Below are 144,179 nucleotides of genomic sequence, written 5' to 3' on the forward strand. Positions count from 1 at the left end.
CTATGGGCAAGTGAAAAGAAGATGAGTTGTGGACAAGCTCTTTGCAAATATGGTAGTACTTGATGACAACATCTTCCTAAATTGCTAGAATCACGATTAGTCAAGGTGACGATCATAATGTTGGTCTTGCCGTGATATTTTGTCACAAACTCGAGAAGGAACATGCAAACACATCTCTAATGTGTATAGGTGCTACATGTATGTTTAGTTAGTTCAACAAGGGGAAGACGGATGACACTTGAAAATCCCTTATGCTGATGTATGTTCACCTAAACATACTACCTTGCATAAGAGGGGGAGAGAGGAATAGAATGAAACCATGCAAGGGGGGTCGATTCAGAGAATAGCATTTAGCTAACCCTAATGTGGGTTACTCCCCTATGTGAGGCCATTAGGGGCTCACTCCACCACCACTTGGGTCACCCAAGTGGAGATTCACAAGCTAGGTAAAGAGCAAAGAAGAAGGGAGGTATGGAAAGCTCTACCTACACTCAATGCCAATGTGCATGCAAGAGGGATCTTGATAGAAAGACAAGAGAAGGGAGAGGAGAAGAGAAGCTAGATTAACACCATCCCCTCCATGTATACACAACAATCAAGCAAGCAAGCATTCACAACACTAGCATACAACCATAATTGAGAGAGAGAGAGAGAGAGAGAGAGAGAGAGAGAGAGAGAGAGAGAGACTCTATTGAGACAAATGGGATTGTCCCTTTTCATATTGCACAAAATGACCTATATACATGAGCTCACTTTTTACAATGGTCGGTCGCCCATTTACAATTGGGGGCCCAAAATTTGCTTTCTAATTCTATGTACATCTAGCTCATTCCTACGACCGGCATTACACAAGCCGTAAGCTCGGTCATCCCATATATCTTTTATCAATAAGTGCTTTGTGCGATTACAAAAGGATAAGTTACAAGAAGTGTGACCACGCTTCAAAAATAGGGGATAGGAAGTGCAAGCTCAATAATTTTTTTTGCAAGAGTTTGGTTAGGTTGAGAGTAAAAAGTGAGGAAAAGGGAGTGGTAGGCACATATTTATAGCTTTTCAAAAGGACACAACCGTGGTAAAATTTGGTAAGGGCATGGCAACTTGAGGGTACGGATGTACGCTTTTGTTTGGTATGGGTGTATGTTTTAAATGGTATGGGTGTGGCATTGGCAATAGAGGTTGGTACGGTTGTGGCTTCTATTTCATACGGCCGTGGCAATTGAGGTAGAGGTTGAAACAGTCATGGCTTCGAGTTAGTACGCACATGGCTTCTTTGTGGTATGACCATGGTAACTCTAGGGTACGGGCGTACACTTTTTTTTGGTATGGCTGTGGAAAAGTTGAGGTGCAGAATGGTACGGTCGTGGCAAAGTTGGATGAGAATGGTACTGTCGTGGCTTCTTTGTGGTACGGTCAACTCCAAGGTATGGGCATACACTTCTGTTTGGTATGGCCATGACAAAGTTGAGGTGCAGAATGGTACGACCATGCAAAAGTTGGATGAGAATGGTACGAACGTGGCTTCTTTTGGTTACGACCGTTGGTAAGTTTTTTTTTTTGGCACCCTACAGACAGGTTTTGTACCCCTGGGCTATGTAGCTAGCACTCAATTACAAGTTTTGTATTGACTCCGTGCCCAGTTTGCCAAATGGAGAAGATGGTTCCAATTGGGTGATGGCGAGGTTGGTATCTCCCTAGGGAGTTTAGAGGCTTATAATGAGGGAGTAGTTGAGAATGGAGAGGTTAAGGAATGAGTGGGAGTACTTCGAGGTAGCCTGATAATGACAGGTGGGGGAGTAGCTAAAGTCGAGGGTATATCATTGTTATGGACCGTGGACTTCTGTTGAGGGTATATCATTGTTATGGACCGTGGGCTTATGTTGGGGGGACAAGGGGTTGTCGTGAAGTTTTTGCTTTCTCCTGTGTGCAGTATTAGTGCTGGAGGTCACTTTGGGCTTTCATTTGAGGGTTGGTAATTACATAATGACAAGAGTAGGGAGTTTGTGCCTTGGTGATTTGGGGACCCAAATTTGGTGATTTCCCTCATAGTAATGTTGAACCTGAAGCAACGGTTTTGAGATCAACCGGTAATTTATTGTTGGGCAAGGCTTAGGGTGTGAGCGAGGATGGTTTGCCCTTGGGGAGTGTTTGGGATGGCATTTGTCTTGTACCTTGTGGGCTTGGGGTTGTCAAATTGGTTTCCTTTGAGAGGGACGAGAAGCTTGTGTTGCCAGTATATGTGTATGGGAAGTGGATCATTAGGGGATCCATAGAGTGGAAGTATCTTCATAATACCCTTGCACTATGAGAAGCCTTTTAAGTGCCCATTGTCGAGAGTGCTTGACTTGTGTGCGTTGGTTAGGAGGGTTAGTGTTGTTAGTTTTGTGGGGAGGGGTCAGTAGCGGTGGTGGCTTTTGAGAGTTTGGATTGGGCTACCCAGACAAGTGGCATAGTTGAGAGGATACACGAGGCAATAGAGTGTCTGGAGTGGGGAGCGGCCTCTTTTTGAGCAGCATGGATCGGTGTGGATCGAAGGGTAGAATAATGGTAGTGAGGGGAGGAGTGTCATCTTGGTATGAGGGAGTAGGGGGCACGGGTTCTTCGTCCGTTCTAGGACTGTAACTTGGCTGGAGGTTAGTTATAGTGTGGCAGTCCTTGCATCCCAATCAATGTTGCACCGGTTATGTCCCATCCAATTTCTTCTGAGAAGAATCTCCTCACGTATGGTTCCTGTAGGCATCACATAAAAATTCCCTTCCAAGGGATTATTTCCAATGTGGAACAAGATTGTGATTGTGCCTAAATAGTGAACTTTTTGAGAGGCCATTGTTGTGACTGTGGGAGTCTCTTTCAATGGGGGTTTCCTGAGCGACCTCTTTCTGATGCTTTTGCTTGTCAGGATCCTCGTTGGATGCAATCGTCCAATACTCCTTTGCTGATGAGTTGGGAAGGTTTCTAAGTAGGGTTAGAAAGCAGTCGAAGATGACATTAAAGTAGGAGAAACCGTGACAACTCCATGTACATCATCCTAAGATTTATGGGTGATCCTTTGGACACTCCAACTGCAATGAATCTGCACACTCAGCACAGCTCTCTTGATTTTTTGCACAGCAATCTGTACTATGCATAAACTCTGCAATTTGAATACTCTACACAGTCTGCACCAGTCTTTGAAAGTTGCAATGAAATTTCTGTAAAAGTGCGTCAACAACCAAACTTCTTGTAAATACGCTCCAAGAACTCCAAGATTTTGGAAAATAGGACAGAAATAGAGACTTAATGGATTAATAATTGGAACTGTACGCTATCTAAGCAAGATAATGCAAGAAAATCCCTTAATATTGGTTGCTAAAATGTATGTAAACCCTAATTAGAAAATTAAGAATTTTTTTAATGAAAATCAAGATCAAGAAGATCAAAAACTTCAGGAAATCAAACAGTAAAGTGGATTAGGGTTTTAAAAATAGTGTTTAATGCAAATTCAAAAATGATTAATAGAAATTTCTTTGCTAATCTTGTCAAACAAGAATTTAGCAAATCTAAAAATTGTGTGAAAATCAATTCTGAAAATGATTAACACTAATCAAGACTAAGAAAATATATTTCAAAAAATTGGACTAACAATAATCTAAAAACAATTATCATTAATCAAGATCAAGAAAAAGTATTCTAAAAATTAGATTAAGCATAATCTAAAAATGATTATAACTAATCACTCTCTAAGTAAGGATCTAAGCCGAGAACTCTGACCTAGGGATCTAAGCCAAGAGCTCTGATACCAATGCAAGAGACTAGGGTTGGCTACTCAAAGCATGGAGTGACAACATGGGTGTGGGTCACCATCCTCACATCTCATATGGGAGAAGTTCACCACATGAAAGCTTGGGTAACAGCACCAAGAAGACATGAATGTCTATAAAGTGAATATGATAAAAAAGGGTACAATGTCCATAAGCCCTATGGCTCATATAGCCCAAGGCCCCTAAAAGTACACATGTAAATGTCCCTAGGCCCAAGTGACTAGGCCCCATTCCCCATGTGCATGTGTACCCAAATCTACTTCATTACATATAAAATTGTCTAGCTCTTTCCGAACACTCATGTGAAGATTTACCATCATTGGATCATTGGATTGGTTAGTTGGGTGCTCTTATGCATTCCCATACTGCTAGAACATGTTTATTGTCATAGTTTGACAAGAACCTCCTAGCTTTGGCTCCTCCCATTGACACATCTGCCACAACATCACCAGTGGCACTCGATTGCTTCTCACCTTTATTTTGAGCATCAATGATGCTTGGGATTTTTATGTGACAAAACAACCATTTGAGAGTATCATGTCTCTCCATTGGCACTATAGCTACCCCTAGGTACCATACCTTTGATATGGTTCTCTATCTCTTCTGTCTTATTAAAACCTTTTTGCGTGCCTTTGCCGCCTCGTTAGGCTTGACCAAGTCACGAAAGTCATCGCTGCACACTCTGGAAGCTTGAGCATTTCAACTAAGTCATTGTTTTTTATAGCAGACTTGATCAACACAGTTCTACCCATAGGATTATCCATGCAAAATCCTTTCACACTATTCGTGTAGCTTCAAATAAGCTTTATTTGTTTCTTCTTAGCACCCCCATGTGTTGCTAGGCATGTTACACTCTTAAACTATCTAGACCTTGCCCTTAATCCAAGAGGAGTGTCTTTTAGTTAGGTTTCTTGGATTGCATATTCCTCCAATTTTTTGTTAGTTTGTCTAAGCTCTGTTATCTCTTCTTAAGCTAATTGAAGTAGTCTTTCTATCTCATTTACATGTTGAGTTTGTGAGAGCACAATGTTTTCAAGCCCTTTAACAGATTGTTTGTACACACCAAGCATAGTTTCAATCATGTGTTTGTGTTGATAATGGGAAATGATAGCTTGATTGTTCAATCTTGAGTAATACCTAAATAAGTCTTCTATACCATCAATGAATCGAACAAGATCATGTAAAGTGTTGAATATGGGTCAAGAGGGTATAGACCTCCTTGAACCCATAAATCCACGTGCTTCTTCCCTTCTACATGTATTCTTTTAGCTTCAGTCTTATCATGTAGAATTTTATGATGAATACTTCTCCATGTGCAGTAAGTATGTGCAGTAAGCAGCACCAAGTTGATATGGTGCCTTTTCATCGAGTTAGGATCCACCTGATCTTGAGTCACCATGGCAATAAGAGAAGATAAAGGACTATTAAACAAAAAATGATATAGATTCAAAGAGAAAGTAAGAGAGGGTAGGGAGGGAGAAAAAAATAGTAAAGAGAAAAGAGAGAAATACTCGCGCTATGCCTATGGAAGAGAGAATTATGTTATGAATTCAAATTTTCAAATAAATTTATTTTAAAAAACATTCAAAAAGTTTCCTAAAGTAGGTAAGACGGTTGTCGAGAATAGATAGGTGATGGTCAACATATTAAAGACACAACCCTCTAAATATAGGTGAAAAAGAGGCATTCAATATAGCTTTTTGTCTCTACTATTTTAGTTTAATGACTTTGATTAAGAGACTTAATCCAATGATCCTTATGTGCCCTTTTTTGCATTTTTGGCCCTAATGGCTCAATCTGGTAAAGTGATAATCTGATGGTGTGTCGTATGTTATAATTGACAATTGTGTGGCATGATCCCCTACCCCAAAGAAACACACTTGCACAAGCATTTAAATTAGCTGCACTTCACGTAAGTATTCACATAAAAGATACAAAAAAATCAAAAAAACATTTAGGAAACCAATAAAAAGAGAACAAAAAGAAACACAAACAAAGTGACACAAAAAGATACATTATAGAAGGGAACACGCGCAAGAAAACTTAAAGATTGTATAAGTAATCTTCGTAGAAACGTGAAGCTACACTTTTGTCCCCTCAAATATACTTTGTAAAAATCTAAAATTGAGCCCAAGTGGACCCTCCTAATTATGAGAAGATATCTATGTGAGGAGATTGACCGTATTATGCATTTGCGATCAAGGAAAGTAGTAGTGTAAGTCGTCATTGCTAACCCTCTATGTACAAAGATAGTGATGGTGTTGTCTTGATGGTGTCCAAGATGTGGCATAACTCACATCATTTAGGATTGTCCCAACAAACCTCACCTAGGAAGTGATCAAGGGCCCACAACCCAATTGAACTTGCTATTCATGGCTGAGAGGACACAGAGAGTGACAAAATCTTACATGCTTCTATAAAGTATTGTAAAGGACAAAAGAAGAAATAAAGGAAACAATCTTAGAAGTCTAAACTCTCCGTAGAACTAATATCTAAAGCTAAGAAAGCGATCAGTGTGATCATTGTGAGTGACGATAGGGATACAAGGACTTCTTCTTCCTTAGAAGACACACATAGAGATGAATTTCTCGATATGTCTCAAAGAGCTATAGCTGGAAGATCTCAATGGAATGGACTACGAGACCTTCCAAAGAACCTGACAAAGTATCCCAACCCCATTAAGGAAAGAACTAGGTTCCAACTGCACATGACTTGGTGAAGGAGACTCACTACAAATTAGAAGGACCCCTAGGCCTAGCTACACAAGATCCTTACAAATTTGTGCCTAGCCCTACACCCTATTCTAGAAGGTTCCAAATAAGGGAGTGTGTTGTCTCTGCCGAAATATTATTGTAAAGAAACATAATTTGTGACCAATCCCATGAATGTTGGAATTAATGCAAATATGGAAACTGAGGAAAAAAGGGAAGAAGCTACGAGAGGGAAATATAGAGGATCCACAAAGTCAAACAAATATCGGCTGAATAACTACCTTTAGGAGAAAGCAAAGCCTTATGCTACTATTTTATCAAGGCGGTTGGATGAGTCCAAACCAAACTCTTTGAATACTCTCCACTTTTATTTAGGTTCGGAAGGGTAAATCACTTCAATCAGAGTGCTCTGTCTCTGGACAGGGTAAGGAGACGGAAAGATATGATAGGAATGAGCACAATGATGCTTGCTCGTATCACATTCACATTGGGAGAATTCTTGTCAAGGGACCTAGGCCTTTGGCAAGATATACAAAATTGGATGGATGAGAGATTTGACCAGTATCCTATAGATGGGTCAGACATGGAGTCTGAAGAGAGTAATCCCCATATCACCTGTAAAAACGTTCCTATCAACAAGTTTGGCAAGTACTTTGAGGGTGAGGAGCTTAACACCACTTTACCATTGAGACTGAAAGATAAAACATCTACCGCAATCCTAGATGGGGGAGCTGGTGTCAGCATAGCCACAAAAAAATAATGGGAAAAATGGGAATCATCAAATTTAACTTCCATTATCTTACAAATCAAACTAGCTGATGGAAATCTTACCATGCCCATGGGTGTAATTAGGATCAACAATTTGACCTCATGTGGACTTACCTTTGATCACATCTTTGCTATTATGGACTTACCTTTGATCACATCTTTGCTATTATGGACTTTAAAAAACACATGGCATATGATGTCATGTTAGGGAGGCCATTTATGAGACAGTTTTGAATGGTCCACGATTGGGGAAGTGATCATGTCTATCTATGCAAGAAAGACGTCATCATGAAGGTCAACCTTAGAAATTTGAGTCGCCATCCTGTAAAAATCGATCCTATTGATGTAGGCTCAGTCACTACACAATGAACTATTGAGGATTGAGCTAGGAGTGTTTGCCTTTTTGAAAAAATCCAGATAGATGATCTATCATTTGTTGAACTGAAGTTTGATGCCACAGGTTTTCCCAAACTAGGGGATGATGAAAATTGGTTGCACACCCTAGAAACAATTGATCAGTATGTAAAATAGGAGGTTCTCAGTTTTGTAATGAAGCTGGTATAGAAATCGCTCCTGTTAACAGTGGATGCTATTATAGATTCAAAGACCCCTATTAAGCTATACCAAGAATTGAGTCTGGGGAATCAAGAGCTTGAAACGTCCTTAAAAAGACAACAAGACACCTTAGTCAAGCTCCAAGAATCTATTAGTCAACTTGAAAAGTCACACAGACTTCAAATGACAGATGACTATCCAAAAGATTCTAGGAAGAAGAAGATTAAACCTATGAAGATTTTAGCAGAAGAATCACCAGTCAAAACTGACTATGAATAACTCCGTTACATAAAAGCCATTGAGCCCCACAAATTTTTTTAAAAAAACTTGGGAACCCAACAGGGAGATGGGAAAAAAAATTTGTACAAATGAATGTCTTCTTAAGTACAACACTGAAATTCCTTCCCAATCCACCCAAACTCAAGAACCGATCAAGCTCAGTCATTTAGCCATGCAAACAAAACAAAGAGTTAGTGTTGAAGGACCGAGAATCTAAGGCTAAAATGAAAGCCTTAATAAAAGAAAAACAAGTCCTAGATGCAAATACTAGACCAGTTCTTGATCATTTTTGCAATTATAACATCGGTGAGATAGGATCATTCAAAGTGACAAGGCATAACAAACTCCTTGTGAAGACAACCTAATGGAGGTCTTAGAAAGACTTATGGATCTACTAAGGAGGTAGACCTAGATGAACCTAAAGAGCAGCCTAAGCTGGTGTACATTGCAATGGACCTAGATCCTAAAGAGGAAAAATACTTAGTTTTTGTCCTCAAAGAGACTCGTGACATGTTTGCATGGTGTTATACTGACATTAAAGGTGTGCATCCTTCACCTATTCTGCACACAATCCCTAGAGTAGCAGAATCATGGCCAATTAAACAAAGGCCACATGAGATGAACCCAAAATATGCTCAGCTTATTAAAGAATACAATAAAAAACTTTTGGATATAGGGTTCATCCTATGAGATCGAACGCACAAAGTGGGTGTCCGTGATTGTGATGGTAACAAAGAAAAATTACAACCTCAGCGTTTTTAAATTGATCTTAAGAAAGTCAATGCTAGCACAATAAAGGATAGTTTCCCACTTCCTTTCACGGAGTAATACCTTGAAAGTGTAGCACACAAAGTAGTTTATAGTTTCCTTGATGGATTTCCAGGATATAATTAAGTCATGATTGACTCAATGGAGAATTTCTGCTTACATAGTCATGTCCTTTGGTCTTACCAATTATGTGTGTCAATTCACCTAGATTGTCTATGAAAAGTATTTGAGCTATACAGGTCGTATTACATCTCTCTAAACCCAAAGAAATGTCAGTTCATGGTACATCATAGAGTAATTCATGGACATATTGTTTCCAAGAATGGTATATCCACCCCTGATGAGAGCAAAATCAAGGTTATCATAGAACTTCCATGACCCCTTAACTTCAAGGGTTTCCAAAGGTTCATGGGACATTGTGGATATTACCGAAGATTTATCTTCATGTATGCAAATCTCGCTCGACCACTATCCATATTCTTCATTATCTTTGAATGGATTGAAGAATGTGAAGAGGCTACTTGGGATACTATGATTGGATATCTAAATCGATTGAGGGACATTCAGGGTGTCCCATCCGCATGACACGATCCCAAAGTGAGGACCCTTATCATGCAACCGCCCATATGCTTCACATTAGAGGTGGGGGAGCAACCTATACCAAAGCATGTCAATAAGAAACATTTGCAAAGCATATCCAAAGCATGCATGAAAATTGAAGATCATGTTCTATGTGAAGCTTCTATTATGGCTTGGGAAAAGACGAATCAAATATAGCAGTAGAATACTCCTCTGCTGATGAGTTGGGAAGGTTTCTAAATAGGGTTAGAAAAGCAGTCAAACATGGCATTAAAGTAGGAGAAACCGTGACAACTCCATGTACATCTTGAGATTTAGGGGTGATCCTTTGGACACTCCAATATCTACAAACGAGTATACCGATTTCAATCATGGCAATCTTCTTGTTTTTTTGTAATACACTACTGTTGTGGTCCAAACCATAACAGTATACTATTGCTGCACTATTTTACAACTATGGTTTTTGCCTTTGTAGGTGGTACTAGAAGGAAAGTCTTAGAGGAGAAAGATGATACCAAGCATGGTAGAGGAAGGACATGTCAAGACTACACAAAGAGTATTTGAAGCACATACAGACTAAAAAAGAAGATCCTTCTTCTATGCCAATAAGTTCAAGACAATGATATACTTTTGTGATAATATTGAGGCTAAATGTTTGAGTAGATTCATCAAGCATTAGAAGAGGGTTGACAAAGTACTTTGGTATGCATGTAGAGATGTTATTTCAAGCGTCTTTGGTATCCACTGTCGTGATTGCGCCATCGCCTCTATCGGCACTGCCATGAGTCATGACCGAATAAGAAATGGCCAGTAACTATAAGCTCACACGTGGATATGGATGCTAGCTTGCTGCTGCATAATGCAGGTGGAAACTAGAGTAGCTGCTCTGCGAGCTGATCACCTGGCTCATAAATTCTGGAGTACACACATGAGTACAGTCTAGTTATAGCCTTGACCTAATGTATGAACATGCAGTGGTGGGCATGAGTCTCATTGCCATGGGAATTATACATCTGTTTTCTACGCTGTTGCAGATTGGTGCAGGTACATCTGCGTGGTTCTCTCCCAGCGGCTTTTACTGAGGCGTGCATTAACGTTGTCGATACTTCAGCTTCTCTTCTTTGATCAAAGCTGTTAGATTTAGCTTGTGCAACAATATTTTGCACTAAATAAACAACATATGCATTGGAGTTAATCCCTCTTTACAGTACAGGCACACATGAAGCTGCGAGAGACACACAGAGAGAGAGAGATCGATCATAGAGAAAGGTGGATATATTATAGCCATGTTCAATATGTGCATTCTTGAGTAATATACTCACTTCAATTTTACATATGCCAAGCTCTCATGTCTTACAAGATGTATTCTTCATTAATCTAGTCCTTTCTCAACAAGCACCGTGAACAAGACAAAATGCATGAAACTGTCAAGTGTAGGTGCAGCTAGTGTCTTAAAAAAGGAAATGGAAGGTAATCTTAAGCATCATCTGTGTGGTGACAAGAACTCAAATGAATGCCAAAAATTTACACTAGCTATACTAAGCTAGCAATGTGGATCTTTATATTGAGCTTATTTTTCCTTAATCAAACCACCTCATTAGTCAGCATGATCTCCTTAGTGTGATGTCAATAAAAAATTAACAAAAAAATACTTCTCCGCAACTACACTCCTCCTACTAAGATATACATATGGTAGAATATCCAAGTGCCATTGACAAGCCTATAATAACAAAGACTCAATTTTCTTTTTGACTATGCCTATCGATGACTAGAGTAACAGATTTCTCGTGATGATTGGAATGCGACAACCAAGATTAATGACTAAGTGGAGAAAATCTTAAATTGGGATTATCCTCAATTAACAAATCATAAGCCTTGAGGTGGATTATGCACTTAATCACCAGCTAGACTCCCCTCCAAAGACCTTCTCACTATTATATTTATCAACGGTGTCCTCCTCCGGGTGTAGAGAAGCTAATTTGTTGAACCTATTATAACTTGGGTCTGATTCGGTTTGATTGGGCCCTAATTGGATCCAATTTGCCACACTTTCATATCCATTAGGCCCAATGATATGTGAATTAGACCTAGTTTTTGGTCCCAATTGGACCTCAAATAGAACACTTGTTCCAATTAGACACAGAGGAGACCCAATGAGATAAAACTGAAAGAAAGATGAAATCTTGTCCAAATATTTCAAGGAACACATGGAATTTCATGAGACTGCCATGGCTAGGTTTTGTTAGAAGGAGAAGAAGACTTTAAGGAAATCACCAATAATTTATACCTCCAAATCACTCACCTAAGCTTAGGTAAGTCCTTGAAGTAGTAGATCCTAGTGCATTTGTTGTACATGACCGAAAATGGGCTCCCCTTCACTTCAAAAATCACAACCTATTGTTGTGTATCTTACTTCTTGCTATTTTTTTGGGTGAATATGACATTTAGCTTAGTAATGCTCCAAAAATGTGTAATACTTCATGTCCAACTTGTGGGAAGCCTAGGGTTTGTGAAATTTGTAGAAGCCAAAATAAGTAGATCTTAGCGTGAGAAATGGCTCAAAAATACTCAATAAAGCTTCTGCCAAGCATGTGAAACTTGTAGAGAGCTACGGTTTACAAATGGTTTAAGAAAATTTTCAAAATTAGGAAAAAATCTGAAAATTCAAAAATTATTTTTATGTGTAGAATGGATCAGAACTTGGTGCCTTGATACCCCTGGGTCATGAAGTGGGATTTACCATCAAATCTATGAAATTGTGCAACCTGAAGGAGTAAACCAAAAAAATGTAGATGGACCTTGGAAAAAAATCTATTAGAAAAGCTTGATCCTATCACCTCAAGCTTTCCACCCTTGGTCAAAGATTATTCACATGTGGAAGATCCAACTAGACTCAACATAGACCTGCAATAATGCCATTTATGACAAAAAGATGCACGGCTTTCCTTTCCCAAGGACAGTTGTCATGCCTCAATCAAGACCACCACTTGGTATGCCTCAATCAAAACCACCACTTGGTATGCCATTCATGTATACAGTAGTATCGACACCTCTAGCTCCACAAGGATGCTGAATGACTCCTCTTGGGCTAGTGGGGATATCTCTAGAGATGTTGGCCTTTGGACATGTCCAAGCGGTAGGAAAATGCATGACTCTCAAGGTTATAGAGAGTGCTTAAGCATAAATTTTAAAAAACCATGCCTTGGATGTTAAACAAACTAACTCTTTCATATGTATTTTCTTAATGATTAATATGTTGAAGGTTGCAGAGACTAGTCACAAGTGGATATCATGCATGCCCCATATACGGTGGTATTGTATGGTGGTACGTATGGATGCCCTATATACCGTGGTAATGGTTTGTATGCAGAGAGATCCACGTCATTTGAAGCAGATAATTTAACAAAAACACATTTCATACTTTCTTGAGATGATGCTCCATTGTGGGAGGGGAATCTTCGGCAACCACACCTAGACCAATGAAAGTAAGTTCATGGTTGCAAGCATGGAGAGAGGTCGGAAATGTTGAACTTGATGGGATGAAGTGATGCCCCATTTTTCAACATTTTTCATATTGGGATCATTTATTAATAATCATCCACACACACACATGCCCATACTCATAAAAAAACACCCATAGGTGCACCCCCACTGACCAATGAAAGCAAGTTCATGGCTACAAGCATGGAGAGAGGTTGGAAATGTTGAACCTAATGGGATAAAGCGACTCTCCATTTTTCACGATATTTTATATTGGAATCATTTATTAATTAATCATCTACGCACACATACATATATGCCCATACACATAAACACACACCCACAAGTACACACACACACACACACACATGTTACAAAAACACATACACATACATGTGTATACACATGTGCATACACACGCATGTGTGTATATAGATGAGGCATACATGCACATGAGTCTTTATGCACATGTGCACATAAACATAAAATCTACAGAATGATCTAGTGAATGCTTTTTTTCCCCTATCGAAATAATGAACAAAATCTTCTTGTTCCCCTCCCCCTTTACTTCTTTGTAAAGGGGCTAAGGTTATGTGTCAAGGTGAAAAAACTTTACATGAGAATTATAATGAGTTGTATCATTTATAATCAAAAAATTTGACAATCAAAATGGCTTGGATGGGGCAATTGACCAATGCTAGCCAATTAATTGCCTTGAAAATCCTTGCCATCACACTAAAGCCATGGAATGAACACTAATGCATCAACCACTCACGATGATAGAAAACGTAACCTAAAATTATATTATATTGACAACAAAGCTGCTCAGAGACAAGATACAGTGTACCTCAGAGGCAAGATATAGTGCACATGGAAAAAGAAATGATCCAGAAATATTATCGTTACATATGTATCATGCCAAAATGACCCATTTCTAACATTTATGCTAGGATGAAAAGGATCATTAATTCATAATCTATCATCACGTTTGATTATACCACCTGTTAGTCTATCATCACGTTTGATTATACCACCTGTTAGTCCCATTTAGAACACCATCATTAAAATAGCATCCAACTAGTGATATTGATGTCCTTTTTTTTCCAAACTAGTGATTTTGAGAGTCACTTTTGGACACATGGGATATTTCTCACTCTAGCATTTTAAACTTCCTTTCATTAATTCTCGTGTGTAACAATCTTTCATCTTGGCTCACTTATTAGCAGCTATCAATTATAACATTTCTTCAGGAATAGTTGGACAGAGCAAACTTTATACTAGTATAAATATACAAGGATGAAGCTAGTCAAAGGAATTTCTCTATGCACCAAGGGATATTAGCTAAGTAGATTGGTACTTTGCATTTGTGTTTTACTGGTGTTGTGGTGCTAGTTGATAGTGTTCCCCCTCGGTGGTGTGTTCAGACAAGATATAGAGGTAGACTCCCCAGATGCATCATTGTCCCTCGAAATCATCAGACAGCACCACACGAGCATCACGTACACTTGTTAGTGTCCATGAGAACTTCTTCAACCCCATCACTTCATCTTCATTCATGCTACCTATAACCCTTCATGTGCTCATCAGAAAGCATTCCCTCATCATTCCAAGAATCTTGACCATCCTCCTTATTTAAGAGCATAAGGTTCATTAATCTTCTTGATCATCTCCATAATAAAGGTATATATGTCCAAATCATCCCTAAAGCAATCATCAGAGAACTACCATGATCTACCACATAAGAGAACAGCATGAAATTGTCATTTGAATCATAAGTATGAGCATAAGAATTCTCATCCACCAGTGTAACACCATGGCAAGCTAGACAATCAATAATTTCCAAAACACTAAAAGAATCATCCTCACAAGCATATACATCAAACTATTAGAGCATGGAGCACATCATGTGAAAATTGGACATCATCATGGACAACCTTCTACCCTTTGACAACCTTACATCTCTATTGCATATGATTTATTGGTGGAGCGACAAGTTCTAAACTGCTTTTAGACATTGCCAATTTAGATGTGGACATAGCTTCAGCCTTTTAAAAGCTCTTAGTCTCTAGATAGAGTATGCTAGCTTCCATGTTTTCTATCTCATGACTTGAAACATGTGTTAAGAGGGCCTTAACATCATGTGTTTGTGTAGGGATACCTACAACATTCAGAACCTCATCACATAATTTATTGGACATCTTCCCCCCCACTATGGGAACATGTGACATAGCAGCCTAGTAGAACAACTAGCAACAATAGCAGGAGCAACATTGGCATCAAGCAACCATGGCCTCATCATAAGACCATAAGGCATTATCACCCACATCATCAAGAATAGCATCTAGCCCATATGCCAACCACATCATTATCACCCACATCATTCACGAACAACATCTAGCCCATATGCCCACCACACATTGATTTCTAGCCTTCATGCACACATCGCCCAAGTCACCACAAGAACCCATATAAAGAAATACGCACCATAAGCATGCTTGCACTACAAGAATGCTTGGTCTTAGATTATTCCCGCCCTGGCCATGTGACAAAGAAGGTAAGAAAGGGAACACAGAGGTAAGAGAGAAGGGGGAGGGGATAGGGAAGAAGAAAAAGAAGAGGAAGGAGATAATATTGAAGGGGATGATGAAGCTCATGAAGGAGGGAGTGAAGAAGGTAATGATGAGGGGGATGAAGAAGAGACTGTAAAAGGTATTGAAATGGAAAATGAGGAAGGAGGGGAATCTGTTGAAGAATCAAGTGCTCAATAAGAAAGTGCACAGGAGACAAATGTGCCAAAAAGTGCGAGTAAGAGGAAGCTAGAGATATTTGGTAAGCTCTTGAAAACTAGTACACCTCAAGGTTCCTAGAGAGAATTAGGGTGAATTTTACGACACCACCTCCAAAAATCTCTCTATGTAGGCTCATTCAACAGAGAAAACTCTATCAAGGTCTTTTATGAAGATGGGTGGTTACTTGGAAAATAAGGGGTCCTCATTATTTCCATCCTTGATTTAGAGGGGGACGAGACACCCCTGATGACAAATGAGAGGAGAGAGTCTTGGAGTGCATGGAAGACTATGAATGATAGGTTTAAGCAACTCTTGAACATAAATGCAAAGTGGGTACCTTAGGGGCAAAATGATCCACATACTTTGATGGAAACAATCGCCACAAAGAATTCATAGATTGTATCAAAAGAGGTGAGTATTATATTATTATTGTTTATGTCGATGGTTAAATTTTCCTTTTACTTATTTATTATTATGTTCTTAATGCTGCAGAATATCAAAATGATTTATCGATGCACTTTAGTGTTGTTTTTTATTTTCTTTCATTTGAGAGTTATGTTGTTGGGGAACTCTTGTTTTCTCTTACCCGATTGAACAAGTATCTCTCAATTGAACTTATTTATTCTCTCATCTAATTGGCGAATGTGCATTTTGGGTTGTTAATTGAAATGTTGTCTTGTGTGGTAGGATCAATGAGTTTAGGTATGTTCCTAACACATTTGGAGATAATCTTTTTCAGATTAGGAAACTTGGGGAATCAGACCTTACTACTCTTATTGCTAAATTTGATGAAGAAGATAAGAAATGGATTGAAGCACAATTGAGCAAGATAGTTGATGCAAGAGGAAAAAAGGGTTGGTACAAGATTCCAATTCGAATACTCACACAACTTGTTTTCAAGGTAATTTCCTACTCGTAACTTGCATTTCTAAAAATGTTAGATTACATATATGTCTTCCATTTGCAAAGTGAAAATATGAACTTACATTAATTGTTCTTGTTTTATTATATTATGTTTTCTGTCAAAGGATGAAATGGAACAAAAAGTGGATTAAAAGACAAAGGACATGGATGATGAGGCCAAACAAAAGGTCATAAGAGAGGCGGACGTGTTGTATAGAGGAAAAGCATGAAAGTATGCGCGAGGCTTGTAGATCTTCACAATGGTGAGTGTTATTAGCTTGTTGTCCTTTCTTTGCCTTGGTATGAGCCAAGTGAACACATTGCCATAGAGGAGAAATTGAACATGATTGATGTTGCTTACATTAAAGATGAAGACAAATCCTTTCTTGTGGGGATGCTTGACAATTCCTAATATCTTGTACGCACCTTGGAGTACTTACCTAATGACAAGAGGAAGATACGAGATTGGTTGCACATGTTTGTTTATTGGCTTCAAATTTCTGAATTGGGGGTATCTTTGCTACATGACATACGTAATGCAAATAGAGTGAGGCTTCCTAATGACAATGTATACACAAAGTATGTCATGAAATTGAGGAAAGTACTTTAAAAAGGCTTTCAAGACTCATCAAGGAAGCATTAGATTCAACAATGACATCGAGCATCAACCCAATCTTCACAAGGCTACACAACGTGTTATTTACGGGTGAACTGCTTCCTATATACTTCTTGGCCTCTTAAATTAATCATTAATGACACCTGTTGAAATCGGCTTATGTAATAAGCAAGTGGCTTCTTAAGCTTGTGATTGTGGGTTCACTTGAGAGCATACCTCCGCCTAGAAACCATATGGGCTTGCAATGATACACCATCATATATGTATGAAGGCTTGCAATTAGGAAGTGTAAGTATTTATCGTATGAGTGCTTGTAATACCATAGTCCACTGTAACTTTTTCTTATTCTTGTTACACCTATACACATGCTATTTCTAGTATTGAGAGAGATGATTTTCCATGGTGGTTGGACATGGAAAAAAATATAGCACCAGATGAAGAGATGCATCTATATCAACAACATAAGTCTGTATTACTTCTATAAGCATAGCTTGAGATTACAGATGAGGTAAGTGAGAATCGTTTGTCTTTCATGTGTTATAATACAATTACATGATGTAACATGTGTATTATACGTTTAGAATACTCCCATTACATCCCATGCCTAGTCTACTACATCGACAATAGCCACATTACTCACGCCAATTGTGAACCTAGGAAGACAACTTGTAGAATAGGCCTTATAGGCAAGCAAGAGGCAAGTAACACAAGCAGGGAGTAGTAGCATTGGTGGAGATGAAAGTGAGAACGTTGGAGATCCACCAATAGACATTTTGGAACCAAAAGGTGAGTTGACTCACCATACATATCACAATGAAGATCTCCACTTGAGCTAGCCATGCTAACATTTAAAATTGTGACAGGAATTATATTTTCCTTTAATGCAAGCATTGTAGATCTTGCTTTGGATGTTGAGAATTGGAAACAACCCTCCACCATCATGAGTGGAATTAAGGAAGCGTTAAATATAATTTGTACTAAAGGCAAGGTGAAAGGGAGAGATGGTGGATCCTTGTGTTGAGCTAATATTTGGTGACTTCCCATCTGACATTGTTATAGAGGGTTGATCCATAAATAAGATTCCATCTTGGAATAGGGTTGATGATAATCTATATACCTCGGCCTTTAAATTTGCCGACTTTTATCTCTCTGATGCTCACTTCTTTGCATGCCTATACACAATGGAGGAGGCTACAATATTAAAGTGATTTCATGGTATACATAATCCAAATTATGAAGAGGAACACCTAAATGCATCTTGTTGTGCTTGACTAGATAATCTCGTCCAATATCCACCTTGGTTGTCCCGAACTCATGATCTATAGTGATAGCATTGTGCCTCAATTCAAGGTTTTGTAGTGGTGCATCGCTAGGTTGTGAAAAGTACACCATCGGTAGGAAGAAAAAAGGGACTAATGGCAACAAAGGTAACCTTACTGCATAGAAGTCTACATAGAAGCTAATTTCATATTATACTTTATTTTCATTATCTTAATAAATGTGTAACACAAGTGGCATGCCTTATCTTATCTGCATTTGTACGCTCTTCTTCACCAAAAATGTATTCTCAATTCATACTCATCAAGTTGAAGACTTGAACCTTGGAGAGGAACTTGATGTGGAGCATGAATTCATTCATGATATGTATGTATTTAGTTTCAATTATCTTTGTTTCTGTCAAGAATTTGTTTAATTTTGAATTCATTTCAACATGTATATACTTAGTTATCAGTATCTTTATGTTCGTCATGTAGTTTGATTTTGAATAATAATTTATTGAATCACAAGAGTTCCTCCTGAAGATTTAGTCAAAAGAAAGGGCACTTCTTGGAGAGGTGGTTGCCAGAGAGGCCAAAAGTTCTACATGTATATTGTTTCATTGTTCAGCAAGCCTGAGGAAACTGTTGTGGATTTGTTCTCTAGAACTGTGACACTTGGTCTTGCAGCAGCATATATGAATCGCAGTGTGATATTGTTAAAGAAGAATGAGCGCATTTACGAGTGCCTACTAGAACTCTACTCTGCTAAGGTCATAAGTATTTACAAGCTTAAGTAAAGTTATTCCCACTAATGTGCATTGAAATATATTTTTGTCTAACTAACATACATATTTCTTATGCAGATTTAGAACAAAGCCAAACAACCTAGAATACCATTGATGTCTTCTTGTTTGGAACATCATTTTATGTTTTGATTCTTGTATTTGTTTATTTAGGTTCAGAAGCTCCTCTTACACTTAAGCTTCGAACATTATAGACATTATCTCGGTTTCACTATTGCAGACATTTGTTATGATAAATCTAGGTTTCTTGCCTTTGTTTATTATGACTAAGAAGCTCCTTTTGCTATTACAACTTCAAACATTATGGACATTATCTCAGTTTTGCTATTGTGGACATTTGCTATGATTTAAGTAGATTTATGATCTTAAACATTGCTTATTTGTGAAAAAAATCTCAAAAAAATGTACTCATAAGAGTACACCCATACCTACCTAACCTAAGCGTACGACCATACCTACCTAAGCGTATAGCCGTACCTTCCTAAAAAAAGTTCATTTTTTTTCAAAAAATTTAAATCTGCAAAGGTACTTAAGGTCTACCTCCCTGATCCACTAGGGTGGTTTTTATACACACGAAACACCTAAAACGACCTTAGGGGCCATTCACGTGCAAAGAAAAAGAGAGCAAAAGCTTATATTTTTTATTCGGGCAAACACCGTTGAAGCTTTTTTAAGCGTGAATGCACACCATGGACACCTTTCAATCATGGTTGCATGCCCCAAGTGTCCCCATTCCATTGGACGGTGCCCCGTCCATGGTGCATTCACATGTGGTTAACATGCCAAGCACATTTGGCCGTGAGGGCAAAACGGTTTATACAAAGCCCTCATCTAGTGGTGCACCTCTGTACATGCACCAAGACGTGAATGAGATGTGAATTGAGGCCCGAGCACACACACATGCTTCCTCTTATAACCACGGATCTATTCTCACCCGACACCCCCTTACCACCTCCCCTTGATTCCCAAATTGATGTTTGAGCTTAGCACAAGCTATAGGAAGGGAAGTGGCACAACAATTCCACCCATGAACATCACATACACAACCAATATGGGTGAAAATCTTTAAACTCATGCCGAAATTCCACGGCGTTAGAGACCCCTATCCCACCTTGAGATCTTTAACTAAATCTGTTAGGTATTTGAAATTTTTGATGATGCAACAAAGGTCCATATCTTTGGACTAAGCCTTGAAGGCAAGGTGGTGCAATGGTTCCAATCAAATTTTTGATGATGCAACAAAGGTCCATATCTTTGGACTAAGCCTTGAAGGCAAGGTGGTGCAATGGTTCCAATCCTTAGACCCTCGGCACAAAGGCACTTTCAAAGCAGTGAGAGAGGCCTTCACTCTTGGATTTGCACCATACGAGTCCAAATGGAGGCATGTTATCCAATTATTCCACCTTCAACAAAAGCCAAAGGAAACCTTACGCAGCTACATTTCACACATTAAGTACCTCGATTCGCGTTACAAAGAAAGGGAAAGATTGAGTGACAAGCAATTAATGGACCGTTTCCTCTTGGGTTTACACAATCCAAAGCCTCACGACCATCTGTTTGTGAAGGACCCCTTATCCTTTGATCAAGCCTGCAAAATGGGTGATCTTTCTCGATGACAATATGTGAGAAAGCGATTCCACATACTTGGTCACCACGCCAATGACAACCCAAAGCCCATTTGTAACATTAACCTCATCTCATCTCGAGTTTCATGTATTAATGGTGGCACCGCCCCCAACCCCCCACTCGCACATAGAGCCACCACGACCGTCTATAGTGCCCATGTTTCCATTCCAACCATTGCCTCTCATCGAAAATCCCATTGATCATAGAAAGATCTATACTTGGTCCATTATTAAGCCATAACATCCCTAAGGCACCCATGACACATCATCTTCCTTTTCATGTGCCTCACATGGACCCTAAACCAAGTATAGAAAGATCTATACTTGGTCCATTATTAAGCCATGGAGCCCATGTGCTCCAACATCCCTAAGGCACCCATAACACATCATCTTCCTTTTCATGTGCCTCACATGGACCCTAAACCAATGGTGCACACCATAGGTGCACCCGTAGGGAGACCACCTCTTGAGTGTTAATCTTCTTGATCACCCCCGCTTCGACCAAATAACTGTTTACTTCCATAGTCGAAAGCTGGTATACCTGTGGATCCTCGTTGTCAACTACCACTCAATCCAAACAGGATCTCAGTCACATGAGCCACAATGACAGAAGAAGATAAAGCACCAAAATAGAAAGAGAGAACACCGACCACCAAAAGATCTACACCCAAGGGAGCCAACCTTCCCATTCAGGTGTCTTTCTCGAGATAATATTGCTACATGTATATCGCCATTGAATAAAGTATCTCAGAGCGCAAGTAGTTTCCATACGAGTTACCTCCTTGTCCCTCCAGCACCCCCACCTTGCACTTACTTACTAACACTGTTGTTTTACTAACCCTTCATTAACACCACAACCTACCACTTGGATACTGGTCATTACTAGTCTACTCATTTAAGTACTCTACCTCCTCTCAAGGATGTTAAAGCTGCAAAGGTGACAAACAAGAAAACAACAAAACAAAATAAAGAGTACTATTGGGAAGATACAAGAAAGCAAAATTCATAAGAGTCCATACAACTAGATGGATACTTAATCTTCGCGCGACGAGTACTCGACTAACTTCTTTCCATCTTACTAACCCCCCCACCTCCTCTCATTTCTAGAGAGACAAGAGGACCAACCAAGTGCGATACTCCCTAGCATGCCTTGACAATTTCTTCACTGATCACAAGATGCGATCGATTTTAGGAAGGGGAGTATGTTAGCCACATGTGGTTAACATGTTTCTACAACAACTATGTCCGTAAAATGGGCGCCCGTACTATACTGTAAATCCCGTCATTTGATTAGGCAAACGCCCTAAAGACACTTCCAAGTCTTGAGCTTCAAAGGACAAACAAGAGGATCTCAGCTAATTGGCCAAACCATAAAGAAAAGCCTTGTAATTATGTTTCGGGTGCCTTGGGTCACTTACTCTCGAGCGGCCTTGTGGGAAAAGGCTTGGAACTATAAAAGCCAATTTCTCTTGTTTGTAACGCATTCTCCCATTTATGTAATAGAAGTGGAGTGCTCTCTCTCTCTCTCTCTCTCTCTCTCTCTCTCTCTCTCTCTCTCTCTCTTGCAACTCTAATCTAGCATGTGTGGTATGCTTAGGGTTACGGTTTAGGTGTGATTAGTGCTCTCTCTCTCTCTCTCTCTCTCTCTCTCTCTCTCTCTCTTGCAACTCTAATCTAGCATGTGTGGTATGCTTAGGGTTACGGTTTAGGTGTGATTAGTGCTAATCGCTCGTTCTCTTTTGCTTCCCTCTCTTCTTCTCTCCCTCTTGCTTGAGTGATTAGGCTATCACCACTATCGGCTTCCGTAGAGATCTTACATGATCTTCGTGAGAGCGGTTGCACCACCCATAAGATTAGGAGTCGCCTTGGTGTGACAACGAGTGCGGGAGGATTGCGACGATAAGTGGCTATCCACAAGCGATGCTGTTGAGCATAGCTCGAGCTCGGTGGATCGGCAACTTCCCACGATATTTGTTAGCTTTCGTGAATTAAATATATTAATACTAAACTAAGCTAATCCAAAGATTGAGGTTCTTGATCCTACCATAAAGGAAACTTTAAATGTGCTAAAAGCATGCACTGATACCAAAATTAAAAAGATGATAGGCACCCTTCCGTCTTTAAAAATCCCACGTTTTTGCTTCTGTTGACTTGTAGGAGGGAGGTAGATGTGCTAATAATAGCTTGCTTTCAACATTGCATAAGCAGCTAGAGAAGCCATATTATGCATCAATGATAGGTATTCTCACCATTCGAGACTTTACAAGCATGGAGGTCCATGATTTTCATTGCTGCAAGGCTGTAGGAGAACCACTGCCCATTTTTAGGGTTTTTGGAAGGTGCAAAGTAAGCAAATGTTGCCTAATGTCAAGCGTCTTAATCCCTAGATAGCCAATAAGTAGAGAATCAGGCCATTCGATCAAGATTTCTTCATGTGCAAGAAGAGGGAGAAACAAAAAATTCAAGAAAATACAGAAAATGGATCAAAATAAGAACTCTAATACCACACTGCAAGAAGGTGATGCACTCAATTAAGATGGAGTACCACATCTTTGTACTCATGCTTGGAGTACCACAAGGCTAGGGTATGAAAAGCTCATTAGCAAAGTAAAAATGATTATTTCTTGTTAATTATGATAAAGAAAAGCATATTCACTTATATACTATGGCCCCTTTTCACACACTTATTATTGGCCATGCCCATGGTCCCAAGGCATACATACATACATACATACGTATATACTTGGGTTTTCAAACCCCCAAAACCCAACTACACTAGACACAAGCAGCAACAACAATGCAGTCTCTGCGACATTGTTGTCGGCGGGGTCAGCATATCTTCCAAAGAGCAGGTAATCATTTGAATGCCCATTCTTCTCTGCTTTGTGGGTTTCGATAAAAGGGCATGGTGATTGCTTTAAGTTCGCCAAAAAGTCATCTTGTCAATGCAGTATAGTTTACCTTAGTTTTACTGTAACTAAGCTGCCACAGCCTTAAGAACCTCTAGGCTCTCATGAGCTCACGCGTCAATGACTGGGCCAGAGGTGAGGGGTATTGAGGTAGGGAAAGGCTTACATTTTGTCGGTCGTCGTACCCCAAGAGTATTGCGAGAGATTGTACTGAATTACAATGCCACTCCTTTTAGAGAGGCACGGCTATAGCCTTGTTTTGGTTTCAAATAACCTGTAAAATGAAATCATGTCAATAAATGGCCCTGCAGAGTAGAAAAGGTTTGATTTGAGCATTTTCGAAGAGCAGGGCTGCCCATCAAAAAGAAATTCTATACAGGGGCATTCAAGTCTCAGAATCAAAACGTGCAAATGTATGCAGTCTTCCATATCAATGTATGCATTATTTTGCATGGACTTAGATCCTTTTTTCACAGAGTGTGTTGGAGGAAGACTGACAAATAGTGGTACATCTGAACATGTCAAAAGCACTTGGCGTGGATTTATGCTCGGCGCAAAGTCTGTTTTTCTATTAGCCCTTTGCCCAATTTTACTGTTTTTTGAATAAGACAAATTAGTGTCTAGTCTTTTCCATGCAAAATGTTTGGCTCTTGTGTGGAGAAGGTTGTGTTGAATTTAATGGATAGTATACCTTTTTCTTGTATATCTCAAGTGAAAAGAGGTTAGGGCACCAATGAGGTGATAGCCCAAGTGGCGAAGGTGTTTGTCTAGGACGAGGAGGTCCTGGGTTCAAAACCCTTCTCGGCAGCATCGCCCAAAAAAAGTCCATACAGGTAGTGAATAACGGTATTTATGGGAGGATCTTGGGCCTAGGGCCAACTGGAAAAAAAAAGGGAAAAAAAGGTTGGGGCACATGTTTTAGAAGTTTTATGGCATGTATTCTCATATGGATTCGGCTAATTCCCAACTTAAGCAAACTTGCAAAGTAGCCCATGGTGTGTATGATGCGATGATGGAATCAATGGTGCATGTATGGCAATATTGACAATTTATGCATCATGATGTTGATGATATTGATGGTGCATGCACGGCTGTTGACGAAACTGCGAGAACCTTTGGATTTCGTTATTAATACAACTACTTTTTGCTTATTGTCATTAATCTAAAACTTTGCAAATAGAGTATCGAGTGTCTCACAATAATACATCTTACAGTACAGTATTAGGTCTTACATATTCATGCCTACAGTGTCTAATATGTCGTATAGTGTCCTATGATATTATGCATACAATAATACGCGCGCGCACGTGTGTGTGTGTGTGAGAGAGAGAGAGAGAGAGAGAGAGAGAGAGAGAGAGAGAGGCTTGCATACATAAATTATTCAAAAGTGCTCACATGGGTGTTTATTTAAAAATTAAAAGTTTGATTTGTTGGTTGTGCAGCAGGTACACATGGGACTTGTGTTGGGTCTTTAAGAGCATATAGTGCTGAAACATCACATGCAAAGACGCGCAAAAAGAAAGAAGAAAGACATGAGCTTGTAATGCAGTTTGTGGCAAAGTATGTTGTGTTTCACCTCCATTGCATAATTTCTAACACAATTGTGAAGCAAATCCTTAAGATTACATGTGGAGTAGTATATTGACATAATCTATTTTGGTGAGGGTTTTTCAATGTTTTCAAACATGGATACATAGTGCCCAAGGCTTGGCGAGGAGTTGGGATGTGAAGGGGCCATTTTGGCCTACTATGAAGAAATGTTTCACAAGAGAACACACACACACACACACACACAGACATTGTGTGTGTGTGCGTGCGTGTATACATACACATACATTTACACACACACACACACGCACACACACAAACACGCGGTGTGCACACATACATACTTGCATGCATGCATACATACATAAATAATGTAACATACATACATGTACATATTTTTGGGCACTGATGACGTTAGTGGGAATGTCGTAGTACCTAGTCCATACTATGCATAATGGAGTTGATAGTTATATAGTCTTGTGGGTTGACTACCATGAGTATATAACATGCACGTTCCTAAAGGTGAATTTGGGCATGTTCCTGGATTCATCTAGGTATATATATATATGTCCTCTATCAAGAGCACCACAACCCTCCATCCAATGGAGATAGATCCAAGAGATTCTCCACCTAAATGACATGTTCCCATCACAAAGGCTTGACATTCCCTTCGCCCCATCAGAGTAGTTCTAGCAGAGGCGCGTATTATGATTAGCTGATCATGCATATCTCACTCGACATATGATCATTTGCTGATAACATGTACATACACTAGTGTTGGATGTTTTCTTTATACTTATTCTTCAGGTTTGCATGGCTTGGTATATCCATGGTACCATTGCAAATCTAGAGTAGTCATCGATATAGGTTACAAAGTATATATGCTTCCCAATTGATGGTGTCCACATAGGACCACACACATCGCTGTGCACAAGCTATAATTTTCGGACAGCCCTTGTTGATTCATCTTTTGGGAATGCATTTTTGTGCATTTTACCCAATATGCACCCTTCATATACGTGTTTTGATGGCAGCTCTACACGATGCATGTCTTGCACCATTTGATGCTTTTGCAATAGCATGAGACTGCCATAATTCACATGCCCAAACCTGGTAGCCACAATTTTGCCTCTTACATGGCAGGTGCTAGAGTAGAAACCACATGAGCATCATGCTCTCTCGTTTCAAACCTATTAAGCTAGTATAACCCGTGGTACAATGTGCCAGATGTGACTAATGCATAGCCTGACTGTGCACCTATTGTCCTCAAAGTTCACTGCATATTCTCTTTTAGCAAAAGAGGAGACATACATTAAATTCTTCTTAATTCTAGGCACATATAGGACATTTGGAAGACGTAAGACTGTGCCACCTTACTGTTGTGAGGATAACCTCATCAACTTCCTTGACTGGATAAGAAGAATTGTTTGTACATGTTACCCGTTTGCTCTCAGGGGCAGCCATAACCTTCTTAAACAAATTCCTTTGTGAGGTTATGTGTTTAGAAGCACCATTGTCAAAGTACCATGTGTCAAGTCTTTCATTGACTAAGAGACATATGCTCTAATGATACATCATAACTGCAAACAAGAAAAGTACACTCATCCTGCACATGATTTACCGACGCATCATCTTTCACTGCAGGTGGTGAAGAAGAATCTACAATCATGCGGCTTTCCTTTTTCTTTTTCTTTGCAAGCCGCTTTTTGCACTCATTTACATAGTGACTGTCATGGCCCTGTGAAAATGGAACAGTACAAGTGTGGGCATGGTGGTTGCACAGTCAGAATATTTTATGATTCACATGGGGGGTGCCCGGACAGAGTTTAAGATGTGTGGACATCCCTAGGTGTGAAGGGGGGAACTAGAAACATTAAACTTTAATGTTTATTAAAGTTTGCCCCTAGGCCTTAGTGGCCCTAGGGAACTTATTAAAGTTTGGGGCCCTAGGGATTAATTTGGGAAGAGGGCCACTTTTGGAGTAAGTGTTTCTCTCTCCTCCCTCTCTCTCTAGCTTTTTGGGAGTCGTGGAGCAAAAGTGGAGGAGCCTTCATGCGCATGGTTCTCTAGCGTGGAAAAGCATAGAAGCTCAAGGCGGCTGCAAACGACCAGTTTGTTGCTGTTTTTCTGTGGGCTGTGAGCTGTAACAGGCCGTACAGCAGCCGTACAGTGCTGTACGATTGCTGGTTTTGCTGTGGACAGAGGAGCGCAGGGTTGTGAGGCTTCTTCTCTGCTGGTTTGGCTGCGCAGAAGACCTGTACAGGCTGTACAGTTGGTTTTTCAGCAAGTACATATTGTACGGCTGCCGTACAGTGTACGGGCAGCAAGGTACAGCAAGTACAGTTGCTGCAGAGGTGCTGACAGGTGCTGGACAGGCCTGGTTACACAGATTCAGGCGACCAGAATCAGGACAGCAGGCTGATTGTGCAAGTACAACTCCTGGCACGTATCCCGAGGTGGTACAGACGGGTACGGGGCTGTTTTTCAGATCTGTACATTCAAGGACAGCATAAGAGTGAACAAGGGTTGGATATTCATGAACATAGACATCATGACGATGGCGTTCAACTGATGAGACTTTCAGCTTTCTATGCTTTGATTCGGGACTGTTTTGGGACAGTTTACGAGCTGTTTTTGTGTGGTAGCAAATTCAGCTTTGTACTTGGGTTTTTGGCTGCAAGTACAGGTCACTTGATGATGTTTCTTGGCATGGGAGTGATGCAAGCTCGCATGGCTGCGTGCTCATGGAGCAGATTGTTCTCTCTTGCTAGAAAGAAACAGTGGGACCTACAGTTATGGGCATCATTATGTTGCCAGATGTTTCATGAGGGAACAGGTAACTAGATGTATGCCGTTGTTGGCGAAGAGACATGTTTTTGGGTTTCTCCAGGAGATAGGTCACATGCAGGCAGAAGGTACAGGAATGGACACATGCTTGGTACAGCCTTGCTACTGATAGGACAGGGGACAGGGAATCCATGATAGAGATGGATAGTACCCTTGGAAGGTAGAGAGGGTTTGTACAGGTGTGTCGACTGTATGGTATGCTGTGCTGTGATGCGAGTTCTCTTTTGAGAGACAGTTTGGGAGTCTGTGTTGTGACCAGAAGCACTGGTTGGTCAGGGTGTGATGCTGTTCATAGTGTGAGAGGCTATGGATGGTTGTGGCAGCCTTGATCATGGGAGAAAGCTTCTGTATGCAGGCTCAATGTGTGAGAGTCTTTTGATATGAACAATGGCTGGACTTGTTTGTGGATGCCGTGTGGACAAGAAGCCAGATGCAGGTTCTTTGCAGGCTTCAGGAGTTCTACTGGGACGGCTGAGTTTCCAGCCTTATATTGTAATCAAAGCTCTTAAAATCAATTAAAGAAATACCGCAAGGGGCGCCACTGCGATTTGGGGCCAATCGGTGTCCGTGTACTTTTTGCAGGAGCACTCTAGCTCCCCCTGTTTGTTTTCCTTTTCTAGGTCCTCAATGGCGTTGAAGTGTTTTATGTGCGAGTGTTTGTTCCACCGCCCTTTGGTTTCTGAAGGCCGGTTTACAAGGTTCCGTTTGCCGGGACACATCGTCGACTTTCTTAAGGAGGCGAGTCCGTGGTTGCTTTGGTCGGGACAATCGCCAACTTTCCTAAGGGGGCGAGCTCGTGGTTGTCTCATGAGAGTCACGTCAAAAGCTTCAACATGAGGAAAGTGAAAAGGAAGTGCAGGACACAATACAGGATTTTGTGTCTTTGCCTATATGAGGTGAAGAGCAAGAGCTGAAGATGAAGCTCAGGAGAAAAGACACCAAGGACAAGAAGTAGTCGGCCAGGAACAAGAAGCAGTTGAAGTGTTATGGTGCAGGAGATGCGTTGAAGGCTATGGCTTTCGACAGTTTGTCACCGGTGGTATCTTCATAGAGGCTTCATGGGTTCGGAAGACAGTTTCTTTCTATGTTTAGCAGTGGTGATCTACTATGCTTCATCGAGGACTTGTGCTTACCACTTGGGTGGAGTGCAAGCAGGTTTTGGGTGCCTGAGGATGTATCAGATGAGGCTCAGATGGAAGTGGAGGAACTTGACGAGGTTCTTATTCCCGAGCAGATATTGGCATATGAGGAAAGAAAGGTACAGGGTAAAGTTTCCCATCGCTATCCTGTGAAGTTCAAGAGCTGTTCACTGATGGATACGAAGTGGATGGAGGAGGTTCACTGATGGATGCGAAGTGGATGGAGGAGGGTGACTTAGCAGATTCACCTCAGGAGTTGCAGCTTTATCTTGATGCCTATGAGTTGGAGTCGACTCTTGTTACGGCTCATTCAGGTTCAGCAGAGCATAGGTCTGGAGCATTGCCTGATGCTCAAGAGGGGGGTAGCACCTCCGCTCCCTTGTTGTTACAGACATCTTTGTATTCACCCGAAGGTACTGAGGCTGACAGTACATCTGCTTATGGGACTTCTATGATATTGTGTACTAGTCACAGGAGATGGTGGTTGAGTAAGGTTCACAGTCGCGCGCACCTGGAACTCTAACTGCAACTATGGATAACTCTATGGAGGACATAAGTCTTGCGAGCAGTCCTAGAGTTGGTTTAGTTCATGGAAATATGGATCGAACTCTATTTGTGCATGTATGCATACACTTTTTGAGGTAGAGGTATTTTTGTATTCTGGTGCCATTGGATCCTGGTATCATTGAGAATACATTGGGAAATACTCTGCATTGTGTTGAGTGCTGCATGTATGTTGGTATGATATATCAAGTGCTTTATTATGTTCATGGGTGTGACTCCTGCGGGATGGCCATGAGACATATGTGGGAAAGTACTTGGTAGATGTAGTGTTTGGATGCATTGAGTGCTTGCATATGCTCATGTTTTACCTTCAGTCGTGGGTCCTGCGGGATGCCCATGGGCGTAAGGCTTGCGAGCAGCCCTTAGACTGTTACTTTGGAGTAGGTAGAGCATTTTGAGAACCATATTGTTTGCGAATGCATATGTGTGTCATGCATATGTGTGTCATATGTAGAATGATGCATGGTTTTGTTTTTGGCTAACACAGTTAACGTGTTTCCATTTGGTTTTAGACTTTTGCTGTAGGTTCTGAAGGAACAAGCAAGAGGACAGTGTGGCTTATTGTGCAGGATGATTATTTTATCATCCAGATGCATTGGAAGGCCATTGTTTTTGCCATATGGGGTATCTTTGGATATTTTGATGCATCACCAGAATGCAATCGAGGACGCTTGCCATTTTTCAAGAGGGGGGTATGTCATGGCCCTGTGAAAATGGAACAGTACAAGTGTGGGCATGGTGGTTGCACAGTCAGAATATTTTATGATTCACATGGGGGGTGCCCGGACAGAGTTTAAGATGTGTGGACATCCCTAGGTGTGAAGGGGGGAACTAGAAACATTAAACTTTAATGTTTATTAAAGTTTGCCCCTAGGCCTTAGTGGCCCTAGGGAACTTATTAAAGTTTGGGGCCCTAGGGATTAATTTGGGAAGAGGGCCACTTTTGGAGTAAGTGTTTCTCTCTCCTCCCTCTCTCTCTAGCTTTTTGGGAGTCGTGGAGCAAAAGTGGAGGAGCCTTCATGTGCATGGTTCTCTAGCGTGGAAAAGCATAGAAGCTCTAGGCGGCTGCAAAAGACCAGTTTTTTGCTGTTTTTCTGTGGGCTGTGAGCTGTAACAGGCCGTACAGCAGCCGTACAGTGCTGTACGACTGCTGGTTTTGCTGTGGACAGAGGAGCGCAGGGTTGTGAGGCTTCTTCTCTGCTGGTTTGGCTGCGCAGAAGACCTGTACAGGCTGTACAGTTGGTTTTTCAGCAAGTACATATTGTACGGCTGCCGTACAGTGTACGGGCAGCAAGGTACAGCAAGTACAGTTGCTGCAGAGGTGCTGACAGGTGCTGGACAGGCCTGGTTACACAGATTCAGGCGACCAGAATCAGGACAGCAGGCTGATTGTGCAAGTACAACTCCTGGCACGTATCCCGAGGTGGTACAGACGGGTACGGGACTGTTTTTCAGATCTGTACATTCAAGGACAGCATAAGAGTGAACAAGGGCTGGATATTCATGAACATAGACATCATGACGATGGCGTTCAACTGATGAGACTTTCAGCTTTCTATGCTTTGATTCGGGACTGTTTTGGGACAGTTTACGAGCTGTTTTTGTGTGGTAGCAAATTCAGCTTTGTACTTGGGTTTTTGGCTGCAAGTACAGGTCACTTGATGATGTTTCTTGGCATGGGAGTGATGCAAGCTCGCATGGCTGCGTGCTCATGGAGCAGATTGTTCTCTCTTGCTAGAAAGAAACAGTGGGACCTACAGTTATGGGCATCATTATGTTGCCAGATGTTTCATGAGGGAACAGGTAACTAGATGTATGCCGTTGTTGGCGAAGAGACATGTTTTTGGGTTTCTCCAGGAGATAGGTCACATGCAGGCAGAAGGTACAGGAATGGACACATGCTTGGTACAGCCTTGCTACTGATAGGACAGGGGACAGGGAATCCATGACAGAGATGGATAGTACCCTTGGAAGGTAGAGAGGGTTTGTACAGGTGTGTCGACTGCATGGTATGCTGTGCTGTGATGCGAGTTCTCTTTTGAGAGACAGTTTGGGAGTCTGTGTTGTGATGCAGAAGCACTGGTTGGTCAGGGTGTGATGCTGTTCATAGTGTGAGAGGCTATGGATGGTTGTGGCAGCCTTGATCATGGGAGAAAGCTTCTGTATGCAGGCTCAATGTGTGAGAGTCTTTTGATATGAACAATGGCTGGACTTGTTTGTGGATGCCGTGTGGACAAGAAGCCAGATGCAGGTTCTTTGCAGGCTTCAGGAGTTCTACTGGGACGGCTGAGTTTCCAGCCTTATATTGTAATCAAAGCTCTTAAAATCAATTAAAGAAATACCGCAAGGGGCGCCACTGCGATTTGGGGCCAATCGGTGTCCGTGTACTTTTTGCAGGAGCACTCTAGCTCCCCCTGTTTGTTTTCCTTTTCTAGGTCCTCAATGGCGTTGAAGTGTTTTATGTGCGAGTGTTTGTTCCACCGCCCTTTGGTTTCTGAAGGCCGGTTTACAGTGACCCGGCTTTTTGCACTAGTGACATTTGTCCTTTTTTTTGGGCTTGCATGCATCATTCTTAGCCTTTTGTGAAGGTTGTCCCAAATCAGCCCTTGGCTGAAAATTGCTTTTGGCTTTTCTTGTGCCCTTGCCTCGGGCAACAAAAGCCCCATCATTGCTACGCATAATGGAAGATTTGTTCTTCCGATTCTGTCCTCTTGTAGCAACAAATCAACCAGCTCTTCAAACAAGATTGGTTTCAGGTTTCCCTACATAGACAAAGTGAGCAATGTGTGGAAATTCAAGTGAGACCGTGGTAGTGATGATAGTGTCCTGGAGGCCAACTCCTTTTCAAGAATGACCACATCAATGTTAAGCAACTGCTCTCGAAGATCTTGTATCTTCGTAAGATGATTAGCCATGCTGCCCCTATCTTCCATTGAAACATATTCCAACTCTCGTTTAAGAAAGGCAACTTTGGCCTCATTCTTAGCCTGGTACATGGTCTCCAATACATCCCAAGCTTGCCGCGAGGTTCTGCAAGACCTGGTATGCGGGCATAATTGATCGCTTTATTGACAAAGCAATCAAAGCCATCACTTGGGCATCACGAGTATCCCATCTCTTCTGCTCTTGCATGGGAGGAACAGGTGCTGTAGCTTGTTGAGCACCACGGCCCAGTGTGTTAGGTGCTATGTCTATAGGTGGTACATCATCCCCTGATACATAAATGTATAAGGCTTTGGCCACAAGAAGGTTTTGGACCATGAAACTCCATAGGAAGTAATTACTGCTTTCTAGTTTGTCTGCTTGGGACAAAATCCGAATATATCAACTTCATTCCTAGCCATAATGCTGAAATCTTTTTGCTAAGAGATATGCAAACACTTGCAACCAAGTGTGCTGTAAAAAACACCCATTGGCAAAATCCTAACGCACTGGAGTGCTATGCCAAGCAATCACAATTTCGTGAGCAAACTTTTTGCGCCAAATACAAGGCTGCAATAACTGTTTGGAGTGTATTGATGACACCTGCAATGCAAATCCCTTGCTTTGTACACATTCACTGCATAAATATACAAACAAGGTCTCTAGAACGAGAAGCCTCAAATTTTTGTGGACCAATGGGTTGCATGATATGCCAGTTGCACATAAACGCGAAAAGCCCCTAATTTTTATGCACCAATGGGCTCAATTTATGCCAATTGGACATAAATCACAAAAGTCCCAAAATTATGTGTACCTTGTAGCTCTAATTGTGCAATTAAGCACGAATTCCAGAAAAGCCCCAAATTTTACTAAGTCTTGCACCTTGAATTTTGAACTGAAGCATGTAATTCACAGAAGCCCCAAAAGTTGTCACTGTGTATTGTTGCACCTGTTGAAGGATCATGAAATGACTAGATTCAAAGTCTAGACGTGGAGACGACGACGATCAAGTCGGGAATGTACAATAGCAGGTCGGATAGGCACAGGGATGGCGAACAGAGATGGCAACTCAGCTGTGACGACGGCAAAGGCGATGACGGGTAGCTTAGCTAGGAAGGCATAGTAGCGGCGACAACGGGGAGCTTTTGTGGCATGAGTGCTGATGACAATGTGACGGTGAGGACACAGAATAGCCACGATGATGGCGACGAGACGAATGTGAAGGAGCCGTTGGCGAGGCGTGGCACTTCGACATGAGATGGACGGATGGTGACGACAAGTTGGATGGAACGATGATGGCGACAAAGAGAAGACCCCAAAAAAACAAGGAATCGAGGTCGTTGCCACGTAAGCCACAAAGTGGGTGGGGCATCGCCTACCGTGCTTGCAGCTCCGCCCATTGGTTGGGCGGCGGTGGACCTCCCCGCACTAGAGCCGCCCGGTCAGCTAGCGGAATTAGGTGGCGGCAGTTCAACTCTTAGTTGAGCCGGCAAGGGAGGCTGAGCGAAGGTGTAAAGCTTTTTTAGCTTAATTAACATGATTAAGACTTGATTAATGAACATAAGACAAATGTTGTAGGAAAAGACCGAGTGATTGCATTGAGACGGGGGCCTTTTTTAAATAGAGGCCGAAAAGGTACAATTGAAGAGGCATATCCGTGTGAAGGGGTGGGGCTCTTGAACCAATGGTTATGTCCTTAGGACTTAGGGGTGTGTCTCTAATGAATAGGTATGTCCTTTGATAGTGACCCATGTGCAAGGGTGTGACCCTTCACAGGTGTCTTTACAGTTAATGAGAGATTAAGGAGTAATTAGGGAGAGATTAAGAGAGTTAGTCACAATTGTGACATTCCCTCCCACTTAAAATAAGACTCCGGCTAAGAAGAGGTGGTTGTCTTTGAAAGAATTCCCGAAGAAGTTTTGGGTATTCTTGTAAGTTTTCATCACTTTGCCAAGTAGAGTCAGAATCATCAAGATCTCTCCATTTAACCAAAAATTCTGTAGTGAGCTCATGTCGTGTTTCTTTCTGTCTGACATCAAGAATTGTCTCTGGAATTAAGAGTATGTGTTCATCTTCGATTTCTGGAACATAATCCAAAACATCTAAAACTGGAAAATCACCGTCCACAAACTTCTTGAGCCAAGAAATATGGAAAGTTGGATGAATTTTACCCCAAGAAGGCGGTAATTCCAACTTATAACTGAGAGATGAGTTCTTCTTAAAAATAGGAAAGGGTCCATAATATCTTGGACGAAGCTTTGGAAAGACTGATTTCATTGTCTTGTATCGATGAGGGGCAATATACAATAATACCAAGTCTCCTTCTTGAAATTCAATGCGACGATGATGCTTATTAGTTGTGCATTGATATTGCTCTTGTACGCTGACCATCTTATCCTTAATCTGTAAGAGAATATCTTGCATCTCTTGAATGAGTTGGTTTGCTAAAGCCACTTTATGTTGAAGAACAAAGTTGGCAGGAACAAGGGGAGTATGGCCAGAAGCTGCTTGAAAAGGTGTCGTTCCAATAGCTGAATGATAAGAATTATTATAAGCAAATCCAACCAAAGGTAAATATTCTTCCCATGAAGCTAATCGAGACTGAATAGAATGACGCAGCATTTCTTCTAGAATTTGATTAACTCGTTTCGTTTGTCCATCTGTCTGTGGATGATAAGCAGAGCTAAAGAGTAAATTCATACCAAGAGACTTGAATATCGAAGTCCAAAAATGTCCTGTAAACTTTGGATCTCGATCACAAACTATAGATTTTGGCAACCCAGGAGGTTTGAAGATATACTGTATGAACAATATTTTTTCTTGCACGGAATGAAATGTGCCATCTTAGAAAATGTGTCAACCACCACAAGAATCTGTGTATTGCCTTTAGAAGAACGTGGCAATGAAGTGATAAAATCGAGACTAATACTTTACCAGCGTTCATTGGGAACTGGAAGTGGTTGAAGAAAGCTAGTTGGCACGAAAGACATGTTGATGCTCATGCTGTGATCTACTGGCAAACTTGATAACATCTTGCTTCATTTGAGGCCAATAGTATGTAGGTGCAGCATAAGTAATCTCGTGATGTTCTTTTACCAAGACTCTTTGAACATGAGTATCATGAGGTACACAAATACGGTCCTGATAATATAGTAAACCATCGACTAATGTATATGCTTCATAAATCTTCAATTCGGAAGGAGTTGCATTCTGAGAATTGAGAATCGAAATGCATTTCCAAAACCACGATCCTTGAAACTTTGAGATATATCCATTTCAACTGTAGAAATAGCCAAGACCGAAGCTCGCGGCATACGACTGAGAGCATCCGCAACCACATTAGTAAGACCAGGAACATACTCAATTGTTATATGAAAATTGGCTAAGAATTCGACCCAACGTGCTGGCCTAGCATTCATAACTGGTTGCGTGAAGATGTATTTCAAAGAATGATGATCTGTTTTTACCATTGGTTCCGCACCAAGGAGATAATGTTTCCATGCACGATAGGCATGAACAATAGCCGAAAATTCCTTGTCATATACTGGGTATCTTACTTGAATCGTAGAGTGCTTATGACTGTCAAATGCAATAGCACGTCCTTGTTGCATTAAGATGGCACCAGTGGCAATATCGGAAGCATCCGTGTAAACATCAAAAGGGAGAGTAGGGTCATGAATAGCCATGACAAGAGTTGTGGTCAAAGCTGTCTTTAAACTTTCAAAAGCTTGTGTTGCGGCTTCAGTCCACTTGAATGTAGGAGTGGACTCTAAAAGTTCTGTGAGAGGAGCAGCTATTTTTGAAAATCGATGAACCTTTGTGTGAAAGAAGTTGGCAAGTCCCAAGAAAGAATGAACATCATGGATGTTTGTGGGAGTTGGCCAATTGACAATAACTTGTATTTTCTTTGGATCCACAGAAATACCGTCTGCTAAAATAACATGTCCGAGGTACTCCAAGGATGTTTTGAAGAATTCACTTTTGCCTGGATTAATGTAAAGAGCATTGTCACGAAGCACGTTGAAAACGATCTTAAGATGTGCCTTGTGTTCTTCCATATTACGACTGAACACCAGGATATCGTCAAGATAGATAATAACGAACTTGTCCAGAAAAGGGCGAAAAAGATCATTCATCAGACTCATAAATGTTGCGGGCATTGGTTCAGAGTCACACGGGGACGCGGGGACGGCCCTTAGGGACGCGGGATGCGGGGACGGCCGGGGACGGGGGGGACGCGCAGGGGACGCAGAAGCCCGTCCTGGGGATATGTTCCCGAAACGTGGGACGGGCAGGGGACGCGGTGAGGGGACGCCTCCAACGGTCAGAAACGGGCAAAAAACGGCCAGAAACGGGCAGAAATCCAGCTATAAAAGAAGGCACACTTTAGGACTTTTCTCCACACTCAAGTTTGAAGCTTCAAGCCTCATTGCTCAAGCCTCAAGCTTCCAAAGTTCCAAGTTCCATTGTCCAAGCCTCAAGGCCCAAGTGGCAAGTTAGCCCTCTCTCTCTCTCTATACTATCTACATTGTGCCAACTTCCAAGCCATCTCTCTCTCTCTCTCTCTCTCTCTCTCCAAGTTCCATGATCCATCCCTCTTGAGACTTCAAGCGGCAACTTGCAACTCTCTATTGCACCCTTCTTCCCTCTCTCTCACACTATCATCATTCATGGCATCTCAAGGTGAAGGCGCCACCGCCACATCTTCCGTTGCGGGCTCTTCACGAAGGAGGCCGGCGGTGCACACATGGTCATGGTGGGATGAGGTCCACTACACTAGTCGTGGAGTGGGCGGTGGTTCAAGGGCATGGAATTGCAAGCTTTGTTCCTACAAGAGAAGTGGCGGCGCCAGCAAAGTGCGAGCTCACTTTTTGCACGAGGCCGGTCATCAAGTGCAATTTTGCGCACGCATTACTCCTGAGAAGCAAGCGGAGCTTCTTGAGAAGCTCAAGGTTCATGAGGCGGCCGAGGCGGCAAAGAGAGGGCGCCGTTGATCCTCATGATGTGGTGAGAGCACGAGAGCAACCGACGCGAATGGAGGTGGAGAGGAACCCAAATCTTGCTTCAAGCTCTCAACCATTCAAGTCCACTCCATCCACATCGGGTGCCTCCATTTCCATCCGCCGTCAATCCACTCTTAACGAGAATTGGAACCCAAAATTGAAGGATGAGGTGGATAGGTCGGTGGCTAGGTTCTTCTACCACGACCACATTGCGTTTCAAGCGGCACGGTGAGAGTCGAGACTCAATTCTCTTCACTCTTTTTTTTTTTAATGTCTCATGCTTCAAAGCATTTGTCATATTGCCAAAAAAAGCTAACATGCTACATGGTTTTCCTTACTTGAAATAGGTCTCCTTACTTCCGTGAGATGGCCACAAAGATCGGGGAATATGGCCCCTCTTATGTGCCACCTTCATCGGAAAAGATTCGCACCACTTTGCTTGATAGGGAGAAGTTGGCCGTTGAGCATGCGGCGGCGGATACAAAGGCAACATGGGAGACTAACGGAGTCTCTCTCATTGTAGACGGATGGAGTGACATGCGCAAGCGCTCCATCCATGGAGTGGTGGCCTACTCAAGGGGCAACGTGTACTTCATCGAGTCACATGATGCGAGTGGCACTAGTGGCACTGGGAAGACCGTGGATGTGCTTGCCGCGGAATGGGCGTCCACGATCGAGGTCATTGGGCCGGAGCTTGTGGTCGGCATGATGGCGGATGGAGAGGCGTCAAATAGGGCAGCCGGGACCATTATTGAGTCAATGTATCCATCCATCACAGTTTCTTTTTGCATGGCCCATTGTCTCAACAACCTCCTCAAGGACATAGGTGCCTTGCCATGGATTGCACCCACCATTGAGGAGGCTAACCAGCTTATATCCTTTGTCCTCAACCACCAAAGGCATGTCCACATGAGTTCTCTAAAAGGAGCACTCTTTCCCTCCTCAAGTATTCTGAGACAAGGTTTGCATACAACTTCCTCATGCTAGGCCGCTTGTCTACATGTGGCGGAGCCCTAAGAGGGCTTTTCCTTAGTGATGAATTTTCTGCCATGCCGTAGTCAAAATCGGCAACGGGGAGAACGTGCCGAGATCGTGCCGACGATGCTGCTTGGTGGGAGAAGGTGAAGACACTCGACGCCTTGGTCAAGCCTATTGTTCACCTTCTACGAGTCATTGACGGCCGTGAACCATGTACCGGCAAGGTCTATGAGGCCATGGATCGCATGATCGAGTCACTCCAGCAGCTTGTGCCAGACAGGGCCGAGTTTGAGGAGATCCACTCATTATGTGAGTCCAGGTGGAACTCCTACTACTCCCCTCTTCATACGGCTGCCTTTGTGGTTGATCCAGAGTTCCAGGGCAGAAAGCAAGAGGCCGACAAGGAAGTAAGCAGGGGATGGCGGATCATTTTGGAGCGCTTAGAGCCCGACCCGTCACCCTACCATCAGGCGGAAGATCAGAGACCAGCTATCTCAGTACAGGACGCGGCAGGGATCTTTTGGATGTTTAGATGCACAGCTTGACCGCCTCAAGATTGGGTCTCCTCTTTGGTGGGAGGATTACGGATCAGATGGGCCGGAGTTGCAGCGCTTGGCTATTCGCATCCTTAGCCAGGCTGTGAGCTCTAGTTGCTTGGAGCAACTTTGGAGCGTTTACAGTCACATTGCCTCTAAGAAGAGGAACCGCCTTGAAGTGCAAAGGGCAAGTGATTTGGTTTTTGTGAGCGCTAACTTGCGCATGCTATGTGCGACAACAACAGGGAAGGCGGATCACTTCACCGAATGGGAGATGGCACAGCAGGATCCTGCAGCTCAGGAGCATCTTGAGGAGGTAGAGGAGGAGCTACAGCCTGAGGGGGAGGAGGCGGCTTCAAATGGCATCGACGACTTCGACTTCCAAGCCTCCCGCGAGGCTAGCACTTCAGGAGCTTGAGGCTTGACTCTTGAGCCTTGAGCCATCTCACCTTTTTTGTGCCCACTGCCAATGGCCATGATCTATTGTGATCTATCATCTATGATCTATCTAGTATCTCTATTTTGTACCCACTCTTTTTTGTAACCCTCACTGCCCATGAGGCATGTACTTATCTCTTTGTATCTATCAGACTATCAATCACATAATCAGTGTGCCATCGATGTTTTATTAGCGCATTTTGCTCAAAATGACTCTTGTTTTTTTGTCTATTCGGTGTAAAATTTTGTTCAAAGTGTGTCTCTATATGTATGTCATGCATACAACTCCTAAATTGCTTTTAAAAAAGAGGTTTTTTTTTGCCGTTCCCGACCCTGTCCCTGGGACGGCACTTCCCCGTCCCCGTCCTCGTCCCCGTCTGACTCTGCATTGGTTAACCCGAATGGCATGACCAGGTACTCATAATGACCATATTTTGTGCGAAAAGCTGTCTTATATTCATCACCTTCGCGAATGCGAATGTGATGATATCCAGACTTAAGATCAATTTTGGAGAAGACCTCTGCATGGAGCAATTGATCAAACAATTCATCAATGCGCGAAAGAGGATACTTATTCTTGATAGTCAACTTATTAAGGGCACGATAGTCGATGCAAAGGCGCATAGACTTATCCTTCTTTTTCACCAGAGTACAGGAGCTCCAAAAGGGCTTTTGCTTGGTCGAATATGTCCTTTCTCCAAAAGTTCAGTAAGATGTCGCTGTATCTCCTGAGATTCCGTAAAAGAAACTCGATATGGAGCACGTGTAGGTGGTGCACTGCCAGGAAGGAGATCAATAGCATGGTCGACTGGTTGCCGAGATGGGAGAACCGCAGGAAGTTCTCGAGGAAAAAGATCCAAGTATGGAGCAAAGAAAGGTTGCTTGAGGTACATAATCTTCGTATCCATGTCTTCGGGAGGATCTTTGGCTGAATAGACCATTAAAAGTGGTGAGGAACAACCACTCTTGCGGACCTACCATTTTGCTTGAAGAGCTGAAAGGATTGGTGTAGACTCTAGAGGGTTGGTCTCTGATGCCTTGGAGTGCCACAAGCGTATCATTTTAAGCAAATTGTATGGAATGGTTTCGGAAACTAATCAGGGGATCATATTGATACGACCATTCTTGACCAAGAATCATATCATAATGTGCCAAAGACATGACTTGGAAATTCAATTTGTCACGATAGTGCTGAATTCGAAAGGAGAGGTGTTTGGCAACGGTGTTACACAAGGATGTGGAACCATCGGCAAGCTCTACTTCATAAACAATAGTACTTTGAGAAGTTTGAATCTTCAATCTCTGGGTCAAGGTGGTTCCCACAAAGTTATGAGAATACCCACTGTCGATGAGCACATGAATAGGGTGATTGGAAATAGAACCTTGAAGAACCAAAACCTGAGTAGATCGCTTAGGTAACGGTGAAGAGGCGGATTGAGCTGTGGCAGTAGCGGTGATCACCGAAGCATGTGCAATAAATAGCATGGTGATTAACCGCACGCTTTTCTTTGTGAGCAACTGGGGGTTTCTCCTTGGAAGTGGAGGGTTCAGCATTAGAATTCTGTCGATGGGTTGGTCTTTTGGGGCACTAAAACCAACGATGAGGTGCATTGCAAAGTGCGCACAATCCTGTCTTTTGTTGATCCCGTCCAGAAGGGACAGTGGAAGGATGAGGATTGCGAGATTGGTCACGTCCTTGGTCCCATCCACGATCCGAATTGCGTGGTTGGAAGGACTGAGGACGTTGGGACTGAAGAGAGGACGATCCTTCTGATCGGCGAGGGTGTTGAGAATTATTCCATTGGGGATTAGGCCGGGAGGTAGAAGTGCCAGAAGATTCTCTTCGACTATCTCGGTTCATACGAGACCCATTGGCTTTCTGAAAGGCATCAACTCGACCGGAAGAGGCCGAATTTCGAGAATTAATGTCTGCAACGCGCTCGGCGTAACGTATGGCATCGGCAAGATTGACAGGATTATATTTCTGAACATCGGCACGCAGTGTGGGGTTAAGACCTTCAACGAAGGCATGGAGTTTGTTCGTTGGGGACAAGGAGTCAATCTCCAGTATCAAGTTGGTGAACTGGGAGATATAAGAGGCCAAGGAACCATTTTGGTCCAAATGGTGTAACTTGTAAGCGAGTACGGGCTTGGAAATCCGCATTGGCAGGTATGAACTGCTTACGGGGAGGACCCGCTCGAATTTTTTCCACGTTGTAACCGATTTTCTGGCGTGCTGTTGTCGTTGCCACCACAATAAAGCAGTGTCTTTGAGGAGGGATACTGCAAAAATGACCTTTTTGGAATCAGAAAGGGTCATGGTTTCAAAGTATAACCGCAGTTTGTAGAGCCATTGGTCTAAGATGCGCTTATTGCGCTGACAGCCATAAGATTCAGGCGGTTAATTTCCAATTTCTTTGTTTTACTGGCTTGTAAAAGACGATACGGAGTTTTAAGGTCGCCGCCTTCTACCTCGGAAGGAATGACGTCTTCATTTGCTAGTACTGTTGCTGAAACATCTGCTGTTGGTACGAAACTCGTGTGGGAGTGGCCATCCGTGTGGAGCTGTTGGATCTGTGAAGCCAAGGATGCCATGGACTCCTGGAGTTGCTGTTGGAACTGTTGCTGAAGTTGCTGCAAAGCTTGCTGCCATTCCGGAGGAGCCGGTATGTCAACAGGTTTAGCCATGAGAGAAGATACTGATGTAGAGGCTGCAGGGTGACGAGGCTCTGGGGTTTTTTACCAACTAGCTAAGATCACTCTGTCAGTATCTATCTTTCTAACTGCGGCAAAGTAAGCTTCATACTGATGCAACCATGAATAGAGAGTTGTGGGGTCGAGTTTACCATTGCTGAAGTTCATTTCCTCGGGAAAATGATTCGAGGGCGCCGCTGGTGTCTCTCATAATTCACCAAGTGCTAAGGCAATCAAGGGCCAGGACAGCCAAGGAGTGCTCACGCAAAGGGGTGAAGAACTGTAGGTCAAGGGCAGAGTTATCTCAGCCAAGAAAGGTCAAGTTTTCTGTATTTTCTTTTCAGATTTGCATCATTCTAATAAAGCAAATACACCATTTGTGGTGGGGGCCCTACAGAGGGTATTCGGGACCCAATACTGTGTCCTCTCTCTTTTCTCCCTCTCTCTCTCTATTTTCTGCACATCTTCATTCGGTTTTGTGCAATTATTCTGTCGCGAAAAGTGTGCGGATTTCTGAGCATTGAAGTTACCGATCTCCCCCGAAGCTTCCGCATGTTACAGTGGTATCAGAGCCTACTTCAAGTGCAAAGATTCAGCAAAGAAACCAGAACTTTTTCTCGCTCGTGTGGTTGGTTTTCAGACGCCAGTGGACTACACCTTTCAGAGTGACTCGTGTCCCTCAAAGGACGGTTGGTTTTCAGCCTCCAAACGTCTCCCACACACACAGTGGATGGTCAGATTGCGCTCCGGAAAGGAAGTGCGTTTTCCTGCTATGGTGAGCTTCGACGACAAGAGAGACCAAGAACCTTGGGACCAGAGTGCACCGGGCTTGAGTGTTACAGATATGTTCCAGCAGATGATGCGAGAAATCACAGACCAGACAACCAAGTTGGAAGAGCAGAAGGCGCAGATCTTGGCTCTGGAAGAGCGAACCCGTTCTCCAACGTCGCGTTTTCCATCTCCTCCTCCCTCTCCTTCCATATCCTGGATTCTAGATCCTCCACACAGGGACCCTCTCGCGGGGTCACGACCCCAACCGAGCTCTTTGCTTGAGTTGCAGATGCGTGCATTGGAGATCCGACAAAGTCAAGACGGAGCCATGCAACGCGTGGAACATGAGCGTTACCTTGTAGCTTTGGACGCCAGATTTCACACAATGAGTTGGGGCCTCCACTATTTATACTACCAATAAAAGGCAGTCGGCCAGCTATAAATCCAGGCGGCTGTCATAAATCAGCCCACGACCTATTATTCAGCATTAAATGCTAGATAAATTCCATAAATTGCTGTGCATCTCTTCCTTGATGGCTGGGCACTAGGTGACTGTATCTCTTACAGCTCTGGGCACTGTTTACAGGCTGTTTGGAGCCTGGGCAGCTTGTATGGGCTGCCCCATACTTGCCGTTACAGCCATAAATAGGCTGTACCACCTGTATGCTCCCCCTGGCCTGCCTCTAGGGCTGTCCTACAGCCCCTCCATGGCCTATTCATGGCTGGTGGGTACAGCGAGGGCCTTCCTGGCCCTCATGGAGGTGTTTTTACACTGTCCTCATGCCCACACAAGTGCTTGGGGTAGCCCTATGGGCTGGCCCCTTTCATAAAAGCAAACCCTAACTATCTACACAATGATTTGGCATCCGGTACCATACCAGATACACAGAATCACTGACATCATTCCAGAGGGAGACTCACACGCGGACTGGCACTGTTTCATGTGCAGGACAGTGCACACCTGACCTTGGACTCATGTGCAGGACAATGCACACCTGACCTCGGACGACTGGGATGGATCCCTGGTGACTAACTCGTCCCGGACTGGGCTCACATGGGACCAGTTTACCATCCCAGGTTGTGCACCTTCTGGAGAGATATGTCTACGTGGCATCCAAGTGCGGGATGCATGTGACATATTGTGCCTCACTCCACTAGAGAGGGTGCAATATGTGGGCAACCACGCTATTTAACAAGGCCTTGTGTCTCAATTAAGAGTAATTAATTATCCTTAATTACTCTTAATTATTGAAAGGACACCAGTAAAGGGTCACACCTTGCCACATGGGTCATCACCAAAGGACATGTCTGTTCGAAGGGACACATCTATTGATTAAAGGACACATCTGGACATCCGAAGGACATAACTATTCATTGAAGAGTCACACCCTTTCATGAGGGATATGCCTCTTCAAGTCCTATTTAACAAGGCATTGTGTCTCAATGCAACAACACAGAACTTTCCGCTCTAAGCATCTTACTGTTCAGTGTTATGTCTTTTAATCATGTTTTATATCACTAATAGGCTGAGAAGTCCTCACATAACAAATGATAGCAGGAGGTTACTGATCACCTTCTTAAATAGTCAATAGTTTTTGTATGATGGTTTGACAGTCCTACTCTTCCTCAAAACATCTTGCCTCGTCATCTTGGCCTTGTCGTCATGGACCCTTATGTTAGTCTTGAAACATATGGGCAGCTGAACGGTTAGTGCAGTAAGACACATATACGAGTGCAAGGAGAGGACTCAATGGAGGACATTATAACAACATCAAATCATAATTGTGAAAGCAATTTTATTGAAATTTTTGGTTATATGACTCTCTGGGGACTAAGGGAGTGCATGTATATCTCTACCTTTGAGTGTGTGCATGTGTGCCATTACGTGTGTTGCGCATGCCGATCGCACATCAGGCTTCATGCTCTCTCTAATAGTGCTACATGGTTGTTTGTTGCTTCAGGTTCAAAGCTTCAAACAATGGGCAATTGCCAGGAATAACTTTACTGAGGAAAGAAGTTGGTGGTAGCTACCAAATTTTGAAAGAAATTCTGCAAAGTATTGAAAAGGGTCAAGATGAACCAGAGATTTCAGGACAAAAGGTTGAGCTCAAAAAGGCAGAATGCAGGACAAAGAAACCTGTTTCAGTTGGAAAAGATGGACATAGGAGAGAATCTAACTTAAATATAATAGAGCAAGAGGATTTGAAAGAGGACAAAAAGCTAGTGCCACAGGTCATGGAAATGTCAAAATCCATGATGATAACAGAGGCTGTTCGTCCAGCAGATCTAAGGACGGCTACTCCAGATGTGGAACAAATGATACATTCGCCTGTATCAGTTGAAGATAGCGCTCAATCTGTTGTGGTAAGCCTTCTCTTTTATGGTGGTAGAGACTTGGGGGAGCACTGTTGTTAGAAACACACGCACGTGCCCACACATTGACCCAGGCACATGCCCATGCGTGCGCACACGCACACATGGACACAATTAGGAGAACCATGCGATGGAAGCCCATGTCTTTGTAGATGCCCGCAAAGCCAAGTCCCAGATCAAGAGCAATAGAGCTTGAAGAGCCAACTGGCATGCTGTTCTTGCTTGTTGTAGAGGAGTTGGAGAAGCACTAAACAAGTCCCAGATCTAGAGCAACAGAGCTTGAAGAGCCAACTGGCATGCTGTTCTTGCTTGTTGTAGAGGAGTTGGAGAAGCACTAAACAAGTCCCAGATCTAGAGCAACAGAGCTTGAAGAGCCAACTGATTGACGTATGGTTGTGGCAACCATCCTGCTTTCTTGCATGAGAAAAGGCAGAGCTTGTGAACCCCCTCTTAAAGGAAATGTGACGTCCTCTAGATTTGAATGCAAGACCTAGTCGTAAGCTCAAACCCTTTGGCTAACGTCTTTCAAGCATGACGCTATTTACAACTTGCCTTCTCTCTTTGTGTTTGCCCACATCACTTGCAGAAGTATTCATGTTTTTACTACAGGATACCTCACTAGCTACTGATGAAGAAGACGACGACTCTGATGTTGCTGCTCCTGAGTACAATCTCGTATGTCCAGGACCTCATGTGGAGAGCTCATCGCAACAGGCCAGTAGACAAGCTGAACCATCTTCAGGATTTTCTCTGGTAGTAAATTCTGTTCCTGCCCCTACTACATGTGCAGACCTCAGAGATGCATTTAAAGATTGTGGTGAAATTTTGAATGCCTGTATCAATACAAACAAGTGGACTTTTGGGAGTAAAAATATGCTACCTTGGGCTACGGTAAACTTCAAGGTATGTTACTTATATAGTCCAATGTTATGAAGGTGTGTGCGTGCATCCGCACATGCATACAGGCATACACATTCACACACATGCATCTACATACACATGCACACATACACAGAGAGTTACACTTACATATGTACATCTATACACATGCATGCATGCATGCAGGCACATACACACATACATACTTATGTATCTAGTGCATGTGAGTTTCTTATATGGTAATGTGACTTCTGGCCTTTTCTTGAGTGTAATCAGTTAGACTTGCAAACTGACCTACAACGTTGGAACAGACTGAAGAGGGCCTGAATGCAGCAAAGATGAAAGAGAAAGTGTCAGTGAAAGGTCAGGTAGTTTACCTTAAAAGAAAAAATGAGTATCAAGACACCAAATCAAAAACTTCTGCAGTGAAGGAGGTTCAGGCCCAGCATGGGGCCGATACTACTGCATCACAACAAAGAGGGCCAGGAGCCATGAATGCTATTGTGCAGTCAATGGTATAGTTTTTGGTGTATCTTATAGACTTCTTTAGTGCCTTACAGACTTGTTTAGTGACATGCTTTGAGCCAAAATGATGTAAACATTTGAACTGTCTACAGAATAATTCAGCTGCAAATCCGTTTACAACAGTTATTCGCATTTCAAACTTGCCATCGCAACTCACTGCAAGCAAGTTAAGGTCTGCCTGTGAAAGCATTTCAAGTGTATATGAATTGGAATTGCGCAGAGGAGGCATTGCAGATGTTCATTTCAATGTCAAAGACAACAGGGAGATGAATGCCGTAGTTGACAGGTATGTGCATGCATGGCTAGTTAAGATTTTATTTCCATTGAACGCCTGTTTTGTAGTCTTGTTGGCATGCAATATGTGCTACCAGGTATGGTAAAAGCCTGGCTATGTTTTGGGTTAAGTTTTTACTTTTGTTACAAAGGAACCTAAGATTATGTCATATTTTCTGCTCTTTTAGCCAAATGGATAGGCAGGACTGTATTTAATTGGCATTGCAGGAGAAAGCTTGCTGTCAGCATAGCTTAGTCTTTCTTCAGCTCTGAAAAAGTCCTCACTTTGATGTCAGCCTCATAAAAGTGAAGATTGTCTTTATGCGTGGATGGTGGGAGTGGGGACTTCTTTTATTATTTTGCTAAGGAGAGTGCGTGTAGTGATTGCACAACATTTACTTTGTCCTATGCATGGGGACTTAAGGTTTTTTGAAGAGGCTGCAGTTTCTTTCAAGTTGCTGTCCTTGTCATCCCCTGATGGAACACCCGTCTTTAAGACATCTTGAAGCAAGGGCTCAAACGAATTCTGTGAGAGTGGTAGGATTTTGGTAAGTACTCCATTTTCCTTGAGGAGAGATGAGGCCTGGGGTTATGCTGAAATTTTAGCCAACCAACCTACAAATGATATCACAACTATACTCTGATTCATGAGATCCACCCTCTTTACAACCTAGTCAGTTTTACCAAGGGCATTCAGGGATGAAAGTACAAATAACAATGATTACAAGCTTCATGATCTTTTTATAATGCCCAGAGAGAGGGGGTGACATCTTGAAAAATAAGGAGTTAAAGGCGCACTTTCCTTTTTGCCTTTGCACACCCTTGAATTTTGAGCAAATGATGGGGGATGGGGTATTATTCCTCACACGAGCAACGATTAGCATGCAAACATGAACCTCTACCATGGTGTATACAACTTGAATACTTTCTTGAGCTGCATGACATCCCAATGATGGCATTGTGAACAAAAGAGAGGTAGGACTAGACTAAATGAAGAGATGAGACCTAACCTACACAACACGAGAGAAGTAAGGGGTTACATTTTGTAAAGACTGAAATAAACAAGATGAATTAACTGGACAACTCGATCATCAAGACTTGCCTCATAACAAGTAGAAGGGAGAGTAGAAGATAAAAAATACCCTTGTGAATGTCTTTCATCTCTTGTCAACACTTGAGTTGAACAAAATTCTCATGACGAGAACAAGGTCATAGTATCTCAGAATCTTCCCTTCAAGGTAGAACTTGTCTCACAACGAGAAGAAGGGAGAGTAGAAGAGAAAAAATGCCCATGTGAACACCCACTATTGGGCATTGATGACGTTAGTGGGGATGTCGCAGTATCTAGTCCATACTATGCATGATGGAGTTGATGGTTTATTGTTTTGTGGATGACTACCATGAGGTTATAAATTGCACTTTCTTACAAGGTGAATTTGGGCATGTTCTTGGATTCATCTAGGTATATATATCCCCTAACAAACACATGTATGTAAATGGTTATGGAGGTGTAGGTGTTAAAAAATAAGTCCTCCATGAAGTGATCCAATGTAACTTGGTTGAACACAATGCTAATCAATACACTTAAATACACCAAGATTTAATGGATAACATGCTCAATATAAGAAGTAATTTGTTGAATTGACAAGAGTCGCACAATGAGCCGGAACGGCCAGCCTCTCCCTCAAATAAAGTTTATTGATCTTGGGAGAATCAAGTATATAGTGTCATGGGCATCCGGCATTTCCGTCCAGATTTCCATACCAATGCATATGAATACAGTATTGCAAATAATGTGGTTGTCGGTGTAGACTTGCAACTGACACTACTCTCTCCAGTGTTCATGTTCCCTACCATCTGCTCTCTATTGTTTCACCAACACATGGTAGTAACAATTTGCAAGAGAGCACGTAGGACAAGAGAACACTACACTGGGTATGTATTTTGTAATCCGGTTCCTCCCTCTTGCTACTCACTTCCATATTTAAGCATAAAAGCTTACCAATTGCAAGTAGAGTTGTTGATGGCGGAAGTCTTCGCGATGGAAGTGCTTGGAGTGTTGAAATAGTTGTTTTGTCACAATCCTTCGTGACAAAAGTCTTCAAGACGATAAAGGGGATCCTAGGAAAGCTTCCCCTATGGTTCAACTTGAGAAAGGAAGGTTGAGATTAGGGTTTTGAGCAAAAGACCAAAAATTACAACAAAAATGAGAGTTGTTATTTCAGTCATTGGGATTGTGTAGGAGAGTGTATAGCACATGGAAACACTCTTGGAAGCTTGGAAAACACCTTAGCAAGCTTAGATATGGAGTTGGGAAGGAGAAAGTGCAGAAAAATACAGCCAAAGAGACCTCATGAAGGAGGCACCTACTTCTAGAGAGAGAGGGAAGAGTGAGGTGGTGAGTTGTCCACTCTAGGTGTCAAGTAGGTGCTTTGTGGTGCAAGCTAGAACGGACACATGGTTGGTTACTCCCTTTGTACAAAGGGGATAAGCTCTCGGCGGTGGGCATTGGGTTTTGTCCATCTCGGGACATCAGTGTGTGTGAACGTTTTGGTCACCCAAAACTTAATGAAGGTGTACACACTCACCTATAAATTAGTACTAATTCCTAAGGCTAGGTTTATGACCAATACTTACCACCTGTCACATGCCACATAACCATATCAGCAGACAATTTCACACGCATGGTTCACAGGCGGGCGTCCCCTTACCCGGAACTACACATTGGCCAAAGAAGCATGAAAACAACATGCAATTTCAATTGCAAGCAAGCACATAAAGATGCTATGCAATGCAACATTGGTATAGACAACCCCCCGTTCATGAGACTATACCAAAATAGACATGCTCCAGGCAAGTACACAAGGTACTAGACCGAATGGAAAACCAATCCACTAGGCATTTTTGGGCATGTACACAGAGGCACAAGTCTCAACGGTCCACAGTATCATATTGAAGGGAATGGGTGTTAGGGTTAGGGTTTACAGAAGGTACAATCAGGCGTGGAAACCAACACACAGAGAGAACACGACTTCAGTATGCTTGAATGATAAAAAAGTGAAGTCTAATTGATAGTGACCCTAAAGATAAGTGTTCACATGTCCGGCCATAAATGTGCCGGGTGGACCAAAACACTTATAAACTGCATATAAGTGAAACTGAGCTAAACTGGGGGAAAAAACCTCCACTAACTGAAGTAAAAAGTGCCCCAGTAATCTATTGATGATCACTAGCACTCCTCTGGGTGTATACACAACATAAAACCCAACAAACCCCCCTGGAGTGATATGTGATCACTGTACATCATCCACCAAAAGGAAACAAATTCAAAGCACTGCGGAATGCTTCAAATTTCGGACGTGGTAATGCCTTGGTGAAGATGTCTGCCACATTTTGATCTGTAGGACAGTAGATCAGACTGATATCTCCTGCCTGGAGTCTCTCCCGAACAAAATGATAGTGAATCTCAATGTGTTTCGTGCGAGCATGAAACACAGGATTCCTGGCCACAGCAATGGCACTCTGACTATCAGTATAGATAGGTGTAGGCTCCTCCACTGAAATATCCATATCAGTCATGAGACGACGCAGCCAAACACACTCAACAGTAGTAGTGTAGGCTGCTTTGTACTCTGCCTCACAAGACGAAGTGGCCACTGTGGTATGTCTGGTATCAAAATCACCAGCCCAATCTGAATCACTGTAAGCGTGTAACTGCATGTCACCCCCCTCAGGATAAAGCAATCCAAGAGACAAGGTACCCTGCAAATAACGGAATACACGCTTCACAGCTTGCCAATGTGACAACCGTGGGCTGTGCATGAATCTGCTCAACTGAGAGACTGCATACTGAATATCTGGCCTTGTATTACACAAGTAAATGAGGCACCCAACAGCCTGAGCATATGTAGTGGCATCAAAGGAAACACTGTCATCTTGTAGTGACAGTTTCATCCCAGGCTTCATAGGAGTACTAATAGGCTTGCAATCCTGAAATTTAAACTTCTCCAGAAGTTTAGCAACATAACGTGATTGCAACAACCCAATGCCTCTGTTATCCTGCACAAACTGTATGCCCAAATAGTAATGTACAAAGCCCAAGTCAGACATGTCAAATGTCTGTTGCAGTATCTCCTTAAAAGCTGCAATTTTGTCATCATTTGATCCCATGAGCAAGAGATCATCCACATAAAGACTGATGACCAGCAGATCTGTCTCTTCTTTCTTTACATACAGAGTGGCCTCTGATGGACTGTTCACAAATCCCTGAGTGAGTAGAAAAGCATCTATTTTTGCATACCAAGCTCGTGGAGCTTGTTTCAAACCATACAAGGCCTTTTTCAGCCTGCAAACTTTCCCCTCATGACCATGTTCTGCAAAACCCATGGGCTGAAATACATAAACTTCCTCCTCGAGGTCCCCATGTAGAAATGCAGTCTTTATGTCCAACTGGTGAACAACCCAACCACGATGTGCAGCCAATGCAATGACACACCTAAGTGTCGACATACGGGATGTAGGAGCAAATGCATAATCAATGCCCTTCTTCTGTGCATAGCCCTTTGCAACTAGACGGGCTTTGTACTTGTCAATGGATCCATCTGCATGTCTTTTCAACTTATAGACCCATTTAGTACCAATTGCTTTCTTGCCTTTGGGCAGATCAACCAAATCCCATGTTTGATTCTTTTTAATAGAATCAAGCTCATCCTGCATGGCTTTGTTCCAATGCACATTATCTCGTGCATCCACAAATGAATCAGGCTCATCATCATCCTGTAAACTGGCTGCCATAACCAGATTCAAATCCATGATGTGTGCATGCTCATTGGTCCTTGTTTCCCTACGAGTACGACCAGCAAGAGGACTCTCTAAATGGCTGTCCTGTAATGTCCTCAAATACCATCTAGGTATGTGTCTGACCTGTGGTGTCTGCTGCCCCATATTTGGTTCAGCTTCTGGCTCATTTTGCTGCTGAATTTCTGCACCACCTACATCATTTGCTGGCTGTCCTGTACCCTCATGAGTTGGATCACCAACTGTGGAATGAAACTCCATGGGTAGTAGACCTTCAAACACATCATTTTCAGCCTGATTTGCCTCATAACCAGCCATGGATATTTCTGATTTTTCATCAAAAATCACATCCCGACTAGTGAATATCTTCCTGGATAGCATATAACCTGTAGCCCTTGCTCTCACGGCTATACCCAACAAAAATGCATTTTGTGGCTTTATCATCCAGCTTTTTCCTCAACTCTTTGGGTATGTGTGCATATGCAAGACACCCAAAGATACGAAAATGCGATACAGAAGGCTTGCGGCCATGCCAAGCCTCAAAAGGAGTAATAGAAACCAATGCCTTTGTGGGACATCGATTCAAAATATGACAAGCACACATTACTGCTTCCACCCAAAAGATATGTGGTAGCCTTTTTGCCTTTAGCATACATCTGGCCATCTCCATGAGTGACCGATTCTTCCTTTCTGCAACCCCATTCTGCTGTGGAGTGTAAGGAGTAGTATACTGATGTTTTATACCTCTACTCCCAAGAAAGGAATTCAGCATATGTGACATATATTCCCCCCCTCGGTCAGAACGGAGAGTCTTCACCTTGCATCCTGACTCTGTCTCAACAAGTGCTACAAAGGCCAAAAATGCATCATATACCTGTGATTTCTGTGTCAAAGGATAGACCCAGCATATACGAGAGAAGTCATCAATAAATGTTGCAAAATAAAAGCAACCACCTAATGACTTCGTCTGCATGGGACCACAAAGATCACTGTGTATAAGTTGCAACTTTGCAGTTGCTCTTAGAGCCTGATCACGTGGAAAGGAAAACCTGTGCATTTTTCCCAAAATACATCCTTCACAAATGTGATCTGGAGGCTTCTCCATGAGAGGTAGATCTGTAAACATATTATGTCGCTGCATAAGCATAAGACTACCAAAATTTACATGCCCCATGCGAGCATGCCATAACTCCGCATCAACCATAGCTGGAGTAAGAGTGAATGCATTATAAGCAGATTGATCCACTGGCTGAAATGCATCCAACTGATAAAGTCCATGACATAATGTACCAGTAAGCATCAAGGTCAAGGCATTAGCTTTGTCTCTGACCATGCATTTATCATCATCAAAGTGGACTTGCATTCCACAATGTGCTAAAGAAGAAATGGACAACAAATTCTTCTTTATCCCTGGTACATATAAGGCATCTGTAAGGAGCCATCAATGGCTGTAAGCTGAATCTCCCCAATGCCACGAACTGGATATGAAGCATTGTTGGCACACTGAACAGCTTTGCCAACAGGGGCAGGGCCTACATGACTAAACAAATCCCTGCGAGATGTGATATGCTTTGAGGCACCACTATCAAAATACCAAGTACACGCATGCTCTGTCAAGCTGAGTGCCTGTGAAGACCAAGAGGCATCATAGCTGCATGTATAAAAACAGTAATCCCTGTCCTCAACAAAAGAAGCAGTCTCTGGAGGAGCTTTAGAAGCATCATTAACAGACATCCCAACTTCCTTTGCCTTCTCTTTGGCAATCCTCTTCCTACATTCAGTGATGTAGTGACCTGGCTTCTTACAGTAATGACATTTGCCCTTCTTCTTGGGCTGTCCATCACCTTTCTTGGTATCCTGTGAAGAACCACCATCACCTGAATTTTGATTTGCACTCTTTGGCTGAGTTTTTCCTTTCCCCTTTTGACCTGTAGTAAATGCTTGTTCAGCATTTGTGTTCATATTCATATTCTTCCTCATTTGCTCCTCTTGTAGTAAGAGAGCAACAAGTTCCTGATACTTGAGGGGTTCAACAGCATTCCTCATGCTGAGGTTCAAAGAGGTATGAAAAGCCAAGTAAGATCTTGGCAAAGAGTGCAAGATGGTGGACACAAGCTGTGTCTCAGGAATAATCTCATCCACATTGATGAGTTGCTCTCTCAAATCCTGCAGCTTGTTTAAGTGGCTAGACATATCATCTCCTTCATTCATCTTCTGATTTTCCAGCTCTCTTTTCAAAAATGAGATCCTAGCCTCATTACGAGCAGCATACATCTGCTCCAAAGTCACCCATGCATTCTGTGAAGAGCCCGAATATGAGGTATAATGGACCTCTGTACTGACAATGCAATGAGTGACAAAGCTTGTGCATCCCTGGCATCCCATGTCTTTTGAGCATTTGTTCTTTGAACAGGCAATGGCTGTCCTGGAGCCTGTACCTGTTGTCCTTGTCCACGAGCACCCCCTTGGGGAGGAGTCTCTGGAGCCAATGGACCTGGACGTGGTTCATCACCACTAACAAAATCCCAAAGACCTTTTGCCACAAGCACATTTTTCAGCATAAAACTCCACAAGGAGTAGTTCGTGCCATCCAATTTGTCTTCCTTAGACAAATATGTGAATACATCACTTTGCTGTTGATTTGCCATTATGTTTTACGCACAATGTTGTACCTGTTTACCAAAAAACCCAATAGCAGAAACCCTGATAACAACTGTACTCCACTGAATACAGTTCACCCAAATATGCCTGCACTCTCAATCCTTTGAATGTGCAGCTCAATGCACCAATGACTGAGTAGAGCAGCAAATGGCGTACACAATGCCAAAATGCCCCAAAAATGCCCAAATTTGCTGCACCCAAACTGTGCAAAAAACCTGTATATTTCCTTGCTAGAAAATCTGCCTGTTGTGCCTGTATATTTTCACAGAGAAAATAAAAATGCCCAATATTCAAAATATGTAATGCTTACCACTTCTGTGCTGAGCAGAAGTACAGTCGACTGTATTGTGGAGGTACACAGCAACTACAGTCGAGGTGCTGTACGGAAGCAGGTACGAAAGCAGTACGGAAGCTGGGCAGGCAGGTACAGTACGGAAGCAGAAGGCTAAACTGCAGTCGAATGTTGACGTGGCAGATTCTGGTCGGCTCTGACAGGTACGGAAGCTGTACAGGGTGCTGCAGCGTTGAGGCGACCAGGTACAGAACTCTTGAAGGCGGCGCTTATTGTACGGGCAGGTACAGTAGTTGTAGGCGACGCCTGTTGCAGACCTCGACTGAAGGCGACCAGGTACAGGCAGCAGGCGCAGAGGTTACCTGACAGTAATATTGAAGGCGGCACTTGACTGGATGTATGGGCAGCAGGCGCAGAGGTGTAGCTGAAGGCGGCGCAGTCTTGTACTGAAGTAGAGATGTACGGAGCAGTACTGCCCTGCGCAGGTGTGTACGGACTGGTGCAGGTACACTGTACGGAGCTGTGCGATATCAAAGATAACGGGCAGAGCAGGGCAGAGCTTCAATGCAACACTGGCAGTGTATGGGCAGGGCAGAGCAAGCTTCAATGCTTTGATACCAATTGAAGGGAATGGGTGTTAGGGTTAGGGTTTACAGAAGGTACAATCAGGCGTGGAAACCAACACACAGAGAGAACACGACTTCAGTATGCTTGAATGATAAAAAAGTGAAGTACAATAGCCACATGATAGTGACCCTAAAGATAAGTGTTCACATGTCCGGCCATAAATGTGCCGGGTGGACCAAAACACTTATAAACTGCATATAAGTGAAACTGAGCTAAACTGGGGGAAAAAACCTCCACTAACTGAAGTAAAAAGTGCCCCAGTAATCTACTGATGATCACTAGCACTCCTCTGGGTGCATACACAGCATAAAACCCAACACATATGAGTGGCATCAATCCCCGGCATATACAATTGCCATGGACACGAGTCCAATGTACATACATGATGAGAAAGCACGGGTGGACCAATTGGGTGGCTAAATGGTGACATCTCCCCTAGCTTTTAGAGAGTTGTTCACAATTGAAAAGCATCTAAATATATCTCAAGCACATGCGGGCAATCTTTGAAGAACTCTTTATCTACCCATTTAGCATCAATGGGAAGATAGTTCTTAAACTTCACAAGGTAACGCCTGACAACTTTGCCTGCAGCAAGCTCGCGTTCCTTGTGATACACAATCTACTCTGGTTGCAAGATCTCCTCAAGCTCATCCACTTCTGGTGGATCCTCAATGACCGTTTCACTTGGCTCCGGCCCTACATACTTGCGAAGGAGACTCACATGAAAAGCATTGTGTATGTGCCAATGACTAGGCAATGCCAATCTGAAAGCTACTTCATTGATCTTCTTGATCACTCGAAAAGACCCGTAGTACTTGGTTGCAAGCTTAGGATACGCACCCTCTTTGCCAGGCCTCTTTGCAAGTCTTGCTTTCTCAAATTTCAGCAATACCCAATCATTCTCTTTAGCATCACAAATTGGCTTCTATGCTTGTCGGTAGCCTTTTTATGCTTGTCTTGTGAACTTGCAATGGCTGTCTGCACACCTGAGCAAAAGCAATATCCAAGTCTCTTACATACTCATCAGCTGCAAATATCTCATTCTTTGTGCGAAGGATGGGTGGCAAAACCACTTTACCATAAACAATCTCAAACGGGGTCTTTCCTGTAGATGCATGCATCGTGTTGTTGTATGCAAATTCCACAAGCGGTAAGTACTTCTTCCAAGAAGACTTTTGATCCGCTACATAACATTTCAAGAGATCCAACACGGCTGAATTTGCAGCCTCAATATGGCCATCCGTTTGAGGGTGATAAGCTGACGAGAAGTCCAATTTGGTGCCCATGTTATCAAATAAGGCCCGCCAAAAGAGACTTGTAGTCCTGGGATCTCTATCCCCCACAATGGACTTTGGCATTCCATGATGCTTGAACACTTGTGCAAGATATATTTTAACCATATGCTCAGCTTTGATGGCCTTTTTGATTGGCAAGAAGTGAGCTTGCTTGCTAAACCTGTCCACAATTGTCCAAATAGCATCATTATCCTGTTGAATCTGTGGCAAGTCCATAATGAAATCTATTGTAATACTTTTCCATGGTTGCGTGGGAATAGGCAATGGCTGAAGCAAACCTGGTGCCTTTTGCCTATCAAATTTTACCTCTTGATAGGTGATACATGCACGTACATGTGCGTCTATGTTCCTCGGCATACCTGGCCAAAAGAAATACCGCTCAATCATGTGCGTAGTAGGCATTATGCCTGTATGACCAACATATGGAGGTGCATGGCACTCGTTCAAAACCTTTTGCCTCATGTCAGATACCACACATAGACAATTATCTTTCATAAGATAACCCTCGTTGATCACATATGAGGCATGTGCATGACTAGGTATCAAATCAGTCCAAATAGTGGCAAAATCAGCATCTGTATGATACAGATCACGCATGGCAAACAAGTCCTCATGAGAGGCAACCGAGATAGTTGCTACATACGGCTTTCGTGACAATGCATCTGTCACTACATTCTTCTTTCGTGGGGTGTGTAAGATCTGAAAATGAAACATAGAGAGGAAATTGGCTATCCTCATATGCTTCTCCGATAATTTAGTTTGGGTAAGAAAATACCTCAAACTCTGGTGATCTGTCTTCACAGTGAAATCAGCTCCAAGAAGGTAATGTTTTCATACGGTAAGTGCATGAATTACAACCAAGAGCACTTTCTCATAAATGCCAAGAGAGAGCACTGCATCATGCAATCTGCGGCGGCTGTCATAAGCCATGGCATGTCTCTCTTGATTTAGAACAGCTCCTATGCAATTTTCAGATACATCACATTCCACACTAAAAGGCTTTTGCAAATTTGGAATGATTAACACTGGACCATGAGTAGTTGCATCTTTCAATTTGAGGAATGCATCTCTCTCTACATTAGTACATTTGAATATAGCCGCCTTTTTTTAAAAATCATGCAAAGGAGAAGCAATCGATTCAAAGTGCCGAATGAACCTGCGGTAATAAGAGGATAATCTAAGAAATCTACGGATCTCATGCACCGATGTCAATTCGGGCCAATTTCGAATTGCATCAATCTTTGCGAGATCCTCCGCACTCCATCTTTGGACACAATATGCCCAAGATTATGTATCGCTGACAAAAAGAACTCACTCTTCTTTGCATTTATGAAGAGTTTATGCTTACGGTGTTCTTCAAAAACAATAGCCAAATTCGGTCTTCGAGAAGACTAGGATGTCATCAAAGAAGACACTTGTAAATTTCTTGTACCCACGGAATATGCAATTCATCATTCTATTGAATGTAGTTGCGGCATTCGTAAGACCTAAAGGCATAACAAGATACTCATAAAGCCCAAATGTTGTCCTGAAAGCAGTTTTATGTACATCCTCAGGCACCACACGCACTTGATGATAACCCACTCTTGAGATCAATTTTACTAAATTATGTATCCAACTTATCAAGGATGTCGTCTATGCGTGGAATCGAAAACCGATTCTTGATAGTGAGCTTATTCAAAGCTCTATAATCCACACATATACGAAAGGATCCATCCTTCTTTTGAACCAAGAGGACGGGCAAATAATATGGGGAAGAGCTTGGCTGAACCAAACCCTTCTCAAGAAGCTCATTTACCTACTACATGGTCTCCTCTTTTGGGATGCACTTACACGATAGGCTGGCCTATTAGGTGGTGAGTTACCTGGCACAAGATCAATGTGATGATATTCTGGTCGTATGGGTGGCAACTCATTTGGTAACTCATCAATAAAACAATCATTGTACTCTTGCAAGAATTTCAGCCTATCATTACTAAGACTGTTTACATGCATATTATTTTCCTCAACATGATCCTGTACACATTATTTTCCTCAACATGATCCTGTACAAAAATCAAGTACGCAAAAACACTCTTTTTTAATACTTTCTTACTCTGTACATGAGATACAAGGGGAGTGGTATCCCCCTCTTCACCAGCATTAGTTACATGCTCTCGGCCTTTATGCATGAAGGTGATCCTATTGGTCTTGTAAGCCTTGCAAGAATCAATGTGTGTGTGCTAAGGCTTTCCAAGCAATACATCACAGCCATTCAAAGGCGCCACAAGAAAATCCTCATGATCCACATAGCCTTGAATGTGTATGCGCAACTTGCCAATAATAGGCATAACTTGCACTTCCCTACGAACAAAGGCAGCCCTTGCTTCAATTTGAGGACCCATGTCCTCCACTTCAATACCCAAAGCAGTTGCCATCTATGTAATATGAAGTTCTCAGTTGCACAATCATCAAACATGAACAAAGTGGGCTGATCCTTAAGCTGTTCCCAAGCTTTACATACAACCCGGTCTTTGCTATCATATGAAGTGTTGTGCTACACATCCGGAACCATATGCACATTGGGCTTTGATGCATTTGCATTATCACGCTTCTTCTTGTTTGGGCATGCATTTGCAATATGCTCAATGCTACCATAAGTAAAGCATTTTCTCTCGCTCATATATTACTTTTTTTGCTCGGGAGTGAGACCATAGTCTCTCACTTTGAAGGGACGCTTCTTGGTAGAGTTATTTTCAGCCTTTGGACCATTTTTATCTTGGTTTTGGTCCTTTTTAGGTGGCTGTCCATTATTTTTGCAGGTTTTAGACAGTCCTCTCTTTGCCTTGAAATGAGGGTTTAGCCTTATTGGATCAACTCAATTTGAGTTCCAATTGCTTGGTGGTAGTGGCGGCTGCGATTAGTTGGTGTAAGGTGTGACGAGGATACATTTGTAGTCCCACTTTGTACACAGCTTGCAATCCCGATTGAAACCTTCTCTTCCTATCCGCCTCGGTGACATGCATAAACGGAGACACCTCCAAAAGCACTTTTCAAAACTTTGCACATATGCATTCACTGTTTCCTCCTCATTTTGCTTCACCCAATCCCACTTCATTGTTATCTCATTCAATGCATTGGGAGGCAAGAATTGGGCATAGAACCTCTTCTCGAACTCTTCCCATGATCTAACAGGATTCGGTGAGAGCTTCTCCGTGAGCCACCAATAGGCAGCAATGCCTTTCATGAACATGATTATATGCTGGATCATGGATTTCTGAGTGAAATCCTCATCACTGAAAGCAATATCAAACTGGGCATCAAAAGCAAGTGCCTTTGATGTATCATATTTCCCATGATATGCGTCAAACTTCACAGATTTGTCTCCGGCTTTGAAGTCACGAGACTTTGATGCATGAGCTTGCATCTCAACATGTTTTCCTGCATGTTTGTCCATTGGGCCAACCCTTGTGAGTGGCATCATTTTAGGAGCAAAAGGTGATGCATTAGGCTTAGATACATGTGCCGTGTAAGCATGAGGCATGGCTGGCCCCTCAACATGCATTGGTGCATTTTCACCCATAGCTTCTCCCTCACGAGCGCACTCGAAGGCATGAGTGGCATGAGAGATACGCGGAATACCTGCACCAACAGAAAATTGCAACCCATGTTGCATGTGTTATGCATGCACATTTTCAACCGGCAATGGCATTTGGCATACATTTTGACCATTTCCATAAACATTGCATCCTTCACGGGCTACATAAGGTACTCTTGCATGGCGTGAAGTCGCCGATGGTTCCTCTCCCATAGCATGGAGATTCATCCTCTTAGACATAAGTTCTTGTTTGAGCACCTGTGGGGATTCCAAGACATGTGGGATGGTTGGTACGAGCTAAGTATGCACGTGCTGCATCCCTCGGTTGCATGTGCAACTCTTGACCAATCATTGCCATTGCATGAACTGAGGAAATTACTTGGTTAAAACTGTTGATTGACACCTTTAACTTACCCTGTGAGACGAGAACGGACTCCTCCTCCAAAAGTAGGGAGCTAAGATCATCAAAATCCAACTGAGTGGATGTGACCTGGCACCGCAAAGATAGAGAAATCACATCATAGTCCAGAGGAAGCTTAGTGAGGATAAGAGCAACCTGCTGAGAAGAGGACACAGCAGCCCCCATAGCCAGTAACTGGTCATGGATAACCTTGGCCTTCATGAGGAACGACTGCATGGAACTGCCTTCAGGAAATAACAATCCGTAGAGTTGCCCTTGCAAGGTAACTGTCCTCATCGACGAATCTTGAGCAAAGAGATCCTCCAATTTAGACCATACTTGATGAGCATTGGTGAGAGTTTGCACTACCAGTGAGACCTCCTCTGTGATGGTCCGGACAAGCATAGAATGCGCCTTCGAGTCCCGATTCTCCCAGTCTTGTAATTCCGCAGCAAATTCATCCTCTTGGTCGTGTGCCCACCTCCTAGAGTTTTGAGGATGCTCGGGCTTCCTTTCAGTGCCCTGAACAATATCCCACAAATCCTTGTGGATGGACCAGATCCGCATGTGAAGCTTCCAATGAGCATAGTTGGGTCCTTTCAACTTGTCATCCTTGTTCGTACAGGGGGGGGCCATATCCATAGCAACAAAGAACAAATCTCAGCTCTCAAACACTTCTCTCGAGTGCTTTCCATCGAAGCAAGGCTCAAGAACCAATCAGCCCCCTCTCAAACTTGAAAGAGAAGGAGGCTGGACAGCAGCAAAACAGTCAAAGAAACCACTAGGAACCTCCTACTGGAAGGGCAGGGACTCGTGGAGGACAAAGGAAATGTACAGCCACTTGTCTGGCAACTCCACATGCAAGAGAACTTGCCAAATCTGATGCCGGAGCAGATTTTGCAGCCAAAAACCAACCGCTTGCCTCTGTAGAAGAAAACGTAGCCAAGAAACCAGGCTGGCTTGCCTTTGTAGGAGAAAACGCAGTGAAGAACTGGCCGGCAGCAAGGGAAAGATTTGCTGGACCAGAAAACGCTGCAGTGTATGAAAACACAGCCACTGTTTAGGACTGAACTGCAGCCAGGAGGAGGTAGGGCAGAAAACACAAGGCACATATGAGAAGGCGGGCAGATTTGCAGAAGATGGAGCAGCCTGAACCTAAGCGAATGATACCATGATTGAGAATGCATAGGCAGAAGCTTAAACAAGACAAGAGAGAGAGTAGAGAGAGCTTGTGGACAAGATCACCTTTTATATTAGCTTGAAGCTTTACAATGGCAATAGGCCAGCACTATCCCAGTTCATAGTGAGGGAAGGATGGAGATAGACACGGCTCGCTGAAGCTCCCGCCCCCCCCCCCGCTCGCGCTTCTGTCTGCACACCCCTCACCCTGCCCGCCTTCGCGCCTTCCCTCCTCCGCCTGCCCTCGGGTTTGCGCCGCCCCCCCCTCCGCCTTTCTCTGCGCTGAAGCGCCCCCCTCCCCTGCACTTCGCCTTCGCGCCCCCCCCTCCCGTTGCTCTTCGCCTGCGTGCCCACCCCCTCCTCTTCAACGCCTCGCCCCCCCCCCCCCCCTCTCTTCGCCAGCTCTCGCTTCCCCATTTCCCCCTCTTTTTTTCGTGCTCCCGCCCCCCCCCCCCCCAGGGTTCTGTTTTCGCCACCTCTCCCCTCCCCCTCCCCTTCTTTCTGGTTTTCTCCGCTCCCAAGGGTTATTATTATTATTATTATTATTATTTTTAAAACCTTTCGCCTCTCCCTCCTTCGTGTGCAGTTCGGTTCTTGCATGTTCTCCGTATCCGCTCCGCCTTCGAGACAGCTTCAGACTCTGATTGAGGTTCCTCCCGCCCCACCTCAGAGGGACTCATCCGCAGCCCCCTCGCTTGCCCCTGAGGACACCCCCATCAGGCTTTCCTTTCGCCGGAAGAGGAAGCGAGCCTCACCGTAGAGGTGGAACGCCTTCAGGCACATTCCACCATCGGCCGTATAGTCGGCACTCGCCCCAGCAGAGGGGAGATCCGGGATCTTCTCCAGGCCTGCCTTCTTGCAGATGTGGGCAAGATCCTGGACGTTCAGCTACTGGGCCGTGGACATTACCAGATCGAGTTTGAGACAGCCCAGAGCGTGGCCAAGGTCCTAGACATGAGTCCCCTTGACATCAGGGGTACTCGGGCTTTCTTCAGACCTTGGTAGCATGGCTTTGACCCAGCAGAGCGGCTGAGCAGGGAGAGCGCCTTTTCCATGTTACAGTTTGTTTCCCTGGACTCCGCCGGGAGTACCTTCCGCTCCTTCCTAGGCTAGGAGCTTTGGTGGGCTCGGTGCTAGAGACTGGCTCCACAGCAGCTTCAGTGGTGGCCAGAGCAGCTGGGCTACCTTCAGTCAGAGTTTTGGTGTCTGTCATCTCCTCCCTTCCGATGGTCATTCAGCTACCTAGGATAGGGGGGGGATGGATTGATCAGAGAGTGGAGTTCTCGGGGCTCCAGAACCAGTGCTTTATTTGCAGGCAGGTCGGCTATCTGGCCAAGGCCTGCCCTCGCAGGAGACCCCGACCTTCACCGCAGCAGCAGGCCCCTGATGGCCCGCCCACAGATGCGGCTCGGCAGGCAGCCTCTGGGACACCTGCTCAGGCCACAGAGACCTCAGAGTGGCAGCTTGGACAGGGGCGCCGCCGAGGGAGAGAGCCATAGCAGCACGCCCAGAGACCGTTGCAGCAGCAGCCGCAGTCTCAGCATCACTGGGTTCCCGTGAGGAACAGCTTTGCTCTCCTCCAGGAGGAGACCCCTGCGACGACTGAGGAACAGGAGATGCCAGCACCCCCTCCTTCACCTCCCCCACCCCCATCCCCCCCTACCGCCTCGCTTCCACCTTCGCTGCTTCCCGTCCCCGCTCCTGTTTCGGCAGCGGCTCCTTCTCCACCTCCCTCGCCCCCTCCTCCTCCCCCCCCCCGCCCGCCTCAGCTCCCCGGGAGGCCCTGGCAGCCCCCTGGCGTTCACCCGCAGTCAGGAGAGCTCTGAGCACCGATCTTGATCGAGCACCGCAGAGGAGACTTTCCATGCCGATTTGGGCTTCACGGATATCATCTATCCGCAGTCGGCTGAGTCGCCTCGGCACTAGACAGCGCTCGGAGGCTTTTGATTACTCTTTCACACGGCTTTTTGGAGCAGAGGGCCCCCATGAGCCAGCACCCATCCGAGTTCATGTAGTGATACCTCCGGCCCGCGGGGAGGAGGCACTTGATTCAGCGGTGGCCTTCTCGTTCCCTCTCTGTGGCCCATGTGACCGGGAGTGGACTCTGGAGCTCGCTCTTAGCACCTTGAAGACTCAGGCAGTTGAGTTTTCTCATCATGTGAGCGATCTGGAGGTGACAGATGTGATAGGCCGACTATGGGAGTTGGCTCATTTTTTCTTGGATCCCGGGAGTGTGGACGCCTCAGGGATTCGTCATTTGGTCGTTCGCATAGTGGCAGACTTAGCACGCGACCCTGGATATGTATGTATACACGAGGTTGCTCTGTCAGAGCGGGAGGCAGTCGCCATGGGCCACAGCCACTGGCGCCTGATCCGGGATTCTTGCAGTACACCGGGTGGGCAGATTCGCAGCCGCTCGGATGGGGACTACTCTCCATCCAAGCCGCTTGCGAAGGCCCGCCGTACGGCTGAGACAGCATCCACCTCAGCAGGTCATCCATGAGGATCATCTCATGGAATGTACAGGGCCTTGGCGGAGCACATTTTATACGCTATCGTGGCTGCTTGAGGCAGGAGCTTCAGAGATGCCTGGTTGGTGGCAGCATTGATATTTTGATGATGCAGGAGCACCACTTGGGTGAGAGCAAGATCCGGAGATATGCTTCAGTGATGCCTGGTAGATGGGACACCTTTTGGTCTGCAGGGTTTGGTCCTTTGGGTGGACAGGGAGGAGTATGCATGGTCATTGCAGATGTATGGCGGCAGGCCATTGTGGATCGAGGGATCATTGTGCCTGGTAGAGCACAGTATGTCATTCTGAGGATGCATGATGAGCTATTGGGCGTGCTCAACGTCTATGCGCCCAACCATGCTAGTGCCAGAGCAGAGTTCTGGACCTAGGTTACGGATGCATTGCCAGAGGCCGCACATTGGTGTGTCGGGGGAGACTTCAACATGCTTGAGGACCTGGCCGATAGGGTGGGAGGCAGTCATGTTACAGTGCACGGCACGGAGCTTGCAGCTTGGGACCGGTTTTGCATGTCACTAAGGATCACTGATGCATGGCAGCATGGGGCCTTCTCCCGCTCTCAAGACAGTCTTAGTTTCTCTCGGTCGGATCGCCAGCAGGGAGGGACTAATCTTTCACGGATTGATTGCTTTTATGTGGGCGATTGGTTAGGGGAGCGAGGGGGCTCCGTCGGCATTCTCGCTGGCATCTCATTTTCAGATCATGCGCCAGTTATCTTGACATTGGAGGAGAGGACACGGGAGCCCAGCTTGCAGTTGAGGATCCCAGAGAGGGTACTTACAGATCCCAGTCTCGCTGAGGACATTGAGAGGATCTGGCATGATAGTCAGTGCTCTGACCAGGATGCAGCACGCCACTGTGCCTTGGGACTCATCGAGCTTAGCTCTTTTCTGCACGCTGCAGCTTTGACACGGCTGGGAGAGATTCGCGAGCGGGAGCATCGGCTGAGACGCAGCCTTGCTTCGCTTTAGCGCCTTCAGGAGCAGCAGCCTGCATGTGAGTGGGTGGCGTCCCAGCTGAGCCAGGCACGCCAGGAGGTTAGAGAGGCAGAGGAGCAAAGACATGAGTTTTACTATCGTCGTCAGGCCTCTCAGTGGACGCAGCTTGGTGATAGAGTGACTGGGGAGTTTTTTGAGATTACTGGACCCCGCCATGCTCGAGCAGGAGTCCGTCAGCTTGGTAGGCCGGATGGATCGGTAGCTACTGAGCCCGGGGAGATCAGAGCCATTGCCACTGCATTCTATAGAGACCTGCTTTCAGCGGAGCCAGCCACTGCGGATCGGGATGATTGCAGACAGACTGTGTGGGCCCATGTGCAGAGGAGGGTCACAGATTGTATGCGTACAGTTCTTGGTGCGCCTGTTTCAGAGATTGAGCTTGCCGAGGCCTTGAGGGTCCTGCCGCGACATAGTTGCCCAGGGGAGGACGGACTGACGCCGGTCTTTTTTATGCGCTATTGGGACCTTTTGGGGCCAGGCCTCCGCAGGGGCTTTCAGTATGTTTTGGACACTGGCGTGATGCCACAGAGCTTTTCAGAGGGCTTGATCTTTCTTATCCCCAAGGGGGAGGGAGTATCAGATGATATTCGGCATTGGAGACCTATTACGATCCTCAATACTGTCTACAAGGTCTTAGCAAAGGCCTTGAGTTTGAGGATCCAGCCCTTCTTGGGGGAGTTGATTCATGCTACCCAGACAGGATTCGTCAAGGAGCGCAGTATCCTTGACAACATCTTTTCTTTCTGGGAGGCGACGGCCCAAGGTAGATTTCTTGGTGAGCACTTGGTCATGATGCTTCTCGATTTTGAGAAGGCATACGATAGAGTTGATTGGGGTTTCTTAGAGGGCACTATGCTTCGCCTGGGCTTCGAGCCAGGCTGGATTAGAGGGTGGCGGCTCTGTATTCCACAGCTCGTAGCCAGGTGTTGATTGCAGGAGGACGGGGGCCGAGTTTTGAGCTGACCAGATCAGTCCGTTAGGGGTGTCCCCTCGCCCCTTTTCTTTTTCTCTTCTTTGCGGAGGCTATGAGCATGTATTTGACGGCAGAGGAGGTTGGTTTGAGAGGACTCCAGCTCCCAGTCCGGGGGGAGGACCTCCTCGATGCTGAGTTTGCTGACGACACGGGCTTATTTTTGCATGGCCAAGAGGCCAATCTTCTTCGGGCAGAGCAGTCGCTCCAGGTTTTTAGTGCAGCTTCGGGAGCATTGATCAATTGGCGCAAGACAGTGGCCTTTTGGATCAGCAGCGCTCCCACTCCGGCATGGAGCCTGGACCCTGGTTTTAGATGGATTCCTCCTGGCACAGCAGTGCGGTATTTGGGATGCCAGATTGGACTAGATTTGTCACCTGAGCAGCAGATTGCCCCGCTTCTTCTGAGCATTCGGAAGAAGCTTTTGTATTGGAGTACAGCTCGACTATCCTTGGCTGGGAGGGTGGTGGCGGCAAATCAGGTGCTGTTAGCGACCATGTGGTACATTACGTCTTGGTGGATCTTCTCGAGCTCTTGTATCAGCCAGGTACAGAGGCTGATCAGGAACTTCTCGAGCTCTTGTATCAGCCAGGTACAGAGGCTGATCAGGAACTTTCTTTGGTGTGGGCGGGACGGTCAGCCAGCCCGGGCAAAGGTTGCATGGGCAGTTATTACACTTCCGCTGGCTCAGGGAGGCTTGGGCATTATAGATCCAGTCGATCAGAGTAGAGCCTTATTGGGGAAGCTTATTGTTCAGGGGCTGCTTCCAGGCGCAGAGCCGTGGAAAGAGCTTCTCTTGCAGCGGCTACAGGCTCGGGCTCCCCCAGCAGGGGGCACTTGGGCACCAGAGATTCCATGGATCTTCATAGAGATGAGGAGGACAGGCCTCAGTAGAGGATGGGAGGACAGATTTGCTTTGAGCATCCTGAGAGCTTGGGAGCTGCTGAGACCGGGGCTCTCTCAGCGACCTTCTTGTGTTGAGGAGCGGGCCAGACAGCCGCTCATCTGGAGCCCAGCGGTTCGCACAGAGCAGGGTCATATGCTGGGTTCTCGGCCTCATCTAGCCTGGGGACCTTTAGCGGCAGGCCCAGCACGTAGTTTTGGAGACTGGCAGGCCTTCTGCAGTCTCCCAGAGGAGATCCAGGTGGAGAGGCTGAGTCACTTCAGAGGGGGGTTGATTATGAGGGATGATATTCAGGAGGCACTCACAGAGGAGTGGTTCACGCCTTTCAAGCTAGTGGCCCCACGGTGGATGGGAGCCTTTACACAGTTGGAGATCCTGATTGCTGTCAGAGCTTGCACTAAGGATGGCAGATGCCTCTACTTTGAGATTCAGGATGAGGGCAGACTTCAGAGAGTGGAGGTGGAGTCGCCTTTGGTTGCAGAGTGCACCTTCCAGAGGATACGGGTAGTGGCCGCCGCTTCTCGGAAGTGGCATATTGACCCCGACCCTGCAGATGTGCTCCCGGATTGGCGCATATGGGCATATGCAGCGCGCCCCTTGGCCCGGCTATAGTGGGACCCTGGGGAGTTCGAGTGGCATGATCCTTATGCATCCCTTGAGGCCTCAGAGATCACCTTTTTCCAGTATACTGTTCGGCTTGGGCGGCATAATTTGACGGCGAGGAGGATGGTCTCTCTAGCTGCAGTGGGGCACTGGCAGTTACAGGGACTCTCATAGGAGTTCCTGGAGGATTTTTGGCCCGGCTCTGGGCCAGTCGACAGGCCCGCAGGATCTCGACTTTCTAGTGGCTGGTCGCCCACAGGGGCTCAACAATTGGCACCTGGCTTGTTTACAGCGGTCTTCCGGCGGCCTGCGTCCGATGCGGCCACCCTATGGAGACACAGAGACATTGCCTATGGGATTGCCCTCAGGCGCAGCAGATTTGGCTGCGGATGCTGCGTATTCTGGTCCCCCTCTCTCCAGAGGGTATGTTTACGTGGGGTGCCGCTGCTTGGTCGACCTTGTTAGGGCTTGCTATGGGTTGTGAGATGGAGCAGGACAGTCAGGCCATCAGATTCATTAGGGGCCAGCCTCGCCTGGTTCTGTCACCGGATTTCTCGTCCGCGAGTTGGACATAGGAGAGGGATTTACGATGGGAGCTCCTCAGCAGCCTCACCATCTGGTTCACCTGGAGGGCCTGGTGTTTCAGGGCCTTTGAGGGGAGACTGGAGCCACCAGCAGAGACTGTACGGGGGATTTGGCAGGAGTTGATCCACACCCTGCGAGGACAGTATGACCGCATCCGGGGCGACTCGGATGAGGCGATCTTGCGGCGCCAGGCCTTTCACACCACCTGGCGCAGCAGCCCCTTCTATACCCTACACACGGGATCCCCCCGTTGGCATTACAGGCCACCTGTTTGGCTTTTCCCCCCTCCTATTGTATGATTTAGCCCCTCAGTTTTTTGTACTAATGCTTGTATTTTGCAGCACCTAGGGAGAGTCTCCCGGGCTGCCTTGCTTTGTTCACTGCTCTGTTTTTCTTATGAGCAGGAGAGATCTTTGTAGCCCTACGGGCGTTTTTATATAACTAATGAAAGGATCTTTTCTCGGAAAAAAAAATAAAATGGCAATAGGCCAACAAGAGAATGTTGAACTTGTGCAAGGGAATGGATGGATTAGTGAATAATGGGGGAACTCTTTATATAGTCCATGTGTGAGTTGGCTAACTGCCTCTAGGGTTGGCCAACTGGCACAAGACATAAATAGGAGAAAAATATATAAAATACCCAATAAATGGTACAACCCCAAAACACTGAGATGCATAAATTCTAACATGGACAACCCCCGTTCATGAGACTATACCAAAATAGACGTGCTACGCAAGTACACGAGGTACCAGATCCAATGGAACACCAATCCACCAGGCATTTCCGAGCATGTACACAGAGGCACAAGTCCCATCGGAAAGCCAATTCCAAAGTATCACATGAGTGGCATCAATCCCCGGCATATACAACTGCCATGGACACGAGTCCAATGTACATACATGATGAGAAAGCATGAGTGGACCAATTGGGTGGCCAAATGGTGACACATCCCCCCCGGCTTCTAAACAATTGTCCACCACAATTGAAAAGCATCCAAATATGTCTGAAGCACATGCAGGCAATCTCTGAAGAACTCTTCATCTACCTTTAGCATCAAAGGGAAGACAGTTCTTAAACTTCACAAGGTAACGCCTGACAACTTTGCCTGCAGCAAGCTTGCGTTCCTTGTCATACACAATCTGCTGTGGCTGCAAGATCTCCTCAAGCTCATCCACTTTTGGTGGATCCTCAATGACCGTTTCACTTGGCTCTGGCCCTACATACTCGCAAAGGAGACTCACATGAAAAGCAGTGTATGTGCCAATGACTAGGCAATGCCAATCTAAAAGCCACTTCATTGATCTTCTTGATCACTCGAAAAGGCCCATAGTACCTGGTTGCAAGCTTAGGATATGTCACCCTCTTTGCCAAGCCTCTGTTTTTCTCAAATTTCAACAATACCCAATCATTCTCTTTAACATCCAATTGGCTTCTATGCTTGTCGGCAGCCTTTTTATGCTTGTCTCATGACCTTGCAATGGCTATCTGCACATGAGCAAAAGCAATATCCAAGTCTCTTACATACTCATCAGCTGCAAATATCTCATCCTTCGTGCGAGAGAGAGCTCTGCATCATGCAATCTATGGCTCTCATAAGCCACAGCATGTCCCTCTTGATTTAGGACAACGCCTATGCAATTTCCAGATGCATCACATTCCACACTAAAAGGCTTTTGCAAATCCGGAATGATCAACACTGGACCATGAGTAGTTGCATCTTTCAATTTGAGGAATGCATCCCTCTCTACATTAGTCCATTTGAATGTAGCCTTCTTCTTTATCAAATCATACAAAGGAGAAGCAATGCATGCAAAGTACTGAGTAACTAGAGTATAATCTAAGAAAGCTACGGATCTCATGCACCACTAGAGCCGAATGCTTAGCACTATTGTAGGCAGACTTGACCATAGGGATGTACCTCTCCTAATTAGATGGTTGTCTATAGACCTATGCACGAAGCATATCCTCCAAAACCTGATCCGGTCTCTCAGTTTGCTTATCAGCGTAGTCTTTAGCTTCTAGAAAACTAGTTGCCAGAAGTGTCGGAAAAACTTGGAGTCCTTGTCACTCACTATGTCACAAGACAGACCATGCAATCCGAAAAGCTGCTCAACAAATTGTCATGCTATTCCAGTTGCTTCCATAATCGTCCTTGTGGGTGAAAACCTTGCGATCTTCATCAGTCTGCCTACCACTACCTAGATAGCATCATGTGCTTTGCTGGTCCGTGGTAATTTGACAATAAAATCCAGAGAAATACTTTCCCATTTGTTAAAAGGAACCTCCAAAAGATGTAAATGACCCTCTAGTCTCTAGGACGTTTAGCCTTGTTCACCTAATATTGATCACATTCTCCAAATAGTCTTGGACACCTGCCTTCTTCTTAGGTCTGTAAAACATCCATTTTACCAATCATTAGTTCGTTGTATCCTCGGATGTCTTGCCGGAGAAGTGTCATGACATTCAAATAAGATCCTCCTCCTAATCTCAGCACCATCCAATACGCATCCTGGAACAACCACCCGTTTGGAATAAAGTATTGGCTGCCAGCCACCTTAATAGGTGGTATGACCCTTGAGTAGTGGTCACGAAGCTCCCCTCTTGGATCTACTGCCAATCCCGATTGAAATGCCCATTTGTTTCGACATAGCTCTCTTAGGGAATCATACAAGTCGGCTCTAATCTTGGTGAAACACAAAAGATTTACCTCCTGAGTCCTACTCAAAGTGGCTACAACCCCTTTTAAACTACCCTTCTGAATTCTAATATTCACACGGAATGGTGGCCTGGGAGCCCACATGGCATAGAGACGGCTTAGATAATATTCAGTACACTACCAAATAGGCTACATACTAGAGTGTACCACTATCCCATGATAGTCCCCGCATACGGTAGGTAGACTTTACTCTTGGAGAACTTGTCCAAAGTTTATGGGACCTAAACCAGGCCCAAGAGGAGCCTGGATGGGCATGTAACGTGTGGTAATTGCTAGTAGTTCTTTATGGTTTGGTTCAACACTGCTGTAAGTGGCACCGGCTATGACCATGAACCAATGCGGTCTAAACCTGGCTGCCCCGCATATCCAAGACTTCACAGGGACTCACAAGCTCCTTCTCCATACATTTCATTAGTCACCACTATGAGTTTGCTCCCTAGCTTCTATTACCATACAACCTCCATCTCAACAATTCCAAGTCAGCCATCAAAGCTCACTTCATAGAAGCACATGGATGTGGGGCTTTGCTATCCATTGTATCGCATCAATAATACAATATTGTTCTCTATCTCTAATACTGTGTGATTTGAGTTTAACATTTTCTATTGTGAAAGAGTGTTTCTTGCATAAATTGCATGTTGTATCCTTTTACATGTTATCAAAGCTACAACTCGGTACAAGGCTTCTTTGCTAGTTGTTGTCTAACAAGACTCAAGGAGAAATGGCTTATTTGGTAAGATCATGTCCACCACCATCATTTTGTATTGATGAAAAGCTCAACGGCACCAATTATTTTCTATGCATGTTCAAGCTCAAGGCTATCTTGTTCTCCTATGAGCTTTTGGATATTGTGAGTAGTGTTGATGTTCATTTCCCACTAATGGTGGATGCAGAAGGAAACCCTGCACCACCTGCTATCATCCTCGTCCAAGCTTAGAGACAAACGAATGCAAATGCTATGCATCATCATCACTAGCATGGAAGATAGTGTGTTGACCATGGTTCACTATGTCTCCATGGCTGCCGAAGCATGGACTATGCTGTAGTAGAGCCGGTGTGAGACCATGAATCCATAAAGAATTCAGAATCCCAAAAATCAGCTTTAACAAGAGAAGCTAAGTGAAGGTAAAGCAATGGAGGTGTTCCTCACCAGAATCAAAGATCGATCTTTGAGAACAGATGGTTGCAATTGACATTGGTGTGCCATCATCATCGCAATATTAGGGCATTGCCGCTTAAATATGAAATGTTTGTCACATCTTTGAAAGTTGGTGTCAAGCTCACTCTTCTCACCTTTGAGGAGTTTCGGCACATTATTTCGAGATGAGGAAATGCGGATGTAGATTTGCAATGGTAGTAACCATGCTTTCACCTCTAACACAAATAAGCAAGGTACGGATTTTAATTCTCCAAATAAGAAGAAAAAAGTAGAATGCTTTTACTATAACAAGCAAGGCACATAGCTAAAAAGTTCAAGAAGAAGCAAACAAATGCCAACAACGGCAATCCAAAAAGCAAGAAAGAAATCAATAATGCCATAGAATTAGAGTTTGTGGCCATCAAGGAGGTGTGCGTTGGATATTCGGAGCTTCAATGTGTGGACACTCCCAATGAGAGAGTGTGTGTGTGTGAACAGCCTCTTATGGCTAAATGTAATAAGTAGTGATGTCACAGGTGTAGCCATGTGTCATTGCACTAGTGTGTGAGGTGTCAAAAGACAAGGGTCTAAAGCCTATGAAAGTATTGTACTTTGAGAGCTTGTCAACAAATCGTTCAAGGATTTCTTTGTACAGTGCAATCGTGGTTTCTCACTTTTGAATTCTTCGCTTTACACGCAGTCTTTCTCTGCATTCATGTCATGCATCTCCACCTCAGTCTATGTAGGTCATAGTTTCCACATATGGTATCAGAGCCTGGTTGCCTGATCTACTCGGCGCATCTCCCCACTCTCTCTCACAGCTTTGCATGTGAAGCATCTCCTATGGGTCACCGCCTCACTTCGCTATTGTGCCATGCTCCCACTGCTGCCGTCTTCACCTTATGGACGCTCCCACCTCCACCATCTTTGCCTTCCTTAACGCTGTGGCCTTGAGTGTTCCTTGCCATCGTTCACTTATCTTCTCACTGAAGTATCAAAATATAGGTTGCTGATATGCAAAAAATCAACGCGTGTCCCAAAAAAAAGGTCTAGAGGAAAAAAGTGACGTGGCATTGATGATGTGATGATGGTGATGTGGCACCGACACATGGTAGGATAGCAATGCGAGGTCACCTTATAGGCTTGGAATGATGCGACTAGCTTTTGGAAAGCAAAAGATTAAAAGCTTTTTAAGTACTAAAAAGAGAAGCCACCAAAACTGGAAAGTAAACCCAAGAAGACCCAAGAACCCTCATGGTCAAAGAAACTGGACACTTTTCTCCAAGATTCCGACTTGATGAGCAACTATCTAAGAAGATCAAGCAAATGAAGAAAGGGGATGAGCAACCAACAAAGGAGGATGCAGCCCAAAATCAAAAGTCTTCATCAAAGAGATCACCCAGTCCTCCACCTTCTTGTGGAAGGAAGAGGAGCCATTCCAAATCAGCCCACTCTCATCGTGGTAAAAGTTGACATGGTCGGAAAAGGTCTAAGAGCCCATCTTCTTCATCAAGACTTTCATCTTCCTCATTTTCTTCTTCTTCTTCTTCTTCTTCTTTCCCTTCTAGGTCATCCTCTCCATAGCATGGAAAGAAAGGGAAAAAAGATAAGCGCAAAGCTAAGGAGTTCAAAGGAGGAGGAAGGACGGTGCATTTTACACCATATGATGGAGCTTATGGTTACACAGACAAAGCCCTCACTTTTATCTGCCAATTTGATATTGCTTTTGGTTCCGAAAACTATTCGGAGTCATCCCATGCCCATGGGGCATGATAGGCAACATGACCAGTCCATATAATGGGCTAAGGTCCAATCGGCCAACATCAAGGCCTCTATACAGCTATCGGCCACTAGCACTGCATGCCTACAGGCAATAGTCGGCCAGCATAAACAGTGGACATCAGAAGGTCAGGTAGATGCTTACAATTGGCAAGCATTAAAAGACACATGATGTTAAGCGCAGCATTAAATTCTGTATGTAGCATTTTATGTCCAATAAAAACAGGCCCACAACACTTCTACCGGGCAGACCAGCAGCATAAAGGCATATAAAAGTAGCGCTTAATTCAGGTGGTGTGCGTGCCTTCAGTGTGGGTAATTGGGACCCAATACTGTGTCGACTATCTATCTTTTCTCTCTCTCTTCTCTTCTCTCTCAAAGTTGAATTGCATAAACTCATGGGTATAAAGAAGGCGTTGTTGCCTGTTACAACGATCAACCTATTGCATGCTGCAACATGGAGTCTTGGTCGCAAACTCCAGCTGTTACTGTTGGAGAACAAGCCTTATGCAAGTACATAAGGATAAGTGTGTGTGGACAGCCTCTAAAAGGGCAACATGTGTGTGTGTGTGTGAACCCACTCTTAGAGTGCTCAGTGGTGCACCTAAATGTCTAGATATTATACTTGTATTGACGTAAGTAGTGATGTAATGCAAGAGAGGCTCTAAGCCTCTCTTGAGTGAAGAAATACAACAAGTCACATCATTTGAGTCGTGCAAATCTCTCTCTTTATTTGTGCATTCTCTCTCTCTCTCTCTCTCTCTCTCTCTCTCTCTCTCTCTCTTGTTCCAATGTTTCAGAACAAGCCACCATAGCTCGTGTGCAGGCAACTAACCCTAGGCTTGATGCTAACAGTTGGTATTATCCGAACTACCTTTGCTGCACTATTCGCCGACCACAGCCTGTCATCTTTTGTCCGTCCATCTCACGACCAATAATTGTGTACACAACTCTCTACAGCAGCTCATTGTGCTGGCCATCCATGTGTAGCTGCCTCCCATAAGCTTGCAGCCATCTCCACTTTGTTGAGCTTCGATGGCCATTAGCAAAATCGTCATATTCAGCACACTCACCCAAGAAGAGCAGCCGATTTGAAGAAGGGCGGATTCTCCATCGCATGGAGCAAAGCTCAAAATCAACAAATCAAAGAGCTTCAAGAAAGCAAAATTGATTTGAGGCTTTTTTAAATTTTTTGCAAAATCATGCTTAATCAGAGCAGTTGACCCTAATTGCTCCATCAATTTTAAAATTGAGGGTACACATCAAGCATTAAAGTGTTGGTATAGCATGCTCATGTATCATTGATCAAAACCTCCTTGTTTGGAAACCCGGATTTCTAGATTTTTGGAAACCATAATATTTTTGTGGGAATTTTTGGTAAGGGATTAGACACTGACATTGGAAATTCTCCTTTGATAAGAACTTCCCGGATTTATAGCATATCATGGCTACCCACATGTTCATTGACAAATTCAATGGGGAAAGTTTCCATACCTAGTAGACTAAACTAAACTTAGTCTCATGAGGGAGGGCCTTTGGCCTCTCATTGAAGGAGAAGAGAAGGTGCCTGACAGGGAAGATGTAGCTCAAAAAGCATGGAAGCTTAGGGATCAAAGCGCCTTTGGCCTCATAGTCCTTGGCCTCTTTGATAGTTTCATACACCATGTTGCCCTCCAAAGAAGCCTATGAAAAGCTGGACAAGCTTTTGGGGACTCGGGCAAAGAACTCCAAATTTTCTTTGTAGGTAGAGTTCTATGGTCTTTTAATGCAACCACATGAGAGCTTTGATTCTCATGTGAATAGGATGAAGTCCTTAATTAACTAGCTTGCAGGTGTAAAGGTACAAGTTGAAGATCATGTGGCCCTATCAATACTCATAAAGTCCATGCTTGAAGAGCTTTACGGGAACCTTATTGTTACTTCCCAACCGGCCTAGGTCTAGGACGGGGAACACGTGGACTAATCCATGATTAGGGTTAGGGTTTATCCAAGATTAGGATTAAGGCTTGGCACATGCGTGTGGACCTAGAGGGTTCACCGTGGGGTAAGGGCGCTAGCCAGACGAGGTCTAGATTGGTCTTAGGATCAATAAAGCTTTAATTAATAGCATAAGGATAATAATGGCTAAAAGCTTATAAGTAGAGCAAGAAAGTTTTATAAATAAAAGAAGGCCACTTATATAGTGTGGTTATTACTATATAAGTGACGTGGGGTGTCACAATCCTCCAGAGATTTGTGCCATGCGGAAGGATTTCTTGGAGCATGATGGATTCACTCATGTAAGAGTTGGTGACTCTAATGAGTGATTAGAGTTGGTGAGTCAGTAAGAAGAGTTGGTGACTCTGACTACTGTAGTTATGCATTCATGCAAGGATCGGTGACCCTAGTGTCTACATAAATTCATGAAAGAGTTAGTGACTCTGTTCAGTGAGTGTGTTAACTCATGGAAGGGTTGGTGATCCTGGTGAGTTAGCTGGTGGGCTCATGCAAGGGCAATGGCTCTAGTGAGTATGACATTTGGATCCAGCATGGGTGGTGCCCATGGTCGCGACAGTTTGTGTACAAGATGGCAAGTTGGGAGATTTAATCCAAATCATCGCGCACAAGCATTTGCCTGTGAAGTGCACTTGCATGTGTGAGTCGTGACTTGTTTTGTTTGCTTGGACGTTGCATGGTATTTTGCTTGTGAATGTCCACGGGCATCGGGGACGCTTGGACACCCCGTGGACGCTCGTGTGCACATCTGTTTGGGACTAAGGTGGTGAATTTTATGTGTTTTGCAGTTGGTAAGTGTGCACACCCAACCTTATTTAATTATTATTTCTTTGTTAACTAAAGTCTATTGTTGCAGGTTCACATTCATTAAAGTTTGGGGACAAACTTATAATTTATAAGAGAGTTCACATTGGTTTGGTCTATTTTAATGAACTTTAGGTTTGGCCACCCGGGCATGGACCAAAAACCCACGAGTTGCTAAAAGTGACCCCGGGGACTATTTTTGCTAGACACGAGTTACTTTTCTACGTGCTTGGGGTGTGGAGCAAGGAAGGGCAGCCAAGAGAGCTGGTCTACTGCTTCTCTAGGGAACATAGGGCTGTTGAACAACAAGAGACCCGTGTGACTGGCTGACTCCATCTACTGTTGCCAGACAGCTGGCAGACTCATGGAACAGTGAATATGTGGCTGGTCGACTGTTGAAACATTAGCTATAGGGCTGGCCGCCGACGTCTCCTCTTTTCTCTAGTGCTGGCCGAGATGTATATAGACTACAGGGGCCAATCGAGTTGCATAATTGCTCCCTAAAGCCGGTCGACTTTCTCTACTACTACTCTTTTGGCTCGCTGTATTGAATCACAACAAATCTCAGCCATACTACATGGGTTTGGAGCTGCTGAATTGGACAATCGTGTGGACAGCCGTGAAACCAAGGAACAGTTGGTGACTGCTATGCCCGGGTTGGTGACCAAGGGCTTGGTTTGATTGGACAGTATTTGGTGACTGCTCCGGCCCTAGTTGGTGACTGAGGGTTGGCTTTATTTGGACAGCAGTTGGTGACTGCTTTGGCCTTGGTTGGTGACCGAGGATTTGTTTTCTCTTTTGGGCAGTTGGTGACTGCCTTGCTCTGGTTGGTGACCAAGATATTGTCTTGCTTTGTTTTACACAGATTTGGATAAATCTGGTGCCATCAGAGGAGTGGAACTCTTGGGCACCCGCATCTTGTTCAAGAGATTACTCTGTTGGTAATAAAGATACCTATGGTTTCAGGATGTATATGTACATGATGTATGTGACAGATGTGTTGATTCATGCTTATGTTGAGATGTATGTTGAATGTATGCTATGATTCGGGCCATTGGTTTTTTTGTATTACATGTGCCCGCATGTCACATGGGGTCACTTATTAGACGCTAAAGATCAAGTAGCCACTTGGTATTCTTGAACTATCCAGGGGCGTACAAGATCTCTAGGCCATGGAGCTGCAGGTACATGGTTCCTCTTGGTGGTATGGGATGCCAGGTTGGGGCTACGTGGCTTGGCAGGCTCGTGGCAATCTGACCTCAGACTTGGGGGTGGTTCGAGACACTGAGCCTACGGCTGGGTGGTGAGTCGCTAGCCACAATCTATCGTGTTCACGAGATGAGTTTCACATCAGGTCTATGGAAACCTCTCTAAGGTTTCTCAAGTATGTCTTTTGTCTTGATCCACAAGGGTTCAAGGTCAAGTGATCCTAGGTGATGGCCCAAGGGAGATCTTACATTGGTATCAGAGCAAACTTGACAAAGTATGACTGAGGCACGAAGGATTTATAGAAATGTACTCTTGTGCGGGTGTGCAAGGAAAGCATGCGGAAGGAAGGGGATTTGTACTCATGGCTGTCATCTATGTAGAAAAGCACATGATGGTGATGCATGAGAGAGCCTATGGTGTGTGCACGAGGGTGCTGGACAAAAGCATGCGCTTTTTAGGTGTTTTGTGTCCACGTGTAGGGCGGCCTAGAGAAACCTCGTGTGCAGTTTTATGCATGCCTAGGGAGCAGCCTATGCTCAGCTGCACACGGCCTGTTCTGTGCAGCCGTGGCTAGGGTTTCCTTGCCTTGCCCTTACCCATGGCCTGCCTTCAACTTGCAGCCAAGGCCTGGCTGCTGGCCATAATGGCTACCAAGTTGCAGTCCCTCTTGCTGCAGGCAAGGCTAGAAGGCTGAGCAGAGCAGCATGTATGCTTGTGTGCTGAACAGCATGAGCCACTCGCAGGACGGTGTGCAGCAGGCCGAGCATGCAGCCCTCAGCGTGCACGACAGCTTGGGCAGAGGGCTGTACAGAACAGTGCAAGCAAGGCTGGAGAGCGTAAAGACCTGTGCACCGAGGCTTGGGCAATGCTCTCTGTCACGAGACCGGCGGAAACTGTCCCGCGACGCCTTTGCCGCACGCGGCCTTCCACGATCTATGCTTCATGAAACGGCTCCATTGGCCCGTCGAGCGCGTCTTGCGCGTTTTCCTTGCGGGTCTCACCGATCACTTGCGATCGTGCCCGGCTCGGCTCCCTCGGCCTCGTCTCGGGTCTTGCCTTCCATCCATGATCCGCCAGCCCGGCCGTCGGCCTGTCGGCACGGCACGGCTCGCCGGTCCGCCGGTCGACCGTTTTCCACCGTTTTCGGTTCTGACTCCACGTTCGGCCCGATCACCATCAAGGCGGGGAGGGCAACCCCCGGGGCACTCGGCACCCACGGAACCTACCCCGCACCCGGAAGGCCTAACGTGCCAACCCGGTGTGTGAGTGCGTTCCTAAGGTGCCTACCATGGGTCCGTGCTTTGCCTCTCCTTGCACCTCCTCCCCATATAGAGGCATAATATATTCGGGGCGGGCTAGCATACCCTCAAGGCACCAAGTCTCTTCGGATAGTTTTCCCACCTCACATACACCCCCCCTTTATAGAATTGACGCCCTCGTCAATTACTTTTGAAACCAAAGGTTGAGTGTATGCACCTCGTAAAATGCTCTATGTGCATAGTGATAGATAGTAATTACTTGCGGGAGGTCTTTACCCTGCTTTATAGCCATCAGCAAGGTCAGTGTCTAACCCGTTACAAATGAAAGACGGTGCATATTTTTGTATTTTCTTCTTTTCATCTAAATAGCCCGGACTTCAAGCCCCTGCTTGAGAGTCCCCCAATCCCCACAAAACTGGCGAGGTGACTGCGTGGTCTCGCCATGGCTCCTGTCTGAGCTGAGTAAGAGTGATTACCTGAGGCAATGCAGTGTTGCTTAGAATGCATAAGCCTTCAAGGAAGTCGAGACTTGTCTGCCGAGTTGACACCAACTTGGTTGCAGCATCTTTTCTTCAAATTTGACTTCACATTCCTCTGCGTTGGAGCGTTGTCTTGAGCCTTGTTGCTCGCCGATGCCCCTTGAGCTCTTTGTGCAAAATCTTTATGGACAAGAGTTGCCCACCTCACTGACTCCAGCTTGGTTTGCCCCATCTTGTGCCACTTCCAACTTTGCACCTGGTTGTCGTGGACCTTGATGCTCTGCTTCATCCTGTTCGGTACATAAGTGCATTGATTCTCTGTGACAAAGTGCCTTTGGCCCCACCTGACAGCAAGTGAAACCACTGCAAACCTTTGGCATTCGAACCTTTGCACTTCTTCGGCTTTGGTTCAACTGACTTGAGTGCTCTAGCTTGCCTTGACACCAAGACTTGCTTTGCCATGCTCCAGCCAAACTGTTCCGAAACCTGTATAGGCGGTCTTGACCTTTACGCCAGAATCTGCCTGTTCCTGTTCACCAAGGCGCAAAGTCCCTCCACTTAGTCTTGCTTACGCTCCCATGACACCATGATGACCTTCACATTAGCTTCGTTTCTTGACTCTGCACCATCACCTTGAACCTTTGCGTTCTGAGTGTGTCTTGCCGTACTGCGAAGAACAAGTCTTCTTAGACGTCATCCCAACAAGCTCTGCTTGGACGGCTAGGTCCCAAGTTTTACTTGCTTGAACTTCGTCTCAGGCCGTACCTTCTGTTTTGCACCCACTTTGCCCTTTGGCTAGATTTGAGTGCTTTTCACATCCAAGTCACCTACGAACTTCAGTGAGCCAGCTGCCACTCTGCCCCACCCAACTGCATGCACACTGCCACTCCACTTACACATCCAGCTGTTTCCATTTTCTGGTAACCTGGGGAGCCAAACGACTCGGGTCCACTTGCCCAATTCCAGTTGTACAGGTTCACGCCCTCACCCAGAGTGCTATGTGCCCGGCACTACGGTTCCATGTCCTGTGCTTGAGCGCTTGCAAGTAGTCACCTTCCTCAAACTTGCTTTCCAAAGTCCTTCAACTCATGAGCCGTACAACTCAAGTCCACCTGTTCGAGTCCAGCTATACCCGTTTGCTCCTTCATACAGAGTGCTATATGCCCGGCACCACGGTCCTTAGGTTGCAGTCGAGAGCTCCCAAGTAGTCCCCTTCTTCAAACCTGTTTTCCCAAGTCACACAACTCTGTGCCTCTGCAGCCCTTGCTGACTTGATTTGGCACGTTCCCGCTCAAAGAAACTTCGCCCTCCCCGGATTGCTCCAGTTCGGGCCGGCATGGGCCCCAAAGCGCTTGTGGCACCTTAGAACCCACGGGAGAAGTCGGTGGTTCCTTCTCTCTCCACTCCTTCTTCTTCTTCTCTAGCGCCTCAACTCGCGTTGCCACACTCACATTCGGGTAGCACATCACTCCCTCCTGCCAGTGTGGTGTTGTCATTGCAATCATTGAAGCTGGTTGTTGTCGGTGTTATGCCACGCAGTGTAGCCGTTGCCTCGGTTTATGTCGGTGTTGTGCCGATGTTGTAGCTGTCACCTCTATTGCTGGACGCTCCCGTCACCGTTGTTGGTGATTTGACGTGAGTCTTGTTGAGCCTATGTTCCTTGTGCTGATGTGTGGCGTAGAAGTACTTCAGTGTCGGTTGTCGTGCTTGGGCTCTTTGGCTTCACGCCGTCGCTCTGTTACCTTCACGTACAAGACTCTGGTTCCAGGCTGTTTGAGTGCCCCAAACACACTTTTTTGACGGACGGAAGCTTTGATACCCCTAAAATAGGAAAAACTGACGTGCGCCGCTTGTTGACGGCCCGCACAGTGACCTTGTGCTCCGCTTGACAGCCAGCACGGCCACTTCCTTGGACCACTGCAAGGTCCGCTTCTCTTTATTGGTGTCAAAGAACCCGAGGCTCTTGGTGCCGTCAGGGACTTACCCTCACCCAGGTTCGGTTTTATTGGATGCTGCTTTATTCGGGCAGAGCATGCACCACTTCGGGCTACACCGCCACATGGGGACCCTTCTTGGTCCGGAGTTGCTTCGGTTGCGCAGGTGCCGTCGCTTGGCCTTACCCTCACCCAGGCGAGTCTTCGGTGTTGCGGTGACGGTCCCACGACGCCTTTGCCGCACGCGGCCTTCCACGATCCATGCTTCATGAAACGGCTCCATCGGCCCGTCGAGTGCGTCTCACGCGTTTTCCTTGCGGGGTCTCACCGATCACTTGCGTTCGTGCCCCGGCTCGGCTCCCTCGGCCTCGTCTCGGGTCTTGCCTTCCATCCATGATCCACCGGCCTGGCTGCGTCTCGGCCCGTCGGCACGGCATGGCTCGTCAGTCCGCCGGTCGGCCGTTTTCCACCGTTTTCGATCTCGACTCCACGTTCGGCCCGATCACCGTCAAGGCGGGGAGGGCAACCCCCGGGGCACTCGGCACCCACGGAACCTCTCCCGCACCCGAGAAGGCCTAACGTGCCTACCCGGTGCGTGAGTGCGTTCCTAAGGTGCCTACCATGGGTGCGTGCTCTTCCTCTCCTTGCACCTCCTCCCCATATAGAGGCATAATATTCGGGGTGGGCTAGCATACCCTCAAGGCATCAAGTCCCTTCGGATAGTTTTCCCACCTCACACTCTCAGCAGCATGGGCAGCAAAAAAGCCTGCACAAGGGGAAAGAAAAGACATAAGTTCTTTTTTTGAGAAAAAAAGCATGAGAAAATATAAAGCTTAAGTGAAAAAATAAAACCCTGCTTTTTAATCTTTTTTTAAAGACAAAGGGAGTTTTTATGCAAGAAAGCAAATACCAAGCAAGCATTTTTTTAAAAAAAGGGCAAAGTGTAGGTTTTTTAGAAAAACAAGGCAAAGATTTTTCTTGAAAAGCAATGCACAACTTTTTATAGGAAAGCAAGGCAAAGCTTTTTCTCGAAAAGCAGGACAACTTTTTAATAAAAAGCAAGGTGTAGCTCTTTAGGAAAGCATAAAGCTTTTTTCCACTCAAGTCTCTCTCAAGATGCTCTCACATGAGCTTTCTCATCTACCCCCATAGGCTTTTCTTTACCCTTTCATTTCTTTCTTTTCTGCCACTCTTTTTTTTTTCTCAAAGTTTGCACAAGTTTCGTGTGTGGGAGAGATTTATGGAGTCAATGGTCAAAAATTCCGCGAAGTCCGAGGCTTTGAGTACATGAAGCCACTAGGTTGGCTTGGACCATATGCTCCACAGTAGATATGCTGGAGAGTGATCAAGAAAGCTTTGTTGAGGGTCCCACACGGGATGATGACATTGAGATCACTAGTTAGGATCGCATTATTCAGTGTCCCGTGTGGGAGGATAGTGTCGAATCCCAGGTTGATGGGTGCTCCAAGTTTTTACCACCAGATGACCACGTTGTTGTCCAATGGTATCAAGAGGCTATTGCTATGTGGGATTCATGTAAGAATCCACACTTTTTGGTGGGTCCAAGAGTGTCTTATGACTCTAGATGAACCTTGAGTTCTCCACATTGTGTAAACCCGTGATATATGTAATATTTACTTTTTTTTTATCTTTTTGCCTTTTGTAATTGAATCTTCACGCTTATTTCTCCCTTAGTGGGAAAGAAATTAAAAGAAGGATATGCTCTTTTATATGAATCGAGTGTTGAGCAAGGAATCTTATGGTCTCAGCCCAGGGATGCTAGGTTTAGACAAATCTAGGCGTCTTTTACCTGAATTCCAAGGTGCTCTGATGGCTAGTAGTTAGCCAAGGTTTGAAGACTCACAATCATTGTTTGGAACATGGACAAGTGAGTTAATATCTTTTTTGAGTTTTACACAAATTGGAGTGATTCTTGGGTTGACTAAGAGTTGGACCTGGGTATCCGACGGGTAATCGAGTGTCTCAAAGCGGATTTGTAAGAGGAAACTGATCATTCCACCTACAATCGTGGCATAATAGGTGGTTTTGTATCGAGTATATCATGGTGGTATGGGATGGCCTGGTGTATTTCATATGGAATGCTTTCGAGGCAACTGGGGTTATTTCTTTGAGATACTCCATGTTGGTGCATGGTTAACCTAAGGTAAATACGAGGAGAAGTGCCAATTGTGTGGACAGCAAGATAAGGTACTTTCTTGGTTGTCAAAAGCATGTTGGTCACTAGATAGGTGATACTGAGATTCATTACACACTCTCTCGTGATGGCCAAGTGATATAGCTGCATATTGATGTATGATGCATCCTTGGAATTGTACATGAGCGAGATGAGTTTGGAACTTCTCCGTTTATTTTAAGAAATTGTGAACTTCTTGGTCTAGGAATTAGAGCCTAGGGCCCAGTTGCATGTTCAAGGTTTTGGACCACTTGTTTTTATAATGACCTTGTGGACATTTACCGCTGAGTCACAATGGTCAAAGATACTCAGGGTAGGTGGATGTTCCACGGGGTTATTTTGATTAGTCACATGGAATCCCATATGTTCGAAGGGTTGTAGCTACGGACATGTTAGGGATGGAATATGCTATACTTCCTTGTTTGCTTTTGGAAGTAGGGCCTCTACATGAGTACATCTTCATTCCCAATTTGGTGGGGTGAAAAGTAGCTAAAAGTCATATGTTGTCTTCGAGTTATTCAAGGAGAAGGGACATACACTGTTGTCTTCAAGTGGTTAGAGGACAAGGAACATACGGAAGGTTGTGTGAAAGTCGTATGTGACTCTCAGGCTTTCAAGTGCATTGGGACTTGTTTTCTAAGTGGACTAGTGTTTGTCGACAACTAATGCAAGATGCCATTTGATACTATTGAGGAGTTGTGCTATGGGTCTGTGCTAGGGTGGTAATGGTAGAGCTTATTGCACTTTGTGACAAGATGTCCTATTTTCACTCTGGGATTAGAGTGTGGTTCGTGGATGAGAATCAGAACTCCTAGATTGGAGTTGGATTTGTGCACACAAGGTTGTTGGACTTACCAGAAATAGACTTGCTGGAGAGTCTTGACCTCTTGAAGAGGCAGTAGACTTAAGTACATGCTATGGATGGATTTCAGATCCGAAGATTCGCTTACGGTGGCTTGTTCTCCTTATGCATTCGCGAGGATGCGAATTAAAATAAGGGGGTAAGTATGTTACCTCCCTACTGACCTAAAGCTAGGGCGGAGAACACGTGGACTAACCCAAAATTAGGGTTATTATTAACTCGAGATTAGGGTCAACCCACGTGTGAGACGACCCTCGTCACGAGCTATGCTACTCTTAAGCCTCAGTCCTAACATTGAGACTAGAAGGAATCGTCGACTAACCTAGTATCAGGGTTAGGATTAACCCAAGATTAGGGTTAAGGCTCGGCACAGGTGTGGGGACCTGGAGGGTTCACATGTGAACTAAGGGTGCTAGCAAGAGGAGGTCAGATTGGCCTTAGGGTCAGTAAAGCTATAATTAATAGCTTGCTAAAAGCTTATAAGTAAAGCATGAATGCTTTATAAATAAAACTAGGTCACTTATATCGAGGTTATTACTATATAAGTGACTTGGGGTCACTTATTAGACACAAGAGATCAAGTAGCCACGCTGTAGCCTCGGGCTATCAAGGAGCATGCAAGATCTCTAGACCATGGAGATGTAGGCGCGTGGTTCCGCTTGGTGGTATGGAACTCCAAATTGGGGCTATGTGGTTTGGTAGGCTCATTTCAATCTGACCTCAGGATCGGGGGTGATTCAAGGTACTGAACCTTTGGCTAAGTGGTGAGTCACTAGCCACAATCTTTCGTAGTCACGCAATGAGTTTCACATCGGGTCGATGGAAATCTTGCTAGGGTTTCCTAGGATTTTACATTCATCACCACACTAAAGAACCTGCAAAATCTTACCTTGGAAGAGGTCATAGCCTCCTTCAAGGAAGAGGAAAAGAAGATAAAGAACAACGTGGAGGGAGACTACTCCTTCACAAAGAAGAACTTCAAAGGTAAAAAGTGTTCTATTTGTGGAAGGAACAATCATGCAAAGAAGGACTGCTATGCCAAGAAGCCTTGCAAACATTGTGGCAATGAGAACAGTTGCTTTCACAAGAAAGCAGAGGCCAGTGTCACGCAAGAAGCAGCAATAGCAGCCTACAAACTTTGTAGAGTATGAAGACTCATGGGCCTTTTAAAGGTCTACTACAATTGACTACCATTGTACTCTACTGCAAGGTCAGAACTAGGCACAACTTCTAGTGAAACTATGTCCTAGGCATAGATTTATCCAAATGAAGTATATACGAGTATAACGCTTGAGGGGGAGTGTTCCTTATCTAAGTACGAAAGGATAAGTGTGTGTGAACGGCCTCTAAAAGGGCAACCTATCTATGTGTGTGTGTGTGTGTGTGTGTGAACCCACTTTTAGAGTGGTGCACCTAAATATCTTGATATTATACCTATATTGACCTAAGTAGTGATGTCATGCAAGAGAGGCTCTAAGCCTATAAAACAGTGTACTTTAGTGAAGAAATACAACACAAGTCACATCATTTAAATCTCTCTCTTTATTTGTGCATTGTCCTATGCTCCAGACAGGGGGAACATGTCCGAGACACAGGCCAGCGCACCCTTACCGACTTCTTTAGAGCAACAGCGACCCCATGCACCGTTGACCACGAGTCGACTGGGCCCACACAACCACCTCGAGGAGTCACCTTGGACAAAACTAGAGCGCTATGTAGAGTACGGCGTCCACGACCCACTGGTTTGCGTGTCATGTGCATAGAGTGTATCTATCGTGTGCTACACGCACACAAGACTAGCTTCGAGGCTTGGGGAAGCTTGGAGCTAGGCAAGCTGATTGGCGAGCTGGGCTATGGGATAGACTGACGGGCAGGCACCCAAGTATGGATGGGCGGGCGCCCAAGTGTGGACGCTCGGTGACCGGCCAAGAGCCTATAAAAGGGTGGCCAAGGTTGGTTAGTCGATTCATAGAGTCTCGCGAGTCTTTGTGAGAGCTCTATGTTCAGGAGCCTGGATCTAGTGTAGACGTGCACCTGCTTCGTGCAACCAAGGCCGGCAGCAGTCACGAGGTCCACGAGGGTGGCGGTATGGGACATCATGGGGTAGAGATTGGTCAGTGCGTCTTGCTAGTTAGCTCAGCTTGTGGCTCGGTGGGGACAGCCAAGACTTGTGGGTTTTGCCCACGGCTATCAAGGTTGGGTGGTGAGTCAGGCCTGCACCCCCTTCATGTTATTTGGCTTTGTTTTGTAGGTTTCGAGTCATGTTTCAGGAGCGTTCTTCGAGGAGAACCTTGGGGATTTGACAATGGTATGAGGGCATGCCTCGAAGAACGCTCTTGAAACACGACTCAAAACCTGCAAAACAAAGCCAAATAACGTGAAAGGGGTGCATGCTTGACTCACCACCCAACCTTGACAGCTGTGGGCAAAACCCATAAGTCTTGGCCGTCCCCACCAAGCCACGAGCTGAGCTAACTAGCAAGACGCACCAACCAATCTCTACCCCATGACGTCCCATACCGCCAAGGAGCTACCCTCGCGGGCCTCGAGACTGTTGCCGGCCTCGGTTGCATGAAGCAGGTGCACGTCTGCACTAGATCCACGCTCCTGACCATAGAGTTCTCACAAAGACTCCCGAGACTCTATGAATCAACTAACCAACCTTGGCCACCCTTTTATAGGCTCTTGACCGGTCACCGTGCGTCCATACTTGGGTGCCCGCACGTCAGTATATCTCTAGCCCAGCTCGCCAATCAGCCTGCCTAGCTCCAAGCTTCCCCAAGCCTCGAAGCTAGTCTTGTGTGCGTGTAGCACACAGTAGATACACTCTGTGCACATGACACCGGGGCCCGAGCCGACACATTATCAGAGGATACAGACGATATTGGCACGGCGTCGTGTGGCCCAACCTCGGCGCTTCAGCCTGTCTATGCTGGATCGACCTATGCGAGACATTATGGGGTGAATTTATTCAGCTGTTTCCCATAGCCTACCATTTTTCTAGTTCCGCACTTTTACATCAGATATGCCTTTTTCTGGCAGTTGTATCAGGCCACTCGTTCCTCTTTGGCCACATGGTATAGCTAGTTGTTTTTCAGTTTATGCTTTTCATTTTCTACTGGGGACATTTAGTTTCCTTGAGTTTTGGATGTATTGGTACTTTTATCTCATAGGCCACTTTGGCCTCTTGGAGAGGTTAATATATCTTTCTCTCTCTCTCTCTCTCTCTCTCTCTCTCTCTCTTTGCTCCAATGCTATAGCCATGTTTCAGTACAAGCCACCATAGCTTGTGTGCAGGCTGCTAACCCTAGACCTGATTCTAACAGTTACTTCTAAGAGCCTAACCAAGAATTTTTGGAACCAAAGCCTCTGAGAGGACATCACAAGGGACCCAAAGAAAAATCAGAGCCATGTTCTGAAGCACAGTGCGCACTAAGGGATCGTCACACGGGCCCACGAAAGATGAAATTCCTAGGTAACTCTATAAACTATTTCCGTGGAAGGAGCAAGCTTACAGCCCTCCAAATTCACCCACTCACATCACCTTACATTTTCATTTCATTTTATCTTTGTTATGTTAGCTCTGGGGGATGCTGTAGGCATCCTCTATTTGTGGTCCTGGTAGGCAGGAATATGCAAAGTAGGAAATTTGAGGGTTGAAGTGAAGGCCTATAGGTCAGCAAAGGAACTTGGTTTTCATTTTGTGTATTAATTGTGTAAGACTATTTATGGCTAGATAAAAATGGCAAGTAACCTTTGGTATAGGCTCTGATGGATGTAGGGTAGAGTTGGGGTTAGGTGGCCATGTTTAGAGGTTTCATTTTTTACTCGTTTATTTTCACATATGCTGACCTTAGTGGTGTGTATGGTTCTTCTTCCTATACTATGTTTTGGCCCTTGGGCATGTCTTATTCTAGAACCCTTTTGCTGAAACTTGAAAATGAGAACTTAATTTTGGCAAGTCAGGTACTTGACTGAAAATTTTACCATTTTTACTGTACCTTGCAAGAATTTTAAATTGAATTTCCTTGTGTTTTGCAGGCTGAGGAAAGTTACATTGGAACAGAGCAAACTAAAGGTTTCCCTAGCACCTAGATTTTTTTGTGGAAAAGATGTAAACAATGGGTTCAAACCACAGGATGCGAATCACTTGCGGCAAGTAAGACAGACTGTCTTTGTCCAGTTCGAGCAGAGCATTAAGAAACTCTGCGGTCGATTGCAAGATTACCGTGAACTGCTGGCTATGAAGCGGGAGATGTGAGAACTAAGCCTTTCATACTAAATTGTGACTCTGTTTTCACAATTGTTCAATTCAAACTGAGCCCATGGCAAGGCCGTTTGGTTTGATGAAGGTCTAGAAAGAAAGGATGGAGGGCTGGCTTTATCTGGGATCTTTTCTGAATGCCTGACCAATCCTTAAAAATAAAATTATACTTTTGTGTGTAGTCAAAGGCATGTTTGATTGATTTGCCTTTTTTCTTTCCTGGAATACATGAGACTTTATGTCCATAGATACACACACATGCACATGCACACGCACACGCTCACGCTCACGCTCACGCTCACGCTCACGCTCACGCTCACGCTCACGCTCACGCGTGATTGTGCATCTAGATGTGTGCTTGTAGAAGCACATTATTTGTGATCATAGTAGGGACAACGCACATTGCTCTCACCCTTAGATTATTTTTGTGATTTCAATGAAATTCTTGTGAGCCTTAGAAGCAACCAATGTAAGGTTGAGTCCCTAACTACAAGAAGATTGTGGGACTTTCAAGAACCCTTTTATTTCTTCCTTACTTTTCCAGTTAAAAGCAATTTAATGTTTTAAGAGTAGGGTGTTCATTGTTTAATGAAAGACATGGAGCCTGTAGGATGCACATCTCTGTACCCAAATTTTAGTTTTTGCAACTTTAATAACAAAGGACAGCATGAGCTATCATGAAGGTTCGCAAAGCCAATTGAATATGCTAATGTCTCCTCATTGATGAGGTGCAGACCGTCTTTGTTGGCTTGGTTGTTGGAGATCTGAAATGGGTGGCTGATGGAGTGCCCACTTTGGAAAGAGTCGCCTTCACATTGCTGCAACTTGGATGAAGGCTCAAAAGAGAATCTCTTGATGGATGGAGAATCCATTTATCTGACAGGAGAAAGGAAGAACTCTGAAACCCTGCATAGGTTTGGTAGACCCCCAAATTATGCCTTATGCATTTAGGGAATAGCTGTCTTCGTTTCCAAAGGAGGGATGTAGAATGTATTTCAGAAGGTTGTAGGGAATGGTCTCCGGGAGGACCATTCCTGACGTCAGGCGACCGGCGGCAGCTGGGAGCCTGCAGAGCAGAAATGGTTCGACTGGGGAACCATTCCCGACCATCATGGTCATTGGGAGCACTTGCCAATGCCTGTACGACACATCAACAGGCAGAAACTCACTTCAGAATGGACAACAGCTCAGTACGTGACACATCAGCTATCAGAATGGACACAACTGTGTCTGTGCGACAGCTCAGCTACCAGACTGGACAGGAGCTCAGTGCACGACACATCAGCAGGGATCAGAGTGGACAGATCAACAGAGTCGGAATACATGCAGGTTACCAGCCAAAAATTTCAGGTTGGGCTGGAATATCTGCGACCAAGGACCATGACGAAAACATAGCAGGCTGGAGGCTTTGGATTTGAAGTTATCTAAATTTCACAAGAAGGTTGCTTGATGCTTGAGATTAGGCTATGGCTTTTTAAGTGAGGAAGTTTGCAAAGCTTCAGTTTGGCTTAAGATTTTCCCATACAAGTAGAGAAATGAAAGCCGGTTCTTGAGCATAAGTTGACGCAATCTAAAGCACTAATCCAAAAGCTGTTTATGATTTGGCGAGCTTAAACTTTCACTGAACATCTTAATGAAAGGAGAACGTAATGGGTTTTTTGAAAGGGTACCTACTATCCTAAGTTGTTAAACAAATGCTATCTTTCTTGGTGGGTGCTAAGAGTGAGGGCAATGCAACAAGGTTTGAAATTTGGTAAAAGTGAATAAACTCAAGTAGAATGCAAATTAATGAAAGGAAAGGCCCAATCAATTGATCTGTATATTACTGAAGAAACCCCCCCCCCCCTCCCCCCTCCCCCCCCCCCCCCCCCCCTCCCTTTTTTCTTCTCTCCAAAAAAGGCTTCTTTAAAGTATGAATAGACCATTGCTAACAACTACTCTCTCAAAAACTCTTGTTATTATGCTTCTTCTTCAGTATGTGATTTTGTTAACTAGGCTAGGTACTTTGTGGCTCAATAAACACATCACACATTGTGTCTTACAATGTATGCAATTTGTTTACTAAGGTCTATTCTACAATGTCTGATTTTACCAACTATGCTGGACATGTCCTAGGTCAATAAATACTTCATATTGTGGCCTACACTGTATGCATCTCATCATGTAGTCCAAACAGACGTACTCTTCTTCCAACTGAGATGGATTTATCCATTCTTGGCTGACCAAACATGCATACCACTTTTGATCATGTACCCTTTCCTTTATAGATGTATCCCTCCATTCAGTTCACGTGAACTTTTTGTGGTAACCAACGTATTCCTTAAAACACTTGTGCACATACTCTCTCTCTTCCACATGATGCACGGGGATGTATCTTTCCTTCTATGGATTGGTACATGTATTGTTTCTCTTCCACATGATGTATCGGTGGGGATCTACCTTTCCTCTTTCTTCTTTCATATATGTTTCCTTCCTTCAGTATATCACTACATGTTCTCATTCTCTAAGAATTGGTACAACCTACCAATTCTAAGAGTATAACTTTTTATGGATCAGTATACACACATGATCCATTAGAACATGTGCATACTTGTTGATAGGTCAATACACATGTACTTTTTTGGATAGATATGTACACTTGTAAGCTTTGAGATAGGTCGGTGTAATGTATGCTCATGGATAGATCAATACACATTTATGACTTTGGATAGATATAGTACACATGTACACTTTTGGATACTTACGGTGGTGACATGTATGCTTCTAGATAGGTCATCACACATGATTTTGGATATTGATTTTGATTCAACATTGGTACAAAATGTATCATGTAATATCTTTGGGTGAAACTCCAGTGAATGGGTGGGAGTAGGACTAGGAACATGAAGGTTCACTCCCACAAGAAGTGGTCAAACCTTTATCAACGCCACAATGTTTGGTTTATCCTAAGCGTACCATGACCAAAAATGTTGGGTTTATCCCAAGTAGCCCAACAACCGTAGTTACAACAATTTACTGTACCACTAGAGATAAGTATTCCACAGTACACCCAACAGCAAGTGCACATAGCGTAAGCAAGAGTCCTGCTCTCCATAATAGCTCATTATAGAAGTGTTTTCGCCAGGAAACCAAGTTCTGATACTTCTTCATTTGGATGAGGAAAAGAAAACATGGAGAAGGGTAAAGAGCAAGTGTCAGCATGGGGACTACCTTAGCACAAAGGAATCCCCGAGAGCAATCTCATAGCATATCCTCAACCACAACGAGCCTCCGACCTCAAAGCAAGGCTGGTGGAGTTGCAATTGGAAATTGCAGAACCCAACCCCATAGGGCAAGAGAACCCATACCCTGAAACAGAGGGTTTCACACAACTATCTCCTTACGATTCACTACCACGAGAATATAGAGAAGACATGCTAAGGATGGTGTTAAAATGGGAAGGGGGATTGCGACCCAACATAGCACCTAGAGACTCATTGTTGGCTAAAACGAAGCCAATCCACATCTCAAGGATGATGACCAAATTTGGTGTCCTATTCGATACCTAGAGAAGCTAGATCAAATTTGTGAGGCCATGGGATGGATTAATGATCCCACCAAGATTTTCTAATTTGAACTCTACCTTGAGGGCAAAGTAGGCCAATGGTTTAGGTCTTACCCACTCCAAAAGGCCATCTACAAGGTCTTAACAAACTTTCATTCTTGCCTATAGTGGAGCTAGATGGAGTCCCATTGCACACGTATATAACCTCAAGTAGGAGGAGGGAGAAACAATGAGGGGTTACATTGATGGAACCAAGTATTCGCAGATGAGATGTAGCACCCGGAAAAGACAGGGTGATTTATTGCTCATCAATCAACAAGAGGCTTCACGACCATCTATATGTCTAGGCACAACATCTTCGATGAGTGCTACCTTGAAACAATAGACCTGGTGGATAATTTGCAAGATAAGGATGTAGAAGTCATCCACCCGAATGTAGAGATAGGGATGCATCATCCAATGCCTCATCTACCAATGGTGCCCACCAGCTAGAGTCCTAGTCAGATATGAGCATGGATGAGCTAGGAGAGAAGGATCTGTTAAATCATTTAGGCTAGCAGTGGTAGGGATAGTCCCAAGGGAAGCCTTAGCCCCAACAACACCTCAAGTAGGAAACCCACATCTATTCTCTCAAATTTACATCGCAAATCATACAAGTACATAGTATGTAATGCTAAGTCCTAGACAACAACAATTATGTTCTCATTCCTAGTACAACATGGGAACCATGACACAGCTCATTATTGGTACCAAGGAAACCAAATAGGGTGGATTGCAACACCACAATAGATGCTCCGTACGCTAAGGTAGTCATTGACCTTACGAGCCCCACCAATCAATCCTCAGCACGCACAAGCTCCAGCCTACCTATCAAAATCCTTTATCGTGTGAGGTATGTATAGACTCCCTCAATTGCCATATGTCTCAATAGAGTGAATGACAGGCATCCCCGTGTGGTAGAAGCGTGCCACCACTTCATGAGCCTTAACTTGTTCACACAGTCCCCCTTAATGCCATCATAAGGCTCCAAGGAGGACTTATTCACATAGTCCCCCTTAATCTGCCAGTAACAAGCAGAAGCAGGTGGAAAAACCATCCTGGCCCGAAGTAGCTGAAGGAGTCAACATGCGCGAAGGGCTAGACCTCGATTGAGGAGGAGGAGTATCTCCAACAAAATGCTCATTTGATTAGCTTGTTTGAGGTTGATGTGTCCAAATAATGGACAAATATCGACCAAGAAGTATCCACAAGGAGGATGACGTTCTTAAGGATCACTCTGCCCCAGGGGACAGAGGAACACAATCCAAAAACAAAAGAAGATTTTTATGAGGCTCTGGGTGAGGAAGGCACTACTCCAAGCTTACAGCAATGTAGCATTATATGGTAGTGATGCGTGTGAACACACTTAGGACCGTTGGGGCACTTTTTCCCTCACTAGGAGGTTTTTTCCTCCCTGCGTATGTACACCCTCTTATCTACTCATTTTGGGGTGTGTACTTATTTTTTGTATCTGGCACACATTTGTTCATTCTAATCTAGTGAGTTTGTGTGCACTCAAGCTTCTCTATCTCCATCAAGGCCTATAAGGAGGACTTATTCACATAGTCCCCCTTAATGCCGTCATAAGGCCTATAAGGAGGACTTATTCACACAGTCCCCCTTAATACCATCATAAGGCTCCAAGCTAAGATAAGGGTGGGCGGCTAACCAAAGGAACATCCAAGGCTACCAATAAGCAGAAAGGCTAGGCTAAAACTTCAAAGCAAGAAAATAAAAAGTATGTAGAGCTACATACAGCAAGGGTCACTAGAGAGAACTGCTTCACTGAATGCAAAGGATGTTAAGATTGTTATGTTGGAGAGATGCATCTTGCACAAAAGGTAAAGCCACAAGTAGCAAAGCGAGATGAGAAAAAGTGAAGCAATGAATAGGCTTCCCGATTGGCTTCTAGCCCAAGCCCCTCCTCAAACCTTAACTCTATATTTTTATACTAACCCTCTCTTTGTTACAATATGGCATTGATGTCAATGAGGACTTAACAAGGGGGGATGTATCTCCAATTCCAGATGCTAGATATTGATGGCACCCTGGCAAGCGCACATTGGCAATCTCACAGGGCCTCTCACAACATTTCCTCTTAGATTTTTGGAAGAGACTTTGGGACAGTTTTGGCCTAGAAAGATCACCTTCTCTCTTTGGCTGATGGAACAAGAGCTTGGCACTTGGCTAGCAATTGGAGGTTGGCCAGTAGCTTGCCCAAGGTGCAACCACTCTCAGGAGTCTCAATGACACTGTCTTTGGGATTACTTGAAGGCTCAGTAGGTTTGGTAGCGGATTCTTTGCATATTCACAATGGACATGGCCTCGACCCAGATCATTACATGGGGCACTAATGCTTGGGCCAAAAAGGGTGAGGTGGTCAAGGCTTACTACGAGGAGGATGGTGGGGGACTAGCCCTTCAGGTCTCTCACCTCCGCATTTCGGTAGTACCAATCATAGCCCCATCTTCAGACCACTCACGAGAATAGGCTCATGCCATAGATGGGAGATTTGTAGCATTGCAGCTTGGCACATATGGCGAGAAAGATGCAGCAAAGCCATCGAGGGTACCCACACTCCGTCGGCAGAGTCTATCGGGATAATTTGGCTTGACATCATACATACCCTCCATGGTCAGTGGGGGAAGTTACATGGTGGTTTTGACCGCATGCGAAAGCAGTGGGAAGCTTTCTTGAGGCTCTATAGGCCTGGCCCTTTTCTCATTGATAGAGGTGGTGACCCCACTTGGTATTACAAACTACCTGTGTGGTTGTTTCCCCCCTCCCCCTGTATGAGATAGCCTTCTCCTCATAGAGTGGCCAACTGGAGGAGAAGTATCTCTTTCCTCTCTTTTGATTATTGATCCCCACCCTGTATACATGAGGTGAGTTTGTATCTAGCCCTTCGTGGTTGTATTTAGCCCTACGTGGCTATTGTTTCACTAACTAATAGTAGGATCTTTTTCCCGATAAAAAAGGCTCCCTGCTTTTTCCAAGCTTTTTTCTATTTCAAAATCTTCCTTTTCTTTTTTTTTTCTTTTTTTAAGTTTTTCTTTTCTTTCTCTGTTTTGCTAATTTAGCCTAGTTCTAATACTAATTTAGACTATGCTAAATTAACAAATTAGTGTAACTAACTTTTGCTACCTTATCAAAGCTTATTGCTAATTAACCTTAAGACTTAAATGGATTAAATTAAAACTAACTAATTATTCTTTTCCTGATACTGCCTTATGCAATGAACCTATTTAGTTATACTAATATTAATTTAGTTAATATTAATGCTACTCATACTCTTAAATAAGCTACTTAACTAATTAATGCTACTCAATATGCTAAGTAACCTAATGTAATGAAACTAACTATTGTAATTATGTTAACAAATGTAATGAATCTAAATAATTTAATTATGTTAACTAATACTAATACTAACACTAAAATTTAGCTAAATAATAACTAAATGCAACTAAGTGATGCTAACTAAATGCACACTAACCACACTAGTTAACCTAATGTAATGAATCTAAATAATTTAATTATGTTAACTAATATTGATACTAAAACTAGGACTTAGCTAAATAATAACTAAATGCAACTAGGTGATGCTAACTAAATGCACACTATCCACACCAGTTAACTTAATGTAATTAATATAAATAATTTAATTATGTTAACTAATACTAATACTAACACTAACATTTACTAACCATACTAGTTAACCTAATGCTTTACTAAAACCACTCACTTCTAATCATTAATCCACTAATGATTAAGCCATTCTCAACAACCAAGCCAATGATCAATTCAGCCCCTTAACATCTCTAAAGAAGCTTAATCCTATGATGAGGAAACACCAAATGCAAAAAAAGAGGACTCTTATGCTTTCCCTAATCCATACTAATCAAACCAATGAAAAGAATAAAGAAACAAATCATCAAAAACAACTAAAGCAAGAGTTTCTACACTTCTTTTCTCTCAAATCATACCCACACATAGATCTTTCACCATATGGCAAGAAGAAAGACAAGCCCTACACAAGAGTCTAATCAAACACTAAGGCAAAGCTTCCCGATGGCACAGTGGCACTAATGGAAAGTCGATACACATCACACTCACTAGCATAATACTAACCAATTGAAATGTACTTACCTTTATTGTATCATGGTAAACTTGGATGCTTACCCGCGCCATCTTGGAGAAGAGGCAACTCGTTGTAGCAAGCTTACACTTAAGAAAATTGCCTCCTCCGTTGTTATCACGTGAGTTATCTAGGTTGAGCTTGGAACTCCCATAGCTTGAAGAGCTCCAAGGTAGCTTCAAGACAATATCCCAAGGTAGCTTCAAGTTATACCTTGGAGCTCCAAGGTAGCTTCAAGACAATAGCCCTCTCCTTACACACCCCCTCACACTCTAGCATCAATGGCAAGGCATATGGGAGAGAAGAAATGGCACACACTCTCACACCCACACACACAAGCATAGAACTACCAAGAAGCAAGAGAGAAAGAGCTTAGTTCACAAGCATAGAACTACCAAGAGGCAAGAGAGCAAGAGATTATTTCTCAATCCAACCCAAGGGAGTTTCCCTTTCTCATTAGAGAATTTCAATTATATATACAAGTCCCTTATTAGTTATGGGCATCCAAACTTTACTGACTTTTTGGGTGCCCAAGTAGACCTTAGTCTAATTCTTATCTAATTTTAACACAAGGGTGTGGTTGCATTGGATGGCAGCTTCAGATAAGCCCTAGCCATCCCTTGGGTTACAACTTGAAGTGCAATTTATACAAGATTATACAACATAATAGAACTAATCTTATCTTGAAGTGCAATTTATACAAGATTACAATGTAATAGAGTTAATCTTATCTTACTTAGCAAAGCATATACACTTGGGGTATGCCGCCTTGAGTCCATAGCTACTTCATAGCCTATATGATCTTGTTTGCCTAGGTTGTTCGGCTTTGTTCATTCTTTATTGCTTGATGATGGCTTATTTCGCTACCTTTGCTTAGTGTGTTGATGTGGCCCACACATGTGGAAGTCATGTTGTGCACCTAGTAGTTGACCTTGGGATAACATTCCCCTCTCCCATTTCTAGGTCTGTCCTGGGCGGCCTAGGCAATGGAAGTATTAATGTAGCAGGGTGAAGGAATTTAGATGGGATCGTTGCTAGAGGTTGTTGATGGCAAGGTTACGGATGTTGGTGTAAATGTATATGCCTGGGTGGATACATATAAGGGGTGCTTAATGTATGTGCTTGAATGGTGCAAGCACCTAACTACTTATATGCATTGTAAAAGTAAAAATATAACACGGTGCAAGTAAGAGTATTTGCAGGATTGTCGAGGTTCTAACCATAGTGCACAGTGTGTGAGTTTCAATGTACTCTCTGCATGAGTGATGTAGAACCATGAGAGATTTTTTGCAATCTATACTCCTCCTTCCACCATACAAGTATTGTGACATTTTATGCTTGTCCATCCGCCGATGCAAGGAACTTGACTTAGACTCTTATATGTGTCTCTCTATAGAAAATGCAACTTGGAGAATGCCGAGTAATGGGAAAATAAAGAAAACTGTTATAAATGTTACAAAGATTGAGTAGGACTAACAACTCTCCACCGCATTTTGGGCTTTGAGAAAACTCTAAACTATTTAGGGTTACACAATGAATGATTTTTTATCCTTTTCAAACTAGAGTTACTGATGATTGAGGACAAGCGTGTGTAGATGGTAAGCCATTGTATGTGTTTTCCAAAAGTGAGTTTGATCATACCTTCAAAAATTATATGGTAGATGGTAGGCAGGTACTGCAGTTGGTAGTAGTAGAAAGTTATGTGATCTAGATTTAGGCCTTCATTGAGATCAAAGATAAAGTGCAATGTACCCCTTGATGTTGGTCATCTATGGTTGATCAAAATGGCGCGATGAGGTTGAGAAAGTGCCGCACCGACAAAATTTGGCTCAGGGATATCTTTTTATTGTAGGAGGAGTGAAAGCATGTAGGCTCTGAAATCTAAGAAGGAAAACTAATGTGTTGATTAGAATCTTAGAAAATTATACACATGGTTAGGATCTTGTGTTGGAGCTTACACAATTCTAAGCACGCAACCACCTTCTTTCATGTGGCATGTATGTAGGCTTGATTATATAGGAGAGTGATGCTCGAGCATAGATAGATGAACAATATTTCTTTTCTAACCACATGACTCTCCATTTTATTTGGACAATTCTGGTTGGACACCATACCATCCTTCTTTCTAAGCAATCATGTCTTCTTTTATGATTTCAAAACCACCCCATCGTTGCTCGGAATGATGTTCTCTTTGGTCGCCATATTTTAAAGCACCTATAAATTATGAAGGTTACCAATATGATGTCTGGTAGATCTTTCAAGATGGGGATTCGAGAGATTGAGGTCCCTAGCCATTGTACCCCATAGTGCTTGCATTTGACGGGGGGCCATATCTCCATAAGATCCTATCTTGTAACTCGTTCATAACACATGTTGATCCTTTTGAAACCATCTTTGGGTAAAGTTAGTTCTCCTAAAGGATCATATGGGATTATTTGCCTTACATCTCTTTACAAAAGATACGGCCTTTGATGGATCTTGTTGATGTCATCTTTAGGATAATGTATCACTACTTTGCATCTATGACATACTCTCTCCTTGTAGCTTGAATGACTAGGCTCTAGATTTATAAGTGGGATTTCCTATGTAATAGGAGGAGGTGCGGGTGGTTTTGGTGTACCCTTTGACATATCATCTAACCAATCATGTACAATAATGAAATCTACATCATCTAGCAGTTGCCTTTGAAGATCCTTAGTATCCTTATATGTCTGCCTATAACACCAAGTGCCAAGTTTGTGGTGGTAGGAAGGTCAATGTAGTCAACACAAGCGCTATGCCTCTACCATATCCCATTCTTCAAGCCACGCATGTGGCTATCTAATACATCGAGAAATGAGATGAATCTAGATGGTCATTTGTTGATTGGGATTCCTATAGGTGTGAGGTCATCATCCATACAACATTGTGTTTTTAACATTTGCTGAGAAGCACATCACTTCTCAACCTTAGTGCATCTAGAACACTAAGCTCACGGAGTTGTTCATCTTATTTAAAGATCTCTGACTTTAGAACTAGTGCCCATGCTCTAAAGATGAGAATAATAGGGTGAAGTGCCATGTATGCAACTAAGTACCTAGGATTTTCCAAGAGTATGTCATCATTGCAAAACTACCATGGCTAGGGTAGAATCTACATACCAAGTAAGAATGTTTGCCAATCACTCAAATTGATGTGATGTGATTATGTTAGTGCATGATTCGAGTGAGAACTTGAGATGTGATGCCATTAACAACCAAGTGGTAGATGGTGCCCTTAGAGAAGCAATATATTTTGGCAATGGTGATGTGTTATCCTCGATCACCTGGATGGATGTTTTTCCAAGTTCTCTCCATTCCTGATTTACTTTGTATTTAGCAGGTTCTTGGCTTCCATCCTTGGTTTGTTCTTTTTCCTCTTCTACCTTTGCCAACATTTCCATATAAGACTTGAAACCTACACATTCAAGGGTGACTTTTTTTGTGGTGGAGAGTATGTCTAGTGCCTCTTGCATATTGCTAATCTTGGTTGTACATTCATACTTGGGCTGATGTAGATGTGTCTACAAATCCTATAACCTAAGCGTCCATGAGTGTTCATATTCTTCTTTTTGTTATCTTGCACTTCTAGTGCTTAGTCTTGATTTAAGTCTATAGGATTTGTCAAATCCTTAACCTAAGCATCCATGAGTGTGAACATATTCTTCTTTTTGTTTGCTTGCACTCTCTAGTGCTTGCCTCAATTGAACAGATTCTTCCTCCTAGACTTTGCGAGCCCTTGTGCTTATTGTTTCATCTCTTTCCCCTTTTCTACTTGAGAATTATCCATGCCGCCCTTTCTATCTTCATTGCTTCTAGTTCTTACCTGCAAGAAGCTGAGATTTCTAGTGCACGATGACAACTCCGTCATATTGTTTCTTTATGAGCTCTACCTTAATCATGCTAAGCTAGGCTATGAGCCACCATTAAATCATAGGATAGAGCTAGACCTAGTTCTATAGACAATGTATCCAGTTCTTTTGTGGATAATAATGTTTCTTCGTATACTTTGTGGGCCAAGGGGGAGTCCATCTTTTGGAATTTCAGGGGTGGCATTTGTAAGAGAAGCCCATCTTGAGTGGATGTAAATGTGGGAAGTAGCTTTGAATGTGGGAAGTAGATGTTTGCGATTGTCAATAGTAGTGATAGGTGGAGTGGTTGGGAAGGGTGGAGAAGGGTAATGTAGAGATTGGGGGTTTCGAAACTAGGGGTATGGTGATGGAGGGTGTGGTGAAGGGTAATGGTATAGAGGATGTGACAGGGGTAGATGAGGATAGTGAGGTGGAAGATATAGCAATAGAGATGGGTTGCGATGTAGATGAAGATGAAGATGAAATGAGAATGATTACCATTGATGTCATGGTTGGGGGGTGCTCTAGTCGATGAAGAGGGTATAGGCATGGATGGTTCTAAAAATGAAGAGATCAATGTCCTCCTAGAGGTGTCAAACCATGACTGTCGAGCTGCATCAATGAGCTCGATTGCTACCACGAGCAATGTGTATCAGATGTAGGGATTGTAGATGGTATGTTTATGATTCTTGGAGTAAATATCTAGCTCCTTGTGAAACATGCCACTCCAATCATCCTGTTTGCCTGGTGAACAATCCACATAATCTTTTTGGGAATCCTATTATACCTATCCGTTCCGTGTACCTAGAGAAGCACTGATAGGGCTCTACAACACCGTCTAAAGTCCTCATCTTCAATGGTGTCAAAAACTACACCATTATTGTTGACCATTGTTTGCATCACCTATGGGCTTCAAGGTAGTGAGTTACTTAATGTGAAAGATTCTTGGGGGTACAATTGGATCCGCCCGCCCGCTGAGGGTAGAAAAAAGGTGAACTTGATAAGTTGCTTTGTGAGGCAAATGGTATAGGTGTTTTCAGCCCACTAGTGTAGAGACTCCAGTCGATTGGAAGACACCATGGAGATATCATAATATGATTTCATCGTTGAAGTCCTCCCCCATATTTAATGCCATTGCACATAGTCCTAGTTCCCCTAGCTTTGCTTTGACTAATGGCCCTATCGATTTAAAGACCATGAAGCATTCCGAGGAGCTATAATTGAAAGAGAGTGATGTCCAAGGTCGTCTTATCGTGATGACCTGACATCCTTTAGGTTCCTCATCCTCCAAGTATGCTCTCTTGTGTTTGTCAGCTTGATCTCTTATGTTTGTCAACTTAATCTCTTATGCTTGTCAACTTTCTCTCCTTCTGGGGAGCTATAATGGAAAGAGAGTGATGTCCAAGGCCGTCTTATTGTGATGATCTGACACCCTTCAGGTTCCTCACCTCCAAGTAAGTTCTCCTATGTTTGTCAACTTGATCTCTTATGCTTGTCAACTTTCTCTCTTGCTACTTGCTTTCCATGCCCATGAGAAGTACTCGAAGCCATCTGAAAATAGTCAAGTTTATTAACATGTTTTTACACATTTGGATTATTTTTGGGGAGGTAAATTCATGCAAAGAAGTAACTTAATAGTCAAGTTTATTAACATGTTTTTACACATTTGGATTATTTTTGGGGAGGTAAATTCATGCAAAGAAGTAACTTAATCACGTTAAATGTAATTTTTAACTTTTGAGGTCTAGTTAAAGAGTCGGGCTTACCTTTACTAGGGAATCCTTACAAGGGAGTTTGGCATTACTTAGCTTCTCGTTGGCTTTGCAATCCAAAGTAGTTTTGAGATATTCTCACCCACTAGAGTTGATGGGGTAAATTTGAATTTGAGGTTGGCTTAGGGGTACTGACCTAGCTTGTTTATTGGGCGTATTGACCTAGCTTGTTTATTGGGGGTATTGACCTAGCTTGTGAACATCACAAGGGTTTCTCTTGGGGATCCACAATGATGTCATACCCTCATAGAATCCTTGAGCCTTGAGAAGGTTCTTAGGAATCCACACTTGTCATGTACGTTTCTCTCACAGTCCTTTTCCTCGATGACCACTTTTTGTTGGCTTTCATTTTCCTTCTTCATTGGGAGATGTCCCGAGGGCATTTTTCCTAAGGGTTGGTGACTTGGGTACCCAAATTAAGTTATTGGGGAGGCACTTTTGAGCTATGAGAAGTTTTTTGGTTAGCCAATGTTGTGATTGTTGGGCCTATGGTTGCTTTTGGATTGGTTGTTTGTGTAGAGGCCAATAAGATAATTTGTTGATATAAGGAATAGCTTGACTACATCTAGGCAAGTCAATAACATATTTGAGAGTAGATTAGACATGGGTCAGAGAGGTAGAATTTTCTCCATCCTCTGGGGGGTGCAGGCAGTGTGTTCCATGACATGGCTAAAAGAGTTTCTTCGTCTCAGTAAGGTTTACAGATTGAAAGGATAATGGTAACTTATTGATCGAAAATCTTCAAGGTAGTAGTTCTAGCCCAATCCACATTACATTTGTAGTGGCCCATCTAGTTAGGTTTATAGATTGAAAGGATAATTGTAACTTGTTGATCAAAAATCTTCAAGGTAGCAGTTCTAGCCCAATCCACATTACATTTGTAGTGGCCCATCTATTTTCTCCCAAGAAAAAGTTCTTTAGATAAAGAACCTGGGGGATCACAAAGAACTTGCCTTCGGTAGGGTGATCTGCTACGTCAGATACCACCTTGCACACACCTAGACAATTCACCATTTTATTGCACTTGAGCACTTGTGGAAGACATTAGGTTATGTCTTTCACCGTAATTTAGTAGACCTAGTTTGCTTGAAAATTTGTTACCCTTTGGCATATGCAGCCACGATTATGCAGGCTTAATTTCCCATTCCTCTTCTTCCTCAATTCCCACAAGTTTAGCCATATTTGAGTGTAATGTTTTGTATTTGTGTGAGTTTTTCTTGTCTATCTTTGGCCTCTTTTTTGGCTTCCATTTGAAGCTCCTTCTTTTGTTTAACCTTCTCTTGGGCCTCATGTATTCTTGAGTTAAGGGCCCATAGTAATGGGGCGAAGCTTTTGTTTCCATTAATAAAAGTTTCTATTCCGATACCTTCCATAGTTTCTTAGCACGTTCCACCGCTCTTGGAGTATTCGGCCACTTTGTAGGGTCCTAGTCCACGAAGTTTTAGTTTCTTTTTCCCTTTTTTTATGTTATGTATTAATACTAGGTCATCCACAAGAAACTTACATTTCTTCACATTGGCATCAAACCAACACTCCCTTCAGCACTTCTTTGTCCACATTCCCACCATTACATATAGCCTTACCTCATCCAGCTCTACCAATCATTCAGATAGGTCATGTCTATTAATATTAGCTTCTTTTGTTTCCTTTAGTGTAGGGATCAATAGGTCAATGGGGGTGATAGCATCTAGGCCATAAACAAGGTGGAAAGGTGCTATGCCAGTTGTAACTTTATAAGATGTATGATAAGCCTAAAGAGTAGCTAAAAGCTTTTTCTCCCACTCTGTGCATGAGCCTTCAACTATCTTTGTGAGGATAAAGAACCTTGTTGGTGCTTTTAGCTTATCCATTAACTTGTGGATAATAAGGTGTTGAATTCCTATGGATTATAATGAATTCATCCAATAAGAAGGCCACTACCTCATTTAAGAAGTGTGAGCCTCGGTCCACTGAATGACAATCTCCAATGGATAACTAAATCTAGTGATGATATGTTCATAAAGAAACTTTACCATCAATTTGGCATTAGCTTTCAATGTTACCTTAGCTTCCACCCATTTGATGTAATAGTATGTGATATAGTCTAACTGGGGTCTCAGGACTCAAAATAGATTCGATGGAAATGACACAAGGGCAATTTCTTTACCATCGCAAAAATGAGAATTTCTAGTCTTGGTTATGGTATCTATTATTATTTCTAGAATGTGAAGCTAATTCTCATCTTCACCAAGCTTGGGAATATCTTTAGCATTGAAGTCTAGTTCCACATATGACAAATCATCAAATTGGGATTTTCAAAAAAGACACACACTTCTCGCTTCCTCTTCTTCTTCACTTTTATTAGAGGTAATAGAGTCCTCATACTCTATAGGATGCTTTTTGTAACTAGGTGTAACTAGGTGGTGACTCCAATTTTTAAGAGATTGACCTTCATTGTCACTTCATGGTCGATTCCCCAATCATGGATCATTCTAAGGTGACTCATAAATGGTCTTCCTAGAATCACATCATACGCAAAAGCTTTTTGAAGTTCATGAGAGTATATACATGATTAAAGGTCAATCCATAGAGCCCAACTTGTTGATCCTAACCACAACCGTGGGCAAGGTAAGCCACCTTGATTTTGAGGTTAGCAGAGGTAAGGGTTGGTGATCCGTCCCCAACTCTCTCATTGCCTTTTCGTAGCTATGATGACTCTTGCACCACCATCTAGGATATCTCTGTGGATGTTCTAGTTCCTAGTCTCAATGGCAGGGTAGCATTGAGCTCTTCACCCTCAAAATATTTTCCCAACTTGCTTACCTTCCTAAGGTCGTCTATCTCATTACTCCACTTAGATTTTGTGTTAGATTCATTGTCAAAATTTGAAATAATCTTGTATCCATACATTCTCACATGTCTAGCCAGAGACTAAAGCCTCTTGCCCACCACTGTGTAAGATTCATTATCAAGATTTGAAATTAATCTTACATCCATCCATTCTCCAAAGGTGAGGGTGACTGGAGTAGAAAGAACAACACTCGTCCTTGTTGTATCATTTTGTCTTTTAGGATGGCCAAAGATAGGTGCTCTGATTGAAGTGATTGCCCCTTTTGAGCCCAAATAGGAGGGAAGGTTTTCTTAAGAATTAGATCCAAATTCTTGTGGTCTCACGGATGGTAGAGAGGTATTTGCCATATTTCTCAAGATAATCATTCAAAAGATACCCCTTCATGGATCATGGGTCTTTCTAAGTTTTAAAATCTAACCATGTTGCACTAACAAGAGACTCAAATTCATTTATCTTGGTAGCCTACTTGGTTAAAAGCTCAGGATTTAGATTTTGGATTTCAAGGCAAGGTCTTTGCTCGAGAACAACACACTTCCTTCCTTAGATCCTTCATTAATAGGACTAAGGGCTATTCCTTACATAAATTTTAGATTTCAAGGCAAGGTCTTTGCTCGAGAACAACACACTTCCTTCCTTAGATCCTTCATTAATAGGACTAAGGGCTATTCCTTACATAAATTGATAGAAATCCAGCTAAACCGGCTCTCAAGGTCCCTCTAAATAATTGGATCTCGGTTGCTTTCAACAATTCTTGATGAGCATTATCCATGGAATTAGGGTACTGAGTTAATTTCTTTGGAAGTTTCAATGGTTCAATCCACTTGTGCTTCCGCCTTTTGAGCCATACCCAAAATCTTGTCTTTAGGTTCTCCTTTTGACAAAGAAGAAGAGTCTATTTTCCTATCATCACTCTTAAAGATTGCATTGCCTTCTTTATAGCCCTAGTTGTCTGAGCAACTGAGGGTTTTGACTGTTATGTTGTTTCCTCTCTCGCCTCTTTTATCCTTGGATCTGTTCGTGGAAATGTACAAGATTTCATCACCTCTTTATCCATTGAATCTTGGATAATCTTGGACTTGGTTTAAGCTCGTGTGTGAGAACCATTACATCTATCAAGCTTGGTGACCTCTTCTCCCTTAAAACACTTAGCATGTTTAATTGTGTGGTGGGTCCCTGAGATCACTCCCTAGGGTAGAGATTTATTAGGGAAATCTTGGATAATGTGAGTTATCCCACAATTTAAACACCACCTTGAGAAAGTAGAGATATTTTTGGTGGCTTTTTGCTAAGATGGGGGCCCTTTTGAGGTGGGATCCTCCACAAGTGTAGCAAGCTAATGGTTAGTGAGACGGACTATAGAGTTCATCTCTCGAGCCTTATAGCTCATTAGTTGCTTGATGATAAGCTTCAACAAGTTATCATCTTAATAAAAGTGTTATCTGACATCCTCACAAATTATAGATCAGATTCTGGAGATGGTACAAAATATGAATGATATTCAGATGGTATTTCCAAAGGCTTAGGCTGTGGCACAAAATTGCCATCAATGAGAGGTCTAGCTTCCATATACATCATGGGTGCCACACTAGGGGTGGTAGGTTAAGGTCCCAAAATGGGAGCTATGTTAAGTAATTTAAGGATTCCTCTTGGTAGGGGATTGGTAGCAGTAGTAGGGCTATAGGGTCTCCACTTACCCACTCCAAGTGGAGTGGGGAGTGCAAGAGGTTGCATGACTACTAGCAAAGTGGGAGCATGCATACCATAGTTTGCGAGATTGTATTGCCAATTCTAGGTATCATGATCAATATATCTTCTACAATAACCACACGACAACTCTATACATCCTCTACTATCATTTCCAATGTGGTTGCTCCATAATAGGGGCACCAAGTACCCTCTCTATTAGGTTAAGCTACAAGATCCCTAGGGAGTACTTTCCAATTTTCCTCCATCTTTTTGAGCATAGTAGCAGCCATGTCTTCAACATTGGTCTTATATGATTTCTTACTGCTTGAAGATGTGTTAAGAGAGGCTTTAGATTGGGATTTTAATCTCTCAGACCGTTTAGTGCCAGAGAGATTATCATCAAAATCAATGGTGTCTAAACAACACTCATTAAAGGTCGTTCACCTCTGCAAGTAGAGATTTTGGTCTTGTAAACCCTTAAGAAACAATGAGATCAAACAAGTTTAGCTTGGTTTCTCATCAAATTGAGCAAGGAGAATAGTAGTATCTTATGCATCAAATGTACTCATGTACTATAACATACTCAATTTCTTATTGTTTTGACATTGTTTAGCTGGTGTGGATGGGACTCCACTTAGGCCCAGTTTTGGAGAATTCCACCCTAAAAGCATTTTTTCAAGGCAACATAAGTAGCCTTATAAGGAGGCTCAAGGGTTTGGAACTAACATCCAACTTCTCCAAAGTCAAGCCAAAAGGTAAGATTTGGGTAGGCTCATCACAGACACCTATGCCTTTGCACATCAGTCCAAACACTTTCAAGTGGTCTAGTGCATCATGTGTGCCATTGTACTTGTTATTCATCAATCTCTGACTTGTTAAGCTTTTGAGTTATGTTGTTATCAAGGGTCTTTAGGAGCAATGGGTGTTTTCCCTATCCTCAAACCTTGACCCATAGCTTCCGTAAAAGCTAGCATTTTTGAAGAGATTCCTAGAGGGAATGATTGTCCAAAAGGAGACATTGGTGACATAGAGGCACCATAGGGTTTAACAAAATTTCAGACACATGAGGTGGAATAAATACAAGTCTTGGTTGAGATATGGTGGGCCCATTCTTGGTCATACTAGTCCTAGGTATTTCAATAGATGCTCTAGGTCTCAAATTGGTTTAATTTGAGGTTGTAGAAACTCTAAAAGTCCCAAAGGTTTATCTTAGAGAGATGGAGCCTTAGCAAGGTTTCTCACAAAGTCTAAGGGCTTATCCTTTGACTGAGAAGTGTGGGGATGTCTTGAACTCACTTGAATGTTAGCAAGTCATGACATCATGGCATGAAAGGTAGAAGATTCTGCATGAGGATCAAGTCTATCAAATAAAAGATCTCTCTAAGGGGTTAGTGATGATCGGAAATTGCCCGATGTCTCATTTTGATGGGGATCCTCTTTCTTTTGCACCATTAGCATGAACTACTAATCTCTCCTCATGAGTATTTTTGTGTGGTAAATGTTTCTAAACATTTTAATATACATAAAAAAACCATCTCGATCAGTGACTCTTCTAACCTTGGGGTTAAAAGGCTCAACCACCTTTTCTACCCCTTTCAAGTTGCACAATCTCATAGATTTGTTGGTTGTTGCCATCCACATATTCCAATTTGTGAATGATTAGTCGATTATATGCTTAAGGAGGATGCCAATCAACCACCCATTAGTGAAAAGAGAGGTTTCATGGGATGTCACTTATCTTATGGAAGGGCCAGTGTCTACATTGAAGGTTACCATTTTGCCACTTGAGGGACTGATGTCCTTGGAACTTGGGTTTAGTCTAGGCCCTAGTTAGTCATGTAAAACTCCTCCATAGGCCTAGTTAGTCATGTAAAACTCCTCACTTTTGCAGTGGAAGGTTGTCTCTAGGTCAAAGCAAGGGTTACTTTAGGAGAAGAGGGGTTAAGAATTGTTCAGCTCTAGTTCTGCTACTAGTAGCAAAAGCTCAAGAGGTAATCTTGCTATTATTGTCCTTGTACATAGGAACTGAGAATAGAACTTTTCCATATCGTAAGTGCATATGGCTGGAATCTCTAATCACATACAATCTTAAGGTTTAACAGAGGAGCTTTGATCTCTATTTAGTGGTAGAAGCCTAAGCTTCACCTGGTCCCATTGTTTTGGGTCCCAAACGTTCAACATTTTTTGATTATCAGGTTGTTCCCCAGCCTCTTAAGGGTTCTTGTTCCTCAGGAGAGGAGGGGTCAAGAATTGTTCAACACCAATTTTGCTTGCTCCTACTGGTAGTAGGAGCTTGAGAGGTAATCTTGCTATCATTATGCTTGTACATAAGAACTAAGAAAATAGAACTTTTCCATACCATAAGTGCATACATCTGGAATCTCTAATCACATATAATCTTGAGGTCAACATAGGAGCTTTACTCTCTATTTGGTGGTATAAGCCTAAGCTTTAATTGGTCCCACTATTTTGGGTCTCGAAGGTTCAACATTTTTTGTTCACCAAGTTGTTCCGGAGTTTGTTAAGGGTTCTCAATTCTTTTTCAATGATTTTTATGTTTTTTCTTTTTTTAAATGTTTTTTCTTTCTTTTTATATGTGTATACCTATGCTCAGTGCGTGAAGTGAATTTATTAGTGTCTAAGTGGGTGAGATCAAAATTATTTTAATCTAAGTTAATCTTCTTACTATCATGTCTTAAAGGTCAGGTTCTAGGAGGTTAGTGGCCTAAGAGCCTACCCAAAGATACAAGGATCAAGTCATGAGATAGACTCGGTTTGATTCTATCTCTTAGCTCACTGTGATATTTTTGTGATTTTTTTTAATGTGTGTGGCAAGTGTGCATAGTGCAAGTTGTAATCCTAAGTGCACTGAGGCTACGGGTGAGTTTATCTATCCTACAGTTTGATGTGGTCAGGGGCCCTTATCCCTTGACTAAGGATATAGGGGTATAGTTTGATGGTGAGGGGTATTAGGAGATTTTAAGAAGATTAATAATCTAAGTGGTGATTTGTGAGGGGACATTGTGAGATGTAGGTTAGGGAAGTCAAGAGGTTTGGGTTGGTGTGAGGTAGGCCATGTTAGAGTCTTGAATAGGGTATTTTATAGTTAAAGGGTTCTAAACTAATCAAATTCCTGAGTGAGGTGGCCACATTATGAAGAAGCTTGATAAAGTTGTCATAGTAGGCAATGCCACCTTTTGTCCATAGCTACTTCATAGCCTACATGACCTTGATTGCTTAGGTTTGTTTGGATTTTGTTCATTATTTATTGGTTGATGATGGCTTGTTTCACTCCCTTCGCTTAGTGCTGATGTGGCCCACAAGTGTGGAAGTAATGTTGTGCGCCAAGTAGTTAACCTTGGGTTAACATGGACCTTGTATGTTTTTAGTAGCAGAGTACTTTTCCTTATAATATGTACTCTTATCTTTATGTTATGGCTGTAGTAGATAAGTGAACAAGATAGAATAAAATTTAGTCATCCATCTCTCTTTTTTGTGAGTGTGTGTGAAGAAGTTTGCAGGTTCACAACGTCACCCTCTCCCCCGATCTTCTCATAAATCTCTTTCATCTAAAGTAGAATGTTCCGAGGTCATTAGAATGTTTATAGAAGCTTGCGTCTTGATCTTACCATTAGATATCACCAACATTGGTAAGGTGGTCCTTTCACAAGAAGAGTAACTGATAACTTGAGTAGACTTATGAACCACCCACTAAAAATTGAATCCATCATTTCAAATCCATCCATACAAAGTCACTCAAGATAGGGTATCCAAGCTGTACTAAAGCTTTAAATTTATCATTGGTAGTTAAAAATATTGTTTCAAAAACTTAAAACCTATTCTAAGATTGATAAACAAGTCTTTATAAACCTTGTGGGGTAGTTTTATAATTGTGCCTCTTGATTCTTTACTATATATTATGGCACTTCTTTGTCCTTCACCACATCGTACTTGTCTCTTATATAACAACCTCTTATTGGTGCCATGGGAACTTCCGTGATAAAATTAGAAAGGTTTCCCTACAAAGAGAAGAAAATAAAACAAAAAGAAGAAGTATTTGAATTGGTGGATTTCAAGTAGCCTATAAGTTTGTAAATGAAAACTCAAGCAACTATCTAAGCAAAGTAAATTGCATATAGATGTACTTTCTTTGTTTATGCAACCAAAATTATTCAAATCTCTTTTAATATCTTCCTCATTATCATGCATATCTTCATCCTTTATCACATCACTTTTTATTTCCAACTTCTCTTTATATTAAAAATGTATATTGATGTCACATGATTGTCCTCTTAAATATTTAGGGGATGGCTAACTTATTTTTACACCATGTTAAGTGAGCTTATTATCATGGGTGATGTCATAATTAAATATTAATAAGCTTAGTGTTAACAAGTGGTGTATGCTTAGGCTTAATGGATTACTAGCCGGCGTTTCAAGAAAAATTTAAGGTAGGCATATCATGTACACACCCAATATGAAATTGCCATTATAACAGATTTGGCTGTCTTTAAAACAATCTTTCAGTGAAAATTACAGTATTGCTGATCATAATCCTCCAAAATATTGAGTCCATTGTTTTACAAAATATATCATCCAGACTCTCCGTTGAAGACCAGCTGGTCAACCAACGAGATCCAATATCAAAATTCAATTCACAAAGTCATTCTTTTCAATTTATCCAAATCTTCCTCGACGTACGCATGGGTGTCCTAGGCAACCGCCATGAGCTCGTGCATCACCTGGTCAGAACCCTCTAGGATCCTACTTAGGTGTCCTAGCACTTCACTCAAGGATCGCTTCGTCGATTCTCACCCATCATACCAGAAGCGCACCATTTTAACCATACCGAGGCTGGTCAAGACCTCGGCACGCTTTGCCATGAGCGACGTCCCCTCAGCAGGCTTTGCCACACGAGCGATGTCCCTCGACAACTTCCCGCCACCAGCTATTGCAACCAACGAGCTTCTTCTTAGTTAAACACACACCAAATGCTTCCTCCAGCATTTTGGCGTAAAACAGTCCTTTAAAAGGAAAGAGAGGTTCTATGCAAGTAATATTTTCGAGTTGAGATTGGTTCCACAAAACCCTTTTTTTTTCTTAATCAAAATTTTCTTAATGAGAATCATTGATCTCTCATCAGGGCAATCTACCTATCATTTGACTGAATGTCCAACTAGATTCTTGGTGATTTCGATTAAGGAAAAACTAGGTTAATTCAACGGTAGTCTATTCTTTGTATTAAGAACTGGAATTGATCACGAAGTTTTTGCTGATCGAGAGATGGACAAGTAGTTTACTGACCGTCCCTCTCACAGTCGTGGTCTAATCAAAATCATTCGGTTTATTTCTAACTTTGATTCCAAGGATATTCTTTAGATAAATATCTACTGAACTTCTAACCGTAAGAAAATTCCAACTTTATGAATTTCATTCTAACCATAATAGATTAAGAAATGGTTTATATGAGAATATCGAATTTTTATGAAAATACTCTTCTTCCATTTAATCTAATTTTGGGTAAATATCAATTTGGTGATTTATCCACATAAAATACCTAAAGATATTCTTCTACCAATTTAATTTATCAACCCTAATTTTGTAGGGGGAATTATGGTGAAAATTCCTCTTTTGTCAAACCATTTAATTTAAACCTTTCTGTACTTAAATACCATAAAAATTCTTCTTTTAATTAAATACAAATATCCATTTTTTAAATATGCCAAAAATTCTAATTTTACCATTTAAATGATTGAATTCCAAATGTCATGGAAATATCTCTTTTATCATTTAAAAATTTCTCATGCATAAAATAAATTTATCTAAAATTTCTCTTTAAATTAAATAAAAATATCCATCATTTCAAATATGCCAAGAATTCCACTTTTACCATTTAAATGATTGAATTCCAAATGTCATGGAAATTTCTTTTTTATCATTTGAAATTTCTCATACACAAAATAAATTTATCTAAAATTTCTCTTAAATTAAATAAAATATCCATTATTTTAATATACCAAAATTTCTCTTTTTCCATTTAATTGCATGGATCTCCATTATCATGGGAATTCCTCTTTTTGCATAAAAATAAAATTACCAAAAATTTCTCTTTTCTTTAATTAATTATTTATGCATAAATACTAAAAATTAGTTTCTTATGAATATGATGAATTTTCATTCTTTTAGCATAGGATGTCCCATCCTAAAATATGGTAGGAAGTCCTCTTTTAGCATTATGCATAAAAATAAGATATGTATTAATTTCTAAAAATTTTACCATAGCTTCGCTGTTATTACATATAATTTTTAATTTTTCTAGAAAAGAATAAGACTTTGTAATACAATTATGATAGAAGAACTATCCTTAAACTTAAATCCAAATTATGAAATTAAATCATAAATGTACCATAATTTTATTAACATAAAAGCATAAAAATGCTATGTTCATAACCTCTAGCTTAACAAGCTTAGAGTTTGATTTTGAATTAAGAATTTATCAATGAGAAGCATTCTTTTTCTAAAGAATTAGCCATAGGAATGACTATTCTTTTGGGAGAGAGAGATATACATAAAAAGCATTCAAAATAAGCATAAAGATTAACTTTTTTGTGATTAATCATTAAAGTTCTTAGAGAAAGATTGATTTGCATTAAAAATAACTAATTAGAAACTTCTCAAGCTTGAGAGGGGTTGAGAAGTGAAATCATTTGAGAATATTAACAAAAACCATGAATTTCCTTCTTACCTATATTTGGCTTGCTTCTTTATCTAGAAGTGAAGTCCCCAACCAATTAGTGAGTTGAGAAGAAAGCTCCAAGAGTTGTTGAAGAGAGAGAGAAGCTCCAATCTCTCCAAAAGTAGAGGATTTTTAAGGGATAATAGAAAATATGATTATTTTAATGTAATACTATCATGGTATAGCTCACAGATGAGAATACAAAAGAATGAGGGTCTATTTATAGGTGAGGGAGGCCACTATTTGAGTCCAACTAGGTTCTAGAATTTTCCAGCTTCAGTTTGGAAGAATTTGGACAAGATTTGGACTAGTTTAGCTCCCATTTTGATCCAGTTTTGATCCAGGAGAGAGGAGAGATAAAAATATCTCAATTGATCCAGGAGAAGGAGAGTTAAAAATATCTCAATTTTTTGATTTAAAACCCCTCCCACACATGTGAAGGAGGCGCCTACCTCAAAGGTCCCCCTCTCCTTACCAAGGTGTCAAAAATTCATCATTCCTCCAAAATATCTCATTTTTTTTAGCAATCTCTTAATTTTTAACTAATAAACCTTCTACTCAGTCAACTCTTCATCTTATATGAGCATTTACTCATTTTTGGGTATTTTTTTATTCATTGGATTTATCTCATCCCAACACTTGGATTAATCCTATTGGTCCATAGGAACCTTAATTGGACCATAATTTAAAACTTTCTGAAAATCTTGACCCTTATGTTAAGGTCACTTATATCATTTTTAATTGATTCCTAATGCACCTTGGAGAATTTATTTGAACTTTTGTTTCAGGAAAATATATTTTTTTATTAGGAGAATTTTTATATCCAAAAATATCTCAATATTAAATTATCTCTCTCTAGAATTTTTCTTCTCTCTAGGCAAAAGCAAGGAAAAATAATATTTTCTTGTATTCAGAAATAGGGAATGATTCCAGGGGATTGAGGTAAAAGCTTATTCATTATTCAGGCTCTGAGGAGGAATTTTACATGGATGTACTTTCTTTGTTTATGAAATCAAAAGTATTCAAATCTCTTTCAATATCTTCTTCATCATCATGCATGTCTTCACCTTTATCACATCACTTTTTATTTCCAGCTCGTCTCTATATTAAAAATGTAAATTTTATGTCACATGATTGTCCTCTTAAATAGTTAAGGGATGCCTAGCTTATTTTTACACTATGTTAAGTGAGCTTAATATCATGGATGGTCATAATTAAATATTAATAATCTTAGTGTTAACAAAAGTGGTGTATGCTTGAGGCCTTGATGGATTACTAGATTGGTTTGTATGGTAGGGTGATGCCTTGGGTATGTCACTAATGATCACTAATCGGTGTGTAGGTTATGTGTCTATTTAATGTGGTGTGTTGGGATTAATTAAAACCAATGTAAATAATTTTTCTTAAAAATCATACTTTCAACCCATATGAAAATAAAAGATAAGAGAATACAAGACACGCCATTTGGTCCAATCTGCCCCCTCTAGATGATGGCCCTCTCTCTCTCTCTCTCTCTCTCTCTCTCTCTCTCTCTCTCTCTCTCTCTCTCTCTCTCTCCCTACTTGGAGCCATTGTTGCACACTCCACCTTTGTGCATCTTTAATTGAGATTTCTATAAAATCATAAGGATTATAGTTTTTTCCTTTACATCTAAAATAAATAAAATAAATTAATACATCCCCTTTCTAGACTGTCATGTATTTTGCAATGAAATGTCAATCATTATTCCATGGCCCTTCTCAAAATGGAATATCATATCTACTCTCTTTAATAACTCAGTGTTCTTCTTGGGACATGAAGCTTGCTCGATATTACTAAGCTTACCAGTGGGGAGAGTGATATCAATGTATGGGATGGTAGGTATAGGTGATCTCATGGAAACTACGAAAATAACACTCATACTTAGACTTTTGGTTTACTAATATTATTAAACTATTTAGAAAATAGATAATGTAAACCTAGGGTAGTAATCATTATGCATCACTTAGTTCATAGCAATCCTTGTTCATGAAACCTAGTTTAGTTGTTTGTTCCCACCACTAAGCCCGATTCTTAGTTTACTTGTTCGTCCCCCACCACTAAGCCCGATTCTTAGTTTTGTAATAAGTCATATCTACTTTGAGTCCACTAAGCCCGATTCTTAGTTTTGTAATACGCCATATCTACTTTCGTCTACTAACCTCAATTCTTAGTTTTATAATAAGTCATATCTACTTTGAGTTTACCATTACACTTATTCAAATCAAAATACAAAGCTTTAGTTTACTAATAAGCCCAATAAAAAACTTAATTTACTAAAAGGTCTTATTCACTTAGAGTTTACCATTACAATTGTTCCAAACAAAATTCAAAGGTTAGTTTACTAATAAGCCCAATACAATTAATAAGTTTTAACTACTTTGAGTGTATAATTTCCATTCAAATTACAAAGCTTAGTTTACTAATAAGTCCTATGTACTTTGATCTACGATTGAGCTTACCATTCCAATCAAAATATATCAAATTTTGATGTTAATTCAAAATGATACAACATTTAAATAATCAAAAAATCTTACCTAAATATTACCCTAATAAGTTCCTTCAGGACATTGCAATGCTCCAATCTAAATCATATAAATGACTTTGTTGATAAAACAGTTTATGTGCCATACAATAAGATAAATCTCCCAAACAATCAAAATATTTCCAATACAATATCAACCAAATAATCTTACCTAAAGCTTGCCCTAATAAGTCCAATAAATTTGTTTAATATATTACAATGCTCCAGTAAAATATATATAAATAACTTTGTTGGCTAAAATGGTTTATGTGACATACAATAATAACAAATCTTTCAAACAATCAAAATGGTTTATGTGACATACAATAATAACAAATCTTTCAAACAATCAAAATATTTCAACAAAAAAGATTACCTTGCCACCCAATGTAAAAGCTATTGAGCTTACGACTTACCCCATTGGGATTCTTGGATCAATGACTAACATCCTCTTTTAGCACCAAGCATGAAGGAGATAATATAAAGCTTACATTAAAAAATGAAACAAGCAGCAAGAAGGTCATGTTTTTTCCAAGATGTGAGCAAATCCCTTTAATGATGTTGGAACATGCACCATTTTTGTTGCCTGAAAATGTCACACCTGTGCCATTTTCCTAGCCCTCGATAAGTGTCACCTATGTTGGCTTCCCGACTAGCAACCCACTAGCACTGTCACCTCTCCCTCACATCAAATGTAGGGCTCATGCTCCCCCCCCCCCCAAAAAAAAGAGAGGCTTAGTGCCAAACCCCACCTCAATGAGGTCTTGAAGACCATGTGCTACTTAGTGCCGAGTCATGCACCCATACACATATGATTTCTAGAAGCAATTCTATAAAAGTAACATATTCAATTATAAAAAATCATGTATGCAAGTGAAACTCACTAAATTTTATATCTACTAGTACTCACTAAATTTTATATCTACTAGTATTGGACACGTGCGTTGCTAGGTAGCTAGGGTTCCAAAAAAGAACCAGTTCGCTTCAACATAGAACCACCTTCACTCAAGAACCAAAGGAAAAACATGCCTGGTTTCTCCAAGATTTAGACCATATTTTAAACAAACACAATACACAATTTCAAGTGACCTCACATATACATATCTCAAAATTAAATCCATGTCTCACATAGATTTATAACAAGAACAAATATCATAGTAATATTGTATACAAAGACGCAAAAAAGGACCATTGATATCACAAATTCTCAAAATGCATCACACAAAATTATCTAAGTCAACAATATATATCTCCATATAAGTCACCAATCTAAGTTAACAATGTCATAATCAGCAAACTAAATTCTTCCCCTACAAGAAGGATCATTCCTTTGTCTCACAATACACTCTATATTATAAGGGAGTGATTCGTCCCACACTTAAACGAAAAGGAACTCCACAAATAATACAATGATAGAAAACCATAAATCAAGATTACCTCATTCAATAGAACATTGAGTAGATGGTACATGAGGAGCTCTACTATGAAACTCATATAATGAATACCAACGATGACAGTGGATGTAAGAAATTGGTACTGATGAATACCCCTCAAAACATGCAAAGCATCTCTCCATCTCTCCCCAAAATAAATATGTTCCCCACTCTTCATCTGAAACACTAATTCCATACATTTCCAAGCCTTCGTGGATAACTCTCATAATAAAGGTATCAACATCAGGCACAATATCCTAAAATTAAAGCATAACAAATAGGTTATACAATTATTTATACATAGGTTCAACAAATATTTATACAATGCACTCTGGCCTAATAATTACACTTATACTTAACCATCCCTATAGGCATCAATCATAATCCCTTATATGTGACCCATAGTAATAGGAGCTGACCATAGAGGTGGCTCTGTAGAGATAGACATCATATAGTATAAAATGTCATGTAAATGAGTTAGAAAGACTACTTCAATCAGCTCAAGAAGTGATAATAGAGCTTAAACAAACTAACAAAAATTGGAAGAACATGAAATCCAAAAAACCTAACTAAAAGACACTCCTCTTGGATTAAGGGCAGGGTCTAGATAGTTTAAGAGTGTAACATGCCTAGCAACACACATGGGGGTGCTAAGAAGAAACAGATAAAGCTTGTTTGAAGCTACATGAATATTGTGGGAGGATTTCGCATGGATAATCTTATGGGTAGAACTGTGTTGATCACGTCTGTTATAAAAAACACAGACATAGTTGAAATGCTCAAGCTTCTAGAGTGTGTAGCAATGACTTTCATGACTTGGTCAAGCCTAACGAGGTGGCAGAGGCACACAAGAAGGTTTCAATAAGCAAGAATGGATACAGATCCATATCAAAGGTATGGTACCTAGGGACACATGTAGTGCAAATGGAGAGACATGATACTCTCAAATGGTTTTTTTGTCACATAGAAATCCCAAGCATTATTGATGCTCAAAACAAAGGCGAGAAGCAATCAGGTGCCACTGGTGAGGTTGTGGCAGATGTGTCGATGGGAGGAGCCAAAGTTAGGAGGTTGTTGTCAAACTATGAGAACAAACATGTTCTAGCAGTATGGGAATGTATGAGAGCACCCAACTAACCAATCCAATGATCCAATGATCCAATGATGCTAAATCTTCACATGAGTGTTTGGAAAGAGCTAGACAATTTTATATGTAATGAAGTAGATTTGGGTGCACATGCACATGGGGAATGGGGCCTAGTCACTTGGGCTTAGGGACATTTACATGTGTACTTTTAGGGGCCTTGGGCTATATGAGCCATAGGGCTCATGGACATTGTACCCTTTTTTATCATATTCACTTTATAGACATTCATGTCTTCTTGGTGCTCTTACCCAAGATTTCATGGTCAACTTCTCCCATATGAGATGAGAGGATAGTGACCTACACCCATGTTGTCACTCCATGCTTTGAGTAGCCAACCCTATTCTCTTGCATTGGTATCAGAGCTCTTGGCTTAGATCCCTAGGATCAGAGTTCTTGGCTTAGATCCTTACTTAGAGAGTGATTAGTTATAATCATTTTCAGATTATGCTTAATCTAATTTTTAGAATGCTTTTTCTTGATCTTGATTAATGATAATCGTTTTTAGATTACTGTTGGTCCAATTTTTTGAAATATATTTTCTTAATCTTAATTAATGTTAATCATTTTTAGAATTGATTTTCACACAATTTTTAGATTTGCTAAATTCTTGTTTGACAAGATTAGCAAAGAAATTTCTATTAATCATTTTTGAATTTGCATTAAACACTATTTTTAAAACCCTAATCCACTTTAGTGTTTGATTTCCTGAAGTTCTTGATCTTCTTGATTTTGATTTTCTTAAAAAAATTCTTGATTTTCTAATTAGGGTTTACATACATTTTAGCAACCAATATTGAGGGATTTTCTTGCATTATCTTGCTTAGATAGCCTACAGTTCCAATTATTAATCCATTAAGTCTCTATTTTTGTCGTATTTTCCAAAATCTTGGAGTTCTTGGAGCGTATTTACAAGAAGTTTGGTTGTTGAAGCATTTTTGCTGAAACAATGACATAACCTTCTACTTGGTAAGATATTTTGATCCACGTAATTCATTTATTGATTAATTAATCATATATTGATTGAATATCAATATATTCTTTTTTGTGAGGCATATTTTGTTTGCACATGGCCCATACTTTATGAAGAACCAAGGGCATTACAAGGTATGGAGAAATTACACTATGCTATTCCTATCAACTATTTTTGTACAACTCGACATGGTGATGGGAAAACAAAAAGAAATGGATTATGAAAGCTCTTAAACACATTATTTTGGATGAAAATGCAATGATACAATGTAATTCTTAAAGACCAGGTTAGTTTAAACCAAAAAAAGTCACTATTATCAACGTCAATTTAATATAAATAGTCATCATGCTAAATAAAGTATATCTTTTTGTAGGATGGGGAGTAAATATGGAGTAATAGTCACACAGTGCTACAAATCTTATAAAATGTTGAGATTTAGCTTGTAGGCCAAATGAGTAGCCCACACTATGTAATCAAGCAAAAATTTATAAATACAAGTAGTACAAGTTTTGTTAATATAAGTTCTCATGTTCCTTTAAAACAATCTTCTTTTTTTCCTCCTCTTCTTCTGTTTTCCCTTATTCTCCTCATCGTTGGGATTGTCTCTTGAACAACTTCAACTTCTTCTTCATTGAGTAAAGGGATTTCTTTCTCTCCATCTTTTTTTAGACACATTTCTAATTCCCTTGGTGCTTCAATGAAATTGTTACTTGCTTCTATATCAAGGACTATAGGTTCATCAATCTCATCTAGATGAATGAACTCCATAGCATATAAGCATTTTGCTATTAACCCAAGGCAATAGTCTTCTACTCTTTGGGCCTTCTTGTAAAAAGTTAAAAAGTCTTTCTAAATTTGTTTGTTCCAAGATTGAAGTCTCTTCATTATCCATCATGTATACAATACCTAAACAAAAAAATAGATATTAAAAAGGTAAGACATCTCAAGAGCTTATTTGAATACACCACATGGAAAGATGGCATGATATGTGCAATGTTATACTTTGATTCTTCATATCATGCCATCCTTCTATGAAGTATATTTTAACATTAAAATGGTAAACATATAGGTAGTTTCCATAATCTACCACATGGAAAGACGGTGCAATATGTGTAAAATATTATATAGTGCCATAGGAGTGAAATGTTTAATATGGATTTTTCATATAGCGCCATCCTATGGCACTATATGAAGAATCCATATTAAATATCATGGGATTTAGGTCATATAGGGACACCAGTGAGATAGAGTTTGTCTATACCTTTGGGGATGACCTTAGTGGCCTTGGAGATTCCATTGATAGTGAGTTGACTAATACCACTTATATCTCTTCTGTAGACACTTTGTCAGTGCTTAGTGTGATGATGATCTTTATGATGAACCAGCTTTTATTTTAGAGGGACACACATATATAGAGTGTCTTGCACATGGAGATATTGTGCATGGATCAAAGCATACTCATACATACATTGATATGGTGGATCATGCCTTTAATCTTTTGAGTGGTGCTACATGTGACGCTGGCATGAGTTCACATTTGACTCTACATGAGACCGACCTTGAGCTATGCTCATTTGTCTCCTATAGATGTCGACACAATCCTCTTTTCTTTGGAGTCAGGGCATTTTTCTTTGGATGCATTCTCTGCCATTTGAGGAGCATATTTTTTGGATATGTGGCTTGACATTCAGATGCATCTATGACATATTCCAGTCTTGGCCTACACGATGATTCTTTTGTGCCATGACCACTTGACATTCTGGCCAGGATTTTCGAGCTTCTTTGGCGAATACCTTTTATGCTAGATTCACAATGTGGTCATGAGGATTGGCTTATGAGTTTTTCTTTCAACCGTGGGGCTACTATCTCTTTGGAGTCGAGCTTTCCTTTTTTGCAAGAGCTACTATCATTCCACTTTCGACGGTTCGAGGTGTATGCCATACATATCCCTTTTGATCCTGGAGGATACTCGACTAGCTTCATCATCGACAGTGGTTCCTTATCCTCTCCTCTTGTACCATATTATCATGGGACCATTGCCTTGGATTTTGCATGCCTTGGATTTCCTTTTGATCCAAGAGGTTGCATGGATAGCCTCATCATCAAACGGGATCCCTCTATCCTTTCCATTTGACCCAAGGGGTCATATGATTCATGCACGGGTCTTCCGCTACATTTAGTAATGGATGTGAATTTTGGATTTTGTACATAGCCACTTGTATATGTCTTTTCTTTGGGCCCGACCACCCTTCAATTTTGAGGACGAATTCATTGTAGGACGGGATGCTTTGTAATGAAGTAGATTTGGGTTCACATGCACATAGGGAATGAAGCCTAGGCACTTGGGCTTAGGGACATTTACATGTGTACTTTTAGAGGCCTTGGGCTATATGAGGCATAGGGCTCATGGACATTGTACCCTTTTCTATCATATTCACTTTATAGATATTCTTGTCTTCTTGGTTGTTGTTGCCAAAGATTTCATGGTGAACTTTATGAGATGTGAGGATGGTGACCTACACCCATGTTGTCACTCCATGCTTTGAGTGGCCAACCCTAGTCTCTTGCATTATACAAAGGGTTGAAGGAGATTATGCAAGTCAGTTTAAAACAACAATTGACACTCTTACAAAAATAATTGTTGTTGCATGGGGAAACAAGGACATAACCTTCTATATTTTGATCCACGTAATTCATTTATTGATTAATTAATCATTCTTTTTTGTGAAGCATATTTTGTTTGCACATGGTCTATACTTTGTGAAGAACCAAGGGCATGGAACACTCAAGGTATGGAGAAATTACACTATGCTACTCGTATCAAATATTTTTGCACAATTCGACATGGTGATGGGAAAACAAAAACAAATGCAGTACGAGAGCTCTTAAACACATTCTATCGAAGGCAAATTCAATGATACAATGTAATTCTTAAAGATCAGGTTAGTTTAAACCTAACAAAAATATTATCACTATTATCAACATTAATTTATTATAGATAGTCATCATGCTAAATAAAGTATATCTTTTTGTAGGATGGGGAGTAAATATGGAGTAATAGTCACACGATGCTACAAATCTTATAAAATGTTGAGATTAGGCTTTCAGGGCCAAATGAGTAGCCCACACTATGTAACCAAGCAAAAAATTATAAATACAAGTAGTACAAGTTTTGCTAATATAAGTTCTCATGTTCCTTTCTTCTTCTTTTCCTCCTCTTCTTCTGTTTTCCCTTATGCTCCTTATCATCGTTGGGATTGTGTAAGATTCCTCCCTCGAGCTTTTGAGGTGTGCAAGTGTAAGAACCTCCCCTTCTGATCTTGTAACTATTCCCCTCTTTGAAATAAAAGAAAGATTCTGTTTTACCCTATTTTGGCCTAGAGAGAGAAAATGTCTAGAGAGAGATAATCCAAAATTGAGATATTTTTGGATATAAAAATCCTCCTAGTGTCTAAAATGGTTTCCCCTGAAATAGAAATTCAAAAAGAACTTTCCAATGTGCATTAATTGAAAAGAAGTATAAAGGACCTTAGCCTAAGGGTCTAGATTTTCAGAAATTTTTGTATTATGGTTCAATTATGGTTCCTATGGGGCCAATAGGATCAATCCAAGTGTGGGGAGGAGATAAATCCAATTTATAAAAGAAAAACCCCCAAAAATGAGTAAATGCTCACATAAGATGAAGAGTTGACTAAGGACAAGGTTTACTTTTAGTAAAAAACTATGAGTATTACTAAAAAAAAAGAGATATTTTGGGTATAATGATTTAATTTTGACACCTTGCTCTTCAAGGAGGCGCCTATTTCACATGTGTGGTGGAGTTTTAAACTAAAAAATATTGTGATATTTTTATCTCTCCTCTCTCCTAGATCAAACTAAATCAAAAGGGAGCCAAACTACAAATCTTGTCCAAATTCAGCCAAATTGAACTTGAAAAATTCTAGAAACTAGTTGGGCTTGGTTAGAGGCCTCCCTCACCTATAAATAGAACCTTAGTCCTTTGTAAAAAAATATGAGAACTATACCATGTAGGTATTATACTAAAATAATGATATTTTCTATTATCCTCTAAAAATCCTCTACAAATCGAAGAGATTGGCGCTTCTCTCTCTCTTCAATCTTCCTTGGAGACTTTATCAACATACCAAACCAATTGATTGGTTGGAGGCTCCCAACCAATTGATTGGTTGGGGGCCTCTATTGTGATCAAAGAATCAAGTAATTTAGGAGGTAAAGTGTGGATTATTGTCTTCTTTTTCTTAAATGTCCAAATCTTTCATAGCAGCAGAGCTATGGTAAATTTTTTAAAAAATAAACACATAAATCATTTTCATTCATAATATGAGAGGAAGGACTTCCTACCATATTCTAGGATTAATCATCCTAGATTAATTGAATGATTCTCATTATAATCATGGAAAATTGATTTTTATGTTTATGCATAAATAGTTAATTAGAAAAAAGAGAAATTTCTAGTAAACCATTTTTATATTAAAAGAGTAATTCCCATGACAATGAAAATCCATGTATTCCAATGAATTAAGAGAAAAAATTGGAATGCTAAAATAATGTATATTTTATTTAAAAATTAAAGAAAGATTTTAGTTAAATTTATCTTTTTTCATAGATAAATTTAAATGTTGAAAGAGGAATTCCCACCATATTGGAATTCAAATATTTAAACGAGAAAAGTGTAATTTTTAGCATATTAAAATTAATGGATATTTTATTTAAATTCAAAGATGAATTTTAGATAAATTTATTTCATCTATGAGAAATATTTAAATGGTAAAAGAGGAATTCCTATGACATTTGGAATTCCATCATTTAGATGGGAAAAGAGAAATTCCTAGTATATTGGAATTAATGAGTATTTTAATTAAATTCAAAGATAAAATTTAGATAAATTTATTTTATCTATGAGAAATATTTAAATGTTAAAAGAGGAATTCCTATGACATTTGAAATTTCATCATTTAGATGGGAAAAGAGAAATTCCTTGCATATTGAATTAATGGGTATTTTATTTTAGATGAAATTACTTTATGAGAAATATTTAATAATAAAAGAGGAATACCCATGACATTGGAATGTAATTAATTAAATGTAAAAAGAGGAATTCCCATGGTATTTGAGATCCAAGAAAATAAATGAGAAGAAGAGGAATTTTCAGTATGATTCAATTTATGATTATTTTTCAAAAGTGGAAATAAGAGTAGAATTAATTTCTACAAATTCCATGAATTCTTTTATTCAAAAGAGGAATATTGAATATAATTCATTTGAGAAATTGAGAATGAATATAGTCGTCCAGAAAAAGAACCTTTAATTAGGCCAAGCAATTGGCAGAAATTTAGAAAATGTCCCATTATCGGGATCAACCTAGAAAAAGCTATTAAATGAGAATAGCATGTGAATGGATGAGATAAGGTGAAAATAGGATGCGATAAGATATGTATGGGATGTGATAGGATGTAAATGGGATGCAATAGGATGAGAAAGGATGTGATAAGATGTGTATGGGATGTGATAGAATGTGAATGGAAGTGATAAGATGTGTATGGGATATGATAGGATGTGATAAGATGAAACTAGGATGTGATGTAATGAGAATGAATGTGGATGTGTGTGTGGAAGAATGGATGTGGATGTGTATATGGAAGTATGGATGTGGATGTGTATGTGGAAGAATGGATGTGAATGTGTATGTGGAAGAATGGATGTGGATGTGGATGTGTATGTGGAAGTATGGATGTGGATGTGTATGTGGAAGAATGGATGTGGATGTATATGTGAAAGGATGTGATATCGATGTGAGTGAATGAATGAGATGTGATGTCATGTGAATCAGGATGTGAATGAATGATATGAGATGTGAATGGATGAGATGTGATGTGATGTGAATGGATGAGATGTGATGTGATGTGAATGAATGAGATGTGATGTGGATTGGGGTAGATATGAATGGATAAGATGTGAATGAATGTGATATGATGAGATGGGTAGATGCGAGTGGATGAGATGTGATGAGGGTAAATGAGGAAAGATGTGATGAGAATGGAAAATGATGTGATTGGATGAGAATGGGTATACGTATGAATTGGACGTGGATTAAGTAATGTGGATTGATGTGGAACAATGTGGAAAGACGAGAGTTCATTATAGAAACTGTATTTATAACCTGTTTTTAAATGACTGTCTTATGTCATTAATGCTGGGGAAGCATTTTGACCATCTTGAGGATGAGGTCGTGGTGGAGACCTAACTGATAAAGTTGCAATAGCTGGATGGAGAGTCAATGGAGAACGTCTCGCATAGCAAGGTCGGCTGAGGTCTTGACCAGCCTCAGTTCGATTTAAATGGTGAGCTTCCGATACGGTGGATGAGGGACCAAGGAAGCGGCCTATGAGTGAAGCGCTAGGTGACCTGCGAAGGATCCTAGAGAGTTCTGACCATACGGTGCTTGGGCTCTAGGTTGCCGAAGATAACCACACGTGCATCAGGAAAGATATTGGAACAAGGAGTAAGAGTTGTTTTCTGAAACCGGGTATGGATCTGGTTGATTGACCTTGCTGGTCCTCAACAGATGAGTCCATGGCTCTATTATATGGATCTGTTGGTTGATCTTGTTGATCTTCAAAGGAGATTCCATCTTGATTTTTATAAGTGAATATATTGTCAGGTACTATGAGCTAGGAACTATGGAAAAGGCCCCTGAGGGATAGGCGGTGAGCGTTCTGGTTGCCAATGATGCCATAGGTACACCGATGAAGGAATGATTGGAAATTAGGATTCAACCGGATATTTTGGAGGATTATGATTAATGACACTATGATTAAATGATTGTTTTAAAGATGAATATGTGGAAAAGGTAATTTCGTATTGGGTGTGTAAGTGGTGTGACTGGCATTAAATTTGCATGAATATCTGGCTAGGGGGCCTGGGAAATCTTTTCCCTGGTACCCGAGACAAAACCTAACCAAATTCCTAATTGGATCCCATCACTATAGTGGTTGGGTGGTTGGCTTACCCATGGGACTGGATGGGGTTCGGCTAGACTGATGGATCTGTAAAATGAGACTCAATTCTGTTATAGTACGATAGATGAAGTGAATCCCGGATAGTAAATGTTCTATGGAAAAAGAATCAACGGCTGTGCCTCTCGATGGGGAAAAAAGCATTGGTTTCTATGATCCAAGTGCAAGTTTCTTCCTTGATCTGACCAAGAGACTCACAAGTTTGATCGGATCAGTTTGGTCAGTAATAATGACTCTGACTACGTTAGAGTAAAAATATCCTGGAGGAATCGCCCGTGCTTTCTGGGTGAGGGAAGTTCTTCTGGGTTCGGTTTTTGAAGAACCAAGGGATTAGTCTCTTGTCCGGATATCCGTGGACGAGGCCCCGAGTGAGGGATCCTGCCCCGCGCAAGAAGTGCTACTTGCGCTGCTAGCACCCCCGAATCCGTTGCGCGGATTCGGGGAGGGGGCAGGGATCTTTCAGATTGTCTCTTGAACAGCTTCAACTTCTTCTTCATTAAGACAAGTGATTTCTTTCTCTTCATCTTTTTTCAGACACATTTCTAATTCCCTTGCTGCTTCAATATGATGTGGGTGATAATGCCTTATGGTCTAATGATGAGGCCTTATGGTCTAATGATGTGGGTGATAATGCCTTATGGTCTAATGATGAGGCGATGGTTGCTTGATGCCACTGCTGCTCCTACTGTTGTTGCTAGTTGGTCTACTAGGCTGTTATGTCACATGTTCCCATAGTGGGGGGGAAGAAGTCCAATAAATTATGTGATGAGGTTCTGAATGTTGTAGGTTTCTCTACACAAACACATGATGTTGAGGCCCTCTTAACACATGTTTCAAGTCATGAGATAGAAAACATGGAAGCTAGCATAGTGTATCTAGAGACTAAGAGCTTTTAAAAGGCTGAAGCTATGTCCACATCTAAATTGGCAATGTCTAAAAGCAGCTCAGAACTTGTTGCTCCACCAATAAATCATATGCAATAAAGATGTAAGGTTGTCAAAGGGCACCAGGTTGTCCATGATGATGTCTAGTTTTCACATGATGTGCTCCATGCTCTAGTAGTTTGATGTATATGCTTATGAGGATGATTCTTTTAGTGTTTCGGAAATTATTGATTGTCTAGCTTGCCATGGTGTTTCCCTAGTGGATGAGATTTCTTATGCTCATAATTATGATTAAAATGACAATTTCATGGTGTTTTCTTATGTGGTAGATCATGGTAGTTATCTGATGATTGCTTTAGGGATGATTTGGACATATATACCTTTATCATGGAGATGATCAAGAAGATTAATGAACCTTATGCTTAAGGAGGATGGTCAAGATTCTTGGAATGATGAGGGTGTGATTTCTGATGAGCACATGAAGGGTTATAGGTGGCATGATGAAGGTGACGTGATGGGGTTGAACAAGTTCTCATGGACACTAGCAAGTGTAAGTGATGCTCGTGTGGTGGTGCTGTCTGATGATTCCAAGGGACAATGATGCATTTGGGGAGTCTGCCTTTATATCTTGTTTGAACACACCACCGTAGGAGGAACACTATCAACTAGCACCACAACACTAGCAAAACACAAATCCAGAGTACCAATCTACTTAGCTAATATCCCTTGTCCTTCAGCTTACATAGTCGGAGACTGCAAAACCCCTCAAATTGGTGACTCCTCCAGCTACCCTCCTAGGTCAAAAATCTAACATCCCACAACTCCGATCTTCACTCCTAACACCCAATTGACCAATAATAGCTCTCAGCTGACACCTGGCTGATCACTTGTTTGCTGGCTGTAACTTGAATCAAATTCCTACTCCTACCTGACCCCAGTTTAGATATATATCCTCCAAGATCCTTAAATGTCCTCCAATCTCACCTACCTTCAAAATACTTGCCTTTCATAAAATATGTCAGCACCTCTTGCCGACTTCACGGAAAACCAGCTATATCCGATTTTGGTTATTCGAATAGGCACGCTCAGAAGAGCTTTCCCCCCTGATAGAACTGCACATGCCAGTTTCCTTGCATATGGCTCCAATGAGACGAATGGAATGTCTAGGACCCTTTGCTGGCCCAAAGCTTTTGGTTCCTATGTTCCCCGCTTTGATTCCATCCAGGAGCCTGCTAATGATTGCGACAGCTTCAATTAGGCGGCTTGGGCTATCCACAGATTGAAGTCTTCCACGATGTTTTCCCTTGTTTTAATGATGACTTAACCTATGACCGAAGGGCACAAAGCGAAAGGCTTTCCCGAAGGAAGCCTAAGTAATCAATCACCCTTTCACCGCCGACAATCTAGCTTCATCGGAGCTCTGGCTTCTTGTGCAAATCCGATGGTAAGGTAAGGTCTTGTTAGGCCGGATAATTTATTTGTGAGTGCCCCTAAATGATTGTCTTTTTTCAGTCCTTTTTCCACAGACAATCTTCTTTCTTGTCCTTTTTCTAGAAACAATCTTCTTATGTCCAGTCTTCTTCTTGGAAGAAACCCCCCTACCGACTTCTTGTGCTGACTAAAATCTAATCTATCTACCTCAGCTAACTCAGTTATGAGTTAGATCTCACCACTCCAGTGTCCTCTCACACTTCCACCCCCTCAAATACCTCAAATCCCACCAAAATTCAACTCCACAAACTCAAAACTTACAGCAAAACTGACTATCTGCTCACCCTGGAGTACCTTCCCCTTCTAAAATACAAAACTGACTGCATCTAATAGTCAAACCTAACCCTAAACCACTTCCCTTTGACCTAAGAAATATCATATCTTCCCTTCTACACCCTCAATTAAATGCTCCTAATACTTACAGATTTGAGATAATGCTATTTGATTTAGACCCAACTCAATAGACTTTAGACCTTCACTCACACATTTCTCTCAACAATCTCAAACAAAGCAACACATACTAGAGCATAAAAACTCATTAATCCAAACTCATAGGAAACCTTTTGTATATAGTTGAAAAACCGTGAGATATGGGGTTCAAACCAAAAAGAGAAAGCACTAAGAAACATAGAGATCCTCCTCAAATATATCCGAGTAACTACTCTTCAAATGAAAGATACAAACATCAATAGAAATTGTAGCGACCTTCTACAAGTCTCCACCTTCAAACACAATAGGTAATAATTGAGCAACACATTGGATTTATCCAAGTTCTAACGGATATGCACTCCTAGAGATCCTAGGGCATCTCAACCCCCTACAAGATCCTCTGTTTCCTTTTCACCCTTTGCTCTAGACAGACCCAAGATTCCTCACTCTATTCCTATGCTTTCTTCCTAAATAAAAACTATATTCACAAGATTCCATAGAGATTCTCTACAATTCCTATCTCTCTCAACTTCTCCTAGAACTCTATGCCGTCCCCCCCATTGTCCTCATTGACTACTCCCCAATTCCTCTACGCATGCAGAAGCTCCTCCTTCACTTACCTGGAATTGACAATAGCTAGTTCTATTTTAGAAGGTGGCCGTGAAATAGGCTCTTATTTCTAAAGTTCTAACCATACCCAATGGGCTTATTCTCAGTTTTGGATTTTGGGCAGGCTCGCATTTTGGGCACTAGGGTTTGGACATAAAAAAACATGTCATTATTTGCCCAACTCCCCCTGGTTAGAGCATTCATGCGCTCAACAACATTCTGACAAAAACCTTATTCAAACACTGTAGCTAGCTCCAGGTCCTATTGGCTTATTCGTATACGACCATCACATCAGTGTGATCCTCCACCTAGATCAAATGGCATGTCCATGACCTTTTCATGCATCACATCTTTTTCAATATAGCTTTCAACACCTTCCTGACTGCCCTAAAGTCCAAGACACCACCCATAAACATTTATCTCACATCAAGCACTAGTGGGCTCTCATAAAATCCCATGGAATCACACAACATCAAAACATTCTGATTCAACATACCAGAGGAGTTCATAGGAGCATCCAACACATCATCAATATCTTCACAAACATCATAATCAACCAAAGGTAGTCTATTACACTTACTCCTTAATATGCGGCAATCCTAGTACATGCATGCTACACATTCACCTGTACTTCTAGATCAAGCTCCACTTCTGGCTCATTCTCACAAAAACCATCAATGTCCTGGTCGTCAAGCATTCTCACATAAATCATTAATATCCTAGTCATTAGGCATACTTACCATCAAATCATCTTAGAATCCAAAAACAAGGTTATCTTGTACATCATTCTCCACAAGCTCTTCAGATGCATCCTCCACCAGTGCATACTCAAGACTTTGCAAGCACATAGTGTAAAGACTAGGGCTCACAGACCCCTCCAATGCATCTAGAATATCCAACAGTTCTTCGTCAGCCTATGGCTCATTTCCATGCATATGAGACCCCACATACATATCTTGCTATACCTCATCAAGACCCAACACCTCATAAACATCATCAAGATCACCTTCCTGGCATACACAAGAAACACAGACCTTCTTTGCATCCATATCAACACATGTAAAATCCATCAAATCATCATCCAAGATTGCATCAAGCTCAGCATCACTCATAATATCACCAACACTTTACACCTATTCTACCATACTTTCATCACACATAATCCTGTCCAATTGCATACAAACATCAACCTATGAAGACGAGTGGCTCATAATCCCAGGAGACTCTTTTGACACTCCATCATCCAAAAGTATGTTTAACTCCTCATCTATGTCTTGGTCTCTTGGAACACATGTATCCACATCCTCATTAACATGTGTACAAATCCATGTACATAGCCTGGAACACATGTATCCACATCCTCATTAACATGTGTACAAATCCATGTACATAGCCTCAAGATGCATCTCCTCTCCAACTTTCTCATTGATCTCAGGGTTACCACTCCCTGATGAACAATATGACAACATCACTTGGCTTTCCATCTCCATGTGCATCTCTTTCTGGCAGACAAACACAAGGCTCCTCTGGCCCTACCTCTGCACATAGCTTCACAGACATGCACAAAAGGTTTAAATCTGGATCTCACAATTGGTCCTCTTCCCATCATCTTCTGAGCTAAGTTCCTTAGTTTATGAGTCTTCTGTAGAACTTGTTTCCTCATCCTCTTCCTTTGATGTATTGTTGTCCTGAATCATCTCTCTTCCCTTGGCCATATCATACCTAATCGGCCTCCTTATAGGCTAGTCCAGTTCCAAAATCAAATGCCCTCTCCAACTTTCTCAATAATCTCAGGGTTACCACTCCTTGATGAACAATCTGACAACATCACTTGGCTTTCCATCTACATGGGCATCTCTTCATGTATATAAACACATGGCTCCCCTTGTCCTACCTCTGCACATAGTTGCGCACAGACATGCACAAAAGGTTTGAATCTTGCTCTAGAAATTGGACCTCTTCCCCATCATCTTCTAAGCTAAGTTCCTCAGTTTCTGAGTCTTCTACAGAACTTGTTTCATCATCCTCTTCCTCTGATGTACTGTTGTCCTAAATCATCTCCCTTCCTTTGGCCATATCATACCTAATTTTCCTCCTTACAGGCTGGTCCAACCCCAAAATCAAATGCCCTCTCTACCATCCTTGTCCTGCCCTCATAGCAATAAACCATGACCTAACAAGGATAAGTGGGTATGCTTCTAATTTGGCTAGCATCACGTGTACATCCCCAACTTAACCTCTTGTTCCAGTACATTCACCTATAGCTTCCTCACAATCCCTAGACATGTGACCTTTACACTGTTAGCCATTCTGACTTTGAATTCATAGGGTGCACACTTCAATCTCAATGCTTTCATTGTCTACTGTGTCATCATAGATACTTGTGCACTAGCATCTATGTACACTTTTGGAACTTTGTGATTATTCTCCCCTAGGCATCTATGATTTTGGAAAATAGTCTTTATCCTCATTCACTTTCACCACATTAATCTGGCTTCCTCCCTTCTTCTCTTTTTTGGAGCTTTTGGTGCTGACAAATTTACTCCACATTCTCCTAAGTTTGGGACATAGCTGTAGGTCCATTTTGCTAAAGATCTCTCATCATATCATAAGCCTATGTCTCCTAGATTTGGTATTTTTCTTACCCTCCTTGGGATAATCTTCCACACGCTTCCCCTTCTTCCTTCTAGGCTCATCCTCAACCTCTGTCCCTCTAGTCCTCTTATTGGCTAGGATATTTGCTTCTTCATCCACCCTAATCAGGTTCATCTCTCCTGGTCTAGGACCATTCATTGATTGTTTGTTGTTGAGCCTATGGTACCTACTCGTTTGGCATCTCCTATTTTCTCCTAGCATCCTACATGTCTTCTCTCTTGGGTGGCAAAGGGTAGATGTCTCCTCCCATCCTCCTGGGATAAGGGTAATGAGGAGAAAAAAATAAACCAGATAAAAGGGAAACTATTATCAATGCTTTTTTTCCTAATTGAATCAGGCACAGCCGTTGATCTATTCATTAGAGAAGTCTTCAGGCTTTTATTTAACTACTCGAGTTCTAAGCGTATTCCTATTAATCAATTTTATTATTAAAACTCTACTGATTCTAGCCTACCCCATCCGGCCCATGGGGCACCGCCCCAACCACTGGAATTAGTAGAACCAGACAAGTACTCACCCACCCATAATTGAATGCCTTTCTTAACTTTTGCTTTAGAATACAGATACGCACACACTCCTCTTTAAACTTTAACTTTTAAAAACAACCCATTGATAAACAATTAATGGTTACAGATGTCATAACTCAAAATTTCCATTCAATCCTTGTTTCTCACAAAACAGTATCACTCTGGACTCTCCGTTGAGACTAGCAGGTCATCAACGAGATCCAGTAATAGATTACAATACTTTTCTCGTCATCATACATATATATATCTTCCACGACATACGCATGGGTGTCCTAAGCACCGCGAGCCCATGCATCGCCTGGTCAGAACCCTCCAGGATCCTCCTTAGGTGTCCTAGCACTTCGCTCTGGGACCACTTCGTCGGCCCTCACCCATCGTATTGGAAGCACACCATTTTTCACCATACCTAGGCTGGTCAAGACATGGGTAGGTTTGAGAGCTGATGCCATTAACAACCAAGTGGTAGATGGTGCCCTTAGAGAAGCAATATATTTTGGCAATGGTGATGTGTTATCCTCGATCACCTGGATGGATGTTTTTCCAAGTTCTCTCCATTCCTGATTTACTTTGTATTTAGCAGGTTCTTGGCTTCCATCCTTGGTTTGTTCTTTTTCCTCTTCTACCTTTGCCAACATTTCCATATAAGACTTGAAACCTACACATTCAAGGGTGACTTTTTTTGTGGTGGAGAGTATGTCTAGTGCCTCTTGCATATTGCTAATCTTGGTTGTACAGGGAATCCTATTATACCTATCCGTTCCGTGTACCTAGAGAAGCACTGATAGGGCTCTACAACACTGTCTAAAGTCCTCATCTTCAATGGTGTCAAAAACTACACCATTATTGTTGACCATTGTTTGCATCACCTATGGGCTTCAAGGTAGTGAGTTACTTAATGTGAAAGATTCTTGGGGGTACAATTGGATCCGCCCGCCGCCCGCTGAGGGTAGAAAAAAGGTGAACTTGATAAGCTGCTTTGTGAGGCAAATGGAATAGGTGTTTTCAGCCCACTAGTGTAGAGACTCCAGTCGATTGGAAGACACCATGGAGATATCATAATATGATTTCATCGTTGAAGTCCTCCCCCATATTTAATGCCATTGCACATAGTCCTAGTTCCCCTAGCTTTGCTTTGACTAATGGCCCTATCGATTTAAAGACCATGAAGCATTCCGAGGAGCTATAATTGAAAGAGAGTGATGTCCAAGGCCGTCTTATCATGATGACCTGACATCCTTTAGGTTCCTCATCCTCCAAGTATGCTCTCTTGTGTTTGTCAGCTTGATCTCTTATGTTTGTCAACTTAATCTCTTATGCTTGTCAACTTTCTCTCCTTCTGGGGAGCTATAATGGAAAGAGAGTGATGTCCAAGGCCGTCTTATTGTGATGATCTGACACCCTTCAGGTTCCTCACCTCCAAGTATGTTCTCCTATGTTTGTCGACTTGATCTCTTATGCTTGTCAACTTTCTCTCTTGCTACTTGCTTTCCATGCCCACGAGAAGTACTCGAAGCCATCTGAAAATAGTCAAGTTTATTAACATGTTTTTACACATTTGGATTATTTTTGGGGAGGTAAATTCATGCAAAGAAGTAACTTAATAGTCAAGTTTATTAACATGTTTTTACACATTTGGATTATTTTTGGGGAGGTAAATTCATGCAAAGAAGTAACTTAATCACGTTAAATGTAATTTTTAACTTTTGAGGTCTAGTTAAAGAGTCGGGCTTACCTTTACTAGGGAATCCTTACAAGGGAGTTTGGCATTACTTAGCTTCTCGTTGCCTTTGCAATCCAAAGTAGTTTTGAGATATTCTCACCCACTAGAGTTGATGGGGTAAATTTGAATTTGAGGTTGGCTTAGGGGTACTGACCTAGCTTGTTTATTGGGGGTATTGACCTAGCTTGTTTATTGGGGGTATTGACCTAGCTTGTGAACATCACAAGGGTTTCTCTTGGGGATCCACAATGATGTCATACCCTCATAGAATCCTTGAGCCTTGAGAAGGTTCTTAGGAATCCACACTCGTCATGTACGTTTCTCTCACAGTCCTTTTCCTCGATGACCACTTTTTGTTGGCTTTCATTTTCCTTCTTCATTGGGAGATGTCCCGAGGGCATTTTTCCTAAGGGTTGGTGACTTGGGTACCCAAATTAAGTTATTGGGGAGGCACTTTTGAGCTATGAGAAGTTTTTTGGTTAGCCAATGTTGTGATTGTTGGGCCTATGGTTGCTTTTGGATTGGTCGTTTGTGTAGACGCCAATAAGATAATTTGTTGATATAAGGAATAGCTCGACTACATCTAGGCAAGTCAATAACATATTTGAGAGTAGATTAGACATGGGTCAGAGAGGTGGAATTTTCTCCATCCTCTGGGGGTGCAGGCAGTGTGTTCCATGACATGGCTAAAAGAGTTTCTTCGTCTCAGTAAGGTTTACAGATTGAAAGGATAATGGTAACTTATTGATCGAAAATCTTCAAGGTAGTAGTTCTAGCCCAATCCACATCACATTTGTAGTGGCCCATCTAGTTAGGTTTATAGATTGAAAGGATAATGGTAACTTGTTGATCAAAAATCTTCAAGGTAGCAGTTCTAGCCCAATCCACATTACATTTGTAGTGGCCCATCTATTTTCTCCCAAGAAAAAGTTCTTTAGATAAAGAACCTGGGGGATCACAAAGAACTTGCCTTTGGTAGGGTGATCTGCTACGTCAGATACCACCTTGCACACACCCAGACAATTCACCATTTTATTGCACTTGAGCACTTGTGGAAGACATTAGGTTATGTCTTTCACCGTAATTTAGTAGACCTAGTTTGCTTGAAAATTTGTTACCCTTTGGCATATGCAGCCACGATTATGCAGGCTTAATTTCCCATTCCTCTTCTTCCTCAATTCCCACAAGTCTAGCCATATTTGAGTGTAATGTTTTGTATTTGTGTGAGTTTTTCTTGTCTATCTTTGGCCTCTTTTTTGGCTTCCATTTGAAGCTCCTTCTTTTGTTTAACCTTCTCTTGGGCCTCATGTATTCTTGAGTTAAGGGCCCATAGTAATGGGGCAAAGCTTTTGTTTCCATTAATAAAAGTTTCTATTCCGATACCTTCCATAGTTTCTTAGCACGTTCCACCACTCTTGGAGTATTCGGCCACTTTGTAGGGTCCTAGTCCATGAAGTTTTAGTTTCTTTTTCCCTTTTTTTATGTTATGTATTAATACTAGGTCATCCACAAGAAACTTACATTTCTTCACATTGGCATCAAACCAACACTCCCTTCAGCACTTCTTTGTCCACATTCCCACCATTACATATAGCCTTACCTCATCCAGCTCTACCAATCATTCAGATAGGTCATGTCTATTAATATTAGCTTCTTTTGTTTCCTTTAGTGTAGGGATCAATAGGTCAATGGGGGTGATAGCATCTACGCCATAAACAAGGTGGAAAGGTGCTATGCCAGTTGTAACTTTATAAGATGTATGATAAGCCTAAAGAGTAGCTAAAAGCTTTTTCTCCCACTCTGTGCATGAGCCTTCAACTATCTTTGTGAGGATAAAGAACCTTGTTGGTGCTTTTAGCTTATCCATTAACTTGTGGATAATAAGGTGTTGAATTCCTATGGATTATAATGAATTCATCCAATAAGAAGGCCACTACCTCATTTAAGAAGTGTGAGCCTCGGTCCACTGAATGACAATCTCCAATGGATAACTAAATCTAGTGATGATATGTTCATAAAGAAACTTTACCATCAATTTGGCATTAGCTTTCAATGTTACCTTAGCTTCCACCCATTTGATGTAATAGTATGTGATATAGTCTAACTGGGGTCTCAGGACTCAAAATAGATTCGATGGAATTGACACAAGGGCAATTTCTTTACCATCGCAAAAATGAGAATTTCTAGTCTTGGTTATGGTATCTATTATTATTTCTAGAATCTGAAGCTAATTCTCATCTTCACCAGGCTTGGGAATATCTTTAGCATTGAAGTCTAGTTCCACATATGACAAATCATCAAATTGGGATTTTCAAAAAAGACACACACTTCTCGCTTCCTCTTCTTCTTCACTTTTATTAGAGGTAATAGAGTCCTCATACTTTATAGGATGCTTTTTGTAACTAGGTGTAACTAGGTGGTGACTCCAATTTTTAAGAGATTGACGTTCATTGTCACTTCATGGTCGATTCCCCAATCACGGATCATTCTAAGGTGACTCATAAATGGTCTTCCTAGAATCACATCATACGCAAAAGCTTTTTGAAGTTCATGAGAGTATATACATGATTAAAGGTCAATCCATAGAGCCCAACTTGTTGATCCTAACCACAACTGTGGGCAAGGTAAGCCACCTTGATTTTGAGGTTAGTAGAGGTAAGGGTTGGTGATCTGTCCCCAACTCTCTCATTGCCTTTTTGTAGCTATGATGACTCTTGCACCACCATCTAGGATATCTCTGTGGATGTTCTAGTTCCTAGTTTCAATGGCAGGGTAGCATTGAGCTCTTCACCCTCAAAATATTTTCCCAACTTGCTTACCTTCCTAAGGTCGTCTATCTCATTACTCCACTTAGATTTTGTGTTAGATTCATTGTCAAAATTTGAAATAATCTTGTATCCATACATTCTCACATGTCTAGTCAGAGACTAAAGCCTCTTGCCCACTGTGTAAGATTCATTATCAAGATTTGAAATTAATCTTACATCCATCCATTCTCCAAAGGTGAGGGTGACTGGAGTAGAAAGAACAACACTCGTCCTTGTTGTATCATTTTGTCTTTTAGGATGGCCAAAGATAGGTGCTCTGATTGAAGTGATTGCCCCTTTTGAGCCCAAATAGGAGGGAAGGTTTTTTTAAGAATTAGATCCAAATTCTTGTGGTCTCACGGATGGTAGAGAGGTATTTTCCATATTTCTCAAGATAATCATTCAAAAGATACCCCTTCATGGATCATGGGTCTTTCTAAGTTTTAAAATCTAACCTTGTTGCACTAACAAGAGACTCAAGTTCATTTATCTTGGTAGCCTACTTGGTTAAAAGCTCAGGATTTAGATTTTGGATTTCAAGGCAAGGTCTTTGCTTGAGAACAACACACTTCCTTCCTTAGATCCTTCATTAATAGGACTAAGGGCTATTCCTTACATAAATTGATAGAAATCCAGCTAAACCGGCTCTCAAGGTCCCTCTAAATAATTGGATCTCGGTTGCTTTCAACAATTCTTGATGAGCATTATCCATGGTATTAGGGTACTGAGTCAATTTCTTTGGAAGTTTCAATGGTTCAATCCACTTGTGCTTCCGCCTTTTGAGCCATACCCAAAATCTTGTCTTTAGGTGCTCCTTTTGACAAAGAAGAAGAGTCTTATTTCCTATCATCACTCTTAAAGATTGCATTGCCTTCTTTATAGCCCTAGTTGTGTGAGCAACTGAGGGTTTTGACTGTTATGTTGTTTCCTCTCTCGCCTCTTTTATCCTTGGATCTGTTCGTGGAAATGTACAAGATTTCATCACCTCTTTATCCATTGAATCTTGGATAATCTTGGACTTGGTTTAAGCTCGTGTGTGAGAACCATTACATCTATCAAGCTTGGTGACCTCTTCTCCCTTAAAACACTTAGCATGTTTAATTGTGTGGTGGGTCCCTGAGATCACTCCCTAGGGTAGAGATTTATTAGGGAAATCTTGGATAATGTGAGTTATCCCACAGTTTAAACACCACCTTGAGAAAGTAGAGATATTTTTGGTGGCTTTTTGCTAAGATGGGGGCCCTTTTGAGGTGGGATCCTCCACAAGTGTAGCAAGCTAATGGTTAGTGAGACGGACTATAGAGTTCATCTCTCGAGCCTTATAGCTCATTAGTTGCTCGATGATAAGCTTCAACAAGTTATCATCTTAATAAAAGTGTTATCTGACATCCTCACAAATTATAGATCAGATTGTGGAGATGGTACAAAATATGAATGATATTCAGATGGTATTTCCAAAGGCTTAGGCTGTGGCACAAAAGTGCCATCAATGAGAGGTCTAGCTTCCATATACATCATGGGTGCCACACTAGGGGTGGTAGGTTAAGGTCCCAAAATGGGAGCTATGTTAAGTAATTTAAGGATTCCTCTTGGTAGGGGATTGGTAGCAGTAGTAGGGCTATAGGGTCTCCACTTACCCACTCCAAGTGGAGTGGGGAGTGCAAGAGGTTGCATGACTACTAGCAAAGTGGGAGCATGCATACCATAGTTTGCGAGATTGTATTGCCAATTCTAGGTATCATGATCAATATATCTTCTACAATAACCACACGACAACTCTATACATCCTCTACTATCATTTCCAATGTGGTTGCTCCATAATAGGGGCACCAAGTACCCTCTCTATTAGGTTAAGCTACAAGATCCCTAGGGAGTACTTTCCAATTTTCCTCCATCTTTTTGAGCATAGTAGCAGCCATGTCTTCAACATTGGTCTTATATGATTTCTTACTGCTTGAAGATGTGTTAAGAGAGGCTTTAGATTGGGATTTTAATCTCTCAGACCGTTTAGTGCCAGAGAGATTATCATCAAAATCAATGGTGTCTAAACAACACTCATTAAAGGTCGTTCACCTCTGCAAGTAGAGATTTTGGTCTTGTAAACCCTTAAGAAACAATGAGATCAAACAAGTTTAGCTTGGTTTCTCATCAAATTGAGCAAGGAGAATAGTAGTATCTTATGCATCAAATGTACTCATGTACTATAACATACTCAATTTCTTATTGTTTTGACATTGTTTAGCTGGTGTGGATGGGACTCCACTTAGGCCCAGTTTTGGAGAATTCCACCCTAAAAGCATTTTTTCAAGGCAACATAAGTAGCCTTATAAGGAGGCTCAAGGGTTTGGAACTAACATCCAACTTCTCCAAAGTCAAGCCAAAAGGTAAGATTTGGGTAGGCTCATCACAGACACCTATGCCTTTGCACATCAGTCCAAACACTTTCAAGTGGTCTAGTGCATCATGTGTGCCATTGTACTTGTTATTCATCAATCTCTGACTTGTTAAGCTTTTGAGTTATGTTGTTATCATAGACACCTATGCCTTTGCACATCAGTCCAAACACTTTCAAGTGGTCTAGTGCATCATGTGTGCCGTTGTACTTGTTATTCATCAATCTCTGACTTGTTAAGCTTTTGAGTTATGTTGTTATCAAGGGTCTTTAGGAGCAATGGGTGTTTTCCCTATCCTCAAACCTTGACCCATAGCTTCCGTAAAAGCTAGCATTTTTGAAGAGATTCCTAGAGGGAATGATTGTCCAAAAGGAGACATTGGTGACATAGAGGCACCATAGGGTTTAACAAAATTTCAGACACATGAGGTGGAATAAATACAAGTCTTGGTTGAGATATGGTGGGCCCATTCTTGGTCATACTAGTCCTAGGTATTTCAATAGATGCTCTAGGTCTCAAATTGGTTTAATTTGAGGTTGTAGAAACTCTAAAAGTCCCAAAGGTTTATCTTAGAGAGATGGAGCCTTAGCAAGGTTTCTCACAAAGTCTAAGGGCTTATCCTTTGACTGAGAAGTGTGGGGATGTCTTGAACTCACTTGAATGTTAGCAAGTCATGACATCATGGCATGAAAGGTAGAAGATTCTGCATGAGGATCAAGTCTAAGGGCTTATCCTTTGACTGAGAAGTGTGGGGATGTCTTGAACTCACTTGAATGTTAGCAAGTCATGACATCATGGCATGAAAGGTAGAAGATTCTGCATGAGGATCAAGTCTATCAAATAAAAGATCTCTCTAAGGGGTTAGTGATGATCGGAAATTGCCCGTCATCTCGTTTTGATGGGGATCCTCTTTCTTTTGCACCATTAGCATGAACTACTAATCTCTCCTCATGAGGATTTTTGTGTGGTAAATGTTTCTAAACATTTTAATATACATAAAAAAACCATCTCGATCAGTGACTCTTCTAACCTTGGGGTTAAAAGGCTCAACCACCTTTTCTACCCCTTTCAAGTTGCACAATCTCATAGATTTGTTGGTTGTTGCCATCCACATATTCCAATTTGTGAATGATTAGTCGATTATATGCTTAAGGAGGATGCCAATCAACCACCCATTAGTGAAAAGAGAGGTTTCATGGGATGTCACTTATCTTATGGAAGGGCCAGTGTCTACATTGAAGGTTACCATTTTGCCACTTGAGGGACTGATGTCCTTGGAACTTGGGTTTAGTCTAGGCCCTAGTTAGTCATGTAAAACTCCTCCATAGGCCTAGTTAGTCATGTAAAACTCCTCACTTTTGCAGTGGAAGGTTGTCTCTAGGTCAAAGCAAGGGTTACTTTAGGAGAAGAGGGGTTAAGAATTGTTCAGCTCTAGTTCTGCTACTAGTAGCAAAAGCTCAAGAGGTAATCTTGCTATTATTGTCCTTGTACATAGGAACTGAGAATAGAACTTTTCCATATCGTAAGTGCATATGGCTGGAATCTCTAATCACATACAATCTTAAGGTTTAACAGAGGAGCTTGATCTCTATTTAGTAGTAGAAGCCTAAGCTTCACCTGGTCCCATTGTTTTGGGTCCCAAACGTTCAACATTTTTTGATTATCAGGTTGTTCCCCAGCCTCTTAAGGGTAAGTAATCACATATAATCTTGAGGTCAACATAGGAGCTTTACTATCTATTTGGTGGTATAAGCCTAAGCTTTAATTGGTCCCACTATTTTGGGTCTCGAAGGTTCAACAATTTTTGTTCACCAAGTTGTTCCGGAGTTTGTTAAGGGTTCTCAATTCTTTTTCAATGATTTTTATGTTTTTTCTTTTTTTAAATGTTTTTTCTTTCTTTTTATGTGTGTATACCTATGCTCAATGTGTGAAGTGAATTTATTAGTGTCTAAGTGGGTGAGAGCAAAATAATTTTAATCTAAGTTAATCTTCTTACTATCATGTCTTAAAGGTCAGGTTCTAGGAGGTTAGTGGCCTAAGAGCCTACCCAAAGATACAAGGATCAAGTCATGAGATAGACTCGGTTTGATTCTATCTCTTAGCTCACTGTGATATTTTTGTGATTTTTTTTTTATGTGTGTGGCAAGTGTGCATAGTGCAAGTTGTAATCCTAAGTGCACTGAGGCTACGGGTGAGTTTATCTATCCTACAGTTTGATGTGGTCAGGGGCCCTTATCCCTTGACTAAGGATATAGGGGTATAGTTTGATGGTGAGGGGTATTAGGAGATTTTAAGAAGATTAATAATCTAAGTGGTGATTTGTGAGGGGACATTGTGAGATGTAGGTTAGGGAAGTCAAGAGGTTTGGGTTGGTGTGAGGTAGGCCATGTTAGAGTCTTGAATAGGGTATTTTATAGTTAAAGGGTTCCAAACTAATCAAATTCCTGAGTGAGGTGGCCACATTATGAAGAAGCTTGATAAAGTTGTCATAGTAGGCAATGCCACCTTTTGTCCATAGCTACTTCATAGCCTACATGACCTTGATTGCTTAGGTTTGTTTGGATTTTGTTCATTATTTATTGGTTGATGATGGCTTGTTTCACTCCCTTCGCTTAGTGCTGATGTGGCCCACAAGTGTGGAAGTAATGTTGTGCGCCAAGTAGTTAACCTTGGGTTAACATGGACCTTGTATGTTTTTAGTAGCAGAGTACTTTTCCTTATAATATGTACTCTTATCTTTATGTTATGGCTGTAGTAGACAAGATAGAATAAAATTTAGTCATCCATCTCTCTTTTTTGTGAGTGTGTGTGAATAAGTTTGCAGGTTCACAAGGTCACCCTCTCCCCCGATCTTCTCATAAATCTCTTTCATCTAAAGTAGAATGTTCCGAGGTCATTAGAATGTTTATAGAAGCTTGCGTCTTGATCTTACCATTAGATATCACCAACATTGGTAAGGTGGTCCTTTCACAAGAAGAGTAACTGATAACTTGAGTAGACTTATGAACCACCCACTAAAAATTGAATCCATCATTTCAAATCCATCCATACAAAGTCACTCAAGATAGGGTATCCAAGCTGTACTAAAGCTAATTTATCATTGGTAGTTAAAAATATTGTTTCAAAAACTTAAAACCTATTCTAAGATTGATAAACAAGTCTTTATAAACCTTGTGGGGTAGTTTTATAATTGTGCCTCTTGATTCTTTACTATATATTATGGCACTTCTTTGTCCTTCACCACATCGTACTTGTCTCTTATATAACAATGTCTTATTGGTGCCATGGGAACTTCCGTGATAAAATTAGAAAGGTTTCCCTACAAAGAGAAGAAAATAAAACAAAAAGAAGAAGTATTTTAATTGGTGGATTTCAAGTAGCCTATAAGTTTGTAAATGAAAACTCAAGCAACTATCTAAGCAAAGTAAATTGCATATAGATGTACTTTCTTTGTTTATGCAACCAAAATTATTCAAATCTCTTTTAATATCTTCCTCATTATCATGCATATCTTCATCCTTTATCACATCACTTTTTAATCT

The 144,179-nt window shown here is 42.1% G+C and overlaps 1 protein-coding gene across 3 annotated transcripts; it reads left to right on the forward strand.

Moving 5' to 3' along the window:
• The first annotated feature begins 23,667 nt into the window (after positions 1–23,667).
• LOC147631417 (uncharacterized) lies at positions 23,668–89,634 on the forward strand. 3 transcript variants are annotated; one of them, XM_086809816.1, is made up of 7 exons: positions 23,668–23,784; positions 25,284–25,401; positions 45,243–45,645; positions 46,264–46,557; positions 46,845–47,048; positions 47,151–47,344; positions 89,161–89,634. In XM_086809816.1, exons 1-7 carry the CDS (start codon positions 23,730–23,732, stop codon positions 89,378–89,380), a joined length of 1,488 nt encoding a protein of 495 aa, XP_086665942.1. In that variant the 5' UTR covers positions 23,668–23,729; the 3' UTR covers positions 89,381–89,634. The 3 variants fall into 3 exon arrangements, with proteins under 3 accessions (XP_086665942.1, XP_086665944.1, XP_086665943.1); XM_086809818.1 differs by having other exon boundaries at positions 46,264–46,407; XM_086809817.1 differs by having other exon boundaries at positions 23,673–23,784; positions 25,287–25,401.
• The last annotated feature ends 54,545 nt before the right edge of the window (positions 89,635–144,179 follow it).

The sequence above is a fragment of the Cibotium barometz genome, chromosome 15 (genome assembly GCF_041138505.1).
Source record: "Cibotium barometz isolate CiBa-2024 chromosome 15, ASM4113850v1, whole genome shotgun sequence".
Lineage (NCBI taxonomy): Eukaryota > Viridiplantae > Streptophyta > Polypodiopsida > Cyatheales > Cibotiaceae > Cibotium > Cibotium barometz.

Bases quoted from the DNA above. Each gene is read 5' to 3' on its own strand.
- LOC147631417 (XM_086809816.1), top strand. From the start codon at position 23,730: ATGCAGTCTCTGCGACATTGTTGTCGGCGGGGTCAGCATATCTTCCAA. The intron at 45,646-46,263 runs GTAAGCCTTCTC...TTTTTACTACAG, and splicing joins ATAGCGCTCAATCTGTTGTG to GATACCTCACTAGCTACTGA. The intron at 47,345-89,160 runs GTATGTGCATGC...TGTGTTTTGCAG, and splicing joins ATGAATGCCGTAGTTGACAG to GCTGAGGAAAGTTACATTGG.